The sequence below is a fragment of the Pongo pygmaeus genome, chromosome 7 (assembly GCF_028885625.2).
Source record: "Pongo pygmaeus isolate AG05252 chromosome 7, NHGRI_mPonPyg2-v2.0_pri, whole genome shotgun sequence".
Lineage (NCBI taxonomy): Eukaryota > Metazoa > Chordata > Mammalia > Primates > Hominidae > Pongo > Pongo pygmaeus.
This window is the reverse complement of record NC_072380.2, coordinates 157,012,942-157,115,143: the sequence shown is the minus strand read 5'-3', so window position 1 is coordinate 157,115,143 and position 102,202 is coordinate 157,012,942. Positions and strand designations below refer to the sequence as shown.

At 56.7% G+C, this 102,202-nt stretch overlaps 9 protein-coding genes and 1 long non-coding RNA gene across 24 annotated transcripts; 2 read left to right on the top strand and 8 right to left on the bottom strand.

Annotated features, from left to right (window-relative positions):
* Positions 1-726: 726 nt before the first annotated feature.
* WDR97 (WD repeat domain 97) lies at positions 727-9,565 on the bottom strand. Its single transcript, XM_054497801.2, has 24 exons — positions 9,319-9,565; positions 8,986-9,122; positions 8,237-8,865; positions 8,011-8,132; positions 7,147-7,846; positions 6,925-7,067; positions 6,604-6,840; positions 6,442-6,532; positions 6,185-6,317; positions 5,957-6,078; positions 5,665-5,725; positions 5,370-5,519; positions 5,007-5,264; positions 4,802-4,927; positions 4,622-4,705; positions 3,583-3,711; positions 3,270-3,494; positions 2,989-3,174; positions 2,678-2,875; positions 2,478-2,599; positions 2,242-2,404; positions 1,254-1,810; positions 1,099-1,169; positions 727-1,019 (listed from the first exon to the last, which is right to left on the bottom strand). The coding sequence occupies exons 1-24, from the start codon at positions 9,428-9,430 to the stop codon at positions 817-819; spliced, it is 4,959 nt and encodes a 1,652-aa protein (XP_054353776.2). The 5' UTR covers positions 9,431-9,565; the 3' UTR covers positions 727-816.
* A 5-nt stretch (positions 9,566-9,570) lies between these two features.
* Positions 9,571-13,191, bottom strand: MAF1 (MAF1 homolog, negative regulator of RNA polymerase III). Of its 2 annotated transcripts, XM_054497807.2 has the most exons (8): positions 12,326-13,191; positions 11,411-11,537; positions 11,180-11,308; positions 10,936-11,101; positions 10,713-10,834; positions 10,510-10,629; positions 10,220-10,348; positions 9,571-10,095 (listed from the first exon to the last, which is right to left on the bottom strand). In XM_054497807.2, the coding sequence occupies exons 2-8, from the start codon at positions 11,491-11,493 to the stop codon at positions 10,074-10,076; spliced, it is 771 nt and encodes a 256-aa protein (XP_054353782.1). In that variant the 5' UTR covers positions 11,494-11,537; positions 12,326-13,191; the 3' UTR covers positions 9,571-10,073. The 2 variants fall into 2 exon arrangements, with proteins under 2 accessions (XP_054353782.1, XP_063525367.1); XM_063669297.1 differs by having other exon boundaries at positions 9,571-10,348; positions 12,326-12,467.
* A 273-nt stretch (positions 13,192-13,464) lies between these two features.
* On the top strand, positions 13,465-18,610 carry SHARPIN (SHANK associated RH domain interactor). Of its 4 annotated transcripts, none has more exons than XM_054497803.2 (9): positions 13,465-13,665; positions 13,986-14,160; positions 17,169-17,309; positions 17,394-17,535; positions 17,620-17,728; positions 17,808-17,961; positions 18,033-18,157; positions 18,244-18,372; positions 18,459-18,478. In XM_054497803.2, the coding sequence occupies exons 1-8, from the start codon at positions 13,465-13,467 to the stop codon at positions 18,358-18,360; spliced, it is 1,164 nt and encodes a 387-aa protein (XP_054353778.1). In that variant the 3' UTR covers positions 18,361-18,372; positions 18,459-18,478. The 4 variants fall into 4 exon arrangements, with proteins under 4 accessions (XP_054353778.1, XP_054353779.1, XP_054353777.1 ...); XM_054497804.2 differs by having other exon boundaries at positions 18,039-18,157; positions 18,244-18,381; positions 18,459-18,470; XM_054497802.2 differs by having other exon boundaries at positions 18,244-18,381; positions 18,459-18,470.
* A 975-nt stretch (positions 18,611-19,585) lies between these two features.
* Positions 19,586-22,207, bottom strand: LOC129042180 (cytochrome c1, heme protein, mitochondrial). 4 transcript variants are annotated; one of them, XM_054497805.2, is made up of 7 exons: positions 22,027-22,207; positions 21,226-21,422; positions 21,005-21,131; positions 20,761-20,918; positions 20,511-20,671; positions 20,120-20,220; positions 19,722-20,019 (listed from the first exon to the last, which is right to left on the bottom strand). In XM_054497805.2, exons 1-7 carry the CDS (start codon positions 22,153-22,155, stop codon positions 19,915-19,917), a joined length of 978 nt encoding a protein of 325 aa, XP_054353780.1. In that variant the 5' UTR covers positions 22,156-22,207; the 3' UTR covers positions 19,722-19,914. The 4 variants fall into 4 exon arrangements, with proteins under 4 accessions (XP_063525364.1, XP_063525365.1, XP_054353780.1 ...); XM_054497806.1 differs by lacking the exon at positions 22,027-22,207 and adding an exon at positions 21,582-21,975 and having other exon boundaries at positions 21,226-21,444; XM_063669294.1 differs by having other exon boundaries at positions 19,586-20,220; positions 22,027-22,198.
* An 8,628-nt stretch (positions 22,208-30,835) lies between these two features.
* GPAA1 (glycosylphosphatidylinositol anchor attachment 1) lies at positions 30,836-34,688 on the bottom strand. Its single transcript, XM_054499066.2, has 12 exons — positions 34,229-34,688; positions 33,727-33,906; positions 33,530-33,641; positions 33,172-33,319; positions 32,993-33,094; positions 32,703-32,899; positions 32,424-32,620; positions 32,157-32,310; positions 31,894-31,989; positions 31,553-31,743; positions 31,289-31,459; positions 30,836-31,170 (listed from the first exon to the last, which is right to left on the bottom strand). Exons 1-12 carry the CDS (start codon positions 34,300-34,302, stop codon positions 30,927-30,929), a joined length of 1,866 nt encoding a protein of 621 aa, XP_054355041.2. The 5' UTR covers positions 34,303-34,688; the 3' UTR covers positions 30,836-30,926.
* Positions 34,689-36,362: 1,674 nt separating this feature from the next.
* EXOSC4 (exosome component 4) lies at positions 36,363-38,618 on the bottom strand. The gene is made up of 3 exons (XM_054499072.2): positions 38,110-38,618; positions 36,862-37,068; positions 36,363-36,769 (listed from the first exon to the last, which is right to left on the bottom strand). Exons 1-3 carry the CDS (start codon positions 38,278-38,280, stop codon positions 36,410-36,412), a joined length of 738 nt encoding a protein of 245 aa, XP_054355047.2. The 5' UTR covers positions 38,281-38,618; the 3' UTR covers positions 36,363-36,409.
* Positions 38,619-40,526: 1,908 nt separating this feature from the next.
* Positions 40,527-53,102, bottom strand: LOC129042765 (uncharacterized). Of its 3 annotated transcripts, none has more exons than XR_008504197.2 (5): positions 52,899-53,102; positions 46,019-46,296; positions 41,804-41,921; positions 41,049-41,454; positions 40,527-40,918 (listed from the first exon to the last, which is right to left on the bottom strand). It is a non-coding gene; the product is annotated as an uncharacterized LOC129042765 (long non-coding RNA). The 3 variants fall into 3 exon arrangements; XR_008504198.2 differs by having other exon boundaries at positions 41,049-41,409; XR_008504196.2 differs by lacking the exon at positions 41,804-41,921 and having other exon boundaries at positions 41,049-41,098.
* On the top strand, positions 53,053-65,840 carry OPLAH (5-oxoprolinase, ATP-hydrolysing). Of its 4 annotated transcripts, none has more exons than XM_054499060.2 (27): positions 53,053-53,430; positions 56,989-57,212; positions 57,284-57,475; positions 58,002-58,101; positions 58,185-58,308; positions 58,390-58,585; positions 58,677-58,842; positions 58,933-59,071; positions 59,152-59,219; positions 59,362-59,627; positions 59,755-59,867; positions 59,959-60,129; positions 60,322-60,459; positions 60,554-60,692; positions 60,818-60,930; positions 61,139-61,290; positions 61,948-62,108; positions 62,222-62,323; positions 62,400-62,574; positions 63,713-63,897; positions 63,977-64,123; positions 64,205-64,339; positions 64,507-64,656; positions 64,779-64,936; positions 65,040-65,200; positions 65,293-65,390; positions 65,634-65,840. In XM_054499060.2, exons 1-27 carry the CDS (start codon positions 53,196-53,198, stop codon positions 65,778-65,780), a joined length of 4,155 nt encoding a protein of 1,384 aa, XP_054355035.2. In that variant the 5' UTR covers positions 53,053-53,195; the 3' UTR covers positions 65,781-65,840. The 4 variants fall into 4 exon arrangements, with proteins under 4 accessions (XP_054355035.2, XP_054355036.2, XP_063525359.1 ...); XM_054499061.2 differs by lacking the exon at positions 53,053-53,430 and adding an exon at positions 56,338-56,457; XM_063669289.1 differs by lacking the exon at positions 53,053-53,430 and adding an exon at positions 56,368-56,457 and having other exon boundaries at positions 56,998-57,212.
* Positions 65,464-68,395, bottom strand: LOC129042764 (sphingomyelin phosphodiesterase 5-like). The gene is made up of 5 exons (XM_054499073.2): positions 68,260-68,395; positions 68,052-68,113; positions 66,653-67,956; positions 66,249-66,312; positions 65,464-66,164 (listed from the first exon to the last, which is right to left on the bottom strand). The coding sequence occupies exons 1-3, from the start codon at positions 68,393-68,395 to the stop codon at positions 67,000-67,002; spliced, it is 1,155 nt and encodes a 384-aa protein (XP_054355048.2). The 3' UTR covers positions 65,464-66,164; positions 66,249-66,312; positions 66,653-66,999.
* A 1,635-nt stretch (positions 68,396-70,030) lies between these two features.
* On the bottom strand, positions 70,031-100,690 carry SPATC1 (spermatogenesis and centriole associated 1). 3 transcript variants are annotated; one of them, XM_054499068.2, is made up of 5 exons: positions 100,479-100,690; positions 76,588-77,142; positions 75,942-76,481; positions 75,678-75,817; positions 70,031-70,438 (listed from the first exon to the last, which is right to left on the bottom strand). In XM_054499068.2, exons 1-5 carry the CDS (start codon positions 100,669-100,671, stop codon positions 70,109-70,111), a joined length of 1,758 nt encoding a protein of 585 aa, XP_054355043.1. In that variant the 5' UTR covers positions 100,672-100,690; the 3' UTR covers positions 70,031-70,108. The 3 variants fall into 3 exon arrangements, with proteins under 3 accessions (XP_054355043.1, XP_054355042.2, XP_054355044.1); XM_054499067.2 differs by having other exon boundaries at positions 99,340-100,687; XM_054499069.2 differs by lacking the exon at positions 100,479-100,690 and adding an exon at positions 88,298-88,317 and having other exon boundaries at positions 76,588-77,162.
* Positions 100,691-102,202: the final 1,512 nt, after the last annotated feature.

Below are 102,202 nucleotides of genomic sequence, written 5' to 3'. Positions count from 1 at the left end.
CCCCATAACAAGAGCCACCGCACAGTTTGGGGTGACAGCGAAGGTGTGGAGGAGCGATTCTAACCAGAGTCATCGAGAAGAAACTAGTAAAGTCAGAGGCTAGAAATACAGGAGGGAAATCACTGCTCAGACAACACAAAAGACAGGTGTAAAAGCCAGGGATTTCCCCCAGAGCCACCCCAAGAGCTCTATGCACAGGTCTTGCGCTCTGCCAGGCCACACAGGGCAGAGGAGCCCGGCCCAGAGGCTGGTGCCTTCAGGCTAAAGGGGTCAGAGGATCCCCTTCGTTGCCGCTCAGAAAAAAGCTCCTGGTGCCTTTGTCAATTCTTCTCTTTTCCAGAATAAAAGTAACGAAAGCAAGGTCTGCAAACCCCTGGTCTCGCCTGCATCGACCCGGAAGGCTCATCCTCTGACCGCCCAGGCCCTCCCGGACTCCCCTCCACACCAGGCTGTGGGCTGGCCCAGGACACACTCTCTAAGGTCAGCCCGCATCTCAACACCTAGTACTTGACCAGAAAACGTTTGCTCAGTGCCTAGCGGATGGTGCCCCACTATGGGTCTCCTCTGCCCTAGGCCGGCCACCCCTCCGGGAACGCTGGTGCCCACGATGGCTACCTCCGCCAGGCCTCCGGCTCCTGCCTTCCGCCGCCACTGTGGGCTCAGGCCGCACGCCCACACGCCCTGCGCACCCCAGGGCCCTCCAAAGCAGGCAGCATCCTGCAGAAAGAAATGCTCTGCACTTTATTCCCGACGCAGGCCTTGGCCAAACACCAATGACAGGCCCCAGAGCCAGGCGGGCTGAGGCCACCAGCCCGGTCAGCTGTAGGTGTCAGGGTCCGCGTCCATTGGCAGAAAGTAGCGCTGCAGGGCGGGCTGCAGGAGCCGCGGGGGCAGCGGGCGCGGGGGCGTGGGCCAGTCCAGGGGGAAAGGCTGCGGCTCCACACGCGGCAGCGGCAGCTTCAGCGTCCGGATGGGGCCGTCCAGGGTGCGGCCTGCACACAGCCGGGGCGGCATGGGGCCTGGGGGCGGGCGGAGGCTTGTGAGGCCGGGGGGCTGGGGTGGGGTGGGGGCCCAGTCTCCACCCTTGGCCCCACTCACCCCTCAGTCTCATCGCAGACCTCGCGGACCTCTGCGCCTTGGCCTCCTGCAGCCGGAGGATGGGGTGGTACCTGGAGGCGAAGAGGAGGGTTCAGCTGGCCCAGCCCCACGCTTGGCTGCCCCACGCAGGCCCCGCCGGCGCAAGCCCCGCGCACCAGTGCTCCCGTGGAGGTGGCACCACCATGTCGGGCACCGGCGCCACCGTGTCGGGCACTGGCGCCACCGTGTCGCGCACTGGCAGGTGCGGGTGTGGGTGCGCAGCCTCCTCCTGGAGCGAGCTCCGCTGCTGCGCCCACAGCTGCGCCCGCAGCTGCTCACAGAAGAAGTTGAGCGCGTCGATGGGGACCAAGTCCAGCAGCTGCGAGTGCGACCAGTCGGTCTCCTCCAGCGGCGGCGGCTCTCCGGGCAGCTGAGCAGGCCCGGCAGGGTGCAGGCGGGCCTCGGGCTCCAGGCAGAAGCTCTTCAGCGTCTCGGAAAGCACTCCCAGACGGAGCTGAGGGGTCCGCCAGCTGCGCGTGGGTGCCAGCGTCCGCTGGGCCTGGAGCTCCGGGGCTAAAGAGTGCGGCTCCGCAGGTGAGACCACCATCAAAGGCACGTCTGAGACCTGCAAGAGCCTCCCGAAGATGCTGGAGGGCGACCAGGAGGTGCCCGAGGGTATCACGGAGGCACGTGTGGGTGCCACGGAGACCACTGACGTCTGCGATGGGGTCTCCTTGGGAGGAGAGGAAAGTGCTGAGGTCTTGGAGACCTTGGGCAGCACCACCAGCAACTTGGCTGCAGACAGTGGCTGTGAGCTTTCCATCTGTCAGGAGGTGACCCATGGCCAAGCACTCTGGCTCCTCGAGCATCCACAGGGCCACTGAAACTCCCTTCTGCTCGACCCTCAGCCCAAGGCAGGGGCTGCCCCTCCCCTGACAAGGAGGTCCCAGGGCTGTCCCTGGTTCGGGCCAGACACCCCCTGCTGACTTCCACCTGCACAGGGAAATCCCTAGAGATGCTCAGGGCAGGGAGGCTGGAGGCCCAGAACTGGGCAAGGCAAGGAAGGAGCCTGTGGCCTCAGCTGGCTTTGACCCCAGAACTTGCAGAAAGCCAGAGAAGGCAACAGGGTTTCCAAGGCCCCCCCCCAGCTCCCGCCGGCCCAACCTGAAGCTGCTGGATCATGTCCTCCAGTTTCTGGCAGCAGCGAGCGCGCAGGCCGGCCTTGGAGTCCAGGTCTGGGCCCTGGACCCAGGTCATCATCTCCTTGAATAGGAAGCCTTCGGGGTCCTGAAGGCCCAGCCTGTGCAGCAGCTTCTTGAGCTCTGGCCTGGGACAGATGCGTGTGGCTTGTCCAGAGGCCTTCCCAGTGGCAGGGAGGGCCGGGCAGGAGCGCGACTCACCGGCAGGGCACCGGAGAGTAGAGAAAGTAGGACATGAGCTCCAGCACCACGTCCCGGGACTCCAGGGAACAGGCCAGGAGCAGCGGCAGCGCCAGCATCACAAACTTCTTCTGCATCTGGTCCTGAGGCAGGCGGGGGGGATGTGTTTGCTGAGGGCCAGTGGGTGGGGAGGAAAACTGGGGGCAGGACAAGGGGCACACCTGGAGGCTTGGGGGCTGGTCCACGTTGAGCAAGTGTACGAGCAGGCCCTGCAGCTGGCCTTGGAGATCACTGCTCATGTTGGGCAGCAGTCTCAGTAGCACCTGCAGGATGTGCACACGGTCCACCCACGTGGTCTTCTCCAGCAGGGCCACCAACAGCGTGGCCAGGCCCTCGACCGTGCCCGCCTCCGGGTATGCCTGCAGAGTAGCATGCTGAGGCCCTGCTCCCATGTCACACCCAAGCCAGCCCCTACCTTCTCCCGTCCCTCACCCTAACCCATGCTTCTCAGGCATCCCCAATTCCCTCCAACCTGCAGGCTGAAGATGGGGAACAACTTTTTGAACCAGGTCTGGTAGATGAAGAAATGCAGAAACTTGGGCAGATGCCCATAATGCTCATCCAAGAGCAAACTTCCATGACGGTGCCAGGGATGAGGGTGGGTCCTGGCAGCCTCGCAGCTGCGCCGCCGGGGCTCCTGGGTCCAGTCCATAGCACTCTAGGGGAGCAGCAGTGGCTGCAGGTTCCACCTGTCTGGGTCTCAGTGTAAGCCCACCTCCCGTGGTGGCCTGAGGCCTCTGCCTGAGCGTCTACCTGATCCTCCAGTTCCCAGGAATCCAGCTGCTGGTTGGAGTGTGGGCTCAGGGAAGCCGAGGCCCGGTCCAGCTCCTCGTCTTCCTCCTGCTCCTCCTCTTCCTTCTCGTCTTCCTCCTCCTGCTCCCCAGGCTTCTCCCCCATCCACTGGAGCAGCTTCCTCTGCCATTGGGCTTGGGATGGCCTGGGGCGCCACAACCACAGGGCATCCTGGCTTGCCCCTGGCTGCAGAGGGACAGGAGATGGTGCCTGATGGGTTGCAAGGACAGCAGAGCCCTCCCCTGCCGGCAAAACCCCCAGCCCTGCCCCTTGCCTTGAGCTTTCTCTGGGAGGCGAGCTGAGTCAGGGATCCGAGGCTGCTGACCTCCGCATTTAGCCACATCTGCTGTAGCACTACAGAGTTGGGCACATAGCCGGGGACGCAGATGGGCCTCAGGCAGTGCTGGAGGTGGGCACAGCAGGGAATGCTGAGAACCTGGATTCCCCCAGCCTGGACACCACCCTTGGTCACCTGTATAACCTCTCAGAGCCCCTCAGCCGCCAGTCTAGCTCTGCCTGCCAGGCCTCTGAGAGCTGGCTGAGCTGCCAACCCCTACTCTCAACACAGATGGCAGGAGAACCCTGAGATACCAGGGGCGAGGCCCTCAGTGAGCATCAGCTCTGACAAACGAGAAGGGAAACCTGGGGACGTGCTGGCTTCTAAGGGCCCTGACACCCCGCAAGCTCCTCACAGGACTTGGCCCCAGCCCTGGGACAAGAAAGTCTAAAAGCAGCACAGGGGCCAGGGAGGAAGGAAGGAGCTTGGAGAAAGGGCAACGGAGAGCATGATGGTGGTACCCAGGTCTAAAGAGTCAATAACTCACCTGGGCAGGTGACGGTGCCAGGCATATGCTGGGGGAGGGGCTGAGGCCTGCCTGGGCACCTGGTGTATGTGAGGGTGGGAAGACAGTGGATTCTAAAGGGCCAGGTTTCCTTGACTTTGCTCCTCTAAAGGGCAGGGACTCTGATCTTCCAGGAAAAGTCCCTAGGGGACCTGCCCTCCCGGCGCCTCCACGGGGGAAAGGGGTGTGTGGCATAACCGGCTGGGGGGACTGGCTTTGCCTGATGTCAGCTCCCAGAGCAGCAAGGAGCCTGTGGCCACAAACACAGCTGTACTGGAACAGGGCTAGACAGAGGGTGAAGGGTGAGGGCTGAGGGGTGCGTGGGAGGCTGCAGCCTGGCCCTCTGGTTGTAGGTGGGCGTGGCCCTTGAGTCAGATTTGGACACAAAGATTGGTAGCAAAGGGGAGATGGCAGGCACAAGAGTTAGGCCTGGAGAGGAGTGGCTCTCCAGGAGCTGGGAGGGGGTCTCACCTTGTGGGGCTGCACGGTGGCAGGAAAGAAGCCCCTGAGGCTAGAGAGAGGTTCCTTGGACCATCTCTTTGGCAGCAGTGGGATCTGGGGGATGGAATGGGGGCTCAGAACAACACAGCCCCCAGCACCCCGCAGCTCTGCCCCTCAGTAGGTGGTACCCCACCTGCCTGGGTCCCTCACCCTGCACTGCAAGTGGGAGGATGGCAGGTCCAGGGCCATGGTAGTCCTCCCTCGGAGCTGCTCCAGCTGCAGCTGCAGATCCAGACTGACGCCCAGGGAGTGGCTCAGTGAGGAGCGGGCCAGAAGCTGGGGCATAGGAGGAGTTACAGGGTGGCAGAGGGGTCATGGGGGCCCAGCAGGCATGTGGGAGGGTGGGAAGCCTCACCTGGGATGCCTTGCTGTGCACCCTATGGTGGGTGGGTGGGATCGGCACTGTGACTCGGGAAGATTGGGAGAAGTGCTGGCCCAGGGCTCCCAGGTCCTGTGGGGACAGGGCTGTTGGCACTGTTTGGGCTGCAGTGCTGACCTCAGCCCAGGCAAGACAGTGGGCAGCTTGGGGTAGAGCACACACATCCCAAGTCTCTCTCTCCACTGTGAGGGTCCCGCCGCTCCACTGCTGGGACTGCCTTCCAGACTGCATGCCCTGGGAGGCAGCAGGAGCAGACAGACCATCAGAGACCAGATGGGAGGGGTGGGTGGAGAGGAGGGGCCAGGGTCAGGGCTGGGCTGGGGGAGGCCCAACACCTACCAGCAGGCCAGAGCCGTAGATCAGACGGAGGTAATTGTCAAAGCCTTCCTGGCGCTGCTGCCAGGAGGGTGGGGGCCGGGCTGCTGGGACCACTAGCCCCAGCCTCAACTGCTGAAGGTCTCGGTCCCGGGCCACTAGGGTGTCCAAGTCCTGAGTCAGGGTTCAGGGATCAGCCTGCTCTTCCTTGAGCCTTGCTGTGTGCTGCCCGGGCAACCACAGGGATCCCAGGCCTGCCCCAGGGCTGAGGGCTGGGGCCTGAGCCTGGGCAGGGTGAGCTAAGGAGGACCCACCCCACCTCCTTCGGTACCAGGTGCTGAGATGTTGTCCTCCGACGATGGATGAGAGACAAGGCCTTGCTGCAAACAGGGACAGGCACAAGTGGGATGCTGGGTGGCATCAGGCACAGGTGGGATGCTGGGTGGCCTGCCAGTGGGCTGGGGCAGAGGCTGGGACAAGGACCAACCCCAAACGGGTGCGCCAGGGCTCAGGCAGGCTTGCATCAACTCCAGAGGGCCCCACACCGCCAGGCCCCCACCCAGGGTGGGAAAGGAGGGCCTCCAGGAGGGCTGGGCAGGCCTGCATGGGACCTGAGGCTGGCTGCCCCATGGAGGTTGGTGAGCCTCTGCAGTTGGGCGGAAGTCAGTGACTCCTGGCTCATCAGTGGCAGCGGAGGGTCATCCACCACGTCTGGGGCCTTCTGGCACATCTTCTGAATAGGGGAAGGAGCCTGTATCCTTGGCTGGGGGAACCTAGGTCTGCCCCCCCACGGTGGGCAAGGGGGGGCCCACCTTGCTCACTCTGTCGTCACCACACACCTTAACTAGGTAGGATGTAGGCAGGTAGAGCCTATGGGACACCAGGCAGAGGCGGGATCCCAGTGCCAACACCAGGTCTCCACTGTTGCTGCAGAAAGCCAGGGACTGAGGGGCACCATTCAGCTGCAGGAGCCTGGAGAGGCACCCAGAGCAACCGAGGCTCAGCAGGGACAAGGCCTTCTCCACTCAGTCCAGCCACTGGGCTCTGGTGAGGAGCAGAGGTAGGAGACCCCAGCCCTCCCCACCTCCCAGTCTACCGCAGGAGGCGGTTCTCAGCAGTCCAGATGCGAACGGTGCAGTCCAGGCTGGAGCAGGCATACAGCTTGAGCGTGGGGCAGCAGCACAGGCCTGGGGGCAAGGTTCAGGGTCAGAAACCGGAGCCGGGCGGTGGCTGGGCTTCGCCCATGCTGCCCCCTCACCAGTGATGTGGTCCGTGGGGTCGTCCTGGGGCCGGTGGTCTAATCGCGGACTGTCGCCCAGGCCAAACTGCACCAGGCCGTAGGTAGCGCTCTCTGGGTCCTCAAAGCCCGCGGTGACGCGTCTGCCTAGCGCACAGAGCGCCACGGCCGGGTAGCAGCAGGAAAAGGTGCGCAGCAGGCTCAGGCTCTCCTCGGCATAGGGGAAGACGCGCCACATCTTCACTGTCAGGTCCCCACCTGTGGGCAGCGGAATCTGGCTGGGCCTTGTCGGAGAAGAGGGGGCTCTGTGGCGGCCTGGCCTTTGGCAGGGGAGCTACTGACCCGAAGACACGATGCTGTTCCAGGTGGATGCGATGGCGACAACCGGGCCCGGGCTGTGCGCCTCCGTTTGGAAGACAGTCTTCGACGAGAGCCACTCCAGCACCGACAGCGTGCCGTCCGTGTGCCCCACCACTGGCAGGTACCTGCGAGTGGGAAGAGCCTGTCGGCGCGGACCCTGCCGCTCCTTCCGCCCGCCAGACCCTCGCCGGCTCCCGCACCCACCGGTTCTTGTTCTTCCAGGCGCAGGCCACAGCGCTGCAGCGCAACTCGCCCCAGTGCTGGCGCACGATCTCCCAGGAGGACAAGGCGCCTCCGAGATCCGTGAGGTGGCTGTACAGGTGCAGACAGCAAGGCTGCGGCGCAGGGGGCGGCGGCGGGCACACGCGGTGCAGCACGCTCATGGGGCAGCGCGCCGCGTTGGCGCGCACCAGGTGCCCAGCCCTGGTCAGCAGCCACAGCGCCTCGCGCGGCAGGCAGTAGGCCACGGCTGCCGCGCAGTCCTCCGGCTCCAGCAGCAGTGAGCTCACTATGCGCCCGGTGGCAGCCGACAGGAGGCAGACCGAGCCGTCGGCGCACGCGCACACGAGGCGCGTAGGCAGCGACTGGTGCGCAGGCGCGGGCAACGCGGGCGCCACCTGCACGTGGAGCACCTTGGCGGGCAGTTGCGCCAACGGCGAGTAGAGCTCGCGTACGCGCCACAGCTGCATGCTGCTCGCGCACAGGGACAGCACCGGCCAGCCCAGGCGCACCGGCGCCAGCAGACGGCCCACGCGCCGGGACAGCTTGTCCTGGCCCCAGAAGCCCAGCGCTACCTCGCCCACCTGCGCCGCCGCCTGCAGGTCCCAGGTGCGTAGCGTCCCATCCTGCGAGGCCGACAACACCAGGGTCGTGTTCGGGAGCACAGCCATAGCCGTCACCGGACCTGTGGGAGGGGTGCAGGTCACTCGGCTGACTGAAGGCAGGGGAGCCTTCAGCCTGTGTTGCAGTCAGCGCAGCAAGGCCTGGCCAGAGCTGCAGAGATGCTGGACAGCCTAGAGCGGCTGGAGGCAAAGGGCCGAGGCCTGGGGTGCAGAGAACTCAGAGCACCTGTGTGGCCCACGAACACCATCCGGATCTGCCAGTCAGCCTCCCACACCTTCACGGTGCTGTCCCGGGAAGCTGTCACCATTGCCTCTACTTCCTCGCAGTAAGCCAGGTCCGAGATGGTGCTACAGGTGGGGAATGGGAGAAGCTAATGGACTTAACATCGCCGTGTGTGTGAGGGCCGTGTGCCCCCTACATGCCTGGCCCTCCCTAGGGGGATCCCCCTCACGTTTTGTGCAAATCCCGGCGCACGTCTACGAGAGTCCAGGCATGCAGATCGAAAGTGAGCACGGCCGAGCCATAGGCCGCGAAGCAGCGCAGGACGTGGTGGGGAGGAACCGGCGCCACAGCCAGACGCATGAGCCTGCCTGTGGGGCTCGGGGGCGGGTGCAGTGGTGACCCTCGCAGCACCAGGCGGCGACCACCTGAACGGAACTGCCAGAGCGCCAGGCGGCTGTTCATCTCCGCAACGAGCAGCAGCCTGAGGTCGGGAACCGGCAGGCAGCAGGTGGGCGCCCAACCCGGGGCCCTGCCCACCCCCTGCTCGCTCAGCCACAGCAGGCTGAGGTTGGGCCTCAGAATGGCCAGCCCCGCGGGGCCCCAGCCTACAAAACGGCCCACGGCACCCAGCGGGCCCAGCACGGTCACCAGCCCCGTAAGCCCGACAGGCGCCAGCAGCGTCTCCTGTGCCCAGCCGTCTTCCTTGTGCAGGTGCAGGCGGCCCGCGCCGTCCAGCACCACGAAGCGTCCACCCACCGGGTCCTGCGCCACCGAGCGCAGCCCCGCTGCCACCTCCAGGCGGCGCAGTGGTTCCAGCCCATGCGTCAGACGCGCCACGCGCAGCTCGGCTCTCTTCTCCTGTGGGCCGGGGTGGGCGGGCCCGCAATCAAAGGTTGGGGCTGCTCTGGCCTAGGGGACCCCTAAGGGAAGGGCCAGATCCGGAAAGAGGCCTGGAGGCGCAGGACGGGCACACCACACCTTTTCCACGACTTCGTGGAGGCTGGTGCGCAGAAGCAGCCACAGCCGGCGGGCGCGGGCGCGCGGGGTCAGGCTTTGCCACTGTTGGCTGCTGGTCAAAAAGGGCAGGACCTGCGACGGCTCCGTGAGAGTCAACTCTGCGGGCGGGAACTGGAAGTTCTGCCACCTACAGCCTCAGGTCCTCGACCCTGACGGTTATGGGGAGCCCTCCTCCAGGGGCCCTGCCCTGCCAGGCACTATCCAGGGGAGTTTTGTTCCAGGGGATGGAACCCAAGCCCGAGTGAGACCCACTTCCTAGCGGGATGCCTGGGGGGCGAGGCCAGGCCCCCTCACCATTCTTTTCAGTGAGCAGCCCAGGGTCTGGGACATCATAGCCATCTGCGTCATACACGTCCGAGTCCAGAACAAGGTTGTAGCGTTCTGCCTCCCACACCTCTGCCTCCATTTCAGCAACTGCGGTCCCAGAGCCCAACAGCTCCCAGGACTTAGCGGTCACGGCCGGCAGCCGCAGTTGCTAGGATACCAGATGCCGCCGGCCACTCCCACGCCGCAGGCCCCGCCCCCACGCCGCATCCAGGTCCACACTAACTCACAGAAACTTTTATTGGAAAGAAATGAGCTGCAGCAAAGTGACACTCAGTGCACACGGCCAAATGGGCGAGGTGGGGGTACAGGTGGGCACCAGGGGCCGGCCCAAGACCAGAGCCAGTGACCACTGGGGCCTGCTTGCGGGGCCTCCGGCCACAGACCCTTTGGGCTGGAGTGTGCAGGCCCAGTAGAAATACAAAAATAAACTCTGTGGTCCAGCTGTCCCTGCTGTGGCAGTTCATTTGGGCAGGGCAGTCACTCCTCCCACCAGGCCCCCTGCTGCCAAGTCCGGCCACAGCATGGGCAGCAGGACTCTGAGGGGTGAGTGGGCATCCACAGGATGGAGCCAAAGGGCTAGGCAGGTATGGCCTTGGGCAGTGCCAGGACTGTGGCAGCGCCAGGGTCTGGCCAGCAGCTGGGGAGGCCCCAGGGGCCTCTCAGGTGGGCAGGTCCAGGCATTGGTTGAAGCTGGATGAAGCTGGGGCCTCGGCTTCTCCTCATCAAATACAGATCACTGGGACCCTGGGCGGAGGTCGGCACACAGTGGGCCTTCAGGAGCTGCCACTTAGACCAAGTAGAGGAGGCCCCCACCCTGTTGTACCCACTCCAGGCTTCAGGGACGTGGGTCATGGCCCCCATCACACACCTGTCCTCCTCCATGGTGCTGGTCTCCTCAGCCCCACTGCCTCCGCTTCTGCTTTCTTCCTCCACCTCCTCCTCCCCCAGCTCCATGTCCAGCTCGTTGCCTGCCTCTGAGGGTGTGTAGGTGGAGCCACTGAGGGGAGGCAGGGAAACCAGTTTTAGGACCCGCTACCCAGGGCTGCTGCTGGCCCCAGAGAGGATGTTCAGGGAGGACAAAGCTGGGTGGAGATGGCACAGCTGGGGAAGTTGTATCGGCCCAACAGGGAGGTGGGGGAGGAGGCGGATGGTGCCCACCTGATGGAACGGCAGCTAAAGAAGACGATTCGCTTGAGCCGCTTGTTGTAGAAGAAGTAGTTGAAGGACCAGAGGCTACCATCCTCCCCGAAGGGATCTGAGTCCAAGTCTGGGTTATAGCTGGGGAGTATAGGGTGACAGGTGGTGTGAGGCGCCAAGTGCCACACATACCTGGAGGTCCACCTGCAGGGATGCCGGCCCACCTGTAGATGTCACATTCAGCCAGGCAGATCTCCTCGTCCACCGCGTTCCACAGCTGTGGTTTCAGGGCCTTGAAGTCCTCTCGCACAGCTGAGAACAGACTGCAGTTGACTGCATTCACCACCTAAGGCAGGCCACAGGCAGGGTGACAGGAGCCCAGGGCTACCCAAAGTGGGGAAGGACAGTGGGGTGGCTGTGGGTCCCTTCCCTCCACCTGACCCTCACCCAGCTAAGGCTGGGCTCCCGGCTGAACTCATGGCTGCGGGCTGTGCTGAAGTCATAGTCAGGCCTGAAGGACTCATTGAGCGTGGCAATCAGGTAGAAGAGGGTCTTGCGGCTGCACTTGTCACTGAGGGGGCCCTCCTCCTCACCGCCTTGGCTTTTGCTGAGTCTGCACAGACAGAACCATCAGCTGGGCCCATCACCTCCCCTCAACCCCCAGCCCCAGGTAGGCCCCACCATGGCTCACCTGCTGGGGCTCAGTCCTGAAGTCTGGGGTGGAGAAAGTGCCTCCAGCACGTGGGGCTGGCCCTCCTGGCAGAACTGCTTGAACATGTGTTTGTCATCTCCTGCCATCTTACATGAGTAGCTCTCAATCCTATAAGATGCAGGGAGGACCGTGAAGCAGGTTTCCCCCAGGTTCCATTGAAGGGCGCGGCAGTGTGACCTCCGAGATGCCAGCTCCCCCGGCCTGCCTCACCTGCCGATGATGTGGGCATCTCCGGTCTCCACAGTCAGCTGTGAGTTGATGGCTTCAAAGCTCGAGTTCTCCAATAGCTTCATGTCTTTGGGGAAGGAGCTTCGTGCTCCAGAGGGGCTAGTGTTGCCTGGGGAGTGAGAGACCAGACCATGGGTATCTATCTGGCCCCTTGGGGCCCTGCCTTCAGCCCTCCTACCCACTAAGTGGAGCCGCTGGGAACAAGCTGAGTCTGGCCTCTGTCCAGGCTGCACATCAGGAGCTCCCCTCTCTGCCCGGCCAGGAGAGGTGACAGAGATCCTGTTTTACCTGAGGGCGGCAAGTCCAGGCTCCAAGTCAGCCACACCCCCTGCAGAACACGCGAGTTCTGGGGACTAGACTAGGACCACCGGGGACCCTGCTCACCCTGGGGCTGCTGGCTGAGTTTGCTGCTCAACATTCCCATTCCCCATCTCCACGCCCACTCCGAAAGAAGAGCTCCAGCCACCGTGGGGGTAACTCTTGAGTCCGCAACGGGACATGACTCCTGCAGTCTCCCTCAGGCTGGCTGGGCTCCTCAGCCAAGGTAAGAGGCTGCACCCCGGTTAGGAACCAGGACACCTGGGACTCCGGGCCCTGCGGTCACCTGGGCGGGCGCTCTTTCGTTTTGGCTACTTTCTGGCCCGGGGAGAGGAAAACTACAGGTTCCTCCACTCTACCCGGAAAAATTGCCTAGTTTCTCCAGACGCCTAGGAGGGCGGTCCCTTGGCCCCGCTGGGGCGCTGTAGAGTCGCAGGCAGCGCCCGCCTGGGCCGCGTCGGGCACCAGCCGAGCCGCGGTGGAAATACAAATCCCAGGAGGCAGCGCGCCGCGCTGTGCCTGCTGGGGGCTGTGGTTCCGGAGGCCCGAGACGGCGCGGGGCGCAGGGCGGACACCCACCTGCCTGGCTGGGTTAGATCAGGCCGCGCCGGGCCGGGTCTGGCTGGGCTGGGTCGCTCCGCGTCGGTGCTGGTGCGCAGGCGGGGGCGGGCTCCGCGCAGCGCGGGCTCCTCAAGATCGGAGGGCGGCGCCGCGGCCTCCGCTCGGGCCGCACTGTATCCGGGGGAAGAAGCTCCGCGGCGACGTCCCGTTACTCCCGGCCCTGCCGGCCCATCCGGGCTGCCACCGCGACATAGCCTCGCCCCCTTCCACAGAGCCCGCTCTCGCGACCGACCTGCCGCCGACCGCCACAGAGCGCCCCGGCGAGTCAGCGAGTCAGCGAGCCGAGCGAGCCCAGTGAGCCGAGCGAGCGAGCGAGCGAGCGACCTCCGCCTCCCCCAGCCGGACAACAACAAGCGTCCGCCAGGCCCGGCCCCGCGCCTCTGAATGGCTCGCTCCAGTCTCCGAGATCGAGAGCTCGAATAGCCATCGGGTGCCTTACCCGCCACTCAGTTCTGCCTTCTAGGTCTACTGGTTACGGCGCCTGTCTGTCACTCTTCTCGCCGTACTAACCCGCCTACCTCCGGCGCTCATTGGCCGTGGCCTCTCTAGCTCCGCCCCCTAGGGGGTCGACCCCGTAACCGGAGAGGCGCGGGCCAACCTAGTGCGACGTGTGGGCGTGGCGGGGGGGGGTGCTGGGGTCTGCGGGCGAAGGTGGCAGCCCATTGGAGGTCCCGGGAGCGAAGTCCAGCTGCCGCCAGGCGCTGGGATAGTCGCACGCCGGCTGCATCTACGTCCGCCGAGCCCCTGGGGCGAAGAGGCCGCGTCCGCCTTCAGTTGTGGCCGGTGCTTCGCACCCTGACCCTTCGCCCCGAAAGACCAGCTCTAACGTGAGCGCCTCGGCCGCCCTGCCCCAGCCTCGTACACGCCGCCAGCCTCGCCCAGCCGGAGTCCGGAGACCCTTGGATCGTGTCCATTTGTGGGCAAAGCCAGCGGGGCAGGCTTGGCCAGAGTGCACCACTCGGCGCCGTCCCAGGCCCGACGCTCTGGGCGCGCCCGGAACCCCAGGCTCGCGGCCGGGGTTTCCGACCGGCGGAGGCGCTCAGCGGCCCGATCCCACGGAAGCGCGCTCGGAGGGCTGGGACCCGGCCGGACCGGAGATGGCGCCGCCAGCGGGCGGGGCGGCGGCGGCGGCCTCGGATTTGGGGTCGGCCGCAGTGCTCTTGGCTGTGCACGCCGCGGTGAGGCCGCTGGGCGCCGGGCCAGACGCCGAGGCACAGCTGCGGAAGCTGCAGCTGAGCGCGGACCCTGAGCGGCCTGGGCGCTTCCGGCTGGAGCTGCTGGGCGCGGGACCTGGGGCGGTGAGTGGGGGCGGAGGGCGCGCGGTCAGTCCTCTTGGCCCGGGCAGGGCACGGAGCCCAAAGCCAGGCCCCTCCGCTTGCCACCTGGGTGCCCTTAAGCAGTTATGTTTCTTTGCTTCTGTTTTCTCGTCCGTGAAATGGGGGTGATGCTGGGACCTACTTGGACCTACTTTACAGTAGGACTATTGTGAGGATTTGATGATAGGCGTACAGGGCTTAGGACCGTGTAAATGGCTTATAAATGTTACCTTGTATTTCTTTGTTCATCGTGCGATGTAGGGCGGGGGGACGCCCTGAGCCTGGACTCTCCCTCTTCTCAGGTTAATTTGGAGTGGCCCCTGGAGTCAGTCTCCTACACCATCCGAGGCCCCACCCAGCACGAGCTACAGCCTCCACCAGGAGGGCCTGGAACCCTCAGCCTGCACTTCCTCAACCCTCAGGAAGCTCAGCGGTGGGCAGTCCTAGTCCGAGGTGCTACCGTGGAAGGACAGAATGGTCAGTGCCCTGTAATGGATACAATTACAATTTGGAATAGCCTTGGCCCCCCAGTCCTGGTTGGGGAAGTTGGATCCACCTTCCCCACTGCTGGATGTCTGGGAAGGCTTCCAGGAGGGAGTAGGTGGAGCCTGGAGTAGCTTGGAGTACTTGGAGTGGCTCCTGGAGTCAGTCTCCTACACCATCTGAGGCCCTAGCCAGCACAAGTTGCAGCCTACACCAGGAAGCCCTGGAACCTCAGCCCGCACTTCCTTAACCCTCAGGAAGCATGAGAGGCAAGCATGAAGAGGCAGAGCAGGCAGGGTCAGGACCTGTGTGAGAAGACATCATCCCAAGAGCAGCAGGAGAGTGACAGGAGTGGGAGAGTGACAGACTCAGATACCTGCTGCTTAAGGCTGAGAGTTCTGCAGTGGCAAGGGTTGGTGCAGATAGGGTTGGGGAGAAGGGTGTTTCCAGAGATGCTTAGAAGATGGAATTAGTGGCCGGGCGGGGTGGCTCACGCCTGTAATCCCAGCACTTTGGGAGGCCGAGGTGGGTGATCACCTGATGTCAGGAGTTCGAGACCAGCCTGGTCAACATGGTGAAATCCTGTCTCTACTAAAAATACAAAAATTAGCCAGGCGTGGTGGCATGTGCCTGTAGTCCCAGCTACTTGGGGAGGCTGAGGCAGGAGAATCACTTGAACCTGGAGGCAGAGGTTGCAGTGAGCTGAGATCGTGCCACTGCACTCCAGCCTGGGCGACAGAGCAAGACTCCATCTCACCAAAAAAAAAAAAAAAAAAAAAAAAAGATGGAATTAGCTGAGTTTCATGGCTGCTTGGGAGGTTTTTTGCAGACAAAGACTCCCTCTGTCACCCAGACTGGAGTGCAGTAGTGTGATCCTAACTCACTGGAGCCTTGAACTCCTGGTCTAAGGTGATCCTCCTGCTTCAGCCTAAGTAGCTGTTATGGGCATGAGCCACTGCCCCTGGCTCACATGGCTGCTTAAGTGGAAGAGTTAGCAGTTGAGACTGAGAAACATGAAGGACTAGGTAGTATGGGGCTCCCAGATAGAGGGCAGCCCACAAACGAGATAAGCAGAGCTGCCAGAGGGGTAGGAAGACTGCCAGACAGTGATGTAAGAGAGGCTCAAGCAACTCAGTGTTTATAAAAGGAGCTAGGCTCTCTTTAGTCATTCACCAAGCATATGTATTCAGCAGCTGCCCTGTCCCAGGTACTCCTTTGGCATGAACAAAACCTCTAATCCCCATTCTATTGGAGCTTGCATTTTTAGAGGGGAGGAGGCAGACATATAAAGTAAGTACAGGGCTGGGCAACATACAAAGAATTTAAAAATTAGCTGAGTGGGCCGGGCACGGTGGCTCACACCTGTAATAACAGCACTTTGGGAGGCCGATGCGGGTGGATCATGAGGTCAGGAGATCGAGACCATCCTGGCTAACATGGTGAAACCCCGACTCTACTAAAAATACAAAAAAAAAAAAAAAAAAATTAGCTGGGTGTGGTGGTGGGGACCTATAGTCCCAGCTACTCGGGAGGCTGAGGCAGGGGAATGGCGTTGAACCCAGGAGGTGGAGCTTGCAGTGAGCTCAGATCGCACCACTGCACTCCAGCCTGGGCAACAGAGCGAGACTCCGTCTCACAAAAAAAAAAAAAAAAAAAAAAAAATTAGCTGAGTGTAGTGGTGTCTGCCTGTAATCCCAGCTATTCGAAAGGTTGAGATGGGAGGATCACTTGAGCCCAGGGATTCTAGGCTGCAGTGAGCTGTGATCGTGCCACTGCACTCCAGCCTGGGTGACAGAGCGAGATCCTGTCTCCAAAAAAAAAAAAAACAAAAATAATAAAAATACTGTAGAGTTTTTAAAAAAAGAAAGTCTGTTAGATGGTGTGGGAATGAGAACGGTGGAGCTGGGAGGATTGCTGTTTAAAATGGTGGCAGGGGCCAGGTGCAGTGGCTCACACCTGTAATCCCAGCACTTTGGGAAGCCGAGGTAGGCAGATCACCTGAGGTCGGGAGTTCAAGACCAGTCTGACCAACATGGAGAAATCCCGTCTCTACTAAAAATACAAAATTAGCCAGGCGTGGTGCATGCCTGTAATCCCAGCTACTCAGGAGGCTGAGGCAGGAGAATCGCCTGAACCCAGGAGGCGGAGGTTGCAGTGAGCCAAGATCACACCACTGCACTCCAGCCTGGGCAACGAGTGAAACTCTGTCTCAAAAAAAAAAAAAAAAAAAAAAAAAAAAAACGGTGGCAGGGAAGGCCTCATTAAGGCGACACTGGAGTGAAATTTGAAGGTCATGGCATGAAACATGTGTCCAAGGAAGCAGCAAACAAAAAACCCGAGGTGAGCATGTGCAAGTGATCCTTGAGGTTCAGTGGGGGCCGGGGCCAGGAACAGCGCTGGGTGTGCGGAAGGCCCTGCTTATCCTAGTAGGGAGATGGTATGAATACAGTAGGCCTGAGGTCATCACAGGAGCTGTGTTAGCACTGGGTGGGGACCCCCCCATTGCAGTGGGCTGGGCCTCACGGGGGGTAAGAATGTGAGTCAGCAGGGTGCCCAGCTCTGAAGACGCCCAGGGCAGTGGCTTGTCTGGAGTGCTGGCAGCCCAAGTGTGGGTCAGGGAGCCCAGAGAGGGGAGGTCTCCAAGGGCTCCAAGAGGCCACCTGACTGCAGGGCCACTGAGGGCCTGCTTTGGTTCTGCCGTGAGGCATCCCTGGCTGGCAGAAAGGGCCAAGAGAGGTGGCCTAGCCAGGCACAAAAGGGTTTGAAAGGGCTCTAATTCCCAAAGATGAACTAAGTGCAGCTCCAGCACTAACAGAAGTCTGGCAGGGGCCTCTGAGGGGCTTGCCAGAGCCAAGGCTGGGAGAAGGTGTGGCTTGAAGTGTGGCCTGAGGCAGGGCCCTGGCATGGGCTGAGGTGAGGGAGAAGGCAAAGGTCCTGGAAAACCAAGGGCCTAGAGGCCTGGACAGATGCCACAGCACAGCACACCCATATCTTACCTCTAGGCAGGAACAGCAACTCACCACCAGCCCTGGGCCCAGAAGCATGCCCTGTCTCCCTGCCCAGTCCCCCGGAAGCCCCCACACTCAAGGCCCCTCAACCTGAGGCAGATCTTCCTAGGAGCCCTGGAAACTTGATGGAGAGAGGTACAGGTGGGGGGAGGGGGTTGGGGGGTTGGGGGATAGCAGACAGTCCCCAGTGGTGACAGCTGTCCTTTCCTTGCCCTGCAGAAGAGCTGGCAGGGAGCCTGGCCCGGGCTATTGCAGGTGGAGACGAGAAGGGGGCAGCCCAAGCGGCAGCCGTCTTGGCCCAGCATCGTGTGGCCCTCAGTGTTCAGCTTCAGGAGGCCTGCTTCCCACCTGGCCCCATCAGGTGAGGCCTGGGGCGGCTTCTTCACCTTGTCCTCGTAACCCTCCCAGGTCCCCCATCCATCCCTCAACCCACATTCTGGCACAGGCTGCAGGTCACACTTGAAGACGCTGCCTCTGCCGCATCTACCGCGTCCTCTGCACATGTTGCCCTGCAGGTCCACCCCCACTGCACCGTTGCAGCTCTCCAGGAGCAGGTGGGCACAGGGTCTAGGGAGCCCTGCCAGGAGCAGAGGAGCCTAGGTGACATCACCTGCCCTGATGCTCTGGCTACAGGTGTTCTCAGAGCTCGGTTTCCCGCCAGCCGTGCAACGCTGGGTCATCGGACGGTGCCTGTGTGTGCCTGAGCGCAGCCTTGCCTCCTATGGGGTTCGGCAGGATGGGGACCCTGCTTTCCTCTACTTGCTGTCGGCTCCTCGAGACGCCCCAGGTCAGTCCTCAGTGGGGGTGGGGTGTGGGAGGTGGGGTGCAGCCCCACAGTCCTGAGCTCCACCCCCTCAGCCACAGGACCTAGCCCTCAGCGCCCCCAGAAGATGGACGGGGAACTTGGACGCTTGTTTCCCCCATCATTGGGGCTACCCCCAGGCCCCCAGCCAGCTGCCTCCAGCCTGCCCAGTCCTCTCCAGGTGGGCACGGGACTGGGCAGGGAGGGCCAGGACAGCCATGGGCATTGGAAAGAGCAGGGAAGCAACAACTGTCTCTCTTCCCCCAGCCCAGCTGGCCCTGTCCTTCCTGCACCTTCATCAATGCCCCAAGCCGCCCTGGCTGTGAGATGTGTAGCACCCAGAGGCCCTGCACTTGGGACCCCCTTGCTGCAGCTTCCACCTAGCAGCCACCAGAGGTACCAGAGGTACCAGAGGTGGCACAGGCAGGGGAGGTAGCGGGCAGGGCAGAATCTACAGGAATGACCCAGCTCCTCCCCAACAGGTTACAAGGGGAGAGTGGCCCTTCCCTCACAGGTCCGACATCTCCAGGCCCCCGCCGAACTCCGGGGACCTCTACTGACTGCTTGCTGGGACAGTCACCAGGGTTAGGGGGAAGGGCCACAAAATGAAACCATTAAAGACACTTAAGAGCCAGCAAGTGTCCCTTTCATGGTATCTCTGCAGACCTGCCCCAACCTAGCCAGCGATACAGGGAGACAGGCCCTCATCAGCAGGCGGGGCTTCCCAGCCAGACCCCAGTGGTACTGAAGAGTGGACCCGGACCCTGAGCCTCAGTGGTCAGGAAAGCATGGCATGGGGATCTCTTCCCAGACCCCAGAGGCCTACAGAGCCCCCCACCCAGCTGCTCACCACTGGGCTGAGGCTGCTGGGGTGTGCCACATACTGAGCTGCAGCCCTCACCACTGACCTTGTCTCCTACTGTCCACCCCGGTCCCCCAGGCCTGCGCCTCTCCTGCCTGCAGGCCTATTGGCACCACCTTTCTCCCATTCAGCTCTTGCCTTCCTTGGACTATGGCTACTGCTCCCCTCAGCTCTTGCAGCTAGGACACCAGCAATGAAAATGGGTGTTTTCCTTCCCTCCCTAGGGACGAGGGAAGCTCAGGAGCTGAGTCCTGCACCAGGTCACTGGGCCAGTGCTGGGTCATGCCACTGTGACCCTCCTAGATAGCATCCACTGTCTCCCTCCCTCAGCAGCGTGCTCCTGTGGGAACCCAGCCACTGCTAGCTTCTGGCCAGGACCCACCACCCAGCTGCCCTGTGGACTGCTAGGAGGGGCCACTCCATGACACACATCCTGCCTGTCTGCTTGACTCCTTCACCTGGCTGGGAGCCATCCCCTTCCTCTCAGCCCAGCCCAGCAATAGTCCCTGCCCTAGACCAGGCCTTTCCCCTGTTCAAATGCAGCCGAGGTTCCCTGCTGCCATCAGAATGGGGGCCAAGTGGTTCAACACCTTAACACTTGGCTGTTCATTCCAACAGGTCCCTGGGCCACATCCTGCCTGGCCAGGCCCTTTTCAGCTCTGTGCTCAGACACACCCCACCCCAGCAAATGCTGCGACTTGCTCTAACATGCAGTTCTCCACTTTCTGTCCCCCACCCACTGTCTGGACTCCCAGCTACCAGTTAGTGCAGGGCTTGGCTGGCCACACTGCAGGGGTCATCGTGGGAGCCTTGTGAAGGCAAGGGTCTTGGTATCTGAGTCCCTTGCAAACCTGTGCTCCTTCCATATAATAACTCAAATATGTACATTGAGAAACTTAATTTATTCCCATGATGGGGGCTGAAGGAGGGCCCAGAGCTAGAGTCTGGTCTCCTGCCCACTTGCCTCTTTTTCCAGATGAAGAGGGGCTTAGCCAGCTGACGCCTGAACAGGCCTGGGATGGCTCTTGGGCTTGAGGGCCTGTTCTGGCAGGATGGCAAGCAGACACTGGACAGGGTCACTTGGGTGGCCGATATGCCAGCTTCCGACTCTTCAGGACTGACCACTTGTGCCGCTTTATGGTGTAGACCAGGGGCACCAGCAGAGCCATCATCATCAACATCTGCAGACAAGGAAGGCTCAGAGAAGGGAGTGGGGAGGAGCCCTGCCCAGATCCCAGCCCTTCTCTGATATCCACTATGGCCTTCTCCCAACCCTTTTACCTTGAGCCCCATGCGTTTTCGATGGTCGTGCTCTGGCTCAGATGCCCAGCGCAGGAAGGTGCACACATCCTTGGCTATCTGGGACATGGTAGCTGGGGTGCCTGGCCAAGGACAAGCAGTGAGGGCTATTCTCAGGCTCATGTCCAACCTGGGATCATGCACCCCCTCTGTGGAGCAGACACTGCCCCCTACCCAACACATCAAAGGGACAGTACCCTCCACTGGACATACACAAGACTGAAGGAGCCCAAAAGCCTCCTGAGACATCCACAGAAGACGCCCCAGACAAGAAGTGGGCAGGACCTCCTGGACCCAGGAACACAGGGAAAACATCCCTGGGGGTAGTGGAGAAGTATTCCACATGCCCACTGCCAGACCGGAGGCCTCTTACCATCGTCAAACTCTAAGACATCTGTGTAGATGGGAGGGGCCATGGCAATGGCCTGGCCAGGAAAGTAGGGGTTGAAGTAGAGACCTTCCCGCAGTGACACCCCGGTGGGTGGCTCGCAGTAGCCCGTGAGCAGGGAGAAGATGTAGTCCTCACCACCATGCCTAGGACCAGATCCACAGCTCCTTAGTTCCAAGCACAAGTCAGCCCTTCCCCCATCTCGCCAGCACCACCCCATGGGCAGCCCGTGTACCTAGCTCGCACGATATAGCTGAGGTCAGGGGGCAATGCTCCGTTGTTGGCAGCTCGAGCAGCCTCACTGTTGGGGTATGGTTTTGGGAAATAGTCGAACAGCTTCCCTGGCCGCATGAACATCTCCCCATTTTCATTGGGGCCGTCTTGAACCTCCACCTGCCACCGAGAGCCTCATCACAACCCTGCCATCTCAACAGTGGGAGCCCTGAGCCCTGGGTCCCAGGCATCCCCAGACCCCACACCTCCGCAGCCAGCTCCTTAGCTTCATCCTCCGTGTAGCACACGCCCACCAGGTGGCGGTAAGCCACGAAGTCCATGCTGTGGCAGGAGGCGCACACCTGCTTATATACCTGGAAACCCCTCCGGATGCTGGAGGGAGGGAAAGGGTTAGGAACGCTGAAGATTCCACCTCACCAGCTCCACCCAGAACCTCCCGCTGCCAGCCAGCTAGCCAGCTGCACACCTGGTGTGGTCCAAGGAAGAGAGGAGGCCACGGTGAGACCACGGATAGCTGGGGGGGTGCAGCTCCAGGTCATTGGCACTCACAGCCGAATGCAGAGCCACGGCCAGCCCCGCACCCCCTGCCGCCAGCATGCCCAGCGCTGACAGCATCACCTTCCGGCCTCGGGAAAGGCCAGACTTCGACGACAAGGCCACTGCCTGCAAGATCTCCGCTCAGCGCCTGCCAGGACACCACCCAGCCCTACCTGGGGATCTGACTCTCTGCGCCCACCTCTCCACCCAGCAATGGCCTCCTCCTGCAGGGCACCAGACGCACACCCTGTCCCATTACCCACCCCATCCCTCTCCGCCGCTGACCCCTAGACCGTGATTCGCTCTCAGGAGAGGGTGTTCCTGGATCCTGAGCCGGGGATCAGACCGAAGTGACCAAGGGTGCTGGGACAGGCCAAGGTCACAAGCAGCTGGCCGAGGTCAGGCTGGGGTCACTTCAGGACGCGGGCCCAGTTTGGACAGCCAGCCGCAAGAGCCGTCCTGGGCGCGCCATTCGGCAAAGCCCCAGCCCCGCCACGGCAGCTAGCCCGTCCCGCCGACCCCCACGCTGGGGACGGGCGCCCTGCCGTTCGGAGAGGTGGGCGCCCAGCCGTGATCCCACACGCTCAAGGTCGGCAGGCAGCTGGGACCGGGGGCGCTGGGTGGCCGGTACCGCTTCCGCGCTGCCCCGGCCCGCGCCCGCAGCCTCCCCGCCGTGACCTTCACGGAGATGCGGGGCCACGCGGAGGCCGGGGCCCGGCCCAGCGCTCACCTGAGGTGTCCGTAGCGGGAGCTGCCCGGGCCGCGCGCTGCACAGCAGACCCCGGGCACGCGCGCCCGGGAGCCCCGCGCCCCGCGGGCCCAACACTACCCCGCGAAGCGAAGCCGCAGCTGCCGCCATCTTGGCCTCCTCCGCGCGGCCGCCACTCCCGTCGGCCCCTGGGGCGCCACGAGAGTCAAAATCTCGCGACAGCCGGGTGTGGGGGCGGGGCCTGTCGGGTGGGCGGGGACGAAGCGCGCCGGCCCGGGTCGCGTCAGTCAGGGACCGGGGCACCGCCTGCCTCCCCGCGCTCTTTGGGTTGTCGTGGAAACTGGCGGTGGGGCGGGGCCCCGTCGCGTCTCTCTGTTGCCGTGACAGCGCCCCGCCCCGCCCGGCGTTTCCCACGCCGCCTCTGAGACCCCGACGTTCCTTTTCTCCACCTTCCCAGGCTGCGCGATGGCCGGGTGGAGGCTACCCCTGCAGGTTGAGGACCTCTAGAGAAAGGGCGGCTTGGAGGGCAGCCAGGCAGAAGGCGCGGGAAGGGGTCTCGGCCGCAGGCAGCGCCTGACAGCGGGAGGCTGGGTCCCCGGGCTGAGCACCCTGTTCTCCTTCATTCCCTTGACTCATGGCCCGACGCGTGATGCGCGCCTTGGGTCCTAGCGCTTTGGGAAGCTGAGGCGGGAGGATCGCTTGAGCCCTGGAGGTGGAGACTGCAGTGAGCCGAGATCGCCACTGCACTCCAGCCTGGGCAATATCCAGCGAGACCTCGTCTCAAAAAAGTAAGTAAATATGATCTTGTTATGTGAGAATATTTTTATTGTAAAATATTTAAAAAGTAAGCAAAGGCCGGGCGCGGTGGCTCACGCCTGTAATCCCAGCATTTTGAGAAGGTTGGGCGGGCAGATCACGAGGTCAAGACATGGAGACCATCCTGGTCAACATGGTGAAACCTTGTCTCTACTGAAAATACAAAAATTAGCCAGGCGTGCTGGCGCGCGCCTGTAGTCCCAACTACTCTGGGAGGCTGAGGCAGGAGAATCGCTTGAACCCGGGAGGCGGAGGTTGCAGTGAGTAGAGATCGCGCCACTGCACTCCAGCCTGGATGACAGAGGGAAGACTCCGTCTCAAGAAAAAAAAAAAGCAAATAAAATTTAAAAACTAGGTCAGGTGCAGTGGCTCATGCCTGTAATCCTAGCACTTTGGGAGGCCGTGGTGGGCAGATCACCTGAGGTCGTGAGTTTGAGACCAGCCTGACCAACATGGAGAAACCCTGTGTTATATGTAAAATGTTTATTTAGAAACAGAACGCTTGTTCCCTGGTACCATAAGGAAAGAGCATTCACACAAAAAGTTCTCTCAGCAAGGCAATTTTACTTTCTGCAGAAAGGGTGCTCCTCACGGATGGAAAAATGGTGAGAGCACACCTGAATAAAGGAGAGAAGCTATTTGTATCCCTTATGCAGCTTGTCCCTGCTACTGTGTCCTGTCTCCATTGGCTAGAGCCAGACCGCACAATCTAAACTAAAACTCGACTGGCTAATAATTTAAAACTTTTCTAAATAGATAAAGGCAAGGGAGAACAGAGGAAAAGAGGAAGTTGCTTATGCCAGATAGGGAAGGGGCATAGGCTGCGAGCTGGAACGTGCCTGTGAGCATGTCCAGCACAAATATTTTGGTTAAGGTACAAGGACATAGAATGTACTACCTGCCTGAGAGCACGTTTAACAGCTACATAGGATAGAGCTTAAAGAATTATTAGCAAAACCAAACACCGCATGTTCTCACTCATAGGTGGGAATTGAACAATGAGAACACTTGGACACGGGAAGGGGAACATCACACACCGGGGCCTGTTGTGGGGTGGGGGAGGGGGAGGGATAGCATTAGGAGAAATACCTAATGTAAATGATGAGTTAATGGGTGCAGCACACCAACATGGCACATGTATACATATGTAACAAACCTGCACATTGTGCACATGTACCCTAGAACTTAAAGTATAATAAAAAACAAAAGAAAAAAAAGAATTATTAGCACAAAGCAAGGAGGCTTGAAGGAAGTTAGTCTGTAAAAGAAACTATTATTTCTAACACTTATGATTTATTCTTTAACAAGGGAAACTTTGAAGAGGAAACTTTTTACTTTCTACACACCATCTCTACTAAAAATACAAAATTAGCCAGGTGTGGTGGTGCATGCTTGTAATCCCAGCTACTCCAGAGGCTGAGGCAGGAGAAGCGCTTGAACCCAGGAGGCGGAGTTTGCGGTGAGCAGAGATCACGCCACTGCACTCCAGCCTGGCAACAAGAACGAAACTCTATCTCAAGAAAAAATAAAATAAAAATCCAAAACTAGTTGTCAGTGAAAATGGAGAAAGACCCCTAAAAAAATGTACCCACCCCTCGCCCAATAAGAGCAAGAAAAACATAGCAAAAATGATCACAATCAACTTTTACAGAGCTATGGAAATTAATCAAAGGCTTTCATCATCCTAGGGGCTGTTATTCAATTAAACAGGTGACTATCAGTAAGAACAGTGGCCTTTGTGGGTTGTAGCTTTCCCTGGTTCAACCCTGCCCTCCAGCTCAGTGGTAATCTTGGAAATAAGAACCTACATTCCTAGTTACTGTGGGAGCAGAATGTCCTCATTCGCACAGAACCTCCGTTATTGAACGTGTCTGATGGCTGCCTGGAAGACTCCTACCACATCAACTCAGGGCTTGCCCAGTGCCAGCTGCCTGAGGTGATGGATAACAGTTGCCACAAACAATAGACTAAACAAAAAGCTAAAAACGAAGAGCAAGGGAATGAGATGTCCACAGGGGCTTTGAAAAGCCCAAAACATTTTTGGGAATACAGGTCATATACACATGGAGGACTATGGATATACTTAGGAGAGACCTGAAAAAACCCTAAACTCTCACCTCTGGCTGACCTTGAGGCTCTATACAAAGGGAAGTCTGAGGAAGAGAAATTTAAAAAAAGAAAGAAATATGAACTGGGCCTCAGAGACCTGTGGGACACTATTAAGCACACCAACATATGCATAGTTTCAGTCCCAGGAGTAGACTAGACACAGAAAGGAGTAAGAATACTTAAAAAAGAAGAATAATAATAATGGCCAAGGCTGGGTGCAGTAGCTCACACCTGTAATCCTAGCACTTTGGGAGGCCGAGGCAGGCAGATCACCTGAGGTCGAGAGTTCAAAACCAGTCTGACCAACATGAAGAAACCTCGACTCTACTAAAAATACAAAATTAGCCAGGTGTTGTGGCGCACGCCTATAATCCCAGCACTTTGGGAGGCCGAAGTGGGCAGATCACATGAGGTCGAGAGTTCGAAACCAGACTGACCAACTTGGAGAAACCCCATCTCTACTAAAAGTACAAAATTAGCCAGGCATGGTGGTGCATACCTGTAATCCCAGCTACTTGGGAGGCTGAGGCAGGAGAATTGCTTGAACCTGGAGGTGGAGGTTGCAGCGAGCCAAGTTTGCACCATTGCACTCCAGCCTGGGCAACGAGAGCAAAACTCTGTCTCCAAAAAAAAAAAAAAAAAAAAAAAAAGGCCAAAAACGTGCCAAATTTCATGAAAAACATGAATCTGCACATCTAGTTTTTTTGTTCAACAAACACTAAGTAGAATAAACTAAAGGAGACACATAACAAATTGTTGAAAGACAAAGAATCTTGAAAGCAGCAAGAGAGAAGTGACTCATCATATAAAAATAATTCTTGGCCGGGCGCGGTGGCTCACTCCTGTAATCTTAGCAGTTTGGGAGGCCGAGCCAGGCAGATCACCTGAGGTCAGGAGTTCGAGACCAGACTGGCCAATATGGCAAAACCATATCTCTACTAAAAATACAAAAAAAATTAGCCGGGCCTGGTGGCATGCACCTGTAATTCCAGCTACTCCGGAGGCTGAGGCAGGAGAATCGCTTGAACCCGGGAGACGGAGGTTGCAGTGAGCCAAGATTGTACCATTGCACTCCAGCCTGGGCAACAAGAGCGAAACTCCTTCTCAGAAAAATAATAATAATAATAATAATAATAATAATAATAATAAATGCAAAAAGAAAGAAAGGAAAAAAAGAATTCTCAACAAAATTAACAAAAGATTTCTCCTCTCAAACCATGGAGGCTTGCTGGGTGAAGTGGCTAACGCCAGTAATCCCAGCATGTCAGGAGGCCAAGGCAGGCGGATCACCTGAGGTCAGGAGTTCGAGAACAGTCTGGCTAACATGGTGAAACAGTTGGAAGACTTATATCGCCCAATTTCAAAACTTGATTAGGTTTATAGTAAGTTTTAGTACTGACAGAAGGATAGGCATATAGATCAATGGAATAGAATTGAGAGTCCACAAATAAAGTCTATGACTATACATCTATGGTCATTTGATTTTTTTTTTTTACAAGGGTACTGAGACCAATGGAGAAAGAAGAATCTCTCCAACAAATGGTTCTGGGACAATTGGATATTCAAAGCTGCAATGAGCTGTGATCATGCCACTGCACTCCAGCCTAGGCAACAGAGTTGAGACCTTATCTCAAAACAAACAAAACAGCTGGGCACGGTGGCTCATGCCTGTAATCCCGGCACTTTGGGAGGTCGAGGTGGGTGGATCACCTGAGGTCGGGAGTTTGAGACCAGACTGACCAACATGGAGAAACCCCATCTCTACTAAAAATACAAAATTAGCTGGGCGTGGTGGTGCATGCCTTTAATCCCAGCTATTCGGGAGGCTGAGGCAGGAAAATCGCTTGAACCTGGGAGGCAGAGGTTGCAGTGAGCCATGATCGAGCCATTACACTACAGCCTGGGCAACAACAGCGAAACTCAGTCTCAAAAAAAAAAAACACAAAAACCCAAAAAACAAAAACAAAAAGCCAACAATGATTTGCAAAACAAATGTCAATGAATGAAGTTGGCTCCTTTACCTCACACCATTTACAAGAACTGAAAAATAACCAAAGATCTAAGTTTAAGACCTAAAACCAGAAAATTCTCAGAATAAAACATAGGCAGGCCAGGCGTGGTGGCTCACGCCTGTAATCCCAGCACTTTGGGAGGCTGAGGTGGGTGGATCACTAGGTCAGGAGTTCAAGACCAGCCTGGCCAACATGTGAAACCCTGTCTCTACTAAAAATACAAAAATTAGCTGGGCGTGGTGGTGCGCACCTGTAATCCCAGCTACTCAGGAGGCTGAAGCAGAAGAATCACCTGAACCCAGCAGGTGGAGGTTGCAGTGAGCCGAGATCGTGCCACTGCACTCCAGCCTGGGCAACAAGAGTAAAACTCTGTCTCAAAAAAAAAAAAAAAAAAAAAAAAAAATATATATATATATATATATATACACCAATTGCCAATAATATATTTATATATATATATATATATATATACACCAATTGCCAATAATATGAAAAGATGCTTTAGTTTCATTAATCATTAGGTAAATGCAAATCAAAACAGAAATGCAATGCCACTTCACACCCACTAGGATGGCTGTAATCTACAAGATGGACACTAGCAGGGCTGGGTGTGGTGGCTCACACCTGTAATCCCAGCACTTTGGGAAGCTGAGGCAGGTGGATCACCTGAGGTCAGGAGTTTGAGACCAGCCTGACCAACATGGAGAAACCCCATCTCTACTAAAAATACAAAATTAGCCGGGAGTGGTGGTGCATGCCTGGAATCCCAGCTACTCAGGAGACTGAGGCAGGAGAATCGCTTGAACCTGCGAGGCAGAGGTTGCAGTGAGCCGAGATCATGCCACTGCAGTCCAGCCTGGGTGACAAGAGCGAAACTCCAACTCAAAAAAAAAAGAAGATGGACACTATCAAGTGTTGGTAAGAACGTGGACATTGGAAGAAGCCAAAATATTTGTAAAAATATAAAATAATTAGTGGGGCGTGGTGGTGCACGCCTGTAATCCCAGCTACTCGGGAGGTTGTAGAAAGTAAAAAGTTTCCTCTTCAAAGTTTCCCTTCTTGTTAAAAAATAAATTGTAAGTGTTTCTTTTAAAGACTAACTTCCTTCAAGCCTCCTTGCTTTGTGCTAATAACTCTTTGTTAAGCCCTATCTATGGAGCTGTTAGATATAAAGGAATAAGGACATTCTATGTCCTTGAACTTTAACCAAAATACTTGTGTTAAACATGCTCACAGGCACGTAGTACATTCTATGTCCTTGTATTTTAACCAAGATATTTGTGCTGGACATGCTCACAGGCATGTCCCAGCTTGCAGCCTATGCCCCTTGCTTATTTGGGAATATTATTACTTTTCTAAGTCCTTTAGTAAGCAACTTCCTCTTTTCCTATGTTCTCCATTGCTTTTACCTATTTAAAAAAAGTTTTTAAGCTGTTAGCCCATCGGGTTCAGGTCTGGCTCCAGCCAACGGAGACAGGACACAGTAGCAGGGACAAGCTGCGTTGAGAGATAAAAATTGCTTCCCTCCTTTATTCAGGTATGCTCTCGCCATCATTCCATCTGCAAGGAGCACCCTTTCTGCAGAAAGTAAAATTGACTTGCTGAGAGAACTTTTTGTCTGAATGCTGATCTTTCCTTGTGTTACCAGGAAACAAACATTCCGCTTCTAAATAAACATTTTACATATAACAGAGGCTGAGCCCAGAGAATCACTTGAACTCGGGAGATGGAGGTTGCAGTGAGCCGAGATCTCGCCATAGCACCCAGCCTGGGCGACAGTGAGACTCTGTCAAAAAAAAAAAAAAAAATCCGGGAGGGGTAAACGTGGAGCCTGAGCCCATGTCATTACTGAAAATCAGAACAGAAATCCTACCTCCCTAACAAAGCAACCTTGCCATTCCCACGGTCCCCTTTCAACACTTGTATAGGCAGGGAGAATTCTGCACAAACTACTCAGAACACAAGCAAGGCATCCTTTAGCTTTTCCCCCCACCGTATGTATTTTCATGATTTGTGCTTTAAGTGACTGCCAAAGTCCTGTTAAAAAAACAATTGAGGCTGCCAGGTGTGGTGGCTCTCATGCCTGTAATCCCAGTACTTTGGGAGGCCTAGGTGGGTGGATCATCTGAGGTCAGGAGTTTGAGACCAGCCTGGACAACATGGTGAAACCCTGTCTCTACTGAAAATACAAAATTAGCCAGGCATGGTGGTGCACACCTGTAATCCCACTACTTGGGAGGCTGAGGCAGGAGAACTGCTTGAACCAGGGAGGTGGAGGTTGTAGTGAGCCGAGATTGCATCACTGCACTCCAGCCTGGGCAACAGTGCAAGACTCCATCTCAAAAACAGAACAGTTGAGGTCAAAGCCCAGCTAAAATGCCTGGAGGGTGATTTTGTATCAGATGTCATCTTACAAAGAGAACAGGAGACCAAGACAGAGATTTCTTCTTGGAAAATAGGAGACTGACAGATGAGTCTCCCTTGCTGATTTAGCAGGGGAGGCCCCTGTGATGCCCACCTAGGAGGTGTTCCTAGGGGTACTGAGAGGCAGCGGAAACCAGCCAGGCTAGGGTGGGGACTGCAGGCATCCACCCAACCTCAGAGGAAGTATTCACTGGAGAAAGTGACTAGAGGCTCCAACCTCTGGGACAAGGGGGCTGAAGACAGGCAAGTTAATTATGAGGCTACCAGTCACAGTGGGGTTCCTGATACCCCCTCATCCCCACTGAGCCTCAAACAATGCTGGACACAGAGAATGTAAGCCCACCCAGCAGACATGTGTTTCCTCTGCAAAAACTCTGGAAATCACCTAGGTGCTCACCCTGGGAGCCCTCTGCCCATCCCCCAACTGTGGAGCCCCATCAATAGACTAACCCCCAACACCAGGGGTCTCATGAAAAGGGGAGCCTCCCGCAGGAAGACATGCCCCAGTGAAGAGGCAGTGGCCTAGAGAGTAGGGCACAGGGAGGGCACCCTCCTCGGGACCTCCCAGACAACAGGCCATTTGGGGACACTGTACTGAAAGGACCCTGGCCCTCAGTTGATTCTAAGGTGCTGTGGCTTCTCCAGGCAGCACAGCTCTGATTCCTGAGGCCTGTGCATGGTTGTGTGTGGCTGCGGCACCTTTGCTTTCCTGTGACCAGAGGACTCTCTAGCCGCAGCACCAAGGTCTCTGACATGGCCCTGGCATCACCTAAAGGCCACAGGTTTTTCCTTTCTTTTGGAACAGATGGTGGTCTTCCCAGTTCCTTTCAGAGTCCTGGTACAACAGCCTGCTTCTCTCCTTGCTGGCCCGTCAGTGCCCTCTCCCGTGGGGCTCTTGTCCCCGTGCCCCGCCTGCTCCTGGGTGCTGGCTCCACTGTGTTGCCTGCCCAGCCCCTCATGGGCATCTCACCTGGGCTGACTCAACTCTGAGGAAGCCAGACCGGGTGCTCCTCCCTGCTCCATCCCAATCCCACACCAAGGCGCTGGCCTTGCCTGGGCCCCATGCCATGCACCCTGGGCCTCCTCTGCAGGGCTCCAGCTCCAGCCTCTTAGTCCTAGCAGTAAAGATGGTGTCAGGTGGTTTCTGGGTGCCTCAGCTCCTGGCAGGCCCTCCAACCATGGCCATGGTGTATTCGCCTTCCCAGCACTGTTCCTGGCACAGTACCACACAGAAATGCACACAGCCCTCTGAGCCTGCATGGCACCCTCCAGGGCTGAGAGTGCACCTGAGGCTTACCTCCCAGGGCTGATACAGCAGCAGAGCCCTGGTTGGCAGGAATGCTACCCAGTAAGTGGACTACAGCAGCCCTTGCCAGGGAGGAGGTGTGAGGAATGCCAAGCCCTGCAGACAGAGGCTTCTCACCCCCATGCCCTGGGGCCCTACATGGACAGCGGGCCAGGAGCTCAAATAGCTGCTGAAACAGACACTCATTTATTTCCCCAGAAGGAGGCAGAATGGGGTCCTTGGGGAGTCTCTGTCCCAGCCCGGACAGGCAGATCTCACTTCCAGAAGAGCACATTCCAGAAAAGCAGCCAGCAGGGGTAGAGGCCCAGGGACAGCAGTGGGAAGAGCAGGGCACCGTAGGTGTGGTGCTCCAGCACACCCTGGGCCAGCGCTGCCAGGAAGAGCTGCCAGCCCTCGGCCAGTGACAGTGGCGCCTCCTGCAGCTCCCGCCACAGGAACAGGCTGCCAAGGAGCATGGCTGCTGGGCTGGTCAGCACCAGCAGGGCAGCATAGAGGGTCCTGGGTGGAGAAGCAACATCAAGGTAGGCTCCATGGTGGGGGAAAGGGCTATTGAATGAGGGTGTGGTCTGTGATGAGGGCACAGGCATTAGGAGAAGTGGGGCTGATCCATACATACCGGGGCCCATGAGGCTTGGCAAGCGCAGCGGCGGGCACCATGCTGGTGGCCAGCAGGAAGCCCAAGGAGAAGTTGGTGAGGGCGATGCAGCCCAGCTGCAGTGCTAGGTAGATCAGGGCTACCAGCTTCAGTGCCATCCAGCCCCTGTCTGGGGCCTGTGTGCTTACCACCCTGCAAGACAAAGGGCTCAGAGGCCACCCACAAGCTGTCTGCATGTCCGGGAGACCTCTACCCCTGCCTCCCGCAACCAGCCCAGCCTCTCACCGGTGGGTATTGTGGGGCAGGGCCAGGCCAGCTGCATAAATCGCCAGCAGTGTCAGCACCACAGCCTCAGCCTCTGCCACTGGGAAGTGCTGGGTGGCAACGTGTTGGCCCAGCACTGGCAGGACATAGAGGGCCAGTCCCATGGCCTGCGAGATCAGCAGAGGTGCCACGAGCGAGGCCAGCCCCACACCCTGCAGGGCACACAGGCTCTTGGAGATGGGCCCTGGGGCCAGGGGATCCCCAAAGACCACCACCATCCCACCAGCTGAGGCTAAGTTGCAACACTAAACACTAGTCAGACCCTGGAAGCCCATTCCAACAACAGAAGGGGGTGCCATCACCTGTGATGGGGGAAGGGGGACACTGGGGCCAGGGGCCCCCCCGGGCTCCTCAAGGCCCATTCCGGCCTCATGCAGCTGCATCCACAGTTCCAGAGCGTAGCCCAATCAAGGACCCCAACAAGAGGTGTAACGGGATCTGCCCAGAGGGGGACCCAGGGCTCACCCCCGTACCCCACCCCCCATCAGGATGGAAGACTCTCCCCAGCCTAGAGTTGAGGAGACTGGAGGCTGGTCACAAGCAGACGGCAAGGGGCAGAGGATATCTTGAGACCAAGGACCAGGAGCAAGAAGCCGACAGCGGGCATGTAGAGGCCGATGGAGACGAAGCGGGAGAGGCCGGGGAGCAAGTAGAGGAAGAAGGACTGGTGCAGGCGCTCCAGGAGGTGGTTGAGCTTGCGGAACATGCCCTCCAAAGCCCTGTCAGGTGTGGGGCAGGTTCATGGCTGGCCAAAGCCACCAGGCCATCCCCCACTCCGCTCCAGCTAGACCCCATCCTGGGCATGGAAAGCGGGGGACCAGAGACTACTTACTTGCCCACTGCCACCAGGTCATACTTGTACTGGCGGAAGCTATTGATGCCACGCAGGGTTAGGGCCTCCACACGGTAGCGCAGGAAGAGGCCATGGGAGCCGTGGGGGCGGCCAGAGGCCTGCCGCAGAACCATGAGCAGCAGTGTCTGCAGGCCCTGCAGTGGTCCGTCCAATGACGTCCAGTCCTGGGGCTGCAGCTTTAGAGGTGCGGGACAGGATGAGACAGCCCCTCCCACAGACCCTGTACCCTTCAGCCCTCAGGCAGGCAGGCAGCCCCACCTTGCCCTGAAGCGTGCACAACAGGCCCCCTTTCTGGCAGAAGGTCTGGAAGAGATTGAGCAGGTCAAGGTTGGGCAGCTGCCCGTTGAGCCCCTCCACAGCCACATCGAGGCTGGTGACCACATCACTGCTCAGCTCCAGGGCCACAGCCGCCTGAATGGCCCCAGCTCGGCCCTGCAGGGGGGACGACTGCATGCCTGTAGGAGCAAGTGAATGAGTGCTAATGGGGGATCTGGTGAGGACAGTGACCCTGAGAGGGGGACCAGGGCAGGCAAGACAAGAGAACCTACCAGTGACATTGACATCGTGGTAGGCTTCAAGCCAAGCCTCAGTGCCCAGGAGGTCATGTTCTGTTACCAGGAAGATGATATCTTTGGCCCAATAAATCTGCCCTGGAGACGAGAAGCAGGATCAGCAGGGTCTGGGGCACTGACCAAAGCCCTCCATGGCCAGCAGCCCTGAGACTCACCCCGGAAGTGGGCAGCCAGTGCCAGCAGCAGCCCCACAGCCTGGCTGTTGGTAGAGTCAGAGCCACAGGGCACGGTGAGCACAAGTGACTCGGTGCTGGCAGCACGCGGGGCCCGCAGGATGCCGTACACATTGGTGCCTGACACCATCTGTATGCAGTATCGGTGGGGGGAACCTCAGTGTAACTTTCTGGTAGGGGGCTGAAGGCCCCCCCCCCTTTCCTAGCCCTCCAATGCCCACCAGGGATTTCCCTCCCACCGAGCTTCCTGGCCCCATGACACCCCCGCAAGGTGATACCCAGCCCAGACCCCTCCCTCAAGGTGCTTTCTGGGCCCAGGCACACCCCACTCCCCCAATACATAGCGCTCGTGGGTCTCATCTGGGAAGGGCAGTTTCCGGGAGAAACTCTGCGTGTAGACCTCCAGCCCTACTGACCGCATCGTCCGTTCAAGCCAGGCCACTGGCAGAGCCCTGCAGACACGAAGGGAGCCTCTGAGCAGAGCTCCCGGGCCTTAGCCACCACTGCTCGCCCCATACGCCCTGCTCTGCCGCTCACCCCGACTTCTTGCGGTGGGCAGCGAAGTCCCGGGCAAAAACCCGGGCGCGGTCTCCGCCCGCAAACTGCTCCTCCACCATGGTGGAGCCCATGGCGTTCTCCGACATGTAAGTGCGCTGGGTCAGCGGCGGGAAAACCAGCGCCAAGAACCAGGCGATGCCCGCCACGTAGCTCAGCACGCTGTGAGAGAGGACGGAGGGGCACCGGAGCGTCAGCGGGTCCTGAGACGCCGACCCGAGGCCACAACCTCCACACCCGGGGTCGATCGCGGGGGTCTGAGAGACCTAAACCCGGAGTCCTGCATCGGGACGCCGGACCCGAGGGCTAAGCCTGGGCCTGATACCCTCAGTGCTTCCAGAGGGCAGGAGCGGAAGGGCGCGAGCAGCCGGAGGGGCGCCAGCAGCTGGAGCGGCCCCGGCCCTCGATGGGGACCGCGCATGGGGCCGCCGGCAGCGCGAGTCCAGAGCCCTCGGGTCCCCGCCTCCCCGGGCCCCGTCCTCACCACAGCGGCGCGTTGAGGCGCAGCACGAGGCGGGCGAGCGCGCGCCGGCGAACCGGGTCCGACAGGAGGCCCATGGCGGGGCAGGGCGGCGCGGCTACGGACCCTCTCCCACCTCCGGACCCTCTCCCGCCTCCAATCACCGCCGCGGTGCCCGCAGGCTGCTCCTGTCAGACCCGGGGACCCGCGCTCGCCCGCACTTCCGGTCCCAGAGACGCTCGCGCCGGCGCGCATGTCCAGAGCAGAGGGCGCGCGAGCCCAGAGCAGCGGCCGGCTCGAGGGTGGGCGGTGCTGGTGAAGCCGGCAGGACGTGAGCGGGTTTGGGAGTCCGCTAGGCGCTGCCCCCAGGAGAGTCGGGCCCGCAGTGCACCGCCCCGGAGGGAGGCAGGTAGCCCCGCAGCCGGAGGACAGCAGGCCGAGCTGGTCGGGGGCAGCGAGATAGAGCCGGCTGGAAGGCCCGCAGGAGTCAGAGGTCATGAGCCGGGCAGGTGGGTGGAAAGCCGGCGGCGGTCAGAGAATGGATGCCAAGCGAGACTACCAATGACTCAGGACGTCCCAGTGGAGTCACAGCGTGAGCCCAGCACCGAGGTTTTCAGTCAGATGACTGCAGAGAAGATGCTGATGGCACTACTGGCCAAAACGGGCTTCACTGGAACCGGGGTGTGTGCATTATAAAGTGGGGGAGCCTATATTCTCACTGTCCAGGCCAGGAGATCCTTGGAATATTAGGGGAGAAGCAGTCCCAGGGTCCAGACTACAGGGGCTGGTAGTTGGGGGCTCCGGCAGGTCTGTGGGCCAGAGGTGAATGAAGGGAGAGTTTGCTCAAGAGGGTGCACTTTGGGAAGGTAAGGTGGGCGGATCCTTTGAGATCAGCCTGGACAACAAAATGAGACCCAGTCTCTACACACAAAAAATTTCTTTTTAAATTAGCCAGGTGACTGGGGCATGCCTGTAGTCTCAGCTCAGGAGGCTAAAGTGGGAGGATCACTTGAGCCTGGGAGATCCACACTGCAGTGAGCCGTGGTCACACCACTGCACTCCAGCCTGAGCACAGAGCAAGACCATGTCTCAACAAACAAAATAGTGGTGGGCAGAGAGAAGGGTCAAAGCTGAAGACTCCGTGTGAGAACAGGTATTTTTTTTTTTTGAGACAGAGTCTTGCTCTGTCACCCAGGCTGGACTGCAGTGGTGCAATCTTGGCTCACTGCGACCTTCAACTCCTAGTTCAAGTGATTCTCCTGCCCCAGCCTCCCTAGTAGCTGGGATTACAGGTGCCTGCCATCACACTAATTTTTGTATCTTTAGTAGAGATGGGGTTTCACCACGTTGGCCAGGCTGGTCTCAAACTCCTGACCTCAAGTGATCCATGAGAACAGGTAATTTTTGTACTTTTATTTTTTTTAGATGGAATCCTGCTCTGTCACCCAGGCTGGAGTGCAGTGGCACGATCTTGGCTCACTGCAACCTCCGCTTCCCAGGTTCAAGAGATTCTCCTGCCTCAGCCTCTTGAGTAGCTCAGATTACAGGCATGTGCCACCATCCCCAGCTAATTTTGTATTTTTGGTAGAGACAGGGTTTCGCCATGTTGGCCAGGCTGGTCTCAAACTCCTGACCTGAAGCAATCCGCCTGCCTCAGCCTCCTAAAGCTCTGGGATTACAGGCGTGAGCCACCATGCCTGGCTGTTGTACTTTTAGAGCCCAAGATAAGCAGCAGGAAAAGCCCAAGGGGCTCCAAGCCATAGTCCAGAGGCTGTGGGACATGGCCCCCACATCTCTAGGGTGGGTACCCAGAGCCAGCCGAGTTCTTCCTCAGCCCTTTGCTCAGGGCCCCCGACGTGCTGGAATAAGGGTAACAGATTCCTCAGTCTAATGGCCTGGCTCATCTTGCCAGGCCCTGCTTCCTGCTCAGCTGCCTTGAGTCCTTACTGGGACATGATGCTTTTTCCACCCAGGGCCTCCCCCACAGCAACCCCCTAATCCACTGTTCTCTTCAGGGTTTGAATCAGGCTACACAGAGGTAAGTAGTTCATGTGTGGGCGAGGGTCCCTGGTCATCCCCAGGAGCCAGCACCAGACCAAGCTCTGCCAGGCTTCACATGGCCCTGAAGTGCTGTTGGGTGATAACGTACAGTGAGGGGTGTGTGGGCAGAGGAGGGTTTTATTCTGGACATGGGTGGCTGGGTGGTCAGTCCCCCAGCAAGATAGAGGCCTCACGCACATGCTGCCGGACCACTCTGTCCAAGAGGGTGTGCACATCTCGAGCAGCCTGGGCAGCAGCCTCCAACACCCGCTCCAGGTGGTCCTCGTGCAGCCGGGCATCCATCTCAAGCAGCGCAATCTGTCCTGAGGCTGGCAGCAGGGCCAGGGCCAGCTGGGGGCCACCAGCTGCTTCCTCCACATGGCTGAGGTCTGCCAGGGCTGTGCCGTCCACGAAGCCAGCTGAGCACGCACACACAAAGTCTCTCATGGGTATCCCGGCATCCAGCACTGCCAGCGTGGCTGCATTCACACAAGCTGCATAGGTCCCACCATCTGCCTGTAGCACCTGCAGAGACCCCAGGGTGTCAGTCTATCAGACTCCCTCCCCAACCCCATCACACCATTCCCTCCCTGGATTGATGGCTGCAGCTGGCTCACCTGCACATAGATATCAATCTGGGAGCGTGGGTGCAGCTGTGTGAGGATGGCTGCCTCGAAAGTCTGGCGGAGCTGCAGGCCCATCTCACAGGACTTACGGTCCCCATGTCGCCGTCGCTTGCGCTCACCTGTGCTGAAGGTCGCTGAACTATATTGACAGTTCACTAGGGCCCTGTCCGGCAGGGCTCGAGCCCGGGAGCCGCGGATCTGGAAGAGGACAGACACATGAGCCAGGCCCACTCCTTCCAGCTCACACTCCGCTGTCCTCTGTGGGTCTGCCTCTCCCTCCACTTTCAATGCCTCAGCAAGGGGCAACTGCGTTACCTCCAAAACAAAGCCCCCTGTTTTGCACTCTCTGTCTTGCATGTGTTGCCCTCTGGCACCTTTTAATTGGCTTCCTTGTGTCCATCCTTGCCCCATTCCCTGCCAACCCAAGTTTACAAACATCAAGGCTGATTGTCTCACCTACACACTCAAACCCTAATTACCTTACAAAGGTTTCACATTACATATGAAATAAGATCCCAAATCATTTCCCTGGTCTACAAAAACCTAAGTCCTCACCTCCCCGGGAACCCTCAACCTGATTTGGAGTTATCCCCTCTTTCCCCACCAGCAGTCTCTCTGCTCTGCATAAGTGCCTTGCTTGTTTTCACCACCGTGGTCTTCGCCCTCCTGGTTCCCTCCGCCCGGAAAGCAGAGCTCCCACACTCATGCGCTAAGCAAACACCCTTTCAGTACCTTCGCTGGCCAGGCACAGTTACAGCGCTGGAAACACAGCAATGAAACCAGATAGTTTTATGTAAAGTTCCTGTCTTTAGGAAGCTTATGTTCCAGCGAGGAAAGAAAGGGGAAAATGCTTACGCAAAATAGGCATTTGAGATTGTAGGTGCACAAAAGACAAGGGTTTATTGTAGGGCGAGAAGTACCGCGTGGATAAGGCCGTCTGGGAAGGAGTGACGTCGGAGTAGAGCTGAGAGGAGAGGGAGCGAGTCGGGGAGTGCCTGGCACGTTGAAGAGCCGCAAAGAGGAAGGAGGGCGCAAGGACAGAGACCGATGAGAAAGGCAGGACCACCACGCAGCACACTAAGGACTTGCGTTTACTCCGAGTGAGATGCGGTGCTGAGCATCGGCTGTGTAGACTGAGGCGCGCCGGCCGTTGCCCCTCAAGTCCCCGAACCTGTGCTCAGCCCGGCTGCCCCGCGGCTCCCGCGGCCACACGATTCCCCATCCCGCACGCCCACTCGCCTCGTGCGGGCCGTAGACCACCGCCAGCGCCTTGGTGTTGCCCTGCTCGATGTAGGCCGAGCCGTCAGCCTGCGCGAACACGCCCATCCGCGCCTGGATCTTGCGCAGCTCCGCGGCGCGCCGCCCGTCCACCCGGTAGCCCTGGTCCGACAAGAGCTCCAGCCCCGCCATGCTGCCCGGCCGTCAGCTCCGCTCTCTGCCTACTTCTCTGAGCCGCGGGAGAACTACAGCTCCCGGCGGCTCCGACCTTCCCGAATCTACGGTTTCCGGCGGCCGGCCATCACTTCCGGTTCCGGGGAACTACAACTCTCCGCGGCCCCGACCTCCCTGGATCTACGGTTTCCGGCGGTCAGCTGTCACTTCCGGTCCTGGGGAACTGGAGTTCACCGCGGTCCGGACCTCCCCGGATCTACGGTTTCCGGCGGTCCGGCTCCGCTTCTGTCTCCGGGGAACTGCGGCGGCGCCGTCGGGGAAGCAGCGGCTGGGCCCGCAGCCGTTCCCGGAGCTGTGCCACGGGTGCCAGGAGGTGGGCGCCCGCCGAAGGAGGAATTCCCCAGTCACGCCCTCGTGACCAGTGGTGCCTGCATTCAGCCCTTCCCCGCGCCCCAAGCGTGAAAGTGGAAAGAGCAACCCAGTGGGTTGCGACACTGACAGGAGAAGGCATTGAGCGGTCCTAGGAAAGTGACCAGGCTGGTGTCCCAGGATGGTCCACACCTGGCACCTCTCCAGTCCTCTCATGCCCTCCTTTTACACCGAGCTTCCACACTGCAGTCAGGTGGGCCTCCCTTTTCCCTTTGAGGATGCAGATTTCCTCATCCTTTGCAGAGAGGGGTTGTATGTCTTGCCACTTAACCTCAGCGGCTTCAAAGAATAACAATCATTCTATTATCATGTGCTGCAACCTGGGGTTATCTAGGCTCAGCTAGGTAGTTTGCACTTAGGATCTCTCCTACAGTTGCTGCCAGATGGTGGCTGGGGCTGCAGCCATCCTAAAGCTTTCTCCCTCACATCTTTGGTGGCTGATGCTGGTGGTGGGCCAGGACCTCACAGCGCCTGTCGGGCAGCACACCTACATGTGGCTTCTCCATACAACCAGGGCTTCCTTGCAGTATGGCAACTGGGTTCCAAGGGTAGCCTTCCAGGACAACAAGATGAACAACATGTGCATGGTATTTTTAGGAGCTAGCCTCAGAAGTCACATAGTGTCCCTCCTGCCAGACTCTGTGGGTCAAGGCAGTCAGACAGATCTGCCCAGGCTTAAGCGATGGGGACAGGGACCTCACCCTTCAGTGGGAGGAGTGTCAATATTAGGCTGTAGGAAGAGCAGGTGGGCTAGGGAAATGTGGTCTGCTGCAGGGGCCCCAGTTCAGCTGTCACAGCATCCCCTCCGAGGTGGTTATGCTCTCCTGAAAGACTGAGAGGCATGAGAGTGAATGGGCAAGCCACAGACCTGCTGCTGCAGCTGGTCTGAGGCCATGACAGGTCACCATCCTCTGCCACCGGCCACCCCCGATTCCCCACCCTCTGCTCTACAGCCACTCTGCTTACTGTGGAGCAGCCGAGGCCCTTTTCCCCTTGCAGTCTGTGTTCTTACTGTCCCTGTTCTTACTGAGTCATCGTTTTTTTCGTTTGTTTCTTTGCTTTGTTTTGGTTTTTGAGATGGAGTGTTACTCTGTCACCCAGGCTGGAGTGCTGTGGCACAATGTCAGCGCACTGCACCCTCCACCTCCTGGGTTCAAGTGATTGTCCTATCTCAGCCTCCCAAGTAGCTGGGAAGCTGGGATTATAGGCACCTGCCACTATGCCTGGCTAAGGTTTTTTTTTTGGAGACGGAGTCTCACTGTCACCCAGGCTGGAGTGCAGTGGCACAATCTCAGCTCACTGCAACCTCCACCTCCTGGGTTCAAACGATTCTCCTACCTCAGCCTCCCAGGTAGCTGGGATTACAGGCACGCGCCACCATGCCCTGCTAACTTTTTTTTTGTAGTTTTAGTAGAGATGGGGTTTCACCATGTTGATCAGGCTGGTCTTGAACTCCTGACCTCAGGTGATCCACCTGCCTCGGCCTCCCGCCACCGCACCTGGCCATTACTGGGTTGTTGTTTCGGCTGTCCACTGAGAGTCCTTGCCGCATACGGGAAGACTAGATGCCCAGGGAGCTCTGTGGACTGCCCACCCCAGTTGTGTAGCATTGACCGTAGCAGCTCAGGACAATGAGGATGATGTTGGTCTTCAGCCTAAGGAGTCCGAAGTGGGCCAGTGATAGCTGCGCTTCAAGATCAGTGGAACCTTTGCTGTGTTCCCTGGTGGAAATATTCACCTTCAGGAACTAGGCCTGCAACCTGGCAGCATTCCAGGTTTAGGATTATGGGGCCACTCCTACCTCACACCTTTGGTTCTCTGACCCTCGTACTCCAGCTTTAGGGTACACACGGGTCAATTCAAATTTTGGAGGCCTAAAGCTTATACAGATTCAGGGGCCATGAGAAGTATCCCCAAGACCCCTCCAGAGTAACCGATTTGCTAGAAGTACTCACTATAGACTTGTCCTCACGGCTAAGATTATTACACAGAGAGCATATAAGTCTGAATCAGCAAAGAGAAAAGGTGCAGGGGATGAATTCCACAGGAAATCAGGTGTGAGCTGGCCGCGTCCTCTCCTAGTGGACTCCACAGGAAGAAGCTGGAGCTGTGTGTGTGAAATGCTGTCTGCCTGGGAAGCTTCTTAAGACACTCGGCGCCCTGGGGTTTTATGGAGGGCTGGTCACATACACAGTCTGTGCCAAGCATGTGCCGAAATTCCAGACCCCTAGAAGCAACACAGGTGTTCAGCATGAGCCATGTTTATACAAACAGTCTAGGCACAGTGAGACACGCTTACCAGGGAGTGGGGGAACCATGAAAAGCCCAAGTTCCAGACACCCACTCTTCAAACTTACCTGTGAAGAAGAGCTTCTCAGGCCTGCCGTTAACTCTTCCACACAGTCTTCTTTTGAAACATAAGACAAAATTATATATCCAAAACTAAGTGAATAGTGAGAAAACAAGTCCCAACACATAACAAACATTTTAAAAGTTGACAAATACTACAAACATCACAAAATGCAGAAAACCTGCCTGACATATTTGACTCCAACAGGTTTCCCCTACATTTCTTTGATGCATTCTCTGATGCTCTCTTAAGATGACGACACTTTTTATAACATAACATTCTATATGTAGAAAGAAGATGGCAGACGTGGTGCTTGCGCTTGTAATCCCAGCACTTTTGGGAGGCAGAGGCAGGCGGATCACTTGAGCCTAGGAGTTCAAGATCAGCTTGGACAACATGGCAAAACCCCATCTCTACAAAAAATGCAAAAAATTAGCTGGACATGGGCCAGGCGCGGTGGCTCACGCCTGTAATCCCAGCACTTTGGGAGGCTGAGGCAGGCGGATCACGAGGTCAGGAGATCGAGACCATCTTGGCTAACACGGTGAAACCCTGACTCTACTAAAAATACCAAAAATTAGCCAGGCATGGTGGCGGGCACCTGTAGTCCCAGCTACTCGGGAGGCTGAGGCAGGAGAATGGCGTGAACCCAGGAGGCGGAGGTTGCAGTGAGCCGAAATCGCGCCACTGCACTCCAGCCTGGGCAACAGAGCGAGGCTCCGTCTCAAAAAAAAAAAATTAGCTGGACATGGTGGTGCATACCTGTAGTCCCAGCTACTTGGGAGGTTGAGGTGGGAGGCTCACTTGAGCCCGGGAGGTCAAGGCTGCAGTAAGCTGTGGTCGCACCACTGCACTCCAGCCTGGGCAACAGAATGAGAGCCTGTCAAAACAAAAAACAAATAAACAAAAACCGAGAAAATGATTTAGTTTCTCCTCTCATATGTTTGATCAAAATTTAATTTTATTACTTAACTTGCTTTCAGGTAAAAGCTCCTTTGGGTAATATGTACATTTTTAGAATTGTCATTAAATTTGAGGAAACTGCTTATCAAATTTCTTCCACATATGAGCCGTAACAGTTCAGGGCTTGGCTGGGTGAGGTAGCTTGTGCCTGTAATCCAACACTTTGGGAGGCTGAGGCAGGAGGATGGCTTGAGGCCAGGTGTCCGAGACCAGCCTGGGCAACATAGTGATACACTATCTCTACAAAAAAAATTTAAAAATTAACTAGGCATGGTGGCACACGCCTGTAGTTCCAGCTACTTGAGAGACTGAGACGGGAGGTTGGCTTGAGCCAAGGGAGTTGGAGGACGCTGTGAGCTATGATCGTGTCACTGTATTCCTGCCGGTACCACAGAGCGAGACTGTCTCAAAAAACAAACAGAAAAACCCAGAACCACCCCCCCAAAAAAATGAATTTGAGTTTGGGTTTTCTTGTTTGTGACTAATCTTAGATCCTCTTTGAGTTGACACTTGGCCAATTTCATCAGCTTGTTGTGTCATGACATGCAGCCGAGGGAGGTGGGTGTTTCTGGAAGCCATTTCTACACCAGAATGACTAGCGATAGCATAACTGTATCAGAAAGTGACTGTTCTCTCTAAGCCCAAGCAAAACGTAGCCTCAACTCAACCTCCCGGGAGCTGGACCCCACAACACCCCCTCCAGCTCTATGCAGCAGGGGAGGGGGTAACTGATGGGGTTAACTGATGGCAGGTTGCAGGGGGAAGAGACAGTTTTAGCTGGTTGTGGTTAAAATATTTCATTTTTGCAAATTTTACGAAATATATGACTCTGTAAATACTTTGTTGGGGCCCAAGCCGGGAAGGGGCTGTGGGACTGAGGATCCTGGAACTGATCCCTGAGATTCCTGGTGAGCCTGTATCTCGAGCCCCAACTCCTTACGGCAGCACAGGCGCATCCCAGCAGAAGTGCCCCTCCCTGGAAGGGGCTGACATCCAGCTGGCAGCAGGGCAGGGCCTTCAGCAGACTGTGCCTCTATTCCATTGGGCTGACAAGGGTTTGGGAGACAGTGAGTCCCAGGAACATGAGCTCATTGCCACACAGTAGGCTCTAAGGTGGGTTGTTAGGATTTTTTTTTTTTTTGAGACAGAGTCTCGCTCTGTCACCCAGGCTAGAGTGCAATGGCATGATCTCGGCCCACTGCAACCTCTGCCTCCTGTGTTCAAGCGATTCTCATGTCTCAGCCTCCTAAGTAGCTGGGATTACAGGCATGTGCCACCATGTCTGGCTAATTTTTGTATTTTTAGTAGAGATGGGGTTTCACCGTTTTGGCCAGGCTGGCCTCCAACTCCTGACCTAGTGATCTGCCTGCCCTGGCCTCCCAAAGTGGTGGGATTACAGGCGTGAGCCACCGCACCTGGCCAGTCGTTAGTATTTAGCATGGTCCAGTGGGAGGTAAGACATTCCGAAAGCTTGGGATAGAGGTGCTGGTGGAGGAGCTATAGGCAGGAAGAGCAAAGTTGTGTTCAGAGTAGGTGTTGGTTCTGGGAAGAACAAATCGCTGCTCCTCCAGGTGGGAGGGGCCTGAGGTCTTTGTTGTTGTTGTTGTTGTTGTTATTGTTTTTTGAGAAGGAGTCTCATTCTGTTGCCCAGGCTAGAGTGCAGTGGCGCGATCTTGACTCACTGCAATCTTCGCCTCCTGGGTTCAAGCAATTCTCCTGCCTCAGCTTCCCAAGTAGCTAGGATTACAGGCGCCCGCCACCACGCCTGGCTAATTTTTGTATTTGTATTTTTAGTAGAGATGGGGTTTCACCATGTAGGCCAAGCTGGTCTCCTGACCTCAGGTGACCCGCCCGCCTCAGCCTCCCAAAATGCTGGGATGACAGGCGTGAGCCACCATGCTGGCCACACTTGAGGTCTTTGGTTTCTGCTGCTATGGGTTGGACATTCAGCAGTCAGTAGGACCATACAGAGCCACTATCCCTGCCACCATGGCCACTCTGTTCATGGGCCTTTGCATAAGCTAAGCTTTGACATCTTTGCCTGCAAAGCCGAGAGTCTGGGCCCCTTCAAAGGCAGTTACTGTTGCCTGCTCTTCATCCTGTTTGACAGTCACACCATCCTGAAGTCAACATATCAAAGGGACACTTGCACCCCCTTGTTTATTGCAGCACCATTCACAGTAGGCAAGATATGGATTCATCCTACGTGTCCATCAGTGGATGAATGGGTAAAGAAAATGTGGTGTGTATACACAATATAATACTCTTCAGCCACAAAAAGAATGAAATCCTGTCATTTGCAGCACCCTGGAGGTTATTATGTTAAGTGAAATAAGCCAGGCACAGAAAGACACACATGGGATGTTCTCACTCACATGTGGGAGCTAAAAAAGTTGATCTTGCGGAGGTAGAATGATGGTCCCCAGAGACTGGGAATGGTGCGTGTGTGTGTTGCAGGGCAGTGGTGAAGAGAGTTTGGTTAATGGGTAGGTAAACATACAGGTAGATAGAAGGTATAAATTGTAGGTCGGGCGCGGTGGCTCACGCCTGTAATCCAAGCACTTTGGGAGGCTGAGACGGGCAGATCATTTGAGGTCAGGCATTCAATACCAGCCTGGCCACCATGGTGAAATCCCATCTCTACTAAAAATATAAAAATTAGCCCGGTGTGGTGGTATGTGCCTGTAATCCCAGCTACTTGGGAGGCTGAGGCAGAAGAATCACTGGAACCCGGGAGGTGGAGGTCGCAGTGAGCTGAGATCGTGCCACTGCACTCCAGCCTGGGCGACAGAGCAAGACTCCGTCTCAAAAAAAAAAAAGAAAAAGAAGGTGTAAGTTCTAAAGTCCAATAGCAGAATAGGGTGACTATAGTTAACAACAAGGCATTGTACATTTAAAAATAGCTTGAGGTGAGGACTTGAAGTGTTCCCAACACACGGAAATGACACATACCCAGGTGACAGATGTCCTAAATACCCTAAATACCCAGACATGATCTTTACACTTTCTGTGCATGTAACAAAGTATCACATATACCCCATAAATACGTACAAATTTATTTTATTTTTTAATTTTTTTGAGACAACATCTCACTCTGTCACCCAGGCTGGAGTGCAGTGGCACGATCTTGGCTCTCTGCAGCCTTGACCTCCTGAGCTCAAGCAATCCTGCCACCTCAGCCTCCCCGGTAGAAGACTACAGGTGCATGCCACCACCCCCAGATAATTTTTTTGTGTTTTTTTGCAGAACTGGGATCTCGCTATGTTGCCCAGGCTGGCCCTGAACTCCTAGGCTCAAGTGATCCTCCTGCCTTGGCCTCCTAAAGTGCTGGGATCACATGCATGAGCCGCCACACCTGACCAATATGTACGGTATGTATGTATCAATACAAAATATAAAGAGTCACACTATCCTCTTTCTTTGCATGTCTCATCATTTTTGTAGAAAACTAGACACTTTAGGCTGGGTGAAGTGGCTCATGCCTGTAATCTCAGCACTTTAGGAGGCCGAGGCGGGAGGTCAGGCGTTCGAGATCAGCCTGGTCAACATGGTGAAACCCTGTCTCTACTAAAAATACAAAAAGTTAGCCACGTGTGGTGGCATGCACCTGTAATCCCAGGCGCGAGCCTGTAATCCCAGCTACTTGGGAGGCTGAGGCGGGAGAAGCGCGCCACTGCACTCCAGCCTGGGAGACAGAGTGAGACTCATCGGAAAGGAACGGGGGGGGGAGGGGAGGGCGGGGGAGGGGAGGGGAGGGCGGGGGAGGGGAGGGGAGGGTGGGGGAGGGCGGAGGAGGGGAGGGGAGGGCGGGGCAGGGGAGGGGAGGGGGGAGGGCGGGGCAGGGGAGGGGAGGGGACGGCAGGGGAGGGGAGGGGAGGGGACGGTGGGGGAGGGGAGGGCAGGGGAGGGGTGGGGAGGGCAGGGGAGGGGAGGGGAGGGCAGAGGAGGGCAGGGGAGGGGAGGGGAGGGGAGAAAGAAGGAAAACTAGACACTTTAGAGCGTGTATGACCTCACCTTTGGGTTAGGATTGGCCGATGGCCTTGTGATTTTGCTGCTGTTTTTCCTGTTGTTTAGTGGCTTGCCTGGGCCAATTCCATGCGTCTGTTTGCGCCACAGTGTGTAGCTTTTCATGTCTCTGCTCAGCTTCTCTCTCCTCCTCCTCATTTTTAAGAACTTCTGGCTTCCTAGAAATCACGCCTGGGTCGGCCTAGTTTAGCGCTTACCACCAGTTGGTCAAAGGTTGTGTTTAACCTCCCCAAGCCAACGAGGCTTCTGTAGGTCCCTCAATTTCTCTGAAAAAAAAATTTTTTTTTTCGAGACGGAATTTTGCTGTTGTTGCCCAGGCTGGAGTGCAATGGTGTGATCTTGGCTCACTGCAACTTCTGCCTCCCGGGTTCAAGGGATTCTCCTGCCTCAGCCTCCTGAATAGCTGGGATTGCAGGCGTGCGCCACCATGCCTGGCTAATGTTTTGTATTTTTAATAGAGATGGGGTTTCATCATTTTGGTCAGGCTGGTCTTGAACTCCTGACCTCAGGTGATCCACCTGCCTCGGCCTCCCAAAGTGCTGAGATTACAGGCATGAGCCACCACGCCCAGCCCCAATTTTTTTTTTTTTTTTTTTTTTTTTTTGAGATGGTGTCTTGCTCTGTCGCCCAGGCTGGAGTGCAGTGGTGTGATCTCGGCTCACTGCAACCTCCACCTCCCGGGTTCAAGCAATTCTCCCGCCTCAGCCTCCCAAGTAGCTGGGATTACAGGCACCGGCCATCACACCCAGCTCAATTTTATATTTTTAGTAGAGACGGGATTTCTCCATGTTGACCAGGCTGGTCTTGAACTCCTGACCTCGTGATCCACCCACCTCAGCCTCTCAAAGTGCTGAGATTACAGGTGTGAGCCACCACCCCCGACCTCCCAGTTTCTGTCTGTGTCCTGACCAAAAATCAGAGGGCCTGGACCATTTTGTGACTCATCAGCCACAGGTTTTTTCCAAGCAGGTTTGAACCCACACCAGGACCTTGAGCTTTCCCAGGCACTAATAAAGGTATCTGGGTTTACTAGAAAGAAACTGGCCCGGCCCTGAGCCAAATGCCTTAAACCCACACATAAACTCCATTCCCCGGCCCCCTTGCTTTGGGCACACCCGGGAAGAACAGCCCTTTTTTCTCACTGTTTCAAGGACTGCTGCAGCTCTCTGTCCCTGAGTTCCCCTAATTAATGCTCTGGACTAGGCACCCTGGCGTTTGGTGCTTCTTTCTTTGGGATCCCAATAGGCTCCATCTTGTGACAGTTTGGGGCACTCCCTTGGGGGAACCCCCATGCTGCTGTTTTTGGGGTGATTCCAGCCTGGAGTTCGGTGGGATGAAGCAGCTCCATCCTTTGCTGATGGATGTGTGTGTGGTTGGAAAGCTTTCCAATCTGCTCCGCGTTCAGCAAGCGTGATGGGCTAAATAACAACCCCAAAGATACTCAGGCCCGAATCACTGAAGCCTATGAATGTACCTCATTTGGCAAAAAAGACTTTGCAGATGTGATGCAGTTAAGGAGCCTGAGGTGGGGAGGTGATCCCGGGTGACCCAGTGGGCCCCAATTGTCATTCCAAGCATCCTTTAGGAGGGAAATGGAGGGAGATGTGACTACAGGAGAAGAGAAGGCTGTGGGACCACCTGGGTAGAAATCAGAGTGATGTGGCTGCAAGCCAGCCAGTGCCGGCACACACCAGGCACCTGAAGAGGCAGGGCACCTGCTTTCCTCTGGAACCTCCAGAAGGAACCATCCCTGTAAAAGCCTTGATTTTAGCCCCATGAGACTCATCTTGGACTTTGGTCTCCAGCACTGTAAGATAGTAAGTTTCTGTTGTTTTAAACCTGCAAGTTTGTGGTGATTTGTGAGGGCAGCAATAGACAGCCAGCACGCCCAACCACTCAGCCTGTGCAGCCTGGCACTGGTGCAGAGGCTTCTGGACTCCCAGGGGTGGATGCAGTATCTGCAGGGTCCTTTCTCTGTCGTCTCTGTCCCTGGTTTTCAGCTACACTCCAGGCTGGCCTGCCATTTCATTTGCTGCTATCAGTTTCACACAGCTGTCCGCTTTTTCCTAATTGCTCTCCACTGAGCTGCCCACAGCCTGCCACACATCTTAGGCATGACTTTCCCACACTGTGCTTCCTAAGGAAGGCGGCCCCATGCAGCCGCCAGCCCTGCCACTGCCTCTCATTGGGGCAGCATCTGTGGACCTGGGCATGGGCGTAGTGGCCTGCTTCTCCCGGAGTGAGACCCCTGTGCTGTGGCCGGTGTTGGGGGACGGGAGGCCTCGTCTTCTCTGCGTGTCCCTCCCTGTGTGGTGCCTCTGCCAGGAGCTGGGAGGAAGGAACCCGTGTTCTCAGCTGCACCTCCTGGAGTAGAGCTTTTATGACGGAGCCAGGGACCTGGGGGAGCAGGCTGAGCTCAAGCACCACAGATTCCCCCTGTTCTGACCAAGACTTAGTAGATCTTCTTGAGTAAATGCTTCTTGCTTTGCTGTATGCCCCTTGGTCAATTTCCAAAGTAAGAGGGCCACACAGCCCGCTGGGCGTCCTGCCCTGTGTGGGGTCTCAGGTGGAGGCCTGGAGAACGCAGAGCATCACTTCCCCACACTCTTCCCGCACAGGCCAGTCAGATTCCACAGCATGAGAACTGGACTTGCCTCCCAAGGGCCAGGGCAGCGTGTTCATCTCAAGTGGCAGGCATGGTGGTGGTGTCAACTGAAGAATGGTGAGGTTCATACATTTGGAAAGGAGAGCTTTATTTCTCATAAAGGGTTGCAGTCTGCAGGGCGGCCATTCTGACAGGCAGGGAAGCGTAGCCTCCAGTCAGAAGTCAAAAACAGACACTTCATGGGAGGGGCAAGGGGAACAGGAATTTATGCTGAAGGGAGTGGCCAAATATACATATTCAATGAGCTGTAAGAGGAGCCATGAATATTTATGAAAGGGGAGCACACAAACACACAATTGAGCTTCACGCCTCCCCATGGGACTCGAGTTCAAAAAATGGTGGCATTATCGTGATATGAGGGTGGGGTTTTCAGGCTTCCAGCGTCAAATGGTGCAGCAGAGGACACGAAATCTCTCTCTGTGCTTCCTCCATAGCCATAGAGCCACTCTGTGGCCAGTGGTCTCTATCAGGAAGGAATGCAGGCCGGCAGGTTGTTTCGGCAGGTTGAACCTCTGCCTCCCAGGTTCAAGCGATTCTCCGGCCTCAGCCTCCCAAGTAGCTGGGATTACAGGCATCTGCCACCATGCCCGGCTAATTTATGTATTTAGTAGAGACGGGTTTTCACCATGTTAGTCAGGCTGGTCTTGAACTCCTGACCTCAGGTGATCCATTGGCCTCAGCCTCCCAAAGTGCTGGGATGACAGGTGTGCACCACTGTGCCCGGCCAACACATTTTCTATCTTTGTTCATCTTGAACTGTCTTTATTTCGCCTTCATTTTCAAAAGTGGTTTTCCTAAATATCGGATTCTTGCTTGACAGTGTTTTTCTGACTTTGAGTCTTCTGGTCTCCACTGCTTCTTCCGAGGAGTCAGGTGTTCATCTTATTTGGGGTTCTCTTATATGTGACGAATCATTTTTTTATCTTGTTACTTTCAAAGCTTTGTCTTTGTCTTTGCTTTCCAGTATTTTTACCATGATATGTCAACTCCTGGAAGCTGCCCACATTCCTTGCTATGAGACTCCTCCAGCAGTGGAGACTCTCTCCTGTGTGGAATCTCTTTCATGCTTTGAGTTTTTTCCACTGGAAAGAGACCCGTCCTTTGAAAGGATCACGTGATTAGGTTAGGCCCACCCAAGACCATCTCCTTTATCCCCCAGCAGCGTCAAACAACATAACCTAATCGTGGGAGTAACACCCATCTTGTTCACAGTCCTGGGGATTATGCACGGCACGTACAGCAGGAAATCCTGGAAGCCTTCTGAGAATTCTGCCTATTACGCCCTACCCTCTGGCTTTCAGAGTATGTGAGTTGAAAGTTGACTGACTGAGCCTCTCATTCTTTTGTTTGTTTTTTTTTTTTGAGACAGAGTCTCACTCTTGTTGCCCGGGCTGGTGTGCAATGGCGTGATCTCGGCTCACCACAACCTCCGCCTCCCAGGTTCAAGCAATTCTTCTGCCTCAGCCTCCTGAGTAGCTGGGATTACAGGCATGTACCACCATGCCTGGCTAATTTTGTATTTTTAATAGAGACGGGATTTCTCCATGTTGGTCCGGCTGGTCTCAAACTCCCACCTCTGGTGATCCACCCGCCTCGGCTTCCCAAAGTGCTGGGATTATAGGCATGAGCCACCTCGCCTGGCTGAGCCTCTCATTCTTTGGGGGTAAAATCTCTCCAACTATCAGAAATACTCTACTCCAGGCCAGGCTTGGTGGCTCACACTTGTAATCCCTAATCCCAGCACTTTGGGAGGCCAAGGTGGGTGGATCACCTGAGGTCACGAGTTTGAAAACAGCCTGGCCAACAGGATGAAACCGTGTCTCTACTAAAAATACAAAAAAATTAGCCAGGCATGGTGGCACACATCTGTAGTCCCAGCTACTTGGGAGGCTGAGGCAGGAGAATTGCTTGAACCCGGGAGTTGGAGGTTGCAGTGAGCCGAGATGGCGCCACTGCACTCCAGGCTGGGCGACAGAGTGAGACTCTGTCTCAAAAAAAAAAGAGAAAAACTCTACTTCGGCCAGGTGTGGTGGCTCATGCCTGTAATCCCAGCACTTTGGGAGAACAAGGCAGGAGGATAACTTGAGGCCAGGAGTTTAAGGCCAGCCTGGGCAACATAGTGAGACCCCAGGCCAGGTGTGGTGGCTCACGCCTGTAATCCCAGCATTTTGGGAGGCCAAGGCGGAGGGATCACAAGGTCAGGAGATCGAGACCATCCTGGCTAACACGGTGAAACCCTGTCTCTACTAAAAATACAAAAAAATTAGCCGGACGTGGTGGCAGGCACCTGTAGTCCCAGCTACTCGAGGGGCTGAGGCAGGAGAATGGCGTGAATCCGGGAGGCAGAGCTTGCAGTGAGCCGAGATCGCACCACTGCACTCCAGCCTGGGTGACAGAGCAAGATTCCATCTCAAAAAACAAAACAAAACATAGTGAGACCCTGTTTCTACCAAAAAAGAAGCAAAAAAAAAAACTAGCCAGACATGGTGGTGCATGCATCTGTGGTCCTGGCTACTTGGGAGGCTGAGGTAGGAGGATCCCTTGAGCCTGGGAGGTCAAGGCTTCGATGAGTTATGATTGCACCACTGCACTCCAGCCTGGGTGACAGAGTGAGACCCCATCTCAAAAAATAAATAAATAAATAAATAAATAAATAAAAATACTCTACTCCATTTTTTTCCTAATTATAGGAATTATTTTATTGTAGTTGAGACAGAGTCTTGTTCTGTTGCCCAGGCTGGAGTGCAGTGGCATGATCTCAGCTCACTGCAACCTCTGCCTCCCGGGTTCAAGCGATTCTCCAGCCTCAGCCTCCTGAGTAGCTGGGATTACAGGTGCCTGCCATCACGCCCAGCTAATTTTTGTATTTTTTTTAGTAGAGATGGGGTTTCACCATGTTGGCTAGGTTGGTCTCGAACTCCTGACCTCAGGTGATCTGCCCGCCTCAACCTCCCAAAGTGCTGGGATTACAGGCGTGAGCCCCCGCGCCAGGCCGAGAATTACTTAAATTGTCATGATTTCTGTTGGGATTCAGTACAGTTGCCCCCAGTCTCCTGGAGCACTAGTCTCAGGGGCGCTGCCCCCACTCGCACAGGTGAGGGGCCCTGTGATGCTCCACTCGAGTAGCCAGGGAAAGGAGTATGAGAATCCCAGGACAGTCTACAAATCAGCAAGTGGAAACTAGACCAATCAAACAAGCAAAAGAGAAAAACGATGTAAAATACATAATAATCATAATGTAAGAAAAAACCAGAAATCCAAAGTAACTGTGCAGAAGTGTCCCTTTAAAGACAGATTGGAGGCCAGGCACAGTGGCTCACGCCTGTAATCCCAGCACTTTGGGAGGCCGAGGCGGGCAGATCACGAGGTCAGGAGATCGAGACCATCCTGGCTAACACGGTGAAACCCCGTCTCTACTAAAAAAATACAAAAAAATTAGCCAGGCGTGGTTGTGGGCACCTGTAGTCCCAGCTACTTGGCAGGCTGAGGCAGGAGAATGGCGTGAACGTGGGAGGCGGAGCTTGCAGTGAGCCCAGATTGCGCCACTGCACTCCAGCCTGGGCGACAGAGCGAGACTCCGTCTCAAAAAAACAAAAAAAGACAGATTGGATAGAAGAAGAAAGTCCTTTATGTGATCTAAAATGCAAACCACTGTCACCGTTGAGGGTGGCTCTCCTGTCCCTGGGGAGCTGTGTCTTTAGGTCCTGGTCCTCAGCCTCTGGTGGGCCGCCTGCCCCATCCCCTTCCTTCAGATTATGGCCCAGATGTGGTGACTCTTCCAGGGCACCTGCCTGCTCACTGCAACCTCCGTGTGACATTGCCAAGGCCCTGTCCCCCGAGAAACAGGCCCAGCCTCCCTTCTGTTGGCTCCAGCACTGCCTGGTGCATCCCTTTGCCTGCAGCCCCCTCCCGTGCTCTCCTAGTGTGCTCTCGGCTAGCTCTGCCCCTGTAGCCCTGGCCTGCCCTGGTTGCTGCTGTCCAGCTCCTGCTGTTGCTGGGCCCCATCCTGCAGGGCAGCCACGCACCCACCCTTCCTGATCCCTTCAGAAGCTGTGCCAACCGTGACTGCCGAGATACCACACCCGGTTGCCTAGACCCATGTCCTGGCATGGCCAGGCCAGGAGGCTGTGGCTGGTGGCCAGTGGGCAGTCAGATGGGTGGGTGCAGAGGCCTGAATCCCATATCCCTTCCCCCATGACACACCTGGGCTTGGCTGGGTCAAAGAAGCTTCCATCTTCTAGGAGGAGGATTCCTGGAGGGAGCCAGAGACCTGGGACAGTTCTGGGCACCCACTGGTCATTTGGCCCTTAGGGGGCTGGAGGTCAGAGGTCAGGCCAACTCTGCCACGGGGATGGTTGGAACAGCTGGGTCCTGACCCTGAAGGCCTGGAGTGCGGCTGAAGTGTGGGGGCAGGGGCAGCTGCTGACCTCACAATAGTAGGGTCTGCTGTCCCTGGCCGGCCCACTGGCCCCCGCCAGCTGCCGCCCCTGGCTGCCAGGCATGTCCCTCCTCAGCAGCTATGAGGGCCTGCGGCAGGAGATCCAGCGGCTGGCACAGGAGAACGAAGAGCTGCGGCGGCTGGTGCAGCTCATCCAGGAGAACCAGGAGCTGAAGCTAGTGCTCAGGAACCGCGGCAGCAGCCTGAGCTTCTGCAGCTCCGGGTTCCTGGCTGAGGTGGCTGCCAGTCCCCGGCTGCCCAGGCGGAGAACGATCAAATTCAAGAATGCTGAGAGAGGTGAGCCATACCGGGGCCCCAAGACTCTGTGGAGTTGGGCAAAACCGCTGGGTGCTGCGGCGCATCTGGAGCAAAGCCAGGGCCCTGGGGCTCTTTCAGGACGTGCAGCAGGGAGAAGGTGCCAGGTCTGGGAAAGCGACCTCTGAGCAGAGCCTGAGCAGGTGAGGGAGCTGCCAGGCTGGGGCGCGGCTTTCCAGGCCCAGGGAACAGCCTGTGCCAGGCCCTGAGGTGGGTGCAAGTTGTCTGTGCCTGAAGCTGTCAGAGTCACTGCAACGGCAGACTCTGTCCTCCCAGCCCTGCACTCTCTGGCGGTGGGGACAGCCACGTCCCTGGGGGAACGTGATGGAAGCCTGGCCGGGGTGGAGGTGTGAGAAGTAGCAGCTCTGGGTTCTGAAGGTGGAAGTAACAGGACTTCTGGCAGATTGGGTGTGGGGATGAGAATGGGGCTGGGACAGCTTGCTCGGTGGGGGAGCCGCTGCTGGAGTGGGCCACTGGTAGGTGGCCTGGGGCCTGGTTTTGGGACGTGTCTGGCCATGCAGTCAGGGGCGCCACTAGAGAGTAGGGGCTGGGCCATCCTGCAGGCCTGGAGCTGCCTTTGGTCGCGGTGGAGGGGCCGCGTGGCATTGCCAAGGGGAAGCTGGGACCCAGCAACATGGAGAGACAGAGATAAAGGCCCAGTGGGGCCGGAGGCAGCTGGGGCAGCCAGGCAGCTGGGGCAGCCAGCAGAGGCCTGAGCCTGGGTGAGTGGGAGTTGGCTTTTGTTGGTCTGCCCCGAGACGTGCAGTGGAGTGGGGTCAGGAGAGCCCAGGAGGCAGGTGGAGGTGGGAGGTGGACACCTGGAGGTGCACAGCAGTAGGGTGCCGCTAGGGAGCGTGGAGACAGGCCCTTAGACGTTGCGTCTGTGAGTGGATAGCACAGGCCCCTGGAGTGAACAGAGAGGCGAGGGGGTGGCTGGGGATGGTGATGGGCAGTGAGGGAGTTTGGGGTCTACAGCACAGGCCTGGTGGGCAGCCTGAGTGCGTACAGGGCAGCAGATGGTGGGGGTGTGGGTGGGTGGGGTGTGGGAATCTCTCCTGATGGATCCTGGGCTGACAGGCAGGACCAAGAGGCTGTGCTGGGGACAGGTGGAAACCAGAAGGCAGGGCAGTCCTGCAGGAGTGTGGGCTGGCGGGGCTGAGGCTGTGTGGCCAGTGAGGAAGGTCCTGGGCTGAAGTGGGGTTGCTGACCAGAGCTGCTTCCCACGGACTGCTCAGAGCAGGCAGGTGGGGCTCCTGCATGTGGGCATGGCATGATCATCTGGGGCCTCAGCTGGGCCTCAGGATGGGAAGGCACTAGGAGGTGCATGGGTATGGGATCTGGGGGTGGCATCACAGCGGGCACGTGCCACTTAGAGGGCAGTCATCTGGACATGAGCAGCAGCCCATCCATGGAGAGGGGTTCCTGAGTGCCTGATCCTGGGCCCCATCCCTGTCTATGGGGAGCTGGAGTCCACTGCCCTTGGCACAAATGTTACAGGAAAGGGGTCCCAATCCAGACCCCAAGAGAGGGTTCTTGGATTTCTTGAAAGAAAGAATTCAGGGCAAGTGCCTAAAGTGAAAGCACATTTATTAAGAAAGTAGAGGAATAAAGAATGGCTACCCCATAGACAGAGCACCCCGAGGGCTGCTGGTTGCCTTTTTTTTTTTTGAGACGGAGTCTCGCTCTGTCGTCAGGCTGGAGTGCAGTGGTGCAATCTCAGCTCACTGCAAGCTCCGCCTCCCAGGTTCAAGTGATTCTCCTGCCTCAGCCTCCCAAGTAGCTGGGACTACAAGTGTGCGCCACCACACCCAGCTAATTTTTGTATTTTTAGTAGAGACAGGTTTCACCATGTTGGCCAGGATGGTCTTGATCTCTTGACCTCATGATCCACCCGCCTCGGCCTCCAAAGTGCTGGGATTACAAGCGTGAGCCACCGTGCTGGGCCGGTTGCCCATTTTTATGGTGATTTCTGATGATGTGCTAAACGAGGGGGGGATTATTAATGCCTCCCCTTTCTAGACCATATAGGGTAACTTCCTGCCGTTGATGTGGCCCTTGTAAACTGTCATGGTGCTGGGGGCAGTGTAGGACGATGGTTTTGGTGGGTTTGGCCAGCTTCTTTACCGCAACTTGTTTGATCAGATACAGGTTCTTTTTTTTTTTTTTGAGACGGAGCCTCGCTCTGTCGCCTGGGCTGGAGTGCAGTGACACGATCTCACTGCAGCCTCCGCCTCCCGGGTTCCAGCGATTCTCCTGCCTCAGCCTCCCAGTAGCTGAGATTACAGGCGCGTGCCACATGCCCGACTAATTTTTGTATTTTTAGTAGAGACGGGGTTTCAATGTTGGCCAGGCTGGGAGATACAGGTTTTTATGGCCTGTATCTTGTGCTGACCTCCTGTCTCATCCCGTGACTGAGAATGCATTAATCATCTGAGAACGCAGCCCAGTAGGTTTCGGCCTCTTTTTATCCAGCTCCTATTCAAGATGGAGTTGCTCTGGTTCACACGCCTCTGACACAAGGAGGGCTGGAGGTGAGGCCGACCCGGTGAAGAAGGCCAGAGATACCGCACAGGAGAGGCCCACGGGGCCGGGAGCTGGGGCTGGTAGAGAAGGCCACAGGGCCTCCTTCCCTCTCCTCTCTGTCCTTCAATGCCCCCTCCACGGGGAAGGAAGCCCTGTTGTGGCCTGGGCTGCCAGCTCCCCTTGCCCAGGACACCTGGAGGTGGGATCCCGGGGCGCCCACGCTAGGCGAGTCCAGGCCCGGCGCTGGAGACCCGAGGGCCGCACAGCCAAGGTGCCCTTGATCCTGCGCGGGCGGCCCGGGGAAGCGCAGGGCGAGGACGGAGGCGCGGGGGGCGGGCCTGGCCTGATGTAACCGCGAGTGCCGGGACCAGTGGCGCGCGGGGCGGTCCCTGTAGGCTCCTCCCCGAGGCGAGGCTGGTGCGGGCAGGGCCGCCGGGAGCGCAGCCAGAGCCGACCGCGAGCGACCGAGCCCGAGCCGAGCGCCAGGTGGGGTCTGCGCCGGGCGGCCTCCCCTCCGCGGCCCCTTCCCCGCTGCCTCCCGGGCCGCTCCTCACGCGTCCCCGCCTCGGGTCGCCCCGTCGGTGCTCAGGCTCCGTCCTGTCCCGGGGCCCGCCAGGCTTGGGCCGAAGGTCGAGCAAAGCGGGAAGTGGGGTCCCCCGGCCAGCTCGCCCCAAGCCCCCTGCCCGCACTCCCGTGCCTCTTTAGTGCTGAGGGACCCCGCCCGAGGGCTCCGGGGTCCAGCGGCGCCCCCACCTCCCGTGCCTGCTCCACTGCCTGGGTTTCGGCCCAATCCAGGGCCGGGAGAAGCGCGATGCGGGGCATGGGGGCATCAGGCCGCTGACCGCCGGCCAGGCTCTCGCTCGGGCCCAGGCAGCCCTCGGAGCTGGGCCTGCGGCTCTGGCTCTGCCCAGAGTCGTGCCCGTGGGTCTCTCCTTCAGGAACCCCCCGCATGCGCAGGGCTGGGGAGCCTCTAGTCCCACTCACAGGTGAGCCCGGGCTGACCCCGCCTCTGTCCAGTTTTTCCAGGGCTACCAGCTGAAGAGCTCCTGTGGGACCCCAGCCCCACCACCATGGGCAGCCCCGAGGGCCGCTTCCACTTTGCCATCGACCGTGGGGGTACCTTCACAGACGTCTTTGCCCAGTGCCCAGGGGGGCACGTGCAGGTCTTAAAACTGCTCTCAGAGGATCCTGCCAACTATGCAGACGCGCCAACCGAAGGGATCCGCCGCATCCTGGAGCAGGTGGGCCAGGGCGGAGCGGGTAGACAGGGACCCCACGGCCAGAAGCCCCCCACTGACCACGTGGTCCCCAGGAGGCCGGCATGCTCCTGCCCCGGGACCAGCCGCTGGACTCCAGTCATATCGCCAGCATCCGCATGGGCACCACGGTGGCCACCAACGCGCTGCTGGAGCGGAAGGGGGAGCGGGTGGCGCTGCTGGTGACACGTGGCTTCCGAGACCTGCTGCACATTGGCACCCAAGCCCGTGGGGACCTCTTTGACCTGGTGAGCTCCATGTTGGCTGGGGACCAGGCTGTGTGGCGTACACCCCCCAGGGATGCCTTGACCCTGTGTGGAGAGCAGTTGTTGGATTAGTGATGGCTCATGGGCACCAGCCGACAAAGAAAGAGGAAGCTCCTGGAATTCCCAGTGGGACCCCAAGTTCTCCTAGCCCTCGGAGTGGGCACAGGATGCCCTGTTCCTGCCTGCCGCCATGCCGGCCCTGTACGCTAGTGTGGGGCCACCCAAGCTAGCCCTGTTCAGGCAGAGGAGAGGTGGAACCCCTGTACCTACTGCTGTGTTTCCGGAAGAAGCTGCCTTCGTGGGGGTGGAGCAGTTGGCTGCACTCAGCTGCCTAGGGGGTGGAGAGCTGCCCCCTTGGTGAGCCTTGCTGGGGCTGCCAGGTACGACTCTTCTGGGCCTGCCAACCGGCCTGTTGGGACATAGCCACTCACCTGTACCACCCACTCACACAGGACCCCGGCATGGACCCTCAGGCCTGGGCCTCTTCTGAGTCTCTGCCTGCCCCCAGGCCGTGCCCATGCCCGAGGTGCTGTATGAAGAGGTGCTGGAGGTGGACGAACGTGTGGTGCTGCACCGTGGAGAGGCGGGCACCGGGACGCCTGTGAAAGGTGTGTGTGCCGCCGCTGCTGTGGGATCTGGGGCCGGAGGTTCCTGATGGCCTTTAACGGGGCCTCCTGGGCTTTTCTGGAAGGCCGCACGGGGGACCTGCTAGAAGTGCAGCAGCCTGTGGACTTGGGGGCCCTGCGTGGGAAGCTGGAGGGGCTGCTATCTCGAGGCATCCGCAGCCTGGCCGTGGTGCTCATGCACTCGTACACGTGAGTGAGGTGGGGCTGTGGGCCTCGGGAGCAGGTGCCGGGCCTGTTGGGAGACGAGGTGCCACTGGGTTTTTGTCATAGGTGGGCCCAGCATGAGCAGCAGGTGGGTGTGCTGGCCCGGGAGCTGGGCTTCACACACGTGTCACTGTCCTCGGAGGCCATGCCCATGGTGCGCATCGTCCCTCGGGGGCACACGGCCTGTGCCGATGCCTACCTCACGCCTGCCATCCAACGCTACGTGCAGGGCTTCTGCCGTGGCTTCCAGGGCCAACTCAAGGTGAGGCTATGAGGCCCCTTCACTGCCCACTCCTGGGCCTGGGCCTGGGCCTTGGCCTGCCCCTCATGGCGCACCTGCTGCCTGCTCACAGGATGTGCAGGTGTTGTTCATGCGCTCCGATGGCGGCCTGGCACCCATGGACGCCTTCAGCGGCTCCCGTGCTGTGCTCTCGGGCCCAGCCGGCGGCGTGGTGGGCTACTCAGCCACCACCTACCAGCAGGAGGGTGGCCAACCTGTCATCGGCTTTGACATGGGAGGTATGAGGGCCAAGGGCTGGGGTCTCGGGGAGGCCCAGCTGCTGGGCACCTAGGTCTTCAAGCGACCCACCAGCACCCCACCCCTGCCAGGCACATCCACAGATGTGAGCCGCTACGCTGGGGAATTCGAGCACGTCTTCGAGGCCAGCACAGCTGGCGTCACCCTCCAGGCCCCGCAGCTGGACATCAACACCGTGGCAGCAGGAGGGGGTTCCCGCCTCTTCTTCAGGTCAGCTCTCCTGCTTCCCAGACCGGGACCTCAGCCCTGTCTCCCTCCTTGTGTCCAACCCCAGCCCTTCCTTCCCCTAGGTCTGGCCTCTTTGTGGTCGGGCCCGAGTCAGCAGGAGCCCACCCAGGACCCGCCTGCTACCGCAAAGGTAAGAGTCAGGATCTGCCCGGCCTGGCCCTGCCCTCCGCTTGCCGCCCCAGGTCCAGCCCCTCCTGTCAGCCCTATCCCTGCTGCCTACTCCTGCTTCCCTGCCTCCAGCCCCCAAGCCCCACACCCTGTCCACCTCCCAGGGGGCCCTGTGACAGTGACGGATGCTAATCTGGTCCTGGGTCGCCTGCTGCCTGCCTCCTTCCCGTGCATTTTTGGGCCGGGAGAGGACCAACCACTTTCCCCTGAGGCCTCCCGCAAAGCCCTGGAGGCTGTGGCCACTGAGGTCAACAGTTTCCTGACCAACGGGCCCTGCCCGGCCTCCCCGCTGAGCCTGGAGGAGGTAGCCATGGGGTTCGTGCGCGTGGCCAACGAGGCCATGTGCCGGCCCATCCGCGCACTCACGCAGGTACGTCCACCTCTGCTCTCCCACCTGTCCTGCCCCCAGCCCTGCTCCCTGCCCCACGCCTCCTGCTCAGGCTGGGGGCTGGATGGGGTACGGTAGGAGAGCCCACTGACCCCTTCTGTCTCCCTAGGCAAGAGGCCATGACCCCTCAGCCCATGTGCTGGCCTGCTTTGGGGGAGCTGGTGGGCAGCATGCATGTGCCATCGCCCGGGCCCTGGGCATGGACACCGTGCACATCCACAGGTGGGCCTGGGTGTGGGTGCACGGAGGTGCGTGTCGTCTGCGCTGGGCTTGGGAGGTGACCCCCCTATTGCCATGCTGCCCATCCCTGCAGGCACAGTGGGCTGCTGTCGGCCCTGGGGCTGGCCCTGGCTGACGTGGTGCACGAGGCACAGGAGCCCTGCTCCCTGCTCTACGCACCTGAGACCTTCACGCAGCTGGACCAGAGGCTGAGCCGCCTGGAGGAGCAGTGTGTGGATGCCCTGCAGGCCCAGGGCTTCCCCAGGTGGGCTCCCAGGGTGCCCTGGACAGAGGGCTTACGTTGTCCTCACCACGCCCTTGGTGGGTGTTCTGCCTGATGACTTCCCAGGTGGTCCCGGGGTACGCGAGAAGCAGAACAGGTGTCCTTGCCGGGCGCTGGGTGGGGTGGGGTCAGGGCAGGGGGTTTGGTGTGAGTGCCCCCAACCACCTGCTGCAGGTCCCAGATCAGCACTGAGAGCTTCCTGCACCTGCGCTACCGGGGCACGGACTGTGCTCTGATGGTGTCTGCCCACCAGCACCCAGCCACAGCCCGCTCGCCCCGTGCGGGGGACTTCGGGGCAGCCTTCGTGGAGCGGTACGTGGCTTCCTGACTCCAGATCCCTGGCAAGGGGCCTTCCTCTCTGGCCGCCTCACTCTGACGACTCCTTGGGTCCCCGTGGGGAGTGCAGGTACATGAGGGAGTTTGGCTTTGTCATCCCTGAGCGGCCGGTGGTCGTGGACGATGTGCGAGTGCGGGGCACTGGCCACAGTGGTCTTCGCCTCGAGGATGCCCCCAAAGCCCAGACCGGGCCTCCCCGGGTGGACAAGGTTGGTGGTCCTGCCCGTGCCAGCCTGACAGCACCCATGGGGCACCGGGATGGGGACCAAGCCCTGTGAGAGGCATCAGGGAGGGTGCTGGGCCCGGGCGCTGTACTCACTCACACCCTCTGCAGATGACCCAGTGCTACTTTGAGGGGGGCTACCAGGAGACCCCTGTGTACCTGCTGGCAGAGCTGGGCTATGGGCACAAGCTCCATGGGCCCTGCCTCATCATTGACAGTAACAGGTGGGCTGAGGTCCGGCCAGGGTGGAGGGTGTGGACGGGTCAACTGCGGGGCCCCTGGTGCAGGGTTCTCTGGCCCAAGGCTGCAGGGGCCTGCAGGACTCCGTATCCCACCATCACTGGGGTGGCCCCTGGCCTGGGGCTGTGGCATCTCTGGTTGGAGGGGTGTCGCCTGGCCCCATGCAGCCCCTCTGTGCCCTCTGCTCCCCAGCACCATCCTGGTGGAGCCAGGGTGCCAGGCAGAGGTGACCAAGACAGGGGACATCCGCATCTCTGTGGGGGCCGAAGTCCCCAGCACGGTGGGCACCCAGCTGGACCCTATCCAGCTGTCCATCTTCTCACACCGCTTCATGAGCATTGCTGGTGAGTGGCCGCTGCCAGGCTCCCCGCTGCCTGGCTCCCTGTGGGATAAGGTGCCGGCTGTATCATGGGGTGGCTGGCAGGACTGTGCCCAAAGGGAGAGGCAGAAGCAGGACTCCCTGGTGATGGGGCGGGCAGTGTGGCCGCAGCACTGGCATGGTGCAGTTGGCCACGAGAACAAGCCTTGGGCAGGGAGGATACCTTCCCCCTCTTACCTGCAGCCATGTGATCCGGGGAGTGCCCTCCTAGCTAAGGAAGGGATCCTGAGGACAGCACAGGGAACCCATCTGTGCAGGGTCAGGCCAGCGGCTTGCTGGGAACCCAGGGGTCAAGAGCCTAGGAACCAGGTTCTTGCTGTGCCAGGCAGGGTGGGAGGGTCGAGGGGTGGCACCGGGTTCTTGCTGGGGGCTCCAGGCGGGGCTGGGGAAGGTCGTGTCCTTTACATAGGCTAAGACGTGGCCAAGTGGGCGCACTGTCACCTTGGTCTTCCCCAGGAAAAAGCTGCTGGGTATCTCCTGGGTCCTGGGTTTCAGCCCTGGTGGGTCCTGTTCCTCCCTTTCCCGGGGCCATGCTGTGGGTGGGTGGGTCCTGTTCTTCCCTTTCCCGGGGCCGTGCTGTGGGTGGGTGGGGCCAGCGGGCCTGGTCACTTTGTGCTCCCAGAGCAGATGGGCCGCATCCTGCAGCGCACAGCCATCTCCACCAACATCAAGGAGCGTCTCGACTTCTCCTGTGCCCTCTTTGGGCCCGATGGGGGGCTGGTGTCCAATGCCCCCCACATCCCTGTGCACCTGGGTGCCATGCAGGAGACGGTGCAGTTCCAGGTGGCCCCTCTCCCGTCTCACCCTTCCATCCCCCTCCCTCGCCCTCCACATCCCCCACCCCGCTCTGGCCCCTGCTCCCCTATGCCCACTCTGCACCCATCTCCTGGTTTCAGATTCAGCACCTGGGGGCCGATCTCCACCCTGGCGATGTGCTACTGAGCAACCATCCCAGTGCCGGGGGCAGCCACCTGCCAGACCTGACTGTTATCACACCGGTGAGGGGTGCTGCCCGCCTGCCTCTGCTGGGGCAGGGGTGGCCAATGCAGCTGACCGTGGCTCTCCACCCACTAGGTGTTTTGGCCGGGTCAGACGCGGCCTGTGTTCTATGTGGCCAGCCGAGGGCACCACGCAGACATCGGGGGCATCACACCAGGCTCCATGCCTCCCCACTCCACCATGCTGCAACAGGAGGGTGCCGTCTTTCTGTCCTTCAAACTCGTCCAGGGGGGCGTCTTCCAGGAGGAGGGTGAGTGGGAGTGGGGTGGGGGAGGCCTTCTGTAGGCTGGGACACATGGCCACTGCTGGCAAGCAGGCCTGGCTGGACCGTGGGATGCAGCCCATAGGCCCAGGCCTGCCTTGAGGCTGGGAGGAGATGGGTGGTTACCCCAAAGGGCAGCTGCAGATCGGATCCCAGGAGCTGAGATGAATTCAGCCTGGGTCCAGGAAGGCCTCCCGAGGGGTGGTTTTGCGGGTGGAGAGTTAGCCAAGACGTGGAGGGTCAGGGTGCTGGAGAGAGAAGCCTGTTTCAAGGTGGGTGGCCGCTTGTTGTGTGTGCAGTCATACTGGGTGGGGTCCACAGAGAAACAGCAGGGCAGCGACAGGGCCCAAAGGCCCCTGTAGAGTTTTCTGGGCCTAGGTCTGAGTCACTGGGTGGTGGGTGGCCGTGAAGGGCTTTCAGCTGGGCCTGCGCTGAGCTCCCGCTGTGCCCACGTGCAGAGAGGATTTGGGGTCTGAGAGTGGCCTGGAGGCTGGGGGGCAAGGAGGGGGGCAGCTGCAGTTGCCCTGGATGATGCTGAGTCTTGGGCTGAGTGGAGGGGCGAGGGTGGGGGGTGGGGGACTGTTTTGGAGGTGGAGGTGGGTATTTGGAGGGATTTGGGAGAGGGGGCCAGGGGTCAAGTTTGGGCCGCTGGAGGTGGAGGCCCTGGCACTGAGCAGCTGCAGGGAAGGTGGGATGGAGGCTGCAGGGGTGCCTGTGGTGGGGGTGGGGGTAGGAGGGACAGGGAAAAACAGCCCTGGTCTGAGGCTGCAGGTCTGGGAGCCCAGGGGAAGTGGCGTGGCTAGGGTGGAGGGTGGGGGCAGAGGGTGGGTGTAACGGAACCACAGGCTGTTCTGGGTGTTGAGGACACAAATAGGGTGGCCCATTGCTGGCTGCTACCTTGGTCAGTGTGAGCTGGGGCAGGGGTTGTGGACCACAGAGGGACATGCGCAGGCAGAGAGGACCCTGAGCCAGGCTCAAGGAGAGGGGCTTTCCTGAGGTGCTGAGCAGTCCCAGGCCAGGCCTCAGTGCTTTCTAGGGGCCAGAGACCTTGTCTGGATCTGGGAAACCTGGGTTGGGGGTGCAGACAGGGTTGGCCAGGGGCTCAGTGATGACACTGTCCATCCAGCGGTGACGGAGGCCCTGCGGGCACCAGGCAAGGTCCCCAACTGTAGCGGAACCAGAAACCTGCACGACAACCTGTCGGACCTCCGTGCCCAGGTGGCAGCCAACCAGAAGGGCATCCAGCTGGTGGGGGAGCTCATTGGGCAGTACGGCCTGGACGTGGTGCAGGCCTACATGGGTCATATTCAGGTGGGCCTGGGCACAGGAGTGTGGGCGGCAGGGCCATCCTGCAGGTGACCTGGCCGCCACTGATCCTGCTCCCTGCCAGGCAAATGCTGAGCTGGCCGTGCGAGACATGTTGCGTGCCTTTGGAACCTCCCGGCAGGCCCGGGGCCTTCCCCTGGAGGTGTCCTCGGAAGACCACATGGACGACGGTTCCCCCATCCGCCTCCGTGTGCAGATCAACCTGAGTCAGGTGGGCCATGGGGAGAGCGCCTCTGGGCGGCAGGGGCATGGTGCAGCTGCTGACAGCCTCTCCCTTCCCTCGGGCGCGCAGGGCAGCGCTGTGTTTGACTTCAGCGGCACTGGGCCGGAGGTGTTTGGTAATCTCAACGCACCGCGGGCCATAACCCTGTCCGCCCTCATCTACTGCCTGCGCTGTCTGGTGGGCCGCGACATCCCACTCAACCAGGTTCGCAGGGGTGTGTGCGCGAGGGGGGGCCCAAGCCCGAGGTCACCCTGAGTGCGCCTCCTGGGCCCAGCCACGGACTGACCCCACGGGTGCTGGGGCGGGGGCTGGGGTGCTGTTTCTCCCGTAGCCCACCCCCAGAGCCCCTGAGAGCCGCCCGCCCCGCACAGGGCTGCCTGGCGCCAGTGCGCGTGGTAATTCCCCGAGGCTCCATCCTGGACCCGTCGCCTGAGGCGGCGGTGGTGGGCGGCAACGTGCTCACGTCGCAGCGCGTGGTGGATGTCATCCTGGGGGCCTTTGGGGCCTGCGCCGCCTCCCAGGTGCCGGGGCGGGGTGGGCGCGGCTCGGGGGCGGGCCGGGTGGGCAGGCTGGAGTAGGAGCGGGAGGGCGAGGTGGGGACGCCCTGCCCCAGCCCAGCGCAGCGACCAGGTGCCCCCACCAGGGCTGCATGAACAACGTGACCCTGGGCAACGCCCACATGGGCTACTACGAGACGGTGGCGGGCGGCGCGGGCGCGGGTCCCAGCTGGCACGGGCGCAGCGGTGTGCACAGCCACATGACCAACACGCGCATCACCGACCCTGAGATCCTGGAGAGCCGGTGAGCGGCGTGCGCGGAGGCTGGGGCACGGCCGGGTGGGAGCCGGGGCTCGGGCCACGCTGAGTCTTTGCCCTCGTCCTCGCCCTCGCCCTCGCCCTCGCAGGTACCCGGTCATCCTGCGCCGCTTCGAGCTGCGGCGGGGCTCGGGGGGCAGAGGCCGCTTCCGGGGCGGTGACGGCGTCACCCGCGAGCTGCTCTTTCGTGAGGAGGCGCTGCTGTCAGTGCTGACCGAGCGCCGCGCCTTCCGGCCGTACGGGCTCCACGGTGCGTGGTTCCCCAGCCCCCGCGGCCCTCCCCGCCCCGCCCCGCCCCGCCCCCGCCCCCGGTCCCTCTGGACTCCTCGCCTCCCTCCGCAGGGGGCGAGCCCGGCGCCCGCGGCCTAAACCTGCTGATCCGCAAAAACGGCCGGACGGTGAACCTGGGCGGCAAGACATCGGTGACCGTGTACCCCGGGGTAAGGGCTGCGGCCTGTCCTGTCTCCCTCCCCTCCCGGCCCCATCCCACAGAGGGGAAACAGTTGCAGACATGACCAGAGGCCGAGTTTAATTTGGCCCCGGAAGGAAGGGGGGCGCGTACCGGACCTCCGTGGTCCATGGGGGCGGGTGATGGACGCTGCCCGGTGGGGAGGGGACTGCGCAGGTGACAGGGAGGGGCCACACCTGCACTGAGCCCGCCTCCCCCCCGCCCCCCCCAACAGGATGTGTTCTGTCTCCACACGCCCGGCGGCGGTGGCTATGGGGACCCGGAGGACCCCGCCCTACCGCCGGGGTCGCCCCCGCAAGCACTGGCCTTTCCCGAGCACGGCAGCGTCTATGAGTATCGCCGGGCCCAGGAGGCCGTGTGAGGATCCCTCAATAAAGATGCCTTAAGTCGCCCCGTTCTGGGCACGCGGCTACCGCGCCTAGTTCGTGCTCCGAGTCGTGTCTGTGCGCGCCAGCTGCGCGCCTGTCATCTGTGCTTGCCTTAGGAGGACACTGAGACTCGAAGCTGCAGGCCCACTGCCGGGTGGTCCGTGAGCCCCGCCAGGGCAGTACTGAACGTCACCTGCTCCACCTCCTGGGGGTGGGAGTCAGGTTGAGGGTCGTCCCAGTGCCGCAGGCCCAGCCACCCGGGAACTCCGCGGTACGTGATGTAGTCCAGGCGCCGACCTCTCCAGGGCTTAGCTCAGCGGCTTCTGCCGGGAGGGCCGGCCAGGTAGAGGTGGCGCCCTTTCTCCTGCTCCAGGGCCCTGGTAGGGGGGGCGGTGTCATCAAGGCCAGGGCCCCTCTGCGCGCTTCGGGTGGGCAGTGCCTACTTCCAGGTCGCCACTCACCGCCTCGGCATCTTGGGGGAGGAGGCCACGGAGTGATGGAGCACGGAGGTGCTCAGCGCTGTCCCTGGGGGATCCGGGGGAGGGCGGCATCAGCCAGAGCCTCGGCCGACGGCGCTCCCCAGGTCCACTTCCCGCTCCGGTACCCTCCCCCTAAGCACGATACCCAGGGCCCAGGGCTGCTCTTGGCGGGCGCCCAGCCGGCGGTGGTACCCTCCCCCCAAGCGCGATACCCAGGGCCCAGGGCTGCTTTTGGCGCGTGCCCAGCCGGCAGGGATCCTGGAAGCAGCGGAAGAGCTCGTGCTCCTGCTGCAGCCGGTGGTCTGCAGAGAGAGGCGGGCGCGCCGTGGGCGGGGCCGGGCCTCCTGGCTCCGCCCCTCCCTCCTAGCCCTCCCCTCCTGCTGGACCTTTCGAGCAGTTATCGAAGTTTAGGTCGCCCAGGAGCACGCTGAAAGTCACGACCTCTCCACTTTGTTCTCTGTCGGCCTCAAACTTCTCGGCCCCAAACTCGGCCCAGTCCAGCAGCAGCCTCAGCTGTTTGCTGCGCAAGGGCCCGTCCTCTGCGTGGGGGAGGGGGGTGGGGTGGGCTTGGCTCCAGATTCGAACCCGCATCCTGGACAGTCAGCTCCCGTCTCCCCAGTTCCTTATCTGTGAGCCCCGACAGGCACTTCTCAGGAATTCCGGTGCCTGGGGCAGTGAACAAAGGGTGGGAGGTGGGGGACGGGGTGCAGGCGAATGTAGGGATCAGCAGCCGCTACGGAGAGGCGGGACCTGTTCCGAGGACCCATCCGCAGGGCTCACCAGCCAGTGCTTGCAAATACGTGCAGTGCAGGAATCCCACGATGCGGCGCCGGTCCAGGCTGCCCAGCCTCGCTTGCAACACCACGGACGGCCCCAGCTTCCTCCGCCTTCTTGGCCGAACCCCCGCCCCCTCTGCGGGCTGCACCGGGTAGGCCAATATCTGTGCGGACAATAGTCCCTTGGAGGCCAGCGCGTCCTCGCCACGTGCGTGGGGGAAGCAACCGACGGTGGTGCGCAGCAGCGGGTAGCGCGAGGCCAGCAGCAGCCCGCTGTCCAGCAGCTTGAGGTGCGGCCCGGGCTTTAGGCCGAGCGTGCCCACGTCGTACAGCAACGGGCCCAGGTTGGGCACCAGGCGATTCACCAAGCGACGAGCCGCGCGCAGATCGAATACCTCCTGCAGGCACACAAAGTCCAGACCCACGGGCAGCGAGACCACCAGCGCCCCGCGCGGCGCCCTGGGCCACGGCTGGCTGCAGTCCGTAGCCCTGTAGAGCGCGGGCCGCGCTCCGGCCAGCAGCGCGGCGCCAATGGCCTCGGCCGGTCGCTGGCTGTGCGGTAGGTTGCTGAAGCGCGCTAGCCCGTCGGGGAGCAGGCACAGATTGGCCGTGAGGAAGACGAAGCAGCGCCCGGGTTCGGCAGGCGGGCGGCGCCCAGCACAGCGGAGGGGGCGGTAGCAGAAGGGGCGGCGCCAAACCTGCAGCTTCAGCCAGAGCGGCAGGCCGGGCAGCGCCGGGGGCAGGCCGACCACCAGCAGCAGCAGCAGCAGCAGCACCGCGCCGCCGCCCGCCGCCCTCCTCAGCCACCCAGCGGCTGGTCCAGGGCCCAGTAGGCCGGGAAGAGCAGCGCGCGGGCCGAGCGGTGGAGGGCGCGCAGCGCCGGGGGCCAGTCGGGCGGGGATTGCACGGTACACCTAGCTCTTCGGCCACGGGGCGCCGGGGAGACTCATTGGCTTCCACAGGACAAGCTGACTCGTCGGTGCGTCCGCGCGAGCTGCGGGGGAGTCACAGGGGTGAAGGCCGCGTGGCACAGCCTGTGTGCAAAGCCGGTGAGGTGCTGACGCAGCGAGCCTGGCGGAGGCGCGGGCGGAGGCAGAGGGGCGCTTCCAAAAGAAAACCCGAAAGGGACATGATCTCAAATCCCCACCCTGGATCCTCCTTGCCCCGCCCCATCCACCCGCGAAGGTCGCACCGGGAACCTCTGAGCCCCGCCCGACGCAAGCGGGGTCGGGATGCAGCCAGCGGCACGTGGAGGACGACCGTCCTTGAGTGCGAGCGGCGCAGCGCTGGTGAGGAGCGAATAGTGTGCGCTGCCTCCGGCTCCCCTGTACCCGCCCCGACGCAGGTCAGCATGGACTAGGCCCCGCACTCCAGCTGCCCAGGCGGCAGAATCCACCCCACCCCCTACGCGTCTCTCTGCGCCTCTGGGGCCCCGCGGTGTCGGGCGCCTGAGTTCAAAGACCTGACACCTGAGGAGGGATGGACTCCCGCCCAGCGCCCCGCAAAGTCCCCCAAAAGGCCAGCCCGCAGTGGTGACGGCCCTGTGGCCCTACCCCATGGAGCTTCCAATCTAGGGGGAGGGACCGTTGGTTCTGCCCTGCGCGCAGCTCTGCCGGGGCACGCGACGGAAGCGTTTCCCCATTCGTGGAGCCCTCTGGCATCCACTCAGGAGCTCCCAGGACAGGGCGGCCAGTAGCTCCCAGGCTCTGCTCGCCTCCCATCTTTCTAATTGGGCTTGTGAACCAGCACACACTCCCGCGGTCAGCTGGGTGCAAGCGTCTCTTAAATAGCCCTGGGAGTTTGGGTCAGGGCTGCTCTTCCTGCTGGCTGGCAGGGAGGTGGAGGGGCTTCTGGCAGGAGCTCTTCCCTGCCCTTCCCAGGGATTAAGAGGCTGGTGTCTGGCTGGATTCCCTGGAGGTCTGGGAGTGGGGAGGGCAGAGGCAGGAAGCTCAGCAGCCCAGGCATCCCCGGAGGGCCCGGCACACCCTGCGTACCCTCTCTGTCCCCTGACTCCTTGCTGGTTGCTGAAAGATTCCCATTGGAACTCAGACCCTGTGGGTCCACTGTTGTCTTCTGCCATCCTCTCTGGCTGGCAAGCACTGGTGCTCCATGACCCTCCTCAGTTGGGGTTTTGATCTCCCTCCCATCACAGCCAGCCTCCTTGCCTTCCTGCGTGCAAGCTTGCCCCTGTCTCACCCTGTGGCCACGGCCCCTCTAGGCTTTCCCACACTGCACTTCTCCCCTTCCATGTCTTCCTCCCCAGGAACTTCCTCTCCTGGCCGCGCCCCCTCAGCTTCCTGCACTCTCCACAAGCCCTTCTCAGCACCCCATCTGCCCTCAGTGCACTGTGGGAGGCCCCTGGCCTGCCCCCAAATCTTGCTTGTGCTCCTCAGCTCCTGCAGCAGGTGGGGTCTGCCCTTGCCAGCTCTGAATCCCTCTCAAAGTCTCCAGGACGTGTGGGATGGCCTTAGGTGTCTTGGGAAGGGGCCAGCACTTCACTGGGCTGCCCCATGCTCAGGTTGGGGTGAGACTGCTTTCTCCTGGCTCTTCTCTCCTTGAATGTCCTCTTGTCCTCAAGGCCTGGAAGAGCACCCCCTGCCCCTCACCCAGCCCTGGCCTAGTATGGGGGCAGGGATCCCACACCCACATCCTTGTCTCCTCTCACCTCTGCCAACTCCATGCCCCTCACCACTGCGGCAGGCACAGAGCCACAGCCCTTCCCTCCCTGCTGCACCCCTTCCTGGTTCCTACCCTTCCCCATCCCAGTCCCAGGAGCTCCCACTGCTCTCAGTGCCATGGGAGGGGAGCCTGGGGGCCTTCAGACTAACCCCTCGCAGACCACTGCTGAGGCCTCTCGGGCTCTCGCAGAGGGTCCGGGATGGGTGTTGACCTCCAGGGCAGGCAGGGCTGAAGGGGTACGGTGCAGGGGCCCGGTGAGCCACCCCAGAGGAGGCAGCACCACCCAGGAGTGCTGGCACAGGCCCAGTGACCAGTGTCTGTGGGAAGCTTTAATGGCCGTGCACAGGGCTGTGGGGCTGAGCGAGCCTGGACCTCCCAGCTCCAGCGTCACCAGATGAACATGGGCTTGCCGTCATCGTGCGCCAGCTGGTTGAGGCAGGAGAGCAGCAGCAGCGCGTCGGTGAGCATGCTAGGGTGCACGGTCTCCACCAGCACGCGCTTCAGGAAGTCCATGGTATAGGAGCCACCCTCGGATGCCGCCAGCTCCGGGCGCTCTCGCAGGATGCCATAGGCATTCACCAGCTGCTCGGTCAGCGCGGGGTGCACCCGCCCGTTGTAGCCCAGACTCTGCAGCCTGTTCATGATGCTCACATAGCGCTGTGTGAGCATCTGGCACAGCTCCTCGTCCAGCTTGTGGTCACTGGGGTTCAGGGAGGCCTGCGGGGACAGCGGCCATCAGGGACCCTTCCTTGCCACACCTCCACACACAGGCAGGTAAGGGGAAGACCAAGGGGCAGGTGAGGCTGCGAGACGGCCAGGATCCGAGGGGTGTGCGGTGGGGAGGTTCTGCGAGAGACCTCAAGGGTCTAGGACAGGGGAACCCAGTGGGCAGAGCCTGACAGGTCTCCAAGGCCTGATCCGGGCAGGGCAGGTGGCTCTCAAAGCTCCCCACTGGGGCCTCAGCCACAGGGTGGAAGAGGATGCCCCAACCCTGTCGTCTGCTCCACCCACCACCAGGGATTGCAACTGGGCTGAGGCCTCCAGGGACTGAGGACAGGGGGCGTGGCTAGGCATCTGGAGGTACACAGGGTCCCCTGACCCAGGAGTCTAGGGTCTTTCCCAGGCCTCCTCCTGGCTCCCTGCTCTGCTCCCTTTCAGCGTCTGAAGGCCCCCCCTTCCTTACCCTAGCCTCCATCCTCAGCACCCTCCAACCTGCACACCCCCCAGGGGACTCCCTTTCCTCCCCTATCACTGGACTGACAACCCCAGGCAAGTGTTGGCCCCAGCGCTGAGAGGCCTTTCTCCTTCATCTGCCTCCTCCTGGGCCTGGGAACCAGCACATCTGGGTCAGTTTCCACTCACTTTCTCATGCCCTGTGTCCTCCCACCAGCCAGGCAGTGACTGGGTCCCACCCTAAGGCATGTAATCATGAAGGCAGCCCCTCCCACCCCACCTGCCACTGCCCCCTGGATGTGTGACCTGGGCAGTTGTGGGAAGCCCAGTGCCCAGCTCAATGCTCTGTTGGCACCATCCTGAAGTTCTAAGTTTTGAATTATTTTCATTTTGCACTGGGCCCTGCCAATCTTGCAGCCTGTCTCAGGTGCAGCTGCCCCCACCTCCAGGCTTGGCCCTGCCTGCTCTCTGCACAGGCCCACAGAGCCACGGGTCTGAAGTGGAATTGGGTGGGCTATCCCCTGCCCGAGCTCCTCCTACAGTTTCCGCTGCTCCAACACTTGGGGGAGGGCCACCCTCCAGTGTCCCCCGATCTGTCCCTGCACCCCTCTTCCAGCTACGTCCTACTGTGTCCCAGATGGCTGACATGGTGGTCCCCAACCTGCAGGGAATACTCTTCCCTACTCCTTGCCCAGACAAGCTATTCAGGCACCACCCCTCGGGGAAGGCTCCCAGGCTGGTCGTGTGCGCAGGGTACCAGGCTTGGGGCTAGACTTAGGACCGGGCCCAGTTAATGTGACGCCAACCTCTGCTAAGTGCTCCCAGAGCCTGCGTTCAGCACCCCTGTTGCCTGGGACGTGCCTGGGATGCACCTGTCTCTCCCCAGCTGGAGGTTCTTGGCCCCTGAGCCTTCTAGGCAAACGAGTAATATGCACAGTTGTGGGGGGCAGAAGGCACCATCGAGGTTCAGCGCAGGAGTAAGGGCCCGTGGACGGCCGTCCTCAACGGCTGCTTCTACATCACACTGGGACTGAGCCTGTTTCCTTGCTGGGATGTGAAGGAAATCACAGTGCCTCCTGCAGGAGTGTACTGGGGGTTACAGGCAGCAGCCCCAGTGAGCACTGAGCACCAGGTCACGCAGGGCCCCCCCCCATGGGGGATGGCAGTGCACTCCCATCTCAGTGAAGTGAGTTGGAGTTGTGTCTTTTTGTTGTTGTTATTGTTGTTTTGAGACGGAGTCTCGCTCTGTTGCCCAGGGTGGAGTGCAGTGGTTCGATTTCGGCTCACGGCAACCTCCGCCTCCCGGGTTCAAGCGATTCTTCTGCCTCAGCCTCCCAAGTAGCTGGGATTACACGCATATGCCTCCACACCCGGCTAATGTTTCTGTATTTTTAGTAGAGACGGGGTTTCATCACGTTGGCCAGGTGATCTGCCCACCTCGGCCTCCCACAGTGCTGGGATGACAGGCGTGAGCCACCATGCCCGGCTGAGGTGTGTCAGTTGTGTCTTACAAATATCACCCTGTCTTAAAAATATTCCTTCAAGGGCCGGGCGTGGTGGCTTACGCCTGTAATTCCAGCACTTTGGGAGGCCGAGGCGGGCGGATCACGAGGTCAGGAGATCGAGACCATCCTGGTGAACACTGAAACCCCCTGTCTTTAGTAAAAATACAAAAAAAAAAAAAAAAAAAGTAGCTGGGCGTGGTGGCGGGCACCGGTAGTCCCAGCTACTTGGGAGGCTGAGGCAGGAGAATGGCATGAACCCGTGGCGTGGAGCTTGCAGTGAGCCGAGATCGCGCCACTGTACTCCAGCCCAGGTGACAGAGCGAGACTCCGTCTCAAAAAAAAAAAAATTCCTTCGAGGAATAGGGAAGGCAGGGCATCCAAGATGCTCAAGTATGAGGCCAAGATCTGGGTGGGGAGATTGTGAGGCAGTACCACCTTCTCTCTGCTCCCCTGTTCCCAGAGCATGCATCACCTCTATTATCGATGTATTGCTTTACGCATTTACTGAATGCCTCCCCAGGAGAGAGTGGATTGACTCAGGACTGCCTGGGGTACACCTGGCTTGATACTAGTCAGGAGTGAGTGGGTGCAGGGAGAAGGCGGCTGTGGACCAGGGAGCAGGTGACAGCAGTTTGGACCAGCGGAAGGTGTGAAGGATGAGAGAAGTGAGCAGCGGGAGAGTCTGTAGGACCCAGTGTCAATGGAATGTGGAGGAGTGCACACGTGACCGTGTCCACACCGTCCTCCCAGGCGTGTGCCTGTGCTCAGCACCCAGACCTTTCCTATGCAGCACCCGGGACACTGCCACGGGCTCCACGGCAAGGGAGTGGCAGCAGGTATCACAGAATCACTGTCTGAACACAGGGCGGGCGCATTACAAATCAATCCAAAGACAGCCAAAAACCCATGTGAAAGTTGCTGGTATCAAAATAGTTACTTATGTCAAAAAAAAAAAAATGTAGTCAGTAGGCCAGTGCAGTGGCTCACACCTGGAATCCCAGCACTTTGGGAGACCGAGGCAGGTGGATCACTTGAGCCCAGGAGCTCAAGGTTAGTCTGGGCAACACAGTGAGAACTCATCTCTATAAAAAATTTAAGGCCGGGCGAGGCCGAGGCAGGTGGATCACAAGGTCAGGAGTTCCACACCAGCCTGACCAACATGATAAAACCCCGTCTCTACTAAAAATACAAAAATTAGCCGGGCGTGGTGGTGTGCGCCTGTAATTCCAACTACTTGGGAGGCTGAGGCAGGAGAATCGCTTGAACTTGGAAGACGGAGGTTGCAGTGAGCAGAGATCAGGCCTCTGCACTCTAGCTTGGGAGACAGAGCAAGACTCTGTCTCAAAAAAAAAAAAAAAAAAATGCTGGGCGCGGTGGCTCATGCCTATAATCCCAGCACTTTTGGAGGCAGAGGCAGGCAGATCACTTGAGGCAGGGAGTTTGAGACCAGCCTGGCCAACATGGCAAAACCCCATCTCTACCAAAAAAATACAAAAATTAGCTGGGTGTGGTGGCGGGTGCCTGTAATCCCAGCTACTCGAGAGGCTGAGGCAGGAGAATTGCTTGAACTCAGGAGGCGGAGGCTGCAGTGAGCCGAGATTGTACCACTGCACTCCAGTCTGGGTGACAAGAGCAAGACTCTGTCTCAAAAAAAAAAAAAAATTAGCCAGGTGTGTTGGTGCATGCCTGTAGTCCCAGTTAGCAGGGAGGCTGAGATGGGAGGGCCACTCGAGTGAACCATGATTATGCCACTGCACTCCAGCCTGGGTGACAGAGTGAGACCCCATCTTAAAAAAAATTGCAATAGGGAAAGGCCGTGAAGAAGTCCTCTTGCACACAGGCCTGTAACAGGATTTATCCCAAAAACGTCCTCAGGAGGGCAGGATTCCAAGACATTGCTTGCTCAGGGCCACTCGCCTAGCAGTGGCCTTCACCAATGAACAAGGCCACTGCAGTGAGCTTCTGTGACCTCTAAACCTGGTTTCAAGGCAGCTTACATGGACGCCTGTGTCTTTAAAAGCTTCCCTTTCAGGACCCGGCGCAGTAGCTCACGCCTGTAATCCCCACACTTTCGGAGGCTGAGGCGGGCGGATCACCTGAGGTTGGGAGTTTGAGACCAGCCTGGCCAACATGGAGAAACCCCGTCTCTACTAAAAATACCAAAAAGTTAGTCGGGCGTGGTGGTGCACACCTGTAATCCCAGCTACTCGGGAGGCTGAGGCAGGAGAATTGCTTGAACCCAGGAGGCAGAGGTTGTGGTGATCCGAGATCACACCATTGCACTCCAGCCTGGGCAACAAGAGTGAAACACCATCTCAAAAAAAAAATAAGTAAATAAATAAAAAATAAATATATATCTATATATTAGCTGGGCATGGTGGCGTAAACCTGTGGTCCCAGCTACTTGACAGGCTTGAACCCCTAGGAGTTTCATGGTTGCAGTGAGCTAGGATCACACCTCTCTACTCCAGCCTGGGCTGTGTCAAAAAAAGAGGCTGGGGCAGCAGAATCGTTTGAACCGAGAGGCAGGGGTTGCAGTGAGCTGGGTACATACGCTATTGTGTACTCTTTTTTTTTTTTCAGGTGGAGTCTTGGTTTGTTGCCCAGGCTGGAGTGTAATGGCTCAATCTCAGCTCACCCTGGGCAGGTGACAGAGCGAGAGTCCATCTGAAAACAAACAAACTAAAACCCACACACACAAAACTAACCCAAGGATGCTTTAACCAGAGGCAAAGCTCCAACCTGGACCCACGCAGCTCACAGTAGCTCCTGCTCAGGCTACACACAGGCCTGCAATCCACAGATAAACACAGCTGGAGCGAAAAAGCGGCCCGGAATGCAGCTGAGCTGTTTCCTCAAGAGAAGCCCAAGTGGTAAGTAGGGATGCAGCCGCCTTCCTGCCCAGCAGCCGCACACCCCCAACCCAGCTTCCCCGTGCCTTCTACAGCCTGCCACACGCATGGCACAGACACACACTCCGGCGTGTTGGCAAAGCATCATCCTCCACATGCGTCCACAGAGGAAGCCATCCTGGTGGCAAAGGGGGAGAGCCGCCCAACTATGCTGAAAACCCCCACCTCACCTTCCTCTGAGGAGACCGTGGGCTCCCACTGCCAGACACCCCAACACCTGCCGACCGTTGGCACTGAGCAGTCAGCTTCCTCTATCCCAGGGACTCCTCAGGTCCTGGCACGTTTGGCCTGGCCAGAGTGCAGGGTCCCGACGGCCCCTCATGGGCCAGCCTGCCCCCTGTCCCTGTAGGAACCCTGGCCACACACCTGGATGATCTTCTCCGGGATGTTGGAGACAGTGAAGCCGTAGAGCCGCACGCGCTCTGGGAAGATGCTGGACAGGATCCTGCGGTCCAGCTGGAAGGCAATCTCACCCACCAGCCTCTCCCAGGCCAGCTGCTTCGACTCTGGGGACACAGGATCTCGTCAGCCCAGGTGAGAGGGTGAGAGGAGCCGGGCTCAGCAGCCCAGGCAGGCGGCAGGGAGAGGGCCTGGGGGCCCGACCCGCGTGGAGCCCTCAGTGTCACTGACCTCGGGGGCTCTCGGGGAACTTGCTGATCTTGCGGTGGGCCAGCTTCTGTTCCACCTCCATCATGCTCTTCCTCAACGGTTCTGTGGTGCGTGGACCCCGAGAGTCACTGACTGAAGCTGGGGAGGATGAGGTACGAGGTGGGGAGTGGGGGTTGTGTGGAGGACAGTGGGGGGCAGGCAGGTTCCGCGTTGGGGAATTATGCATTCGGGAAGGGAGATGGGGGGCACCCTGGGCGATGTGGGTGGTGCTTGAGGGTGTGTAGCTGGTGGCAACCTGGGGAGCAAGGGCGGGGGCAGAGGCAAGGACGGTGACCGTGGGGGAGGTGGTGGGGGAGGTGGGGACAGATGCAGGGACCACTTGTTCCTGGGCGGCACTGGGCTGGGCCTGTGTGTCTGAAGTGTTGAAGGAGAAGGCCGTCTCGGGAGCAGGTATGCCCATGGCTCTGATGGGGGTGGAGGTCTGGAGGGGTGCGCCTGCAAACGCCATGTTGAGAGGCTCTGGGTCCTGGGTCGACCGGGGGAACTCGGTGGAGAGTGGGACTAGTGATGTGGAGGGGACAGAAATGAAAAGAGGGGGATTAGAGTGAGGTGGGAGGGCTCTGCGCCCTCCCCCACTCTGCCACCCACCACCCACCACACCTGTTACCTTTGGTGGTGGCAGCAGGTACCACGCAAGCTGGGGACTGGGGCCCAGAGGGGCCTCCGCGGAGGGGCTCAGCCAGCCGCAGCCTTGGGGACTCTGGCAGGACCAGGTTGCTCATGGGGTTGGCCAGCAGGTTCTGAGAGACCCCTAGTGGGTTGGCAGTGGAGCTGAGGAGGGGGCTGCTCAGAGAAACAGCCACCGTGCCCGTCACAGGGGCTATCAGGGGGCTGCTCTGGGACATGGCCACAGGGCCTGCCAGGGGGCTGCTGGGAGTCAGGGAGCCAGTGGAGGGCAGGCCCAGGGAACTGGCCAGTGTGCCCGTTGGGGGCCCCGCCATGGGGCTGGTCAGGAAGCCGGTGAGGGGGTTGCTCTGTGACATGGGTGCTGGGCCGGACAGCAGCGTGCTGAGGGTGCCTGTCAGGGGGCTCATGAGTGAGCCCGGCATGGCGCTGGGCTGCAAGCTGGTTAGCATCTCGGCCAGGGGTGCCAAGGCCATGATGCCCACTTCTTCCAGGACTGGTTCGTTTGCCATTGCTGGGGACGGGGGCAGGAAGACACCTGGGAACATAGAGAAAGCACTGAGACCCCAGGGGAGCCCCTCCAGACCACAGGGAGGGTGGTCGCAGTCTCTCTCACTGTGGTAGGGCCTGGCCACAGTGCCCATCTGTCCCCAATGAGCTGACTGGTCCGACCTGGCCTCTCTGAGCCTCACTTCTTAGGCAGGCCAGGGTGGCGGCCTCTCTGCCTCTGTGGGGAGTCTGTGTCTGCTCAGAGGAGCCTGGGAGTGGCTCCCCAAGGCCTCATCTCCAGCCCTGATTTTTGGGTCAGTTCTCCCAGGCTCACTTCTCTGACCACTTGCCCACTGCCCCCAGCCATGGGGACGTCCCGCTGCCCTTTCCTCAACCGTGCCCACCCTTTGCCCAGCAGAGGGTCTCTAAGCAGCTGGACTCTCAGGTCACCAAGTTGGCCCCTCTGTTCTTCGGTGGAGAGAAGAGGGCCCAGGCCTCCTGAACACTGTCTTTGTGGTGGGGAATAAGCCTCACCAGGTGGGGGCTGCTCAGGGGGTCCGTGCTGCAATGGACAGAGCCTCACGTTGCCTGGCACCCTTGCATGGTCCCTGCCCTGTGGGGCTTGCCGTGGCCTAAACAGGGATGCAGGTCAGAGCCGGCCACACGCCCCGGTCCCAGACACTGCTTTATGCTCTCTCCCTGCCCCCGGGAGCCTGCTTTCCTTGGTCCTGGAGGAGTGCTCCTTTTACTGGCCACTGTTTGGGGGAGAAGCCCCCTGATCCCCTGGGGGTACAGCTGCTGGCAGGAGTGGTGGGAGTCCAGAGAAGGTTTTTGTGAGTATGCAATTTCATTGAAAACTTCCACTTTTGTTGTTATAAATGCAGTACATGCTTATTATAGAGAAAGAATGGAAATACAGAAAAAAAAAAGATGAAAAGCCACAGATAGTTCCATCATCCCACAGTTAGTCTCTATTGAGGAGCCACGTGTTGCCTTGGAGACCTTCTCTACCGTGTGTATATAGATCAGGAGTTGGCAAGCATTTTCTGTGAAGGTCTGGAGGTAAATACGTCCACCTTTGCCAGCTATATGGTCCCTGTTGCAACCGCTCAAGCCTGCCGTTGCCTTGAGAAGGCAGCCACAGGCAACCCGGAGGTGAATGAGGGAGGTGAATGAGGTGTATGGCAATAAACCTTTATAGATGAATACTACATTTTGGATTTCATGTATCACGTAATAGTAGTCTTCTTTTAACCATTTAAAAATGTAAAATTCAACCGCCTGAGCCTGGGAGTTCCAGACCGGCCTGCTCAACGTGGAGAGACCGTGTCTCTACAAAAAACACAAAAATTAGCCAGGCATGGTGGTATGAACCTGTAGCCCCAGCTACTCGGGAGGCTGAGGTGGGAGGGTCATTTGAGCCCGGGAGGTTGAGGCTGCAGTGCGCCATGATCATGCCACTGCAGTCCAGCCTGGGTGACAGAGTGAGACCCCCATCTCAAAATAATAATTTTAAAGAAGTAAAATTCATGGGTTTTTTTTTTTTTTTTTTGAGACAGAGTCTCGTTCTGTTGCCCAGGCTGGAGTGCAGTGGCACAATCTCGGCTCACTGCAACCTCTGCCTCCCGGATTCAAGCGATTCTCCTGCCCGAGCCTCCTGAGTACCTGGGACTACAGGTATGTGCCACCATGCCCAGCTAATTTTTGTATTTTTAGTAGAGACGAGGTTTCACCATGTTGACCAGTATGGTCTTGATCTCTTGACCTCGTGATCTGCCTGCCTTGGCCTCCCAAAGTGGCATGAGCCACCACGCCTGGCCATAAAATTCATTCTTAACAGGCTGTGTACAAAGGTGGTTGTGGCATAGATCACATGTCCTTTTGTACCTTGCCTCTTCTCACGGGACACACACCACGGCAGCTCCGGCATCATGATTCTTTGCGAATGACACTATTGTAGCTGCAGAGGCCTCATCTTACGGACATGCTGTTTTTTTTACTGAGCCTGTCTCAGTGGTTGGGCATTTAAATTGATTCCCGTGTTCCCTGATGACAAACACCTTATTACGTAAGTCTTGATGATTGATTTTTTTCCTGGAAATAGACATTTTAGAGGCTCCCTCGGAAGTGTTCTGATGTTCCCCAGGAAGTCTCTGGGTGCAGTACTTCTATCTCTTCAGAGCTAATCCTCTGTGATGTGTGGTGAGATGTTCTGCCACTTTATTTGCCGTTTGAATTCTAAGTTCTGGGCCGGGTGTGGTGGTTCATGCCTGTAATCCTAGCACTTTGGGAGGCTGAGATGGGCAGATCGCTTGAGCTCAGGAGTTCCAGACCAGCCTGGGCAACATGGTGAAACTCCATCTCTACAAAAAATCCAAAAATTAGCCGGGTATGGTGGTGTGCGCCTGTAGTCCCAGCTACTTGGGAGGCTGAGGTGGGAGGATCACCTGATCCCAGGAGGTCGGGGATGTGGTGAGCCGTGATCGTGCTACTGCACTCCAGTCAGACTGATGGCATGAAATCCTGTCTCATAAAAACCCAAAAACTTCTAAGTTCTACTTTCCAAACAAATAAATCAAAATTGCACAATCCAATCAACTGCTCTTTTACTTATGTATTTATTTTTATTTTGAGAGATGGGAATCTAACTCTGTTACCCAAGCTGGTCTCAAACTCCTCAAGCAATCCTCCTGCCTCAGCTTCCTAAAGCGATGGGATTATAGTTGTGAGCCACCACTCCCAGCCTGGTCATTTATGATTTCTTGTTTTGACTTTTTAGAAAGTTTTGTTTTACGACCCAGGAGACAGTAAAGCTTGTGGGCCAAAGGCAAGCACTCCATGGAGAGGACGGACTTGAAGGAGAGGGAGCACAGAGTGGGGCAGACAGAGGGATACCTGTGTTGAGGTGGAGGATGGAGCTCAGAGTGCGGCTGTCTGTCCTGCTTGGCCTCCATTTCCTTAGGAGAGCCCAGGGTCTGGGTGATGTGGGAAAGGACCACTTGGGGGCAACATCTCCAGGATGGCTGGGGAGAGGCAGTCAGGGGCCACTGTCCCCGCACAGCCAGGGCAGCCTAAGGAGCGCCGGTGGTCCTAATGTTTGAAGCAGCCAGGTCAGGCGAGAAGACAGGACAAATGTTTCCTCTTGCCGCCTGCTCTGGGAAGATGACCGCTCTGGAGGGGCCAGCCAGTCCGGGCTGAGAGGGAGCACTGGACAGGCCGTGGCCTCGTCCCCAGAGGGAAATGGCCCAGTCTGTTTTTCGACCAAGTTGGATTCCAGGCAGAACCATCACGTAGCTCACAGAAGGTAACCGAGGGAGCAATTCACAGAAAGTCTAACACCAAAATGTATAAAGCAGAAGCCACGGGGACTCCCAGGAGGCGCTGGAGTGGTAGCTTTGTCAAGGTCCAGGACGGAAGGAGCAATGGCGCCGACACAGATGGTGGAATTACAAAGCCAGTCTACTGTCTGATGTGCTGCTGCACACTGAGAGGGTGGTGTGGCTGCCGTGAGCTGGATGCTATTGGTACCCTCTACCCCTCACCCAAATACAGTAAGTGCTACCCGCTTTCTTCCCATGCTGCCCTCATCCTGCCAGGAACGAGGGCTCCAGGGAAGGCCAAGTACAGATCAGAGACAGAAACATGTGGACACAGTGGATGGGGGAGGGCAGGCGGGCCTGGGGAGGAGGGCCTGTGAGAGCAGGGGGCAGATGCCAGGCCTCAGAAAGACTCATCCTGTTTTTCTGTTAATGATAAAACCTGGCACAACCAACCACTGAAAAATTGTTCAGCAAATCATGAAATGTTCAAATGTATAATAGCTTGATGTGAAATCATTTACAGTACTATTTGTAAAGAAAATATGAGAACACAATGAAATGCTTATAGTAAATATTAAAATTGTAACATTAAGTGTAGAAATGTGGATTAAAAGCTGAGAGTTGCCAGGCGCGGTGTTTCACGCCTGTAATCCCAGCACTTTGGGAGGCCGAGGCGGGCGGATCACGAGGTCAGGAGATCGAGACCAGCTTGGCCAACACAGTGAAACCCCGTCTCTACTAAAAATACAAAAAATTAGCCAGGCATGGTGGTGCGTGCCTGTAGTCCCAGGTACTCGGGAAGCTGGGGCAGGAGAATCGCTTGAAACCTGGAGGCGGAGGTTGCAGTGAGCTGAGATTGTGGCATTGCACTCCAGCCTGGCGACAGAGTGAGGCTACGTCTAAAAATAAATAAATAAATAAATAAATAAATAAAAGCTGAGAGTTGCGTTCTCCACTCTGAAAAAGAGGTGGGTAAATACTCCCCATGTATCTGGTGGTGACCTTTAAGGGTGTATGTGAATGTAAAGTTAATTTTTTTTCTTCTTTATATTTTCATGTACTTTCTAAAATTTTCACAATATGAGTATGTATTTTAAAAAACAAACTTTATGAAGAAAAGTGTTTTTTTAAAAAAAAAAAATGCATTTCTGCCTGGTTTTGTCTTGAGACCAGGAGGGGCCATGGCCCTGCTCACACTTAGCAAACAAAGCCCAGGCCCTTATGGGCAAGGATGGTCCAGGGGTGGCCCAGCCTCATGTGGAGAGGGATCTGTGCTTCCTTCCCAGCCTGTGCCATGGAGGCCCGTGCGTGCCCAGTCCTCTTTGTGGCACCTTTGGCTTCCCTGTCCTCCAGCACTCCCTCTACAACGTGCACCTCCCCAGGAGCCCTCCTGCCTTGCCTGGCCAATGCTGGGCCTTTGTGGTCAACTGGGCAGGGCCCTGTAAATAGGCCAACTGCAGAAGAGGGGAGGGAAGAACTCGGATTGATAGAAGTAAAGGTTAGGCCCTGAAAAATAAGAGATTTTCAAACCCAAGTGGTCTGGCTGCATCCCGCCAGCACAAATGCAACCTCAGCTCTTTCAGGTAGAGCAGAGAGCCCAAGGACTACCTCCCCATCAGGATTCCTTGTCCTCTCCTTCCTTTTCAGATGGGATTTGCCTGCCAGTGCTGAATAGTGATGTGGTCCCCTTTCCCAAGTCCCTGTGCCTCTGCTGGTGGTGATTCCCAACATATTTCAGCATGGACTGAGAAAAGCCAATGTTAGCATAAAACCAAACGCCAGATGAGGCACTGGAGACACAAAGTCCCTGAGGCTAGTGCATGCCACCCACAGCAGTCAGCAGGACCAGTCACATCTGCTTTCACTGCTCTTGGGTAAGGATGTGTGTGCTGCATTTGTCTTTCCCTTTGGACTCAAACTAGCCAGACAGGTAGCGAGTAAAAATGGAGGATTAGAGAGCTCCACAATTTCAGCCCTCCACCAAAGCTACGATTAAGCTGGCAAAAATGATCAGAGTAAACCTTTTTTGGGTCTCCAGAATCTAATAAAAATCTTACAATAACCAGGGGAATGCTTAATGAAGAAGCTACTAAATTTTGGGAGGAAAACATAGGCATTTTAACTTTTCTTTCTTTCTTTTCTTTTTTTTTTTTTGAGACGGAGTCTCGCTCTTGTTGCCCAGGCTGGAGTGCAATAGCACTATCTCAGCTCACTGCAACCTCCTCCTCCTGGGTTCAAACAATTCTCCAGTCTCAGCCTCCCAAATAGCTGGGATTACAGGTGCGTGCCACCATGCCCAGCTAACTTTTTTGTATTTTTAGTAGAGACAGAGTTTCACCATGTTGGCCAGGCCGGTCTCGAACTCCTGACCTCAGGTGATCCACCTGCCATGGTCTCTCAAAGTGCTGGGATAACAGGCATGAGCCATTGTGCCCAGCCTAACTTTTCTTTCATGCCGTGTAATTTTTTTTTTTTTGCTGTTTGTTGAAAACTGGACATTTGAAATATTATAGTTTGGTAACCCTGGAAATGAGATTCACCTCCTCCCCAGGCTTTGTTGCTGCTGCTTGTTGTGGGTTGTAGTTGGTTGTTGTTTAGTGACTTTTCTAAACTGCTTTTATAAAGACTGTATTCTTTGTTGTGTGTGCTCATGGAAATCCCTATCTGTGCATATGACACACAGAAGTCACTGTCCTCACAGACACCTAATATCTCCCACTCTTTGGATCAGTGATGGCCATAAGGTTGGTGGTCTGCCTTCCTGGTGTGGCTTGCTGGCACGAGGGGGAGTAATATGGACAAAAAATACAACATTTTACAGAAAACAGTTTAGAAAAGTCACTAAACAAACAAGTATGACCCATAACAAGCAGCAACAAACCCTGGGGAGGGAGGAATAATCTTATTTCCAGAGTCACCACATTATAATATTTAAAATGTCCAGTTTTCAAAAAGCTAAAAAGCATTCAAAAGGCCAGGTGGGGTGGCTCAGGCTTGTAATCCCAGCACTTTGGGAGGCTGAGGTGGGCAGATCATGAGGTCGAGAGATCGGGACCATCCTGGCTAACATGGTGAAACCCTGTCTCTACTAAGAATACAAAAATTAGCTGGGCGCGGTGGCGGGCACCTTTAGTCCCAGCTACTTGGGAGGCTGAAGCAGGAGAATGTCGTGAACCCAAAAGGTGGAGATTGCAGTGAGCCAAGATCGTGCCACTGCACTCCAGCCTGGGTGACAGAGCGAGACTCCATCTCAAAAAATAAAATAAAATAATAAAAAATACCATAACTAAAATGAAAAATTCACGAGAGGGATTCAACCGATCTGGGCAGGCAGAAGAATGAATCAGCAAACTTGAAACTAAGTCCATGGAGATTAGCCAGTTTCAGGAATAGAAAGAAAAATGAATAGAGCCTAAGGGACCTCTGGGACACCATCAAGCATAGCAACATACTCTAATAGAAGTCCTGGAAGGAGAAAGAGAGAGGCTAAAGAGAAAGGAGCAGAAATAAAAATATTTGAAGAAATCGACCAGGCATGGTGGCTTACACCTGTAATCCCAGCACTTTGGAAGGCCAAGGTGGGCAGATCGCCTGAGCCCAGGAGTTCAAGACCAGTCTGGGCAACATGGCCAAAACCTGTCTCTACCAAAAATACAAAAAATTAGCCGGACGTGGTGGCACATGACTGTGGTCCTAGCTACTCAGGAAGCTGAGGTGGGAGAATTCCTTGAGCCTGGGAGGTGGAGGCTGCAGTGAGCCAAGATCATGCTGCTACATGATGGGTGACAGAGTGAGACCCTGTCTCCAGAAAAAAAAAAAAAAAAAAAGGAAAAAAAAAGAAAAAGAAAAAATAGTTGAAGAAATAATGTCTGAAAATTTTCTAAATTTAGTGAAAGACATGGATCCACATATCAGAGAAACTCAGTGAACTCCAAGTAGAGTAAACTCACAGAGATTTTCACTGAGATACATTACAATCAGACAGTTGAAAGACAGAATCTTCGAGGCCAGAGGATCGCTTGAGGCCAGGAGTTCAAGACCAGCAAGGGCAACATAGTGAGACCCCATCTCTCTAAAAAAAAAAAAAAATCTTGATAGCAGCAAGAGAGAAGTGACTCATGATGTACAAGGGATCCTCTATAAGATTAACAGCAAAATTTTCATCAGAAACTATGAAGGCCAGAAGGTAGTGGTTTGACATATTTAAGCTTTTGAAAGTAAAAGGATCAAATAAGAATTCTATATTCTGTAAAACTATCCTTCAAAGATGAATGAGGAATTAAGACATTCCCAGATAAACAAAAGCTGAGGGGATTTATTGCCAGTAAACCTGCCCACAAGAAATGCTAAAGGGAGTCCTTTAGGCTGAAATCAAAGGAAACTAGACAGTAACTAGAAGCCATATGAAAAAATAACACCAACAGAGGTAACTACATATGCTGATGTCAAAGCCAGTATTATTGTATTTTTGGTTTGTATCTCCCATTTTTCCTATATGACTTAAAAGACAAATGTATAAAACAATGATTATAAATATATGCTAATGTGCACATACTGTATAAAGATGTAACTTGTGACAATAATAACATAAAGGGAGAGGAGTTATATATTATTTATATACTGTATGTATATTTTGCATACTATTAAAACTAAGTTGCTATTAATTTGAACTAGACTGTTATAAATTTAAGATGTTTATTGTGACCCCCAGGGTAACCACTAAGAAAATAACTTTAAAATGTACAGGAAAAAAAAAGTAGGAGAAGGAATCAAAATGGTATACTAGAAAATTAATTAAACACAGAAGACAATAAAAGATACACTGAGGGGAAAAAAGACATAAGACATGCAGAAAATAAACAGCAGGCCAGGCATGGTGGCTCATGCCTGTAATCACAGCACTTTGGGAGCTTGAGGCAGGTGGATCACCTGATGTCAGGAGTTCAAGACCAGCCTGGCCAACATGGTGAAATCCAGTCTCTACGAAAAATACAAATATTAGCTGGGCATGGTGGCTGATGCCTGTAATCCCAACTACTCAGGAGGCTGAAGCAGGAGAATTGCTTGAACCCAGGAGGCGGAGGCTGCAGTGAGCTGAGACGTGCCACTGCACTCCAGCCTGGGTGAAAGAGTGAGACCCTGTCTCAATACATACATAGATACATACATACATACATACATACATACACACACACACAGCAATGTGGCAGAAATAGTGCTTTCTTATCAGGAATTCCTTTAAATAGATTAAAATATGCAGTCAAAAGGTAAGAGATTGGCAGAATGGACAAAACAGTCAACCAAAAAACACCCCCATGTTCCTATTATATGCTGCCTAAAAGAGACTCACTTTAGATCGAAAGACACACATAGGTTGAAAGTGAAGGGGTAAAAAAAGATATTCCATGCAAATAGTAACCAAAAGAGAGCTGGGTGGCTATATGATATCAGACAAAATAGACTTTAAATCAAAAATTGTTACAAAAGGCAAAGAAGAACATTATATATTAATAAAAGTTTCAGTACAATAAAATGTAACAATTATTAACATTCATGCACTTAATAACAGATCCTCAAAATATATAAAGCGGAAACTGACAGAATCAAAGTCAGAAATAGACAGTTCTACAATAATAGTTGGAGACCCCACTTTCGGTAGTGGATAGAACTGGACAGATGATCAGTAAGGAAATAGAGAACTCAAACCTTTCTATAAACCAACTAGCTCTAATGGACATATACAAAACACTTCCCTCCAACAACAGTAGAATATACATTATTCTCAAGGGAACATGAAACATTCTCCAGGATGGATCACAAAAAAAGGTCTCTAAGTTTTAAAATATGGAAATCATATAAAGTATCTTCTCTGACCATAAGAATGAGACTAGAAATCAATAACAGATGGAAATCTGTAAAATTCACAACTGTGGAAATTAAACAACACACTCCTCATTTTTATTTTTATTTTTTATTTTTTGAGACGGAGTTTTGCTCTTGTTGCCCAGGCTGGAGTGCAGTGGTGCGCTCTTGGCTCACTGCAACCTACACCTCCCAGGTTCAAGTGATTCTCCTGCTTCAACCTCCCGAGTAGCTGGGATTACAGGCATGTGCCACCACGCCCAGCTAACTTTTTTGTATTTTTAGTAGAGACAGGGTTTCTCCGTGTTGGTCAGGCTGGTCTCGAACTCCCGACTTCAGGTGATCCACCCGCCTCGGCCACCCAAAGTGCTGGGATTACAGGTGTGAGCCACCGCGCCTGGCCAACACACTCTTAAATAACCAACAGCTCAAATAAATCATAAGATAAGTTATAAAATATTTTGATAGAAGTGAAAATGAAAACGCAGCATGGCCAGGTGTGGTGGCTCACACCTGTAATTCCAGCACTGGAGGAGGTCGAGATGGGTGGATCACTTGAGGTCAGGAGTTTGAGGCCAGCCTGGGCAACATGGTGAAATCGTGTGTCTACCAAAAAATACAAAAATTAGCCGAGTATGGTGGCGCACACCTGCGGTCCCAGAGACTCGGGAGACTGAGGCAGGAGGATCACTTGAGTCTGGGAGCATGAGGTTACAGTGAGCACTGATCGCACCACTGTACTCCAGCCTGGGCGACAGAGCTAGACTCTGTCTAAAAAAAAAAAAAAAAAAAAAAAAATACACTTGCAATAAACAATCTAATAATTACATCAAGAAAACAACTTATAAGCATCAAAAAGAATAAATTAGGAATAAACTTAACAAAATAAATGTAAAACTTACCCTCTGTAAACTACAAACATTGAAAGAAATTAAAGAAGATATAAATAAATGGGAAAACAACCCATGTTCGTGGATTAGAAGACAATATTGTAAAGAGAGGAATACTTCCTGAATTAATATACACATTTAGTGCCATCCTTGTCAGAATCCCAGCTGACCTCTTTGTAGAAATTGACAAGCATATTCTAAAATTTACATGGAGTTATAAAGGACCCAGCGTGGCCAAAGTGATATTGAAAAAGAAAAAGTTGGCCAGGTGCGGTGGCTCATGCCTGTAATCCCAGCACTTTGGGAGGCCGAGGTGGGCGGATCATAAGGTCAGGAGATCGAGACCATCCTGGCTAGCAGGGTGAAACCCCGTCTCTACTAAAAGTACAAAAAATTAGCTAGGCGTGGTGGCAGGCGCCTGTAGTCCCAGCTACTTGGGAGGCTGAGGCAGGAGAATGGTGTGAACCCAGGAGATGGAGCTTGCAGTGAGCCGAGATCGTGCCACTGCACTCCAGCTTAGGCAACAGTGCAAAAAAAAAAAAAAAAAAAAAAAAGAAAAAGTTGGAGGACTCACTTCTAGATTTCAAAACTTACTACAAAGCTAAGTCATCTTAGTGGCACTGTCATAAGGACAGACATATAGATCAATGAGATAGCCTGGGAGTCCAGAAACAAATGGAGTCTCACTCTGTCACAGAGTGCAGTGGTGCGATCTCTGGTCACTGCAACCTCTGCCTCCCAGGTTCAAGTGATTCTCCTGCCTCAGCCTCCCGAGTAGCTGGGATTACAGGCGTGTAATGGGTTCATGACTGCAAGATGCCATGGGAGTCCTCAGCTAACAGACACCCACTGTTAGCTTGTGTTTAAGAGATTTCAGTCCCATTGCGTGATATTCCAATGCAATATGTACAAGTGATTTCTTAACCTTTTGATAATTTGTGTTTAATTTATTTAGATTTGTGAGTTGAAAATCTTAGGCTCCAGTACAAGTACCTTGAAAAGAACTTGAAGAGAACATTGAAGAGGACTTCAGATTCACTGCGTTTATATGATTATTTAATTATTTAGGTCTCTCAGCAAGGTTTGTTACATCAAACAATTGAAGTTAAAAAGAAAAGCAAAAGCTAGACACCTGGCCTCACGACTGGAATCCCAGCACATTGAGAGGCTAAGATGGGAGGATCACTTAAACCAAGGGGAGGATTGTGAGGGGAGAAGGTATGAGGGAAGAAGGTCCTGAGGGAAGAGAGTCCTGAAGGGAGAGGGTGCTAAGGGGAGAGGGCCCTGAGGGGAAAGGGTCCTGAGGTGAAATGATCCTGAGAGGAGAGGGTCCTCAGGGAAAAGAATCCTCAAAAAAGAGGGTCCTGAGGGAAGAGTTTCCTTAGGGGAGAAGGTAGGTCCTGAGGGGAGATGGTCCTAGGGGGAGAGGGTCCTGAGGTGAGATGGTCCTGAGAGGAGAGGGTCCTCAGGAAAAAGGGTCCTGAGGGGGGAGGCTGCTGAGGGGGGAGGGTCCTGAGGGAAGAGGGTCCCGAGGGAGAGGTTCCTCAGGGAAAAGGGTCCCGAGGGAAGAGGGTTCAGAAATGAGAGGGTCCTGAGGGTAGAGGGTCCTGAGGGAAGAGGATCTTGAAGGAAGAGGGTCCTGAGGGGAGAGGGTGGGTCTTGAGGGGAGAGGGTCCTTAGGGAGAGGGACCTGAGGTGGGAGGGTCCTGAAGAGAAAGTTTCCTCAGGGAAGAGATTCCTCAGGAAAGAGGGTCCTGAGGGAAGAGGGTCCTCAGGGAAGAGGGTGCTGAGGGGAGAGGGTAGGTCTTGAGGGGAGAGGGTCCTGAGGGAAGGAGAGTTTTCAGGGAAGAGGGTCTTCAGGGAAAAGGGTCCTGAGAGAAAAGTTTCCTGAGGAGAGAGGGTCTTGAGAGGAGAGAGTCATGAAGGGGAAGGTCCTGAGGGGACAGGTTCTTCAGGAGAGAGGGTTCTGAGGGAAGAGGGTCTTTAGGGAAAGGGTTCTGAGGGAAGAGAGTTTTGAGGGGAGAGGGGTCCTGAGGGAAGGGGGTCTTGAGGGGAGAGGATCCCAAGGGGGGTCCTGAGGGGAGTTTCAAGGGGAGAGGGTCCTGAGGGAAGAGGATCCAGAGGGAAGAGGGTCTTAAGGGAAGAGAGAGGGTCCTGAGGGGAGAGGGTCCTGAGGGAAGGGGGTCCTGAGGAAAGGGGGTCCTTTGGGGAGGGGGTCCTGAAAGAAGAGGGGTCTGAGAGAAGGTGGTCCTAGGGGAGGAAGGTTATGAGGGAAGAGGGTCTTGAGGGAGAGGGTTCTCAGAGGAGTGAGTAGGTCATGAGGGAGAGGGTCTGGAGGGGAGAGCATCCTGAGGGTAGAGGGTCCTGAGGGAAGAGAGTCCTGAGGGGAGAGGGTCCTAAGGGGAGAGGGTCCTGGGGAGAGATGGTCCAGAGGTAGGATGGTCCTGTGAAGAGAGGGTCCGGAGGGGAGAGGCTCCTAAGGGTACAGGGTCCTCAGAGAAGAGGGTCCTGAGGGAAGGTGGTCCCGAGGGGAGAGGAGAGGGTTCTGAGGGGAGAGGGTCCTTAAGGTAGAAGGTCCTGAGGGAAGAGGGTCCTGAAGGGGGAAGGTTTTTAGGGAACAGGGTCCTCAGGGAAGAGGGTTCTGAGAGAAGAGGTTCCTGAGGGGAGAGGGTCTTGAAGAGAGAGGGTCCTGAGGGCGAAGGTCCTGAGGGGAGAGGGTCTTGAAGAGAGAGGGTCCTGAGGGCGAAGGTCCTGAGGGGAGAGGGTCTACAGGGGAGAGAGTGGGTCGTGAGGGGAGAGGGTCCAGAGGGAAGAGGGTCCTAAGGGAAGAGGGTCCTAAAGGGGAGGGCCCTCAGGAGAGAGGGTCCTGAGGTGGGATGGTCCTGAGGGGAGAAGGTCCTCAGGGAAGAGGTCCTGAGGGAAGAGGGTAGGTCCTGAGGAGAGAGGGTCTTCAGGGGAGAGGGTAGGTCCTGAAGAAAGAGGGTCCTGAGAGAAGGGGGTCCTGAGGGAAGAGGGTCCTGCGGGGAGAGTGTCCTGAGGGAAAGGAGTCCTGAGGGAAGAGGGTCCTGAGGAGAGAGGGTCCTTAGGGGAGAGGGACCTGAGGTGGGAGGGTCCTGAGGGATGAGGGTTTTCAGGGAAGAGGGTCCTGAGGGAAGAGGGTTTTCAGGGAAGAGGGTCCTGAGGGAATAGGGTAGGTCGTGAGGGAAAGGGTCCTGCATAGAGAGTGTCCTTAGAGAAGAGGGCCATGAGGGGAGACGGTCACGAGAGAGGAGGGTAGTGAGGCGATATGGTCCTGAGGAGAGAGGGTCCTCAGGGAAGAAGGTCCTTAGAAAAGAGGGTCCTGAGGGGGGAGGGTTTTCAGAGAAGAGGGTCCCAGGGAAGAGGGCCCTTAGGGAAAGGGTTCTGAGGGAAGAGGGTCCTGAGAGAAGAGGGTCCTCAGGGAAGAGGGTCCTGACGGAGAGGGTAGGTCGTGAGGGGAGAGGGTCCTGAGGGGAGAGGGTCCTCAGGGAAGAGGGTCCTTATGGGAGAGGGTCCTCAGGGAAGAGGATCCTGAGGGAAGAGGGTCCTGAGGGGCAGAGGGTACTCATGGAAGGGTGTCCTAAGGGAAGAGGGTCCTGAGGGAAGAGGGGTGTGAGGGGGAGAGAGTCCTGGGGGGTGAAGGTCCTGAGGGGAGAGGATACCGAAGGAAGAGGGTCCTGAGGGAAGGGGTTCCTGAAGGAAGAGGGTCCTGAGGGGAGAGGGTCCTGAGGGAAGAATGTCCTGAGGGAAGGTGATCCTGAGGGAAGAGCGTTCTGAGAGGAGAGGGTCCTAAGGGGGAAGGTCCTGAGAGGAGAGGGTAGGTCCTGAGGGGAGAGGGTCCTTAGGGGAGAGGGACCTGAGGTGGGAGGGTCCTGAGGGGAAATGGTCCTCATGGAAGAGGTTCCTCAGAAAGAGGGTCCTGAGGGAAGAGGGTCCTGAGAGGAGCGGGTCCTGAGGGAAGAGGGTTCTGAGGGTAGATGATAGGTCCTGAGGAGAGAAGGTCCTTAAGGGGAGAGAGACCTGAGGTGGGAGGGTCCTGAAGGGAGAGTATACTCAGGGAAGAGGGTCCTGAAGGAAGAGGGTTCTGAGGGGAGAGGGTTATGAGGGGAGAGGGTTATGAGGGGAGAGGGTTCTGAGGGGAGAGGGTTATGAGGGGAGAGGGCCCTGAGGGGAGGGGCTCCTGAAGGAAGAGGGTTTTGAGTGGAGAGGGTTCTGAGGGGAGGGGGTCCTGGGGGCAGCGGGTCCTCAGGGGAGAAGATCCTGAGGGAAGAGAGTCCTGATGGGGGAAGGTTTTCAGGGAAGAGGGTTGTCAGGGAAGAGGTTCCTGAGGGCAGAGGGTCTTGAGGGGGAAAGTACTGAGGGTAGAGGTACTTAAGGTGAGGGGGTCCTGAGGGAAGAGAGTTTTGAGGGGAGAGGGTCTTTAGGGAAGAGGGTCCTGAGAGAAGAGAGTTCTGAGGGGAGTGGGTTTTGATGGGAGAGGGCCCTAAGGGCATCAGGTCCTGAGGGAAGAGGATCCTGAGGGAAGAGGGGTGTGAGGGGAGAGGGTCCTGGCGGGGAGGATCCTGAAGGGAGAGTATACTCAGGGAAGAGGGTCCTGAGGCAAGAGGTTCTTCAGCGGAGAGGATCCTCAGGGGAGAGTGTCCTGAGGGAACAGCATCCTGAGGGGAGATGGTCCTGAGGGAAGTGGGTCCTGAGCGGGGAGGGTCCTGAGAGGAGAGGGATGTGTCCTGAGCAGGGAGGGACAGATCTTGAGCGGGAACGTGTTTCTTGTGGGGTAGAGTCTTGTGGGGTATTGACGGGTCCTGAGGGGCCGGATGCATCTGTGGAGCTTGCAGGTCCTGAATTCAAGGCAGGTTCTCGTGTGAGGGAAACTGTGACATGGGGGCGGGCGTCAGTGCTGGAAGGCCCTCCGGAACTAAGGGAAGGCTGCCCCCTGCCGGAGGAAACCTGTTGCAGCCCCTTGGGGAGGCAGTGGGAGAGCAGGACGAGGTGGCCCTGAGGGGAGAGGGTCCTCAGGTAGGTGTATGGGCTCGGGTGAGGGAGGGGTGGTGAGGGCTGGGATGAGGAGGATGCTGGTGGCTAGAGCAGGCCCTCAGTCCTCCTTTCTTGACTGCCTGTCCCATGCTGACGGCTGTCCCACCTGTCACCTGACCTCTGTGTGCAGGAGCCAGGTCTGACCAGTGGGGGCAGGAGCCAGTTTACAGTGGTTACTGTTTTAGTGTCTTGAGCCCCCATCTTGGCCCTCATTTCTTGTCTCCCCAGCTACTCCAACAGCCCTATCTCCCTGCAAGCCCCTGAGCCCTCAGGAGCAGGACGCCCTGCAGTCTGAACGCTGCACCTCCCACCTGCCCTGTGCACGGGGCCAAGTCTGAAGCTCTTGGCGCCTGTTTTGTCCCGGTGAAGTTAATTCGGCCAACGGCCAACATTTTCTGATTTCCTGCCTCTTCAGATTACCCACTCTGACCACACAGTTGTACCTTCTGTCTTGGTCAGAGATCACTCCTGGCCACCTGGTCTCTGAGCCTCTCCAGATCTCTAGTCCACTGGCCTCTTTATTTTCTCTCCATCTGACAACACTCCTGGTTTTGGCTGCCTTCTCAGCCAGAGCAGCTTTGATGTGCCTGAACTCTTGCTGAGCCATCCTCAGCACTGCCTGCTTGCCTCCCCCATGCCTGCCCTCAGGCTGCCAAATGCTGCTGGAGAAGGCAGATTGATGGCTGCTGCCTTTGCAAATCCCACAGATGGTTGCGCCATTCAGCCCACTATACATCCAGACAGACCCTCCAAGTTCTCCTCTCACTTCCTTCCCCCTCCCTTTTTTTTTTTTGAGACGGAGTCTCGCTTTGTTGCCCAGGCTGGAGTACAGTGGCGCGATCTCGGCTCACTCCAAGCTTCGCCTCCCAGGTTCATGCCATTTTCCTGCCTCAGCCTCCTGAGTAGCTGGGACCACAGGTGCCTGCCACCATGCCCAGCTATTTTTTTTTTTTTTTTTTTTTGTATTTTTAGTAGAGACGGGGTTTCACCGTGTTAGCCAGGATGGTCTCCAACTCCTGACCTCAGGTGATCTGCCGGGCTCAGCCTCCCAAAGTGTTGGGACTACAGACGTGAGCCACCGTGCCCAGCCCCCCATTTTTACTCTATTTCAGACCTTGCCCGCTCCATCCTAGCTCTCGGAGAAGAACATTTGAACAAAGAAAATAGAAGCCACGGGTCTGGACTTCCTTTAGCTTCCCACCACCTGACATTCACACTCATGCTCTCCTTCCTCCTTCCCTTCCAGGACAGTGGAAGAGACTCTCTTCTTTCAGTCAAGGGCACCCCCCACCCCGTAATGTACCTCTTTTGCCTTGCATATTTTCCAACAGTCTCTCCTAGCCTCTTCTTTCCACGTATGAACAAACTCAGGCCTCTGCCGCCTTGAAAAGAAGCTCTGGACCCCATGCCCTCCCAGCTACTGCCCTCTCCCTGTCCACTCCCCTCACCCCAAGGCCAAACTTCTTGAACTGAGTATCTCCATCATCTTTTCTCTCCATTTTCTCACTGACTTTTCAGCTCACCCTGGTCGGCCATTCCACCTATGACGGTTGAAATCACTCTAACCAAGGTCATGAATGCCAGTGTCATGAATTGTCCACTAAATGCTATGGATATTTTTAGTACTTTTCTTGCTTGACCTCTTGGCAGCCTTTACCTTGCTGACACTGTCCCCTTTGAAGCTGTCTCTTGGCTTATGTGACATTCTGCTTTTGAAGTTTCCCTTGTGTCTCTGTATGCTCCTTTGCCAACTCCTCTACCTGTCCTCAGTCAGGATCTGTACTGTGCGCTGTCTTCCCAGATGGCCTCACCCCTACCTCAGCCTGAATTATCAGTAACTCTTGAATCTTTTCTCTCTAGACCTGACTTCTCCGAGCCTCAGGCTCATAGTGCTACTGCTTCTGGACACTCCATGTGGATGTTGTGTGGACATCTTAAAATAATTTTGTCCAAAATGCAACTCATTTTCTTCCTCCAAAACTGCCTTTCCTTCTCCCAGGCTCACCTCTAACATTTGCAGGACTGTGGGCAAGCGTATAAATGAAAGCCCATTTACCAAGTGTCAGAGTAGTTAAAAGTTACCACTCAGGCTAACTGTTAAACTACTTTCTATTTTCGTATCCTAACAAATAAACCTTTGTAACAACCTGGAAGGTCAGATTTGAATTTGAAATTCTTGTACTCTCCGGAGTTTTGTGGAAAGAGCTGGTCCCCTGGCCTTGCCCTTCTGCACCCCTTCTCTTCCCATCTGAGCTCTGTCCTGTACTGAGAGGATCCTTGTGCACATGCTTATAAACACCCACAGCCCACCAGGCCAAGCCCTGCTCATACCTCCCAAGCTGTTTCCTCCTGTGTTCCTTCTAAATGGGGTTGGGCCAGGTCTCTGGACCAGGGGGATTTCAGAGGTAGCTGTGCACAGAGCATAAGGGAGAAGGTAGGCCCAGAAAGAGGAATTGAAGGCCTGAGTTCATGAGGGCAAATCAAGAATAAGAACCCGACTCTATGAAGGAGGCCAGTCACAAGGAATGGCCAAGAGAACAGACAGGTTGAGGAAGTGGCCAGAGAAAGGTTCTCTGAGGCAACTATAGAGATCTGCCTTGGCTGGGACAACAGATACATTCTGGATGCTCTCTTTGTCATCCCTCACATCCAAGCAGTTAGGGTTTCTGTTTTCTTATTAAATAACGTGAATGGATTTCTCTCCACCTGTAGCTCATGCTGTCATATCCCACCTGGATGACTGCAACAGCCTCAGTCTAATCCATCTCCCTGTCTCAGTCTACTCTCCCTCCAATCCATTTTCCCCATAGCATCTGGGATAACGTTTCTGAAGCACAAACATGATTATTCTCCGTTAGAAACCACCAGTGTCAGGTGGGCATGGTGGCTCATGCCTGTATTCCCAGCACTTTGGGAGGCCAAGGTGGGCGGATCACCTGAAGTCGGGAGTTTGAGGCTGACCTGAGACCAACATGGAGAAACCTCGTCTCTACTAAAAAGATACAAAATTAGCCGGGCGTGGTAGTGCATGCCTGTAGTCCCAGCTACTTGGGAGGCTCAGGCAGGAGAATCACTTGAACTCGGGAGGCGGAGGATGTGGTGAGCCGAGATCACGCCATTGCACTCCAGCCTGGGCAACAAGAGTGAAACTTCGAAACTCTGTCTCAAAAAAAAAAAAAAAAAAAGTAAAAAAAAAAAAAAAGAAACCATCAGTGTCTTCTTAGTGCCTTTAGGAGCAAGTCCAAGCTCCTCAGCATGTCATTTGCAGTCCTTGGTGATCTGACCCCTCTAGCTGCATTTTTTACCTCTCCCTGGCCCCTACCACACACACACGCCATGTACACTCACAATCAGACATACACCAAAATACACTCAAACACCCACATAACACATACATACCACATACACTCTTACATACATTCACACACACACACACAGAAACACACACACAGAGCCATATGCACACATTCACTCACAAATCACACACTGTCAAAGCAGACACACCATATCCTCTCACACACACATGCACTGTTTTTCTGAGATGAAGTCTTGCTCTTATTGCACAGGCTGGAGTGCAATGGTGTAATCTAGGCTCACTGCAACCTCTGCCTCCCAAGTTCAAGCGATTCTCCTGCCTCAGCCTCCCAAGTAGCTGGGATTACAGGCACCTGCCACCATGCCCAGCTAATTTCTTTTCTTTCTTTCTTTTTTTCTTTGAGATAGAGTCTCAAAAGTCTCCAGCCCAGGCTGGAGTGCAGTGGCGCGATCTCTGCTCACTGCAAGCTCTGCCTCCTGGGTTCACGCCATTCTCCCGCCTCAGCCTCCCAAGTAGCTGGAACTACAGGCGTCCCCACCACGCCCGGCTAATTTTGTTTTTGTATTTTTAGTAGAGATGGAGTTTCACCATGTTAGCTAGGATGGTCTCAATCTCCTGATCTCATGATCCCCCCACCTCGGTCTCCCAAAGTGCTGGGATTACAGGTGTGAACCACCATGCCCAGCCTATTTTTTCTCTCTTCTTTTTTTTTTTTTTTTGAGACAGAGTCTCACTCAGTCGCCCAGGCTGGAGTGCAGGGTGTGATCTTGGCTCACTGCAACCTCTGCCTTGCGGGCTCAAGCCATTTTCCTGCCTCACCCTCCCGAGTAGCTGGGATTACAGGCACCTGCCACCACACCTGGCTGATTTTTGTATTTTTAGTAGAGATGGGGTTTCACCATGTTGGCCAGGCTGGTCTTGAACTCCTGACCTCAGGTGATCCACCCACCTTAGCCTCCCAAAGTGCTGGGATTACAGGCGTGAGCCACTGCGCCCGGCCCACATTTTCTTTCTTTTTTTTTAAATATATATATATGTTTTATTTTTTAAAAAATTTAAATATTTAAAAATTACGTTTGATTTTCTTTTTACAGTACTGCTCCCTGTGCTGGGCGTGGTGGCTCATGTCTGTAATCTCAGCACTTTGTGAGGCTGAGGCGGGCAGATTACCTGAGGTCAGAAGTTTGAGACCAGCGTGGCCAGCATGGTGAAACTCCATCTCTACTAAAAATACACCAAAAAAAAAAAAAAAATAGCCAGGTGTGCTGGCACGCACCTGTAATCCCAGCTACTCAGGAGGCTGAGGCAGGAGAATCACTTTAACCTGGGAAGCAGAGGTTGCGGTGAGCTGAGATTATGCCACTGCACTTCAGCCTGGGTGACAGAGCAATACTCTGTCTCTCAAAAAAAAAAAAAAAATTTAAATATTTAAAAATCACATTTAATTTTCTTTTTACAGCACTGCTCCTTGTGAGCAAGGCTAACTCCTAGGCAGTATGCCCAGAGTCAGCATCATGCACATTTTCCTATACACATTCATATACACTCATTCACACACCCACACCACACACTCCATACTCACACTACAGAGTATGTGTGGTGCATAAGTGTGTACCACACATACTCTCATACCACATTCACACACATACACCCACATTAGACACACACACACACGGGTCAGGGCTTTAATTGCACATTTGTTTCTCATTCCTGCAATCCCTAGGGCCAGACATTTGTATGAGTCACTTCTACTTGTGGCACGCTCCTTTCCCCTTCACAACCAGTTGACTGGGCTCACCTCCTCCAGGAAGTCTTTCCTAACCCTCAAAGCTTGACCTTTTGGGAGTTGGAAGATCTGAAGTGGTCTAAGGATTCCCTTAAGAATGAAAGCTGGGAGGAGAGGGCTTGCTTGGTTAGCCTGGGAGTACGAAACCAGAGTCTAGCTTCTTAAACAGGAAGATTTCTTTCCTTCCTTCCTTCCTTCTTTCCTTCCTTCCTTCCTTCTTCTTTTCTTTTGTTTTATTTTCTTCTTCTTCTTCTTCCTTTCTTCCTCTCCTTCTTCTTCCCCTTCCCCTTCTTTTTCCTCCTCCTCTTCTTCTTCCTCCTCCTCCTCTTCTTCTTCTTCTTCTTCTCCTTCTCCTTCTCCTTCTCCTTCTCCTCCTCCTCCTCCTCTCTTTTCCTTCTTTCCTTTCCCTCTCTTTTCTTCTTTCCTTCTTTCCCTTCCTTCCTTCCTTCCTTCCTTCCATCTCTCTCTCTCTTCCTTCCTTCCTTTCTTTCTTTTTCTTTCAAAATTTCGCTCTTTTTGCCCAGGCTGTAGTGCAATGGCGCAACCTTGGCTCACTGCAACTTCTGCCTCCCAGTTCGAGGGATTCTCCTGTCTCAGCCTCCTGAGTAGCTGGGACCACAAGCATGTGCCACCACGCCCAGCTAGCTTTTTGTATTTTTAGTAGAGATGGGGTTTCACTATGTTGGCCAGGCTGGTCTCAAACTCCTGACCTTAGGTGATCCACCCACCTTGGCCTCCCAAAGTGCTGGGATTATGGGCTGAGCCACTGCACTCAGCCTATTATTAGTTTTTGAGACAGAGTCTCGCTCTGTTGACCAGGCTGGAGTGCAGTGGTGTGATCTTGGCTCACTGCAAACTCCACCTCTCAGGTTCAAGTGATTCTCCTGCCTCAGCCTCCCGAGTAGCTGGGATTATAGGCGTGAACCACCATGTCCAGAAGATTTTTGTGTTTTTAGTAGAGACGGGGTTTCGCCATGTTGGCCAGGTTGATCTCAAACTCCTGACCTCAGGTCATCTGCTTGCCTCAGCTTCCCAAAGTGCTGGGATTATAGGTGTGAGCCACCGCACCTGGCCCCATGTGTATTATTTTTTTTACCCTGTCTGTTGTCTCTGTGTCATTAGAGGTATAACATTTAAAGCTAGAGGTGTCTGTGTGCTCGTGATCAGTAAGGGGGAACTGAAGACCAGCCATATGCCACATTTCAGGTTGTATGGCAGGGAACCCAGTGGGTAGGGAGCAGGGAATTAAGACAGGAGGGGAGTGAGCACAAGCCTGAAGGGCTTTAGCCGCTGGAAAGACCCAACTTATCAGTCAGAAACATGTCTAGTTTGGAGTGAGCTAAGTTCCAGTGACTCATTGAGCCTGCAGGATCTGGAGGGGATCTTGAGTTCTAGTGGAGTGTTGAAGCTGCGCTGTGTGTAGGCTGGCTGAGGGTGGAGGGACAGGGCCTGGACCCAGAGCCTGGGAGCAGCCTCAATTAAGATGAGCCAGGGGGATGGACTAGATGGCTTGGGAACTCAGAAAGAGGGTCATGGAGGAGGGCTATCGATCTCAGATGCCATGCAGAGGTGGAGAAGGAGCAGCACCTAGGAAGCCACTTGTGACCATTCTAGAGCAGTGGTGTCAGGGTTCGTTGCCAAGCTGTAGAGGCTTAAATAAGCAGAGACCAGAAAGAGGAGAGGTGTCCCTTCAGGGAAGGAGGAAGATTTCATACCTGATGGTGGACAGAGGAGGGGGCCAGGTAAGGAGGGCAAGGTGCAGGGCCTGTGATGGAGGCAGGTCACTGCAGGGGTGGGTGGGCTCTGAGCACCTGTGGAGAGGTCCACCCTGGACAGGAGGGAATGCAGCCTCCTCCAGGACAGGAAGCACGTTGTCTGGTGAGCTGAGTGTGTTAGAGCAGAGAGGGCAAGGAGAAGGGCACTCCTTCCATAACCTCCTGAGACCTCAGCACACGGAGTCTCTCCTCTCTGGTGCAGTCCCCACTTCCCTCCCCACTCTCTTGGGACCGAGGCCTCTTACCATTGTTCTGGCGTAAGGGAAGTCCTGCTGTTGCCTCACCAAGCCCACTCGTGAACCCGCTGATGCCGAGCCCGCCTGCCTGAGTCTTGATCGCTGACTTGAGCTCGTGATTCTCCCGGATGAGCCGCACCAACTTCTTCAGTTCCTCATTTTCCCGCACCAGCCTCTCTATCTGATGCCGAAGCCCCTCATAATTGGTGAGTAGAGACATGCCCTGGGGCAGTGGGAAGGGTGTGGCCCACAGGAGGGCACTGCACCTGGAGGCTGCCCAGGGCCCCGGGCCTTGCCCGGGCAGAAGGAGGGTGCAGAGTCTGCAAGGCTGGCCCAGCGGGCCCTGGGTATTGTGAGGTCAGAGGCTGTGCCCTCCTCCTTGCCTTCTCTGCTCTAACACACTCAGCTCTCCATGCCACCAGGCTGTACACAGGCCTTGCCTCGGCCTGGAATGTCCTGGCCCTTTCTCTGTCTGGCCAACTTCACCCTCATGGTGCCTCATCTGTGAAGCTTCCTCTCCCCCACCGCAAGTTAATTGCTGCCTGCTGGGTTTCCCCAGCAGATGTGTCCTGTGTCATAGCACTTCCCCTGGTTCCAGTTCGTTCCGTGCCAGCTCCTTAACACTGTCCACTGGCTTTACAGTGAGGTCAGGGATTGTAACACGTTCCTGGAAACCCCAGTGTCCAGCAAATGGCTTGGCACAATGTTTGTAGGTAAACAGTAAATATTTGTTGAATGAAAACCCACCACTCCACCTTCCTGGCCAGGATGCCCCTTCTTGGTGATCTTGAACATGCCTGGGTTTGGCCTCTCAGCCTTCTCCTGGTTGCTGTGTCTTGAAGGCCTGGACACTCGCCCATGATTTCTTCTGACCCAGGTGCTCAGAGTCTCTATCTTACTGCTGGTCCAGGAGCTCTCTATAACTTGGAGTTTCCATTTTTGGTGACTCAGCGTTCCCTATTCCAAATCTCCCATCACTGCCTTCTCCGCACTTGGATCTCTATTCCCCAGCTCCTTGAATTTTCCTGACTTTAGTCCTTCAGGAACCCAAGACTGCATCCCTCACTTGGTTCTAAGAACTCAGGACTCAGTCCTCATGATGCTCCCCTTCTCTTAGAGCTATCTACAGATAACTCTATGGTACTGACCTTGAGTACTGAGTGAGGTCGTGTCCTCGTGGCCTTCATTGGCTCTGTGGCTGTTCTCCCTCAAACCTCTTTTTGGGGCAGGGAGAGGATAGCGAAGTCCAGGTACAGGCCAGAGGACAGACTCCTGGTAGAATGTGGGAATGAGGAAGGGGAAGAAGGTCAGCCAGGGCTGGGATCGGTCTGAGTTGAGCATTCTACCTGGACCTCACAATGGGGGGCCTACCCCCACCCCTCCTCTAATGCTTCAGACTGTAATCCTGGCTCAGTCACTCTGGCCCCAGGGACCAGAGCCCCCAAGAACCAGAGTTGAGGTCTCTTCAGTCACCCCTCTAACTTTATAGAGTGTCTCTGTTGGGCTTTCCTTCAACATTTGAAAATTAGCTTATCAGGGTCTTATTTCACTGTTAGCCTCTTGGGTTGATGCAGTCAGTAATGGTTACATTTTATGTGTCAATTTTGTGAGGCTATAGTGTCCGGGTGCTTGGTCAAAATCTAGCCTAGATATTGCTGTGAAGCTATTATATACTTGCAGCTATTAATCACGTCTATTAGACGTCTAATAGACGTGATTAATAGCCACAAGATGTTGACTTTAAAGGAGATTACCTTCAGTTATTTGGGTGGGCCTCGTCCATTCAGTTGAATAACTTTTTAAAAATTTATTTTTTTAATTTTTAAATTTGTTTATTTATTTATTTATTTATTTGAGGCAAGGTCTCAGTCTGTTGCCCAGGCTGCAATGCAGTGTCACCATCATAGCTCACTGCAGCCTCGACCTCCCAAGCAGCTGAGACCACAGGTGTGTGCCACCACACTTGGCTAATTTTTATTAAAAACATTTTTTTTGTAGACATGGGGTCTTACCACATTGCCCAGGCAGGCCTCAAACTCTTCGGCTGAAGCAGTCCTCCTGCCTCAGCCTCCCAAAGTGCTGGGATTACAGGTGTGAGCTACTGTGCCTGGCAGAAGAACTTAAGAATGAAAAAAACCTGAAGTTTTCTGGAAAATAAGGAATTCTGCCTGAAGATTGTAGCATAGAAATCCTGCCTGAGTTTCCAGCCTGCCTTACAGATTTTGGACTTGCCAGCCTCCACAATTATGTGACCAAGCCCTTTAAAATAAATCTCCTAAAATAAAATAACTCCGGCTGATGCACCATCTCTGTTTCCCTTTGTATATGCCAGTGTTCTTTCCTCCGAAAACATATGTTGGCCACCAACTGTGGCAGGCATTGTGTTAGGAATTGGGGGTTCAGTGCTAGTCATAGCAGGCATTGTCCCCACCTTATCGACTTTACCAGCTAGTGGGGAGTGGCTATGAATTGAACGATCATATATAAATGCTGCCTGGAAGAGGCACTGGTGCTGGGAGAGGGTACAGCAGGTGGGCCAGATCCAGTCGGGGAGTGTGCTTCACCGAAGAAACCAAAAGTGTGGTGGAGCAGAGAATGAGCGGGGTGGATGTATGTGCTGGGAAGGGATGAAGGGCCCAGGTCGGGACAGGGCCTGTGGCTGTGATCTTGATTGATCTTTAAGGAAGGGCATGTGGGAACAGATTGGAGGGAAGAAGCTACAGAGTGGCACACAGTAAGGAGGCCACTGTAGTCATCCAAGCAAGCAATGAGGGTGGCTGGTTCACAGGTGGTGCCATGGAGGTGGAGAGAGTGGCAGAGCTGAGAAATGTTTAGTGGTACTGGATGGGCTGGTCTTGGAGTTGGCTTGGAT

Bases quoted from the DNA above. Each gene is read 5' to 3' on its own strand.
- WDR97 (XM_054497801.2), bottom strand. From the start codon at position 9,430: ATGGAGGCAGAGGTGTGGGAGGCAGAACGCTACAACCTTGTTCTGGAC. The intron at 9,123-9,318 runs GTGAGGGGGCCT...TCCCGCCCGCAG, and splicing joins GCTGCTCACTGAAAAGAATG to AGTTGACTCTCACGGAGCCG. The intron at 6,533-6,603 runs GTGAGGGGGCAG...CCTTGCCCCCAG, and splicing joins CCCCACGGACCACATCACTG to GCCTGTGCTGCTGCCCCACG.
- MAF1 (XM_063669297.1), bottom strand. From the start codon at position 11,493: ATGAAGCTATTGGAGAACTCGAGCTTTGAAGCCATCAACTCACAGCTG. The intron at 10,835-10,935 runs GTGAGGGTCAGG...GGCCTGCCTTAG, and splicing joins GGGAGCCCAGCCTTAGCTGG to GTGGTGAATGCAGTCAACTG. The intron at 10,630-10,712 runs GTGGGCCGGCAT...TATACTCCCCAG, and splicing joins GCTGAATGTGACATCTACAG to CTATAACCCAGACTTGGACT.
- SHARPIN (XM_063669296.1), top strand. From the start codon at position 13,465: ATGGCGCCGCCAGCGGGCGGGGCGGCGGCGGCGGCCTCGGATTTGGGG. The intron at 13,666-13,985 runs GTGAGTGGGGGC...CCCTCTTCTCAG, and splicing joins TGGGCGCGGGACCTGGGGCG to GTTAATTTGGAGTGGCCCCT. The intron at 17,729-17,807 runs GTGGGCACAGGG...CTCTGGCTACAG, and splicing joins TTGCAGCTCTCCAGGAGCAG to GTGTTCTCAGAGCTCGGTTT.
- LOC129042180 (XM_063669294.1), bottom strand. From the start codon at position 22,155: ATGGCGGCAGCTGCGGCTTCGCTTCGCGGGGTAGTGTTGGGCCCGCGG. The intron at 21,132-21,225 runs GTGTGCAGCTGG...CCCTCCCTCCAG, and splicing joins TCTTCCTTGGACCACACCAG to CATCCGGAGGGGTTTCCAGG. The intron at 20,221-20,510 runs GTAAGAGGCCTC...GTCCTTGGCCAG, and splicing joins TGTCTTAGAGTTTGACGATG to GCACCCCAGCTACCATGTCC.
- GPAA1 (XM_054499066.2), bottom strand. From the start codon at position 34,302: ATGGGCCTCCTGTCGGACCCGGTTCGCCGGCGCGCGCTCGCCCGCCTC. The intron at 32,900-32,992 runs GTAGGTTCTCTT...TTGCTCCTACAG, and splicing joins CCACGATGTCAATGTCACTG to GCATGCAGTCGTCCCCCCTG. The intron at 31,171-31,288 runs GTATGTATGGAT...TTCTCCACCCAG, and splicing joins GCCAAGCCTCATGGGCCCCG to GACCCTCTATGCTGCCCTGC.
- EXOSC4 (XM_054499072.2), bottom strand. From the start codon at position 38,280: ATGGCGGGGCTGGAGCTCTTGTCGGACCAGGGCTACCGGGTGGACGGG. The intron at 37,069-38,109 runs GCGAGTGGGCGT...GTCCTCTTCCAG, and splicing joins TGGTCTACGGCCCGCACGAG to ATCCGCGGCTCCCGGGCTCG. The intron at 36,770-36,861 runs GTGAGCCAGCTG...GGGTCTCTGCAG, and splicing joins AGATTGATATCTATGTGCAG to GTGCTACAGGCAGATGGTGG.
- OPLAH (XM_054499060.2), top strand. From the start codon at position 53,196: ATGTCCCTCCTCAGCAGCTATGAGGGCCTGCGGCAGGAGATCCAGCGG. The intron at 58,586-58,676 runs GTGAGGCTATGA...GCCTGCTCACAG, and splicing joins GCTTCCAGGGCCAACTCAAG to GATGTGCAGGTGTTGTTCAT. The intron at 62,109-62,221 runs GTGGCCCCTCTC...TCCTGGTTTCAG, and splicing joins AGGAGACGGTGCAGTTCCAG to ATTCAGCACCTGGGGGCCGA.
- LOC129042764 (XM_054499073.2), bottom strand. From the start codon at position 68,395: ATGCTGACCTGCGTCGGGGCGGGTACAGGGGAGCCGGAGGCAGCGCAC. The intron at 68,114-68,259 runs GTCGGGCGGGGC...CGCCTCCGCCAG, and splicing joins TGCATCCCGACCCCGCTTGC to GCTCGCTGCGTCAGCACCTC. The intron at 67,957-68,051 runs GTGACTCCCCCG...CCGAAGAGCTAG, and splicing joins GCCACGCGGCCTTCACCCCT to GTGTACCGTGCAATCCCCGC.
- SPATC1 (XM_054499067.2), bottom strand. From the start codon at position 99,550: ATGTCTCTACTCACCAATTATGAGGGGCTTCGGCATCAGATAGAGAGG. The intron at 76,482-76,587 runs GTAACAGGTGTG...CCACATCACTAG, and splicing joins ACCTGCTGCCACCACCAAAG to TCCCACTCTCCACCGAGTTC. The intron at 70,439-75,677 runs GTGTGTGGCCAG...CTGTCCCCGCAG, and splicing joins TCCCGGAGAAGATCATCCAG to GCCTCCCTGAACCCCAGTGA.